The following is a 124,209-nucleotide window of genomic DNA, read 5'->3' on the forward strand; positions in this document are numbered from 1 at the left end:
ACCCCATGTGATATGCCCTTCCAGCTTGACTGTGAATCACTGATAACTACTCTGGGAACAATTTTCCAACCAGTTATGCACCCACCTTATAGTAGCTCCATCTAGGTTGTATTTCCCTAATTTGTTTACGAAAAGGTCTTGCGAGACAGTATCAAAAGCCTTACTGAAGTCAAGATATACCACATCTACTGCTTCCCCCACATCCGCAAGGCTTGTTACCCTGTCAAAAAAAGATATTAGGTTGGTTTGACATTTGTTCTTCACACATCCATGCTGAGTTACTTATCACCTTATTATCTTCTAGATGTTTGCAAATTGATTGCTTAATTATTTGCACCATTATCTTTTCAGGTACTGAAGTTAAGCTGACTGGTCTGTAAGGCCCCAGGTTGGCCTTATTCCCCTTTTTATATATTGGCATTATATTTGCCTTTTTCCAGTCCTCCGGCATCTCTTCCATCATCCATGACTTTTCGAAGATAATTGCTAATGGCTCAGATATCTCCTCAGTCAGCTGCTTGAGTATTCTAGGATGTATTTCATCAGGCCTTGGTGCCTTGAAGTCAGCTAACTTGCTAAGTAATTTTTAACTTAGCCCTATTTGGTCTTGGTGTGCTGGTTGGCTCCATTTCTTAACCCAAACCTAGGCCCAGGGTCAAGAGCAATAGGACTCAAGGATGTGTTATATAAGACAAATGGGGCATGCTGTCTGGCACACACTGAAGGCATCCCTTTGCAAGGAAATAGACCCCACTCTGCCCCCCAAAATTTCATGTGACCACACAGACACATGCTGATGCTCCTAGCCCACCATGATGCTTAATAATTATTGCTTGGTTGGGTGAAGAAGACTGCAGAGAAACGCTTACGCTCCCTGGTAAGAACTTGAGCTTTGGTGGACAGTAAACTTTTTAGGAATTACAGCCCGTTGCTTAAACCAAACAGACCTGGTTTGGGTGTTTTGTTGCTTATTGCACAGCTGAAGCATCCATGGTTAGCTTCAAATATATTGTGTTTAAACAACAGTGTTTTTTTTCCAGCACCTACAAGGAGAGGGAACACTCTTTTTAACAGGAGCCCCTGGAGTCAATGAATACTGGCCTCCTGTGGCCCTGACTCAAGTGACTGGGGCAGGAAATAAAGATTTAGCAACATTCCTGCATGTCACACCTTAATTATACTCCAGCCCTTTCTTGTGCAGAGAGCTCAGGTGACCTGATCCTGCATACTTTTAATGATTAGTCCCACTGACATCAGCAACAGCTCACAGACTAAACATGGCAAAGTGAGTCCCTTCCTTTTTCATCCCCCCTAGAGAAGATCTTCCAGTGCAGAATGAATTATTTCTTTAACAATCTACTGCTGAAAACACCTGTTACTAAACCAGCAGCAAAAGGAAGGAGTGTAGGGAAGGCAAATTCCACTCACAGAGGTGAGAGCTTTAGAGTTTGGATCAGGGAACGATGGAGAGAAATTTGAGAACAGCTTTCACATTCCTCTGAATCCATAAAGCTCCTATCAAAAGAAATAAGCACCTACCGTGTTTAAGCAATTTTTATTTAAGTATTTAGAGGGAAACTTCCATATCATAAGTAAAAATACTAGAGTCGAACCTTGTGTACAAAAAAAAGTCACGGCAATGGGCTTTCTGCTGGACCACAGTAGTTTCTCGTGGAAAGGGGAAGTGAGGGTATTTCCAATACACTCTCTTCCAAATTAAAAAAATAAATGCTAATTAACTGCAGTACATTTCATCATTTTTATACAGTCAAGAGAATGAAAACAAAAAGCGATCTAAAAGAATGCAACCTACAAGGGAATAAAGTCATTTGGGCAGTAGAGGCAGAATAAGACTGTTTTTACGAAAGTTACAAAGAAACATGATACAACAACAAAAAAGGGAGTGGGGGAATTTCTCACTAAGATTAAAAACAAAATATATTCACTTGAACACCCTATTACTCAAACACAGAGAAAGTTTCAACCTTCTTGCTTTTTTTCTTATTTACGGGAAACACGTTAAAGTGCTTCTTCAAGAGTCAGAAGGCACCAATGACAGTTGCCTGATACCTTGAATGCACACTGAAGAGTGAGGAAATTGTCTGGCATGATGCAAACAGTAATTGTTTACGTATCTTTATACAACTTCTCTTTAAAAAAAAAGCAGCGACAAGTCATTACTTCAGTGCCATAATTTACTTCTGTTTGGTTGATTCATTCATCAAGATGAATTTCTCCCTTAGACCTCTGTGTGGCTTTTTATACACTGTACAAAGTGGGGCAATTCTGCAGTACAGCATTTTAGATTAGATTGGTAATCAGACTGTTTTCTAAGTTTTGAGCAGCCAATCCTGTTAAATACTCTTAAACATTAGACAAATGGAATAATTAAATGCACTATCTTGAAGGGAATACTCATCTGTGCGATGTAGAAATGGACTAGATTCCACAGAATTCAATTTGATACATAATGTCTTGTAGCAGATGTTATAACAAAATAACTTGCTTTTTGAACTACCTCACTGAGGCCATTAATGCTGTTCCTATAGTTGATTTTCTGGAGTAGGATGACACTTCATTGCTGTCCAAAGTGAGTTTGAACCTTTAACTCTCCAGAGTTTGTTCACTTCGTTGCTTATATTATTGCACTAGCTACTAAAGTCTTTATAGCTTCCTAAATAAATCTAATTGTTCAGAGTGCAGATTCTATATTTAGATAATGACCTGTATGAAATAAATAAAATAAGGGGATTTTTCTGGTCAGAGTTGCTGATATGTTGAATATCTTAATTATTTCTAATGTAAACTGTTTTGGTACGTATTCTTAAAAACCTAGTCATTCAGCATAAAAGGTTGACTTAAACAAATCCATTCTTAAATGTTTTCTTCTCAAAAATGCATCAGAGAATTGTTTTAAATACAGAATCTGTGAGGCTTCCAACAAATTCATGTAAATTGTAGTACAAACATAGTTTGTAATTCCGATAATGTAGACAGTTTTCTAGTGTCCATTGAAGTAAGGTCCTCAAAATGTAGTCTGTTTTGTTTCTGAATGGGAAAAAAGGCAAAACATTAAGCTGTTCCACTGGCTGAATAGGAGAACTGAGGAAAATGAGGTCTTCTCTCATTATCTACACAATCCATACTGTCATCTGCAAAGAGAAAAATAAATTTTACCCACATTGAATAATGCCGCGTATATTTTGATTTTAAACAGAGCGGAGGTTAATGATTTTCATGTCTTGGAACAAATGCATTGTAACTTCCCCCCTAGACCCCAAACTAAAAATATAGCTAAAGATAGTAACAGAAAGGCATCAAACTTAAGACCTGCCTTGACTCTCTATTTAATGTAAGTCACAGAAGAAGTTAATTTTCAGCACAGAGATGTAGCTGTGTTGGTGTCCATTTAACATTGCTGGAAGTTGTATGGCTGAATACATACTCACTGTACTGAATTTTCACCCCTCCGTGTCTAGTAGTACAAAGTGAATGCTAAGTTACCATGGAAATAGAGTATACTTAAATTAAAAAAGCACATTAGCCATTATGCAACAAGTGTTTGTTAATATACACCATGTGTATGTGTATGCATTTCTAAGCTTCTGAATATTGGTGGTTGGAAATTTTCCAACGGAATGTTTTTCCGTTGGAAAATGCCAATTCATTGAAAATGAAATGTTTTGAGGAAACTTGTTAATTTGAACATTATTTCATTTGGAAAAGAGCCAGTGCAAAGTGTTCTGACATTTTCAGAATGAAGCATTTTGATTTATTATTTTGAAACAACTTATTAACATTTTTATATCAATTTTTGTAAAATGTCAAAATTAGAATGAAACTTTCTGATCTTGCAAAATTAAACATTTCAACTGACCTGAAATTATTCTTTCTCAGAACTTCATTTTCTAAGATATTTCATATATTTTGTTTTAGTTCCATTTCAGAACAGAAACCAAATTTTGAACTCTCAGAACTCCCCACAACAAAAAATCCAGTTTCTACTCAGTTCTCTTTATGATGTTCTATGCCTGTGAAAGGCACCAGACTGGAAGTCTCTATTTAGCTGTGGAGTGGGTACAGTCATTTACACTTCCCCAAAACACTAGACTGGAGAGACCACCAGTAGGGGCTGAGAGGGCAATTCAGTTTCTATGCCCAGTCAATAGTTTGCTTCTCTGCTGAGGCTACTAATAATGGGGTCGGTTATAGTATTGGTTTTCGAGGTATTTATGAGGATAGGGACTCAGACCGCCAGATCAAATCACATAGCTCACTGAGCAGCCACTAGATAACAACTTTCTGGTACTATCAATTAGAGATGGGCTCAGGGTGCAAAATTCAGTTTCAGATTTCTAAACATCCCAAAGCTGGAGCTGGAAGTTTGGTATGGACCCATCTTTGCCGCCATCCCAGATCTGAATAGGCAAACTAACAGTGAAAAGCTCCATATCAGTTTACTAACACCATGATCAAGTATAATCATACAGTTTAATTACTGTATATGAAGAAACCCAGATGAATCTGAACGGACATTTCTCTGATATTTTCTATAAGGCCAGATAACACTACTGAATATTATCTTGGGGTGGGCCTAAAAAGAAAGAGAAATATTTAGGAAACTTTACCTTGGTCAGGTGGAGTGATTGTAATCATCTGTGCTGTAAATTCTTCGTCAAAATACCTTGTGTCTGTTTCAGATGTAACTTGTGGTTTAAATGGAGGTATAAGCTGAAAGACACAAAAATACTGCAAGCTTATAGTTTATTGAAATACATTCTTTATAGGTTGGCTTTGAATTTCAGCTATAAACCACAGTGACTTTTCCTATACTGCTAATAAAATCATGGCTCGTAGGAAAGAAACGTATACAATACAAAGTATTTAAATGTGCATTTGCTGTTTATAGGATGTGAACGGCTTTGTTTCTAAATCGTGTTTGCAGTAGAAAGAGTTGTGAGCTCTTGATGCTACTTCAAGCAATAAATAAATAGCTGATATTTACAGTTAAGAAATTAATAGTCTGTTTTTTAAAAATAGTATACATACTATAGGCCTTATCACCTCTGCTTTAGGCAGGGGAGAGGGGCAAAAGGAGCAGAAAGCCTGCCTAATTACCCAAAATTGTTCAGAGGCAGAGGAGCTGTACTTCAGTGGCTTTACAGCTCCCTCCTATCCCATGGAAACAACTGGATATAAACTCTGCACTTCTGGAGCTCTGAAGGTTTAAGGGAAACTGGCATGGTCAGTGGAGAGCTTCTTACATTGCATCCTTCTCTGGCTAAACCATGAGTAGCACTAATAAGACCCTACGCTGTGCTGTTAAACTCTCTTGGGTGTGAGGGGTAGAAGTAAGCCCCGTGTAAGCAGGGAGTCCGGCAGCAGGACTGTAGGTAAACAGAGCTGTTTGAATGGGGTGAGGGAGGAGGGAGCGTGGGAAGTAGCACGCCCACCATGCTGGTCTTATGCAGATGCAGCGTTCCAAAGGATTTTGTAATGTGCAGTTCTGGAAGGCAGCATATCTGGTAGACAAACCTTGTTCTGTTTCCCACTACATGATACAGCAGAAACTTGAGTGTGAAGTCACAGTCTGTAGCCCTTCCACAGAGGACATGATGCTGGGCATCAGTTCACCCACCACTGGGGATAAATCTGGCAGTCGTAATAGCAACTACACTACACTAGGCAACACAACAATTGGGGAATGGGATCATGGAAGCATACCGTATCCCACTGAAACTGCAGGGACTACGTTAGCTAAGCAGAACATTAAATCACTCAGGCCTGGTCTACAATTAAAAGACAGATCTACGTAGCTATGGTGCTCAGAGGCATGAAAAATCCACACTGTGAGTGCTGTAGCTATGCTGACCTAGTCCCTGGTGTAGGCACAACAAGGTCAAATAACTTAAGGATGGCCACACTGGATCAGACCAATGGTTCATCTAGCCCAGTATCCTGTCTTCCAACAGTGGCCAATGCCAGGTGCTTCAAAGGGAATGAACAGAACAGGCAATCATCAAATGGTCCATCTTCTGTCGTCCAGTCCCAGCATCTAGCAATCAGAGGCTTAGGACACCCAGAGCATGGGGTTGTATCCCTGACCATCTTGGCTAATAGCCATTGATGGACTTATCCTCCATGAACTTGTCTAATTCTTTTTTGAACCCAGTTATAGTTATGGCCTTCACAACATCCCCTAGCAATGAGTTCCACAGGTTGACTCTGTTATGTGAAGTACTACTTCCTTTTGTTTGTTTTAAACCTGCTGCCTATTAACCTGACCCTAGTTCCTGTGTTACGCAAAAGGGGAAATAACACTTCCTTAGTTGCTACTGCAATACATACAATAAATAATACCATTAGGCCCCTTTAATTTTATTTCAGATTAGATTTAAAATTAAAGACAAAAATATGATCCACAGACACAGAATCTGGTGATACTTCAAAGAAAAATCCTGTGAGGTTTAGAACTAACAATTCAACATTATGGGAAGTGAGAATACAACTGTTTTAAAAATGGCCCTTATTATAAATACCTAATACAGTTACAATATGCAAACAATATACATATTTTAAACCTAAATTTTCAAAACTAACTAATCACTTTGGGTGTCCAATGATACCTTGAAGGAGTCTGAGGATTGGATAAGTGCTCAGCACTTTCAGAAATTCAGGCCCCTTTAAGAGGTCTCAATCATAGAACTGGAAGGGACCTTGAGAGGTCATCTAGTCCAGTCCCCTGCACTCATGACAGGACTAAGTATTATCTAGACCATCCCTGACAGGTGTTTGTCTAACCTGCTCTTCAAAATCTCCAATGATGGAGATTCCACAACCTCCCTAGGCAATTTATTCCAGTGCTTAACCACCCTGACAGGAAGTTTTTCCTAATGTCCAACCTAATGTCCTTTGCTGCAATTTAAGGCCATTGCTTCTTGTCCTATCCTCAGAGGTTAAGAACAACAATTTTTCTCCCTCCTCCTTGTAACAACCTTTTATGTACTTGAAAACTGTTATTAAGTCCCCTCTCAGTCTTCTCTTTTCCAGACTAAACAAACCCAATTTTTTTTTCAATGTTCCCTCATAGGTCATGTTTTCTAGACCTTTAATCATTTTTGTTGCTCTTCTCTGGACTTTCTCCGATTTGTCCACATCCTTCCTGAAATGTGATGCCCAGAACTGAACACAATACTCCAGCTTTTAATAGATCGGCACTATATTTGCCCTTTTCCAGTCATCTGGAATCTCTACCATCTTCCATGACTTTTCAAAGATAATCACTAATGGTTCAGATATCAATGTTAAGTACCCCAAATTATTGGACCCTATTAAAAATGAAGGCTTTGTAGTCTATATGTTATTAGAGGTACATTAGAAGGGAGCTCCATTTCATAAGATAACAATCCTATTTGCAAGTGAGTCCGACCAATCTATTTTTTTGTGAGGATAAACATCCTTTCTCCCTGATACTGAACCCTCAATATTCTGATCATCCATAAGGCAGTTTCTCCATCTAAGCAATAGCTTGGCCCTTTTTGCGTGTTTGTTCTATCCATAACCCATTTAGCTAATGGTGATTTTGGCACATGTGCTGCTCCCCGTCACTCTCTAAATTGTCTGCAGTGCTGAGTCTCAGAATGCGTGAGTGATTAAGGACTCGGGCTCTGCAGCAGAAACCTAAACTCTATGCTAGAGAATGACTGGGAACCACAGAAGGAAACAGAAAACAAGTATAAGATGTGTTTTAGATTATTTTTTACAAAATATTTGTAAAATACAATCTAAGACAGGGTGAGCTGCACCTACAAAACGAGGGAAATATTTTTGCATATGGTCAGATTTGGATTATTGAACTACGAGGGGAAGTGGGAGAATGTAGCAAGGAGTGGTGAGGTTTGTTTTATTAAGTGGATTTATTAAGTGGATTGCAGCCCTCACTGCAATAGCTCAGCAGACTATGGTTGAGAGGTGCCACTTATAGTGTAATGTTGCTGCATGCCAGCATAAGATACGTGGACTTAAGTTGCTTACCTAGCCAAGAGAAACTGGTGAGAAGATGCAATTAAAATATCAATATTTACATGGAGTTTGTGGAAGGATGAAGTACTGCACAGTTAAAATGCAGCCTTCTCCAAGGACAAATGGCAAAGATTTTCAGCAGGGATCTTCTGATAAAGATTTTAAATTTCTGTGACTAGACAAACTCAGCCAAACTCCCTGTTGTTCAAAGCAAGGTCTTGTCTCCCAGAAAATGTCCTTGTTCATACAAAATCTCAATTATGTAAACATATTCAACATTTCCTGATGACACTGGGGAACCATGTCTGTTCCAGAGATTCATGTAGCATATTTCACTCACTATGGGGTGATATTCTATCACTTTCAGAAGCTCCTCCAGGCCACTTAAACCTGTCTCTTTGGCTTTCACAGAGTGGGTATTTCTACAGTAGATAATGTCTTAGATCCAATTTCTGATTTGCCTACTTGCTAGAAATGGGCCAAAGAGGCTGGGTTTTGGTTTTGCAAAGACAATGTCAGAGGTAGTCTTGATCCAGGCACTCTTTTCCCCAAGGCAGCAAAGGTCTGGAGGGACTGGAAAAAAAGACTGAAGTTTTTGGCCCGTCACCACGCACTATAAGCTTCATGAAGATCATATTAAAAACAATATTTTTTACCCTGAACTGTGTAAACTCTGCAGTCAGAATGCTGGCACGCAGAAGTCCAAGACCTGATAAATTCACTGCAGACATTCTGCATGTGGCAGTCTCCTTTGATATCTGGTCTTAAAAGGGATATTGTCAAGGCTAGTAGACCCAAAATCAGACCTTCCAGACAGCTCTTTGTTTCCTGGCAGATGCACAAAAGGCAAATAAATGACTTGCTATCCCTCCAATTTGTTTGGCTGCCTTAGTCTGGGGAGCAGACAGAGTATGGAATATACACAACTCCTATTCTCTCAAGAATTGAGATCCTTGTAAATTTCAGAACTCTGCTTTCTGACAAGAATAGAGCAGGCAGAATGAGAGGCGCCCAGTAAAACATGCATGTGTGATCATGAATTAACATAGTTCTAGGGTTTGTTTTCCACTTGCCCAGCAGAAGAGTTGGAGTTCTGTCGGTTACAACCTTTTCTTTTAGAGGAAATGACAGATTTTCCAGAAGCAGAAGGGCAGAGTTATATTGTAAATATTAAAATGTGTATATAATACAACAGGTTAAAATTTTAGTCTGGCAACCTGGACAGCATCCTTTAAAAGGATCAATATATGCTGAATGATGCATAGGCATTCAAGTGTGAAACATGCAATGCTGAAATATTTCATCAGGATTCAGATGCATCTCTCTCCCTTCTGTGAAATGATATAAAGGGGCAACCATCTTTTCTAATACAAGAGTCTTCTAGTATTAGGAACGTGCATGTCATATTACATTTTGTTTGCTGTATCTTTTGCGTTCTCCAGGGGACTATTCAAAATCTTCATAACTTTATCAGGAATACAAAGAGGGACACATTTCTGCAAGGAGAGAGGGAAGTTTTGGAAGGAGAAGATAGGGTACCCTTTGTACTCCCAATACAATAGGAAAGCCCACAATGTTAATCTCTACTGGTATGATATGGAAACTGCTAACATATTATTACATTAGTTATACCAAAAGCTAAAACCCTGAGCAGATCATACATTTCTATTCATTAATAAGAGACTTTTAGGTTAAAAATAAATTATTATTGATGCCTACTGAGGCCCAAAGGTGGCTTTAGCACTTTCCAAAACCAAGGGAAGATATGACTCTTGCCTCCTAATTAAATTAGCTCTGATATGATGCGGGGAAAACAAGACAGTACGGAGGGCAAAGTGGGATAACATGAATAAAATCACACCGTTACTCAACAATGGCTAGTGCATGGCATGATGAAGTAGTTTCTCTTTTTATCACTAAGTAGATGTCTGAGTTCCATGTGGGTGTCATGACAAAAGTGTGTGTGAGGAGGGACTTGAATGAGTGGAGGGAAACTCTCGGAAGAGGTAATGAGGGCAACGTGGAAGATGGCACTAAGATAATGAAGGAGGAAGTGACTGAGGCCGACATCACTGACAGAATAGTGGTTATGCCAGTCACATGGCAGCTGGTCAGTCTTTCTGACTCTAGGGGCTCTTGTTAGAGAACATGGGGGCAGGGCTTCAGAAAAGAAGGTGACAAACCATGAATTCAGATACTTAAAATTGTCCTTCCCTTCTTTGTCACAAACCCCTTACTAGAACTGGACTAACTTTAAAAAATCCAAGTTTTACTTTGCTGTGTTTATGCTATTTGTCTGATCTAGTCTATTTGCATTATTCAAACAGAGAGAAATGCGAAAAAGCAAAAAACAGTTTCGCTATTATTTCTGATTAGTTTCATGTTCAGAGTCTCAGGCACTGGTTCAATGAGCCAGTTTCTGGGCTTCAAGCATCTTAGGGGTATCACTTGTTAAAGAGAAAACTGTTTCAACTAGAATTAAAACAGAATTCATGGAAACCAGTTTTGTAAAAGCTTGTGTTTACAAAAAACTAATATTTTGAGCCATTTTTGACCTAACAGATTCTCTTTTACTCCTATTATTGATTTAGATATGTTTTCTTTAGCAGGAATTTTTTAGTTAGAAATAAAGAACTATATTGGTGTAAGAACTATGTAACAATTCTGGCTTAGAAAAGCTGACTCAGAAACATAGCAAACCTTTTTTATGAAGTAATCTTCAATAACCAATATAGGGGACCACCTCAAACGTATTCAGTTTCTCCACAAACCCACTTTACATCAGAGGAATTATTATAAGTACCTTTTTCTCATATACGTCTTGCCAAACAATGCCAGAAAAAAATTTGTGTTGCATAATCTCCTTTGCATCATCAGAGCCACCACCTAACCTGTTTTGGGGCAAAAAAAAAAAAAAAAAAAGAACACTTGAGCATATGTAGTTTTCAAATAAGATTATTACTGAGAAGTGAGGAAGTCATGGGTTATATGGTTAAGTAACCAACAGTTTATCAGTTTCGGGTCTGAGAACAAGCCTTTACCTTGATGCATTTGTTTCGTGTACTAAGACTCATGAATACTGTTTGATTGTCCATTTCAGACTTCAACATGCTTTCAAAACCTCTAGTGGAACTATTTTAAAGAGACAAATTATTGATACAGAAAAAGATGCATCTAAAATTTGTGCTTCAAACTATCTGACCTCAAAATGAAGTTCTATTATGTGACTTTAAAAGGGGGCTTCTCTTACTCAACATCTCTGCTCTAATTCATATTTGTTTTAGTGGCAAAAGTAAGTTATTACTTTTAGCATGCAGAGCTTGTGCATCCCTATGGGAGAGTGAGCTGGATTCTAGTCCTTCTTGTGCATTAAGTTTTACTGTGTTCCAATTAGAGGTCCAATCAGTTACACCTGGCAACTAGGAAAAGGGAATGAGGTTTGCTCATGTGTAAATTAAAGCTAAAATCTGAAGATAATGGGAGTTATACCATAGAAATGAAGAAAGGCAGAATTTGACCTGTAGAACACTAATCATTTGTTGGAAGCATAACTTACAGGCCATCAAAAAACTCTCTTTGTGGAAATATTTGATATGATTCATAGATTCCAAGGCCAGAAGGGACCACTATGATCATCTAATTTGACCTCCTATATAATACAGGTCATAGAACTTCCCCAAAATAACTCCTAGATCAGATCTTTTCAAAAAACATCCAATCTTGATTTAAAAATTTCCAGTAATGGGGAATCCACCACGACCCTTGGTAAATTGTTCTCACTGTTAAGAAGCTGTTATGGAAGATAATGAAACACAAACACAGAACCCCATGTTGCCATTTTAGTCAACTTTCAGAGAAGAGCTGAAGCTTAAAAATACATTTTGTAACAAGAGTTGAGTGAGCCCTGACTGAGCTAGCCAGACTTCCTTCTAACTCTGTTACAAGGAGTAGTCACTTCTCAGTGGGCTGGGATATTTTCTTGGAAGCCAAAATGATCTTAACGACCAACAGTGAAAGACACAAGGCTTTAAAAAGAAATGAATTATGCAACCTGATGTAAATGTAAATTATAAGAAGACACTTGGTGCTATAATAACACAAATAATATTATCAAATTGTACACAAACAGTACCCTCCTTCCTGGATTCAGGGAAACACAATGGGTTTTCTATTGATTTAAATTATATCGAGATAGGGCACTTTTATTACGACAGAGTCTTCACACAGACATGACCCAACATAATTACAGGTATAAATTAAAACAATTTAGTTATTTTTGTTCCAGTTAACGTGTAGAGAAGCCCTGAGTCAACAGGAGTTTTAACTTTATTATATGGGTGAAATGCTTTCTCTCAAAGACTGAACCACATTATCCAAACAATACAAAAAGCATGTTCTTCTGGAACAAAACACACACAGAGATCAACAGGCTTCTAGTTCACCTATCACCTTCAGACAGATGAAATTCACAGATATGAAGGCTGGAAGGTACCATTACAACCATTATGATAATCTAGTCTGACATCCTGCATAAGGTGCCCATCACCATAATTTCTGAGCACCTCATGAACTTTAATGTATTTATCCTCCCAAACACCCCTGTGTGGTAGGGAACTATTACCATCCCCATTTTACAGGTGAGAAGCTGAGCCACAGAGTGGCTAAGTGACTTGCCCAATCACACAGGAAATAGGGTAGAGCTGGGAACTGAACTCACGACTCCAAGTCCCCGGCTAGCACCTTACCACTGGGCCACACTTCCTCTTATAACACAAGCCACAACACAATTTCACTCTGCAATTCTTGCAATCCTAACTGGATATAAATAACACTATAAAAGCAATACACCATTAAAAGTTTACAGTGAAATATTACAAAGATTAAATGAGAACCGAGACCTAGAAACTACAGAAAAAACTATAGTCTAAATCAGGGTGGATAAAAATCAATGATTTAAAAAAAAATAAATAAAAAAAATCAGATTTTTTTAATTTAAATTGGATTTTTTTTTATAAAATGCTTTTTGAGGAAAAAACCTATCTAAAGATAGTTTTAATTAAGATACATTATAGCTCAAAGATATCTCATAATGGAATAGGGATTATAAAGTCTAATTCTATAGTATGAGACAATATATTCATGTACTGTTTAAGAAAAGTTTTGTAAATGAGTTCCAATAGTTCATGGATTAGGGACGCAATCTTATGGGGTTCCAGGGGCTTCTGTATAGATTATTTCGGTTAGTCTTTCTATCTACCCAGTGGGACTCAGTGCTCAGTCTAGAAGATACCATCAGAGAGGCTTAGTTTTGCAGTTCTCAAACTGTGGATTTGTGTCTCCAGAGCTAACATGCTTGTTAACAGCAAAAATGTTTTTAAATCAATCAATCAATAAATAATATACAGAGGTGAGAAATAACAGACCTCAACCCTACTGTCCCTCTGCAAATTTGTGTACACAGAGTCAATCACTTACCTCTCTCTAAAAGTGAAAAGTTTCAAAAAGTTCAATGAATAGAAGATTGTTGGGAGCGGAATAGATCTGGACAAGGAGAAGAAGTCTGGAGATAAATGTGAGAAGGGAGGGACAGGCAGTAGAAACAAAAGTGAAACCATTTGAGCAGCATATTCCAGGAGTCTTGAGGTCTTTCTGAGTGTAGCCTTCATTGATCTACTATACCATTCTCTCACTAGAAGGGAAAACCTATAGTGGCAGCAGACCGTAAAAGAGACCCAGTTTGGGAATATTTTAATGAAGCTCCTCTACCTGTGGGTAAGACAGGATGCGTGCAAAATGCAAACAGTGCAACAAAGAAATGCAAGGCCTGGTTGCCCGAATGAAACAACATCATGAGAAGTGTTGCTTCTCAGGAGGAAGCTGCATTGAAGATGATGAAAGGAACATGTCCTAACATGCAGGATCTCCTGGTTGGTAAACTTTTTTATTTCATACTTCTTTCTTAAGGACTGCCTGTCTTCCTTCTGGACTAGTCTTGAATTCTCATGTTTGAGCAAAAAATATAGTTGTTACTCTATTGTACTATCATTTTAGATGCAGTGGTGATAAAAAATAAATGGCTGAAATAGGCTGATCTTCCTTTTACAATAATCATCTCTTGTGGTTCAAAAGAGAAAAATCATCATTAGGAAGGTGCTTAGAAAAAAACCATGAAACATGTGCATTCTCTGAACTTATAAAACTGCATGCAGCCTGGAAGTTATTTTAATGATCTGACTGCAAACATCTGTGCTCCAGAAGTGAAAGACAGCCAGCTATCATTCTGAAGAGAAACCAAGTGCAAATACAGTAATCATTCTGCATACCTAAATCACTGACAGGATTACAATTAGGGCCCTATCAATTTCATGGCTGCGAAAAAAGTGTCATGGACCATGCAACAAGCCCTTCCTCGTGAAATCTGATCTCCGTCTTGCTGCTGGGAGTGCCCCAATCAGGGGGCTCCTAGCTTCGAGTCCCTGCTGGGCTGGGGAAGGACAGGACTTGTCCTTCCCTTGCATGGCAACTCAGTGTGGGGAAAGGGAAGATCAGATCGACTTCCAGGTACCTTTTGGGTTGGGACCCCCAAGGTTACAATACCATAAAATTTCAGATGTAAACATCTGAAAACATGAAACTCCAATTCCTATGTAGTCCCAAATCAGCACTAACTTAAGCCACTTTTCATTACTAGGTCTTAAAGTGTGATCCTTCTGACTTTATGATAAAGACTACATACTCAATACACCTAAGTTTACAGAATCTGCTTCCTTCCGTTCAAATTTCTACCATTCCAACCCTGAAAAGCACTCTACGTATACTGGTTAAACAAATGCATTAAACACACTGAAGTTTAATTTTCACAGACAAGGTGGGTGAGGTAATAATATCTTTTATTGGACCAACTTCTGTTGGTGAGAGGGACAAGTTTTTGAGTTATACAGAGATCTATTTCAGGTCTGGGAAAGATACTGAGAGCATCACAACCAAATACAAGATCAAACAGATAATTAAGCATAAGTAGTTAGAATATGTGAAGGTGAAGTGGTCCATTAATATCCCTATAGTCATAGGACAAAAAGGGGGGTTAATGGGTTACGGATTGTTGTAATAAGCCATAAATTCAGTGTCTTTGTTAAGACCATGATTTTTAGTGTCTAGTAAAATTATGAATTTAAGCTCCCAGGCTCATCTTTTGAAAGTGTTGTGCAGGTTTCCTTTGAGGAAGAGTTAGATACAGAGCGATCGCTTTGTCAAAAATGTTCACTCACAGGTGATATGGTGTTTTTGTCCTTTATCATTTTCCTCTGAGAATTCATTTGCGACTATAGTGATTGTCTAGTTTCACTCACATAGTTGTTATTGGGGCATTTAGTGCACTGGATGAGGTACACCACGTTTTGTAGGATCCATGGATCTTGAAAGATGTGTGTGTGTGTGGGGGGGTGTTGATCATTGTAGCAGTAGAGATAAGTCTCAAGTTTTGCATCTGTTGTTCTATTAGGGTCCAGTGCATCCTGATCTGTGGGGAGCTTCCTGCTGCTGATGAGCTTGGATAGGATGGGGAGTTGTGTGAAGGCCGGAAGAGGGGATTCAGGAAAGATATCTTTCAGAATAGGGTCCACACCAAGTATGGGTTGTAGTTGTTTCATGATACCCCATATTGATTCCAGTGTGGGGTGATAGGTGACAATCAGGAGTGTGCAGTCAGAGGGTTTTTTTTTCTGTATTGAAGCAGGTTCTCTTGGGGTATTTGGGTAGCCCGTGCCATGATGTGATCTACTTCTCTCGTTGAATGTCCTTGTTTGGTGAAGGTAGTTTTAAGTGTGTTAAGGTGTATATCCCTAACTTTCTCCTCAGGGCATATTCTGTGGTATTTGAGTGCCTGGCTGTAGGTAACAGATATCTTGGTGTGTTTGAGGTGGTTACTGTATCTATGAATGTAGGTGTGGTGATCCGTGGGTTTCTTGTACATAGTTGTCTGAAGGGTTCCATTATTGAAGTTGATTGTGGTGTCCAGAAAGTTGATGTTAGTGTGGGAGTGTTCCAGAGACAGTTTAATGGACAGGTGATGGTGGTTGAAGTTGTGGTAGAAATCTATGAGGGAATTGAAGTCATCTGTCCAGAAAATAAAAACATCACCGGTGGTATCTCAAGAATATAATTGGTTTTGGGGTGCATTTGTCTAGAAATTCTTCTTCAAGATGGCCCATGAAGAGGCTGGAATATTGGGGAGCCATCCCAGTACTCAGGGCTGTTCCCATGGTTTGGACAAATTGTTTGTCGTCGAATGTAAAATTGTTATGGGTGAGGATGAAATGGATGAGTTTGGTGATGTGTTTTGGGGGGAAATCTGAGAGTTGACCATTGTCTTGTCGATATTTGAGGCAGGCAGTGATGCAATTATTGTGAGGGATGCTGGTTGATAGGGAAGTGACATCCATGGTGGTAAGGAAGGTGTTCAGAGGGAGGTTGTTAATGTTGCAGAGTTTCTGGAGGAAGTCAGTTGTGTCCTGAAGGAAGCTGTCCCTTGTGTCCTGAGTGGTTAGGATGGTTTCTGAGTTCTAATATTCCTTCAGTAAGAATGCTGTGGCTAGATGATGGGTCTACTGGGGTTCCCTTGTTTGTGTATCTTGGGAAGAATAGAGAAGCTCCATGGAGTGGTGTCACAGGGAGGATTCCTGTGAGTCTCTCCCACCTTAGATACAGACCACACTCACTCCAGGTCACCTTCACCACCACCATGCTTTATGATAGTGTTCATTCAGGATGCTGACTGTCATACTATTTACATATATACAAGTCCCAGTCACTTCCCTTCTTACTTCTGGGGTAAAAGGGAATGGTACTAGCAGCAACCAGATCTTCTTTCTTTGAGGCTGTGTCAGCCCCCTTCCCCTTTCCAGGGCTTCCTTCCTCTCTATTTATATGCTCCCAGCTGCTGGGGTTGCTTCTCCTAAATAGCCATTCAGCTGTGGCCCTACTTGTTATCTGGTCTTCCACTTAGATTCCAGTTAAATTTGTGGGGATTTGAGTGACAGGTTACTGAGTCAACTCCTGACTCAGAACCCCTGTCACAGGTGGGCTCATGGGGGATGAGTTTGTAGAGTTTTTCTTACCATTGTTTGAGGAAGGATTTGAGGATATCCTTATGTTCCTGGGTAAATTGTGGTATGGGGTCTTCTTCGAGTTCTTTATAGTAGGTGGTGTCAGAGAGTTGTTGGTTGACCTCATTCATGTAGTCATCACGGCTGAGGACTACGATGGCACCTCCTTTGCTGGTCTGATCACTATCTAGTGGTTAGATTTCAGGGAGTGCATAGCTGTCTTCTTGGCAGTGGAGATTGTGTTGGATGTGTTCTTTGTTAAGGATTTCACAGTTAATTTTCATGTGAAACAATGTAATGATCAAGGGTGTGGGTTAGTCTGCTCTGTGCTGGTCAGATTATTCTTTTTTCTTATGGTGGTCAGATTATTCTTTTTCTTATCACTGTGGACATGGGGTGATTGTTGGTAGGGACGTGATAACTGTGAGTGGTTTCGGAATTGTTGAAAGAATTCTTTGAGGCAGAGTCAGCAAAAGAATTCTTCTAGTCCTCCGCATGTTAGTATGGTATCAGGTTCTGTGGTAGTTTAACCACTTGGTTTTGTCTTCAGTTCTGACAATTATGGTCTGGTCAGAACTAAGCCTATATAAACATTCAGTGAGAGACCATCACCATTCCAAATTGGCTTCTCCCCCATTTGCAGAGCTCTGTGAACATGCAGCATTTTGTGTGAAATTTTTACAATGGTAAAGTTTCCATCAAAACTAGAAATGACTTTTTAAAAAAAAAAAAAAAATTGTGTTTTTGAAAGTTTTAAAACGAACGTTTCATGGTGCATTTCAGATTTCCAGCTGGGATTGGTTATATGGGCACCAGGAACTGTTTATTGCATGGTTCCACAATTGGCTCAGCATGGTCCAAGGGCTCAGGAGGATCAGCTCAGCAGTGGGAGTGGCTGCAGGTTGCCAGAGGGAAAAATTACTTCTTTGAATAAGGACCTGAGCCTGGAGACTTCTCTCTAGCAGCCATGCACAAGGACTTAGGGTTTGCATCTACCTTGTCTCCCCATGAGCAGTATTAGCCACAAGAACAGACTCTGTGCTGTTCCCTTCTGTATGGCAGAGCCACTTATTAAATATTATTTTGAGTTGGAAGGGCAATGATCTATTGCACATGCATCTATGAGGGTGAAAATACAACTTGTCATCTACGTTCAGATATCTAAGATGTACTGACAATATAACATGATTCCAAGTTTTTGCTTTCAACATTAGCTTCTCTTCCCAGCTTCTTTGTAAGATAAGTAGGTTGGATGCAGAAGCAGTGGATTGTGGGAAATTTCAAAAGGCCACCCAAGCATTGTAGACCAGTAGCAGGACGACTATTTAACTAATTCATCTTGTCCATGCTCATGCTGGTGCTAAACTGGTTCAGACTGAAATGGTTTAGACTAAACCAGTTCATACACCTGCTTACAGCCTCTACTCTGTCTAGATCTGCTGAAGCACTGTGTGCAGATGGGAAGTGCTTTACAAGCAGTATGCAGGGCTTAAAGGAGTTCTTAGGTCACATTTCTCTAGGTGAAGACAAAGCTTTAGTAGTTGTGACATGCATGTAATGAAACAAAATGATAAAATTCACCATCTGTCTTGCGTGTTTGTGATACTCTAATGTAGAGAGGAGGAAATGGCAGACTGCCTCTCTTGGGGCTTTAACTGTGGATTTTCACACTTTCAAAGGTTTGGTTTCAGAGTAACAGCCGTGTTAGTCTGTATTCACAAAAAGAAAAGGAGTGAAGTGAGCTGTAGCTCACGAAAGCTCATGCTCAAATAAATTGGTTAGTCTCTAAGGTGCCACAAGTACTCCTTTTCTTTTTTCAAAGGTTTGGATTTCTTGTAAGGTCAGGTTCAAGCACTCAAACCACTGGCATGTGCCTGCAGCCTTAACAACATACTTTGCAAGGGAGTAACAGTACTAGAAACAATGAGATGCAGGAGCACTTTGTGTTGCTAAAAGGAGTAATTTTTGGTTTTAGATTAATAGATTCATAGATATTAAAGGTCAGAAGGGACCATTATGATCGTCTAGTCTGACCTCCTGCACAACACAGGCCACAGAATCTCACCCACCCACTCCTATGAAAAACCTCTCACCTATGTCTGAGCTATTGAAGTCCTCAAATTGCGTTTAAAGACTTCAAAGAGCAGAGAATCCTCCAGCAAGTGACCCGTGCCCCATGCTACAGAGGAAGGTGAAAAACCTCCAGGGCCTCTTCCAATCTGCCCTGGAGGAAAATTCCTTCCCAACCCCAAATGTGGCGATCAGCTAAACCCTGAGCATATGGACAAGCTTCACCAGCCAGATACCCAGGAAAGAATTCTCTGTAGTAACTCAGATCCCACCCCATCTAACATCCCATCGGGCCTATTTACTATGAATATTTAAAGATCAATTAATTACCAAAATCATGTTATCCCATCATACCATCTCCTCCATAAACTTATCGAGTTTAATCTTAAAGCCAGATAGGTCATTTGCCCCCACTGCTTCCCTTGGAAGGCTATTCCAAAAGTTCACTCCTCTGACGGTTAGAAACCTTCGTCTAATTTCAAGTCTAAACTTCCCAATGACCAGTTTATATCCATTTGTTCTTGTGTCCACATTGGTACTGAGCTTAAATAATTCTTCTCCCTCTGTGGTATTTATCCCTCGGTTATATTTATAGATAGCAATCATATCTCCCCTCAACCTTCTTTTGGTTAGGCTAAACAAGCCAAGCTCCTTGAGTCTCCTTTCATAAGACAAGTTTTCCATTCCTCGGATCATCCTAGTAGCCCTTCGCTATACCTGTTCCAGTTTGAATTCATCCTTCTTAAACATGGGAGACCAGAACTGCACACAGTATTCCAGATGAGGTCTCACCAGTGCCTTGTATAACGGTACTAAAACCTCCTTATCTCTACTGGAAATACCTCGCCTGATGCATCCCAAGACCGCATTAGCTTTTTTCACGGCCATATCACATTGGCGGCTCATAGTCATCCCGTGGTCAACCAATACTCCAGGTCGTTCTCCTCCTCCGTTACTTCTAATTGATGCATCCCCATCTTATAACAGAAATTCTTGTTATTAATCCCTAAATGCATAACCTTACACTTCTCACTATTAAATTTCATCCTATTACTATTACTCCAGTTTACAAGGTCATCCAAATCTTCCTGTAAGATATCCCGGTCTCTCTCTAAATTGGCAATACCTCCCAGCTTCGTATCATCTGCAAACTTTATTAGCACACTCCCACTTTTTGTGCCGAGGTCAGTAATAAAAAGATTAAATAAGACTGGTCTCAAAACTGATCCCTGAGGAACTCCACTGTTAACCTCCCTCCAGCCTGACAGTTTACCTTTCAGTAGGACCCGCTGTAGTCTCCCTGTTAACCAATTCCTTATCCACCTTTCAATTTTCATATTGATCCCCATCTTTTCCAATTTAACTAATAATTCCCCATGTGGCACAGTATCAAACGCCTTACTGAAATCTAGGTAAATTAGATCCACTGCGTTTCCTTTGTCTAAAAAATCTGTTACTTTTTCAAAGAAGGAGATCAGGTTGGTTTGGCACGATCTACCTTTTGTAAAACCATGTTGTATTTTGTCCCATTTACCATTGACCTCAATGTCCTTAACTACTTTCTCCTTCAAAATTTTTTCCAAGACCTTGCATACTACAGATGTCAAACTAACAGGCCTGTAGTTACCCGGATCACTTTTTTTCCTCAAAAATATGAACTATGTTAGCAATTCTCCGATCATACGGTACAACCCCTGAAATTGCTGGATTCCAAAACTGACAGAGGTTTATGATGCTCTGCTGAGAGGCTTAGTGGCTCACTTTCTATCTTTTAGTGGTGGACCTAATTCTGTTTCTCATTCCTCCCTAATGACAAGGGCAAAAAGTGCCATTAAGGCAAGAGAGGAAGGAAAGAAAACTTGGGGTGATGACTTTTTCAGAGCTTGGAATGTGAGAGAGAATACAAACATTTGAGACCATCTTTATCTGGTGGGCTGGAAGTGCTGGGACACGGAATTACCATGAGAAGGGTCAAAATCCAGGCATAAAATCTGCAGGTGCTGAGACTCCTCCAAGTTCAGCAAGGCTGAGACTCATTAGAGGGTTTATTGGGTACTTGCTGCTGATTGTGCATGCGCACACACACACACAAACGATACACAAAGCCATCCAGTTTAGGAGGAGCACGTTGTCCCATTCAAGCTTTACTGGTCTCTGATCTTTGAAAAAGAATAATAAAGTTCTTTGGAAGCTTTGCAATTTCAAATGCAACAACGCACTAGAATTTTTGCCTGCTTCAGTCTAAGATCCATCACAAGGCAGCAGAGGAAAACTTCAGATCATATTAAAAGGAAATGTTTATAGAAGCGCTTTGCTCTTTCTACAAAAACTGAGGTTCACATTCCAAGATGAGTAAGCTTATATGCTTCCCAAAAGAAACCTCAAAATTCCTTTACTCTTAAAAAAGAGGGGTACAAGATTGATTCTGGGAAAGAACAGTGACTAAAAGGCTGAGTATAATTATCTTTCCTCATATGCTCATGACTTTGAAGTTGGATCAGTTTTACTGAAAACACATGTTGCCGAATGCTAAAACATCTCACACAGGGGTGGCCAACCTGTGGCTTCGGAGTGGCACGTGGCTCTTCAGAGGTTAATATGCGGCTCCTTGCCTAGGCACTGACTCTGAGGCTGGAGCTGCAGATGCTAACTTTCCAATGTGCTGTGGGCTGCTCACTGCTCAACCCCCTGCTCTGCCCAAGGTCCCGCCACCACTCCACTCCCTCCCCCAAGGCCCCTGTCCCTTCCCCCTGCCTGCCATGCCCTCGCTCCTCACCAGAGCCTCCTGCGCACTGTGAAACAGCTGACTGCAGCGGGCAGGAGGCATGGGGAGATGCTGATTGGCAGGGCTGCCGGTGGGTGGGAGGTGCTGGGAGCGGCTGCTGATATATTACTGTTGCTCTTTGGCAATGTTCATTGGTAAATTCTGGCTCCTTCTCAGGCTCAGGTTGGCCACCCCTGCTCTCACACATTACCAGCTGAGATAGGACAGGTAATTCGTAATCTTAAAATTCCCTGATACCAGGCCAGGATTCATTAGTTACTGGCTATTTAGCTGAAATTTCCCAAGCACAGTACTTCACTATATCATCATCTGAAAAGAGATTTTATTGTGGGGGATCACATGGTTCAATTTCCCTTATAACTGGGGCTCTCTCCTCCCTCTCTACCACTTACCAGTATCAATTCAGTGTTGCTGATTTTCGGGATGGGCGACTCCTGCTGCTGGCAGTCTCAAGATGACACAAAGTTCTAGCAATCATGTGACTTGAGGGGGGCGGGGGAGGAGAAGGCTTCTAAACAGTTTTCTGTAGCCTAGTGGAAGAGGCACAAAACTGCAAGCCCAGAGACCATGAGTTCTAATCCTGGCTCTTTCACTGACCGCTGTTAGTATTTTGGTGCCCATACAAAACCTCATTATTAAACAAGGTTTTAGCCTATTAGACAGGAAGACCCAGAGACTTATAGACCAATCAGCCTAACTTTGATATCTGGAAAGATCCTGAAACAAATTATTAAATAATCTGTTTGTAAGCAGCTAGAGATAATAGGGCGATAAGCAATAGCCAACATTGATTTGTCAAGGACAAATCACGCCAAACCAACCTAATTTCCTTCTTTGACAGAGTTATTGGCTTAGTGGATATAGGGGAAAAACAGTAGACATGATACAGCTTGATTTTATTTAGGCTTTTGGACACAGTCCCACATGACATTCTCATAAACAAAGTAGGGAAATGTAGTCTAGATGAAATTACTATAAGATGTGTGCACAACTGTTTGGAAAAAAACAACAACACAACCATACTCAATGAGTGGTTATCAAAGGTTCACTGTCAAACTAGGAGGGCATATCTAGTGGGATCCTGGAGAAGTCAGTCCTGGGTCAGGTACTATTCAATATTTTCATTACTGACTTGGATAACGGAATGGAGAGTATGCTTATAAAATTTCCAGACGACACCGAGTTAGGAGGGGTTGCCAGCACTTTGGAATACAGGATTAGAATTCAGAACGACCATAACAAATTGGAGAATTGGTCTGAAATCAACAAGATGAAATTCAATAAAGACAGGTGCAAATTCCTACACTTAGGAAGGAAGAAAAATCAAATGCACAAATACAAAATGGGGAATAACTAGCTAGGTGGCAGTACTGCAGAAAACGATCCAGGGGTTATAATGGATCACAAATTGAATATGCAACTGTGATGCAGCTGCAAAAAAGGCGAATAGTCTGGGGAGTATTAACAGAAGTGTCATGCCGAAGACACAGGAGGTAATTGTTCTGCTCTACTTGGTGGGGCCTCAGCTGGAGCAGTGTGTCCAGTTCTAGGCACCACACTTTAGAAAAGATGTTGACAAACTGGAGACAGTCCAGAGGAGAGCAACACAAATGAGAAAAGGTTTAAAAACCTGGGAATGTTAAGTCCTGAAAAAAGAAGGCTGAGGGAGGAACCTGATCGCAGTCTTCAAAAATGCTGAAGGGCTATTCGAAAGAGGACTGTGACCAACTGCGCAGGTGGTCCCCCAGGAACTGGTTCTTGGCCCTATGCTATTTAACATTTTCATCAGTGACCTGGAATAAACATAAAATCATCACTGATAAAGTTTGTAGATGACACAAAAATTGGGAGAGTGGTAAATAATGAAGAGGACAGGTCACTGATATAGAGCAATCTGGATCACTTGGTAAACTGGGCACAAGCAAACAATGTGTGTCTTTAATCCGCTAAATGTAAATGTATACACCGAGAAACAAAGACTGTAGGCCATACTTACAGGATGGGGGGCTCTATACTGGGAAGCAGTGACTCTGAAAAAGATTTGGGGGTCATGATGGATAATCAGCTGAACATGAGCTCCCAATGCAATTATGTGGCCAACAAAAGCTAACGCAATCCTTGAATGCTGTAACGGGACTGGCCACCACCCGATCTCCCCGTTATCGCCAGAGGTTGCCCTCCAGCTCCCTGCATCTGTTGTCCCCCTCTTTAGGGCTCCTTAACCAAACTCAAGATAGTCCAAAGGAAATTAAAACATTCCCCACCTGGGGTCCACTTTATTCAGTTCTCAGGTATACACTGGTCCTCCAAGCCCCAGCACCAGTTCAGTGTCTCTCCTCCTAGCTGCAGGGTTCCCAGCCCTTTTCCCCAGAGCTGGGCATAGTTCAGTCTCTGCAAGCGCAAATCGTGTTCCCTGCAGCTGTTGTTTCCTCAAGCCAGCTACAGCTTCTCAGGCTTCTGCTTCCTGAGCATCTCCCATCTTACTGCAGCCAGCTGCTGCTCTCACACAGGTGTACCTCCTTTAGTAATCAGGGTTGGCTAGCCCCAGGCCCTCCAGGCATTAAGGGGTGAGCCACTTTGTTACAGATACATAAAAAAAGAATCTTGAGTGGGAGTAAAGAGGAACTGGTGTGACTGCTGCTGGAATATTGTGTCCAGTTCTGGTGTCCACAATTCGAGAAGGATATTGATAAATTGGAGAGGGTTTGGAGAAGAGCCATGATTAATGGATTAGAAACTAATTAATGGATTAGAAAACATGCCTTATAGTGAAAGACTCAAGGTACTCAGTCTATTTAGCTTAACAAAGAGAAGGTTAATGGGTGACTTGATTACAGTCTAAGTCAGAGCCTCATAAACAAACTAAGCAATTGCTTAGGGCCGCCAGCAGCTCAAGGGGGTCACTTATTCAGTTTTTATTATAAGAATTTGCTCATTTTAGAATGGGGGAGACAAAAATATTCCTGCTTAGGGCCCCCAATGGGCTAGCACTGCCAAAAAGTACCCACAAGGGGAACAAATATTTACTAATGAGCTAGTCAGTCTAAGAGAGAAAAATAAACAACATGATCCAATGGCTCAAAATTGAAGCTAGACAAATTCAGACTGGAAATATGGCATAATTTGTTTAATGTTGAGAGTAATTAACCATTGGAACAAAGGTCATGGTGGATTCTCCATCACTGGACATTTTTTCAAGATTGGATTTTTTCTAAAAGATCTGCTCTGGGAATTATTTTGGAGAAGTTCTATGGCCTGTGTTATGCAGGAGATCAGAGTAGACCATCCCTTCTGGTCTTTGAATCTATGAAAAAAACAAGTATTTACTTGTATTGTTACTGTTGTTCTTAGAGAGGAGGTGCAGACATGCATACATAGGTGTACACCCACCCAGGCTAGACTCTCCCCTGGTTATATAAGGGTAGCATCAACCAGACCCCCTCAGATGTCAAGAGTATAAAGTCTGATGTAGAGGCGACAGAGAGTGGTTGTGGAATACACACCTGCAACTCATCTCAAAGAACAGTTACAATGTAGGAAAAAGAAAAGGAGTACTTGTGGCACCTCAGAGACTAACCAATTTATTTGAGCATAAGCTTTCGTGAGCCATGCATCCGATGAAGTGAGCTGTAACTCACGAAAGCTTATGCTCAAATAAATTGGTTAGTCTCTGAGGTGCCACAAGTACTCCTTTTCTTTTTGCAAATACAGACTAACACGGTTGTTACTCTGAAACCTGTCATAATGTAGGAAAGGAACCATTTTTCTTCTTTGAGGAGACGCAGCTATGTTCCCTGTAGGCAGATCACAAGAAGTACCCTTGAATGACTTTACAGATGGAGCACTGTTCCTTAATGTACCGAGACACAAGCACCTTGGGTAGGGGACACTATTAGGGATGGAGGGTTCAGCACTCGTCCTGGGGTCTCGTTTAGGGCAGCTAGGCCGTGGGGTCCCACTTCTAAAAAAGGATACTTGACAGAGTCTGGGACCAGCAAGCATTCCAGAGGCCAGAGCCAGACATAATGTCTGAAGCCTACCGTGACTCAAGGAAGCTTGAAAGTACAAAGGCCCAATGTGTGAGTCCAAACACAGCAGCCTGGTGAGTGTTCAGAAAAGGGCTGCTTGACCAGGACTGTGACACCAGGTCTCAGAGGCCCAAATCTCAGCCACTTTTCCACACAAGTCTTTCAGTAGGAACACGGCAAATACATGCTTCTGTAACCCACACCAATATAGCATGATCCTGTGTCACCCTCTAGGAGCTGGACCACATATAGGAATGTACGACAGGATACTGCTTTGATACTAAGAGACATGGCTCCTTTGCTCAAGTAATATAGGGCCATACTTCATCCACAGGCCCCAGGTTCAGTTCCCTGCAGATGACCCGAACAGAGTCATTGTTACATCTGCCTATTCTGTCTGTAACCATTAGGCCACAGTCTGATCCTAGAGCTGGGCAGAGAAACTAAGATTTCTGGTGGTCATTGTTCCACAGCTGTCTCTCAAATATTTATGTTATGTATACTTGTGTAAAGTAACTAGCAGTGTGCATGTCATGCCTCCTGGTACAGGCTAGTCCACAGAGAATAACAGCATACTTTCTGCCTCCCTGCTTATACCTATAGCGGACACTGAAGATATCTATGTTCTATGGCAGAGGTTCTCAAACTGTGGTCCGCAGACCATAGCTCCTTTTAAGGCACACCTGGGCAGCAGCACACAGAGAATGAAGGGCCACCCACCTAATCAGTGGAGCCATGCAAGTGTGACTCCACTTATTAGGTGCCTGGAACCTGGAGAAGACACACATGTAAGGTGAGGTGGTGGCCTTGGGTGGAATGGGGGTAAGTGGGGTGAGAAGAGGGGGTGGGGAAAATGTGGGGCGTGCAGGGCTCAACTGCCATAGAAAGAGGCTACTTTCCCCAGCTCCAGGGCTGTGGCTGCTGTGGCCGGGGAGAAACCGCCCCACCTTCCCAGCCCCAGCTCAGGGGCTGCTGCAGCAGGGGAGAGAGGGCACATCCATCGCATTAGAACGTAAGATTACTGATATTAAAATAAGAGTTGTGTGCTTTTATATGTAGAGCAAAAAAAGTTAAATATTATTAAGGTTTTTTTATATAGCGCTTTTATCCAAAGCTCTTTGCAATAGTTAGCTAATGGTGCAAATAACATTTGGAAAGTTCATTAAGTGGTCCGCCGAGATCCTCAGCAATTTTAAAGTGGTACACCTCTACCCCGATATAACGCGGCCTTCGGGAACCAAAAAATCTTACCGTCTTATAGGTGAGACCGCATTATATCAGGGTAGGGAGAGGAACTGCTCCCCGGCCCAGCTCACCTCCACTCTGCCTCCACCTCCTCCCCTGAGCGCACCGCTGCCGCTCTGCTTCTCCTCCCCTCCCTCCCTGCCAGGCTTGCTGCTCCAATCAACTGTTTGGCGCGGGAAGCCTGGAAGTGGGGGTGGGAGGGGGGGAAGAAGTGGAGCGGCGTGCTCAGGGGAGGAGGCAGAGTGGAGGTGAGCTGAGGTGGGGGGCTGCAGCAAGTGGCCGGGGGGGGGGGGGCAGAGGAACCGCTTGCGGTAACACAAATTCGGATATAACGAGGTAAAGCAGCCCTGCTCCCCGGAGCACTGCTTTACTGCATTATATCCGAATTCACATTGTATCAGACTGCATTATATTGGGGTAGAGGTATATGCAAAAAAAAAAAAAGTTTGAGAATCACTATTCTATAGATCAGAAGGTTGTACATTCAAACCCTGCTGAGGATGATTCGTGTGGAAGTGAAAACATATACAACGGCAAAGTTAGCATAAGAACCTTGGAGTAATAGTTGGAACTATTTCATATTGCAAAACATTGCATCTAGAAGTGAATTCGAATGCTGTGTTAATATTTATTTTATTGTTTGTATTTTGGTTAATAGGAGCTGCTCTGTTAAGGGGGTATGGCAGACTGAGAGAAGCTTGAAGGAGATTTTGCCTGTGTTTCCAGAGATTGGAAGAGGCTGTTTGCATAAGCTACAGAAAGGTGATAACTTGATCTAAGATGCATACTTTTCTGGAAAGCAGCCTCATTCTCACAGTGCAATGTTAATACTTAATAGCGATTGGATTCCTCAGAGTATTCCTAATAAACTATAGAACCTCTTCATTTGTAGGTTACCGGTTTGGATCCTAGCCAGCTCAGAAAGGATTAAAAATTGTTCCCATCTGATGGATGTTTGGTAGCCCCTATATGAGTATGGCAAGTCCCAGTTCCAGTTCCTAATATTGCCATTAAGCTTTGAACTAGATTGATCCCTTGTGGGCAGGGCCTGGTTCTTACTAAGTGTTTGTACCTACCACTATGGGGCCCCAACCTAAGTGGGGTCCTCCAGCTAAAACTCCTGCAGTGGGGGCCAGTCATCTTGCTATACATTTGTAAGAGTTGGGAAGACTAATGTCACATGCACACAGGAGTCTGGGCATGGGAAGTTCAAAAAAAAAAAAAAAAAAAAAAAAAATCAAAGGACAGACCAAAAAACCAGGCCTTACATTTTTTTAAAAGTCTCAATTTCAGGGTCAATCTCAGTTTTTTGGGGACAGACATGTTATTTTTGTATGTGTGGGGTTGGCAGTGGTGCAAATGGTTGTAAGCAGTGCCAGGTCACTGTGGGAAGGTCAAATGTCCTTTGTAATCCTGTGATACTGTACTGGTTGTTGTGTATGAAGTCTTTCACTTATGGTTATCAATAAAAAAACAACAAGAAGGGAGCAGAGAAAGAGGGCTAACTTCACGGCACAGATAACACCATCTACCCACTAAGTTGCGGAGCAGCACTGCTAACAGCCCACTGATTCAACATGGAACTAAGAAACAGAAAACAGAATTGTAGATGTGAAAGCAGTCACTGCAGAGCATGCAAAAGTCATGTTCACTGTGATCTAGAATGGGTTATGTGGTTTGTTTGGGTTATAGCCTTCTGTACAATACAATGGCAGCCAGGGTATTTTGCAGTTCTGCCTCTCTATTACTGCATTTGCTTCCTGTTGCCATCTGGAGTATCCAGTCTGTACCAACATTTAAAACAAGAAAGAAGACACCGGTTTGTTGGATCTTCCAACTACCCTTAGTTCCTGATAAATCTGCAATATTTAAAGGGATGTTGTCATCAAAAAAGAAAAAAAAAATCATCACACTTATCTGAAACCCTGAAAGAAATTAGAGGGGAAAAACCCCTTTTCCCTTTTCGTGTGTTTACTTAGGGTTTGTCTACACTGGCACTTTACAGCGCTGCAACTTTCTCGCTCAGGGGTGTGAAAATACACCCCCCCCCCCCGAGTGCAGCAAGTTTCAGCGCTGTAAAGCACCAGTGTACACAGTGCCCCAACGCTGGGAGCTACGCCCCTCGTGGAGGTGGGTTTTTTATGGTGCTAGGAGAGCTCTCTCCCAGTGCTGCCGCGGCACTGCTTTAACGTTGCCAGTGTAGACTAGCCCTTAGTGAAAGTGACCATTTACAAAGTGTGGTTGAACGCACAATTTGCTCTGATTGTGTGGGTTTTTCCAACAGCAACATTGGTGAGAAACTATTTTTAACTCATTTTCTGAAATCCACTGGACAGGCATATGTGTTCTTTTTCATTTAGTACCTCAGCTGATTGTGCCCCTGTGTTTGTTTTGATGTGGTGGATCCAAACAAGAAATGCGACCATAGCTATCATTCAGAAAACCGAAGAAATTAAAATGTTTGATTTTTAAAAAACGGTCTCACCTTTGCTTAGGATCCTTCTTCAGCAAACCTGACAGAAGAGATTTTGCTTCAGGTGACAAAGTGCGTGGAAACCTAATCTCCTCCATGAGGATAAGTTCAAAGAGCTTCTCATGGTCCTGATTGTAGAAAGGGAGCCGGCCACACATCATTTCATACATTACGACTCCTAAGCCCCACCAGTCTACTGCACGACCATAGTCATTATCTTCCAGCACCTGCAGAAACACAAGAGAACAGCTTTAGTAGGTATTCCTGTGCTGTGACTATGCAAGGAATTCAAGTGACAGGGACTTATACTATTATATTCGTTTTCATGCATTTCACAACTCTGCAGGCACAGCATACTTGCTGCAGCTGAGAGAGCAGATCCCGTTGCACACAACTGACACTAATGCACACCAATGATTTATCCACAGGGAACGCTCTAGGCAAGCAAGAGGGAAAAAAGGCTAGAGAGAGATGGCTCTACCCCCCTTCCCCCCCCACATTACTTCCATGATATGCATAACCTAATGCCTAGAGGCTGAGAACCCAAGTCTGTTCTCAGATTACACAGCCAGCTGTTAAATCCTAACTTATTCATTAGAAACCATTCCAAATGGGGCCTCATTTTAAAAACAGGATGCCATTTGGGGGGCAAGAGAGGATTGATTAACCTATTGCTTCAAAGCTACAATCATATCTATATCTGTTCCCTTTCCATGTCAACTTGTACGTTTTCTTTATCCTCACCAGAAAAGCTATGCAGCAACCCAGGAAAGACAGCTTGCAAGTTTTAGAAGAATTGCTGAGCTGAATTAAACTGTAAGGGCCCAAGGTTCAAAATAGCTCAGTTCTCTTTTGCACTTCTGGCCTTTATGTTGCCCTAAATGGGAGCCAAGTGCTTTTGAAAATCTGGCCCTAAATCTTTTCAATTTGCAATCTCCTTATTATACACACAGATGTTCAGAAAAAAAAATTGTTTCTCTCTCACAGTGGAGAAAATCTACTATTACAATTTTCTCTTACTTAATTGTATCCTCAGGTTTAGGTTGGGTTACATGATATTTGATAGCTTTACTCTCCTTACAGTTCTGCACTTTACTGCTTCTCACTGGTACGAGGTAAAAGCACTGTTTGTTCATTCTTTAGTGCCTTGCAGTGTCAGTGCCTACCCAATTTACAGAACTGCACTTCAGAACCATTTATGCTCAGAAATAAGTCTTCAGTAGGACTCAGGACCAAAGAGCCAACTGAAGCCAGAAGTAGTTTTGCCGCTAACTTCCATGGGAGCAGAATCTGGCACTTTATGAATTAATTATTAAGATCCTGTGGATAAAGAGAAAGATCAAGATTTTCTTTGTAAAAAATTGTTTGTGTTCTCTCTATATATTCACTAATTATTTAGTACTCTGCCTTAAAAATGATCTGAATCAGAAAAAAAGTCCTGCAGTAAAAATCCAAAGGCTGTCAGGTATTAGATTACCCCGCACAGGTCTATTTACAGCATCTCTTGCTGTATGATTCACACCAAACGACAGCTGGTTCTACAGCTGCCCCATATATGTATAAGACCAACACAGCTGCTTGTCTGCCAGGATTCCAGGAGCCAGCCTCATCCTTTATGAGGAATCACAGTTTCTAACTTTATAGGAGATAGTGTGTGATAATGCAGTTAGCCATATTTCTGAGCCACACCCTTTCACGAAGCACTTCCTGTTCATTCTAAACCACTTAGGTTACTTAAAATAAAGTAGACACATTGCTGCTAGATACACAATAGGAATATTTTTTTTTTTTAAAAGCCAAGATCGAGTCCTACAAAATCAGGCCTTCTAAAACTCAACAATGATAATTTGGCCAAGATACTAAAAGAACACTAGTTATAATTCAGATTACTAACTAGAACCCTGAATTTCTTACCTCCATACAGCACAAAACAAGTACCAATCCTTATTTTTCAAAGTAAAAAATACTTCTCACAAACCCCACAGTGCTTATATTAATGTTTATACAAAACAGGACAATGATTTAGTCTTACTTTAAGTATGTTCACAACTGAGAAGAGAAAAAATAATATAGAAGTAGCATGAAAGGTACTTATATACCCATGATTTATTGCAATGTGCATGGTAACTGAGAAGCAATAGGTAACAAGGTCATTTAACTTAAATTAAGCGGATGGTCAGTTCACCACAGTTCTTGGCAGCTGTGTGATGGAATTTACAAGAGAAGACACAACAGCTGTAAACAGGACAGTCATCAATATATCTGACACATCAAAGCGGACGCAGTTCAGTCCCTGCCATCCATGCACAAGATTCCAATACGAACCTAAAAACAACTATGCAACAACTGTATAAACATGCTCTTATGCTGGATTCAAGTTACAAATAGAGAGGAAAAGAAAGAGACCCCTACTTTTAAGGATACATGACCTTAAACATACAGAATACTCATTCATGCACAATTTCCAGATTTTTTGCATGCTATCAGCCAGATGACAAAAGCCTTCAGAATTTAACACTCTAACCAATAGCTGGGATTTGCAATGAAGAGCGTGAGCTAGGTTAGTCAAAAGGATTTGTCCTTCTGTGTTATGCTTAAGCCAGATCATTATAAATATTAAAGGAAAATATTACAGGTAAAATGATTGAGGGGTAATTCATATAGAAACATTCCGTGGCTGCTTCAGACACATTCCGCGTCAGGAAAAAATTCAAAAGTAAAATAATCTCCAATGAGATTTGCCCAGTCTTTCACTGGCCCACAAAATCCACAGTTATAATCAGAGACTAAAGTTTAACACTGCTTTTAAAAGGGATAATGGCAGATTTAAAGCCATATTTGTAAACAACAAACTGCCTTAGCTGTTTTACTGATAACTCTTTGTGTCAGTGGTTCTCAACCTATGGACTGCTGATGATTCACAAGGAGCTTCTGGTTGTCCATGAGAGCTGGCAGACATCATGGAGCTGGCTCGATCTCCTTGCTTCAAGCTACTTTGACAGGTGCCCAGGTTCTTCATTTCAATGAAGCGGCTGGATGGCTGTACAAAGAGCTGGAAAAAATGAACACAGCTGCCTCCCCGCCACTGCTGTGTAGGAGGAGAGTATAAACAGAAGCCTCCAGAAAGGACAAGAGCCATCAGTGGAACAAAACAAAAACAAAAGCAATGTTTCCCAAAGGTAACTTTTCCATGTAACCAATTCCTGTACTTGTGCCTTACGCTGCTATAACTGAAAGCATGTTTACTCGTGGCTCCATTTCACCCAACTTGGACAAAGAGCGAAATGGAGCCACGGTTTCATTTTCATGCTGTTGTGCACTGGCACAGTGCTCCACTGTCCGGACTGCAAACAGTTCAGGGGAAAGGTTTAAAAACTTTTAAAGAGGGAAGTCATGAAAACATTTCTGCTAATTAAGTTCTGCAAAATGTCTTTAGTACAAAGAAATGTAAAATTCTGAACACAGATTACCTGTCCGTATTGTTCCTTCCAGAAAAGTATGGTACACTATTCACTTTGGGGAATATCTATCTATCTATAATGGTATATGCTAGCTGCACCTTTGTCCCCTACCTAGTCTCTCTGAGTGTACCTCCTCAGGTGTCAAACCTTGTGCCTTTACCTATCCCAGGCCTGAATTCCACTTTTCTACCTCTAATTAGACTGGGCCCTAGACCATCAACCCTGTGTATCAATCATGCTTACCCAGCAAGTCTGAGTGAGCTCTGACAACCTGTAGTTCTTCCCTTTGGGAGTCTCTGACCAGTGTTGTACAGTGACAAAACAGCTTTCCTAAAGGATGGTTTATTTTGCAGAAGGAATAAAGCATTTAGAGAAAAAAAGAGGGTCACTCACCTTGTGCAGTAACTGAGGTTCTTCAAGATGTATCCCCCTGTGGGTGCTCCACTTCAGGTGATTGGGCGCCCCATGCCTCTAGTCAGAGAGCTTTGACAGCAGTACCCGGTTGGGCTGCACATGCACTCTCCCTGTCTCACACCTGTAGCAGTGGTTAACAAGCGCTGTGTGGCCAGCCCCCATCTCAGTTCTTTCTCAACTGCAGAGGACCTTGCAAAAACTCCAAAGCAGAGGGGAGGAAGGTGGGTAGTGGAGCACTCACAGGGACATACATCTCGAAGAACCTCAGTTACTACACCTTCTCTTCTGCTTCGAGTGATGTCCTTGAGGGTGCTGCACTTCAGGTGACTGTAGAGCAGTGCCCCTCAGCGGAAAGGAGGGGCTTCAGAGTTGGATCTGTGACAGATGATAGGACCGTGAGTCCTAATAAAAAGTGTCAGATGTCAAATCTTGCTTGATTGCGTAGTGCTGAATGAATGTGTGGGCCGAGGACCAAGTGGCTGCTTTACATGTCTAATAGTCACAGCATTAAGGAAGGCTACCAACCGGAAGAGCGACCTGGTAGAATGCGTTCTAACCCCCCAGTGGGGGTTCAAGTTTGTCTTGGCGTTAGCAGAGATGAATGCACTCTGAAATCCATTTGGAGAGTCTCTGCTTATATATAGCTTCTCCTTTGGATCTCTCCGTAGTTGAGAGAAACAGTTTTGGTGCCTTCCTGAATAGTTTAGTCCATTTGAGATAAAAGGCTAGTGCCCTTCTGACACCTAGAGGATGAAGTGCTGCTTTTTGCCTGTTGTTATGAAGTTTAGGGAAGAATGCAGGAAGATTAATAGGTTGGTTGAGGTGGAACGAAGAGGGTACATTAGGTAGAAATTTAGGATGCACTCAGAGTGACCTTGTTCTTGAAAAAGATCGTGTATGGGGGTATGCCAGGAGGGCCCCATATTCTCGTACACATCTTATGGATGTGATGGCGACAAGGAAGGCTATTTTCATTGAAAGGCGTAATAGTGAACGGCAGCCAAGGGCTCAAACGGAGGTCTGGAAAGTGAATGAAGTACTAAATTAAGATGCTATGGAGGCATTGGGACTCAGAGTTCAGGACAGAGGTTCCAGAAACCTTGTAGGAATTGTTTTGTAGTTGGATGGGCAAAGACTGAAAAAACCTCATCCACTTTAGAGTGGAACATTGTGACAGGTGTGAGGTAAACTCTGAATGAGCTCAGTGAAAGACCCAGGTTTTTTTTATTGAAGTATATAGTCCAGGATTAGTGGTAGAGCAGAGGTGGTAGCTCTGATTTGTTTGTTCTGGCACCTGTGTGGAATCTCTTCCATTTGTGGAGATAGGCTGAGTATGTAATCAACCATCTCTGCTGCCTAGCAAGGTATCCTTCACCCTTTCTGAGCAGGTCATCTCCTTGCTTTGAAACCATGGAGGAGCCATGCTCTCAGGTGGAGTATCTCCAGGTTCGGGTACAAGATCTGACCTGCATCTTGTGACAGGAGATGTGGAAGAAGTGGGAGAACTCGCAGTGAACATGCAGACATCTGCTGCAAGTATGGAAATCAAATTTGTCTGGGCCATGTGACAGCTATCAAGATGACCCTGGATAGGTCAGTCTTGATCTTTTATCTGACCCTAGACAACTACGGGGTAAGAGAGAAAGCATAAAAGCGAGGTGCAGCCCATCTGAGGAGGAAGGCATTGTCTATGGATCCTGGCCCCAACCCCACTTTGGAGCAAAATGATGGGCATGTGCTGTTCTGACTCATGGCAAGTAGATCTCTGGGGGGAGAAACCCCATTGCTGGAATACATGCTGTATCACCGAGGTATTTATTTCCCACTCATGATTGTAGGAGAACTTTCTGCTTAACATGTCTGCTGTGGTGTTGTGACGTCCCAGAAGATAGGAGGCTGACATGGTGATGTTATGATAGATGCACCAGTTCCACAGTCTTAAAGCCTTGGCGCAGAGGGAGCGTGACCTTGCTCCTCCATGTTTGTTTATATAGAACATGCAAGCAACGTTGTCCATCGGGATCTGTATGGTTTTGTTTTTGATCATAGGCAGAAAGTGGGTTCATGGGTTGCGAACTGCTTGCAGTTCCAGAACATTTATGTGCAGTGCTGATTCCGAAGAAGACCACCTGTGCTGTACTGTCAGGTTGTTTAGATGGACCTCCCAGCCCACTAGGGAGACATCCATTGTGATTATCATTGTGGGGGAATCTGTAGAAAGGGGACCCCTGCACACACCTTGTGTGAATGGGACCACCACTCTAGCGAGTTCATGACCTTCTGTGGTATGTTGAGAGGCTTGCTCGGACTGTGTTTGTGGGGGATATACACTGTCCTGTGCCACCCTTGTAGGTAGCCCATGTGTAATCTGGTATGTTTTACGATGGAGGTGGTTGCCACCATGTGGCCTAGTAGTTTGAGGCAAGTCCTGGAAGATGTTTGTGGACTGTTCACTGTAGTGTTGATCAGATTCACTAATGTGACAAATCTGTGCCGCGGTAGTGAAGCTTTCGCCTCCAACGAGTTTAGGTGAGCCCCAGTGAATTCTAGTTCTTGTACTGGTGTCACTGTTGGCTTTTGAATGTTTATTTGGAGACTGAGTTTTGTAAAAACTGATGTTGTCTTTTGTGTGGCTTTGATGGCTTCTTCCCAAGTGGGGGCTTTGAGTAGACTGTTGTCTAAACATGGGTACATCATGACCCTTTGCTTGCATAGATGGGCCGCTACCACTGCTAGAACTTTGGAAAAAACTTGAGGGGCCATGGAGAGGCCAAAGAGCAGTATCTTGTACTGATAGTGATCTTGTCCCAAAACAAATTGGAGGAACCGCCTGTGTGATGGATGTCTGGCGACATGAAAGTATGAGTCTTGCAGGTCAAGGGCCGAAAACCAGTCCTCTCATGGGATTACTGTTGCTAAAGTAACCATCCTGACAAAAGTGTTTTGACAAATTTGTTTAGGTTTCTCAGACCAAAAATGGGCCTCCAAACCCTGGATCAAGAAATATGGGAATAAAAGCCCTTCCCTCTGTGTTGTACCGATACTGGTTCTACTGCACCCAAGTGCAGGAGATGGTCTACTTCTTGTCTCAGAAGGTGTTCGTGAGGGTAGGTGGGGGGAATAGAGGTGAACTGGATGGACAAACTGGTGGTGATAATTTCCAGCACCCATTTGTCTGAAGTAATAATTTGCCATGTTGGTAGAAAGAGGTTTCAGCAACTGGAAGGATGGAGTGGAGGTCAAGGATAATCTAGGCATGGCCCAATATCTAAACAAATACTTTGCCTCAGTCTTTAATAAGACTAAAGAGGATCTTAGGGATAATGGTAGCATGATAAATGGGAATGAGGATATGGAGGTAGACATCACCATATCTGAGGTAGAAGCAAAACTCAAACAGCTTAATGGGGCTAAATCGGGGGGCCCAGATAATCTTCATCCAAGAATATTAAAAGAATTGGCACAAGAAATTGCAAGCCCATTAGCAAGAATTTTTAATGAATCTGTAAATTCAGGGGTTGTACCATATGATTGGAGAATTGCTAACATAGTTCCTATTTTTAAGAAAGGGAAAAAAAGTGATCCAAGTAATTATAGGCCTGTTAGTTTGACATCTGTAGTATGCAAGGTCTTGGAAAAAATTTTGAAGGAGAAGGTAGTTAAGGACATTGAAGTCAATGGTAAATGGGACAAAATACAACATGGTTTTACAAAAGGTAGATCGTGCCAAACCAACCTGATTTCCTTCTTTGAGAGAGTAACAGATTTTTTAGATAAAGGAAATGCAGTGGATCTAATTTATTTAGATTTTAGTAAGGCGTTTGATACTGTGCCACATGGGGAATTATTAGTTAAATTGGATAAGATGGGCATCAATAGGAAAATTGAAAGGTGGATAGGGAATTGGTTAAAGGGGAGACTACAACGGGTCCTACTGAAAGGTGAACTGTCAAGTTGGAGGGAGGTTACCAGTGGAGTTCCTCAAGGATCAGTTTTGGGACCAATCTTATTTAATCTTTTTATTACTGACCTGGGCACAAAAAGTGGGAGTGTGCTAATAAAGTTTGCAGATGATACAAAGCTGGGAGGTATTGCTAATTTAGAGAAGGACAGGGATACCCTACAGGAGGATCTGGATGACCTTGTAAACTGGAGTAATAGGAATAGGATGAAATTTAATAGTGAGAAGTGTAAGGTCATGCATTTAGGGATTAATAACAAGAATTTTAGTTATAAGCTAGGGACGCATCAACTAGAAGTAACGGAGGAGGAAAAGGACCTTGGAGTATTGGTTGATCATAGGTTGACTATGAGCTGCCAATGTGATATGGCTGTGAAAAAAGCTAATGTCGTCTTGGGATGCATCAGGAGAGGTATTTCCAGTAGGGATAAGGAGGTTTTAGTACCGTTATATAAGGCACTGGTGAGACCTCACCTGGAATACTGTGTGCAGTTCTGGTCTCCCATGTTTAAGAAGGATGAATTCAAACTGGAACAGGTACAGAGAAGGGCTACTAGGATGATCCGAGGAATGGAAAACTTGTCTTATGAAAGGAGACTCAAGGAGCTTGGCTTGTTTAGCCTAACTAAAAGAAGGTTGAGGGGAGATATGATTGCTCTCTATAAATATATCAGAGGGATAAATACCAGAGAGGGAGAGGAATTATTTAAACTCAATACCAATGTGGACACAAGAACAAATGGATATAAACTGGCCACTAGGAAATTTAGATTAGAAATTAGACGAAGGTTTCTAACCATCAGAGGAGTGAAGTTTTGGAATAGCCTTCCGAGGGAAGTAGTGGAGGCAAAAGATCTATCTTGCTTTAAGATTAAACTCGATAAGTTTATGGAGGAGATGGTATGATGGGATAACATGTTTTTGGTAATTAAATATTCATGGTAAATAGGCCCAATGGCCTGTGATGGGTTTTTAGATGGGGTAAGATCCAAGTTACCCGGGAAAGAATTTTCTGTAGTATCTGGCTGATGAATCTTGCCCATATGCTCAGGGTTTAGCTGATCGCCATATTTGGGGTCGGGAAGGAATTTTCCTCCAGGGCAGATTGGAAGGCCCTGGAGGTTTTTCGCCTTCCTCTGTAGCATGGGGCACGGGTCACTTGCTGGAGGATTCTCTGCTCCTTGAGGTCTTCAAACTACAATTTGAGGACTTCAATAGCACAGATATAGGTGTGAGGTCTTTTTTAGGAGTGGTGGGTGAAATTCTGTGGCCTGCATTGTGCAGGAGGTCAGACTAGATGATCATAATGGTCCCTTCTGACCTAAATATCTATGAATCTATGAATCTATGAATTGGGAGAGGTCTCTCGGACCCTCAACCAAACCATCAAATTTGATATTTCAGTCCAGGTTGTTATGATGTAGGAGATTGAGATGGGAGTGGCCTACGTCTTGTGGGTCTTTGTCTCTACCTCTGGGCGTCATATTACGTCTGCGGTTGTGTGTAAGGCACTGGTCTGGAGTGTTCTGATGGGTAATATATGACCTGTTTTAGTTTTTGTGCAGGTGTGTAGATGCCTAAAGACCAAAGAGTCGCTTTAGAGTCTTTCAATGCATGGAGGGACTCATCAGTCTTACCTGCAAATAATTTTGACCTTCAAAGGGAAGATCCTCTCTGGTGGATTGCAGCTCCTTTGGGAATCCAGACAGGTGGAGCCAAGAGGCACATTGCATTACTATGGCAGTTGCAATGGATCTTGCCACTGTGTTTGCGGAGTCTAAGGATGCCTGAAGATCTGTTCTTGCCAGGAGATGGCCTTCAGAAATGACTGACCTAAATTGCTCCTTTTTGTCTTCAGGGATAATGTCAATAAATTCAAACAGTTTTGAGTAATTTGTGTGATTGTATTTCGCCATCATGGCTTCATAGCTGGCTATTCTGAACTATAATGTTGCTGATGAATAGGTCTTGTGATCAAAAAGATCCCATCTTTTCCACTCTATCATATGGGGTGGTCCTTGAATGGTGTTGCCTGCCCTGCTCGTTGACAGCTTCTATGAGTTTGGCTGGGGGTGTGAAAATAGAAACTCTAGGTCCTTCAATGGGACATAACACTTCTTATCCACCCTCTTACAAGTAGTGGGGGGGATTGCTGTGGGTGTCTGCCAGATAGTCTTGGCAGGATGCATGAGTGCCTCATTATAGGAAGGGCTATTTTACAGGAGGCTGATGTGTGTAATATGTCCACCAACTTGTGTTGGGAATCAACAACCTCTTCCAGGGGGATTTGGAGCGTGTCTGCAATTCTTTTAAACAGCTCCTGAACTTGCTTAAAATTGTCTCCTACTGTAGGTGGTAGAAGCATGATGGTTTCATCTGGAGAGGAGGAGGAGGAGGTGTTAGCTGCAGAAGTGGCCTCCTGATCTAGAGCCTCCTGTTTCATCAAGAGTCTCCTCAGGGAGCTCACAGAGCCCCTCCTCTGATGCTGATGGGGAGCATCTCTGTCTTTCCCTGGAGTTACTGGGAAGCTTGGAATAATGTTCCCTACGGGTCCCAGTATGGCAGGAATGACACTCGTGGTGGCATCCATGAATGTCCATACCACCCCTGGGTGCCAACTCTGGAGCGGTGTCCTGGCTGTTCCTATAGATCTGGTCTGTTGATTCTCTGGATGGGTGAAGAGTGGTGTGAGGAACAAACCACTCCTCATCATCGGCCTCCTCGCTGGAAAAAGGAGAGGCAGATCTGTTTGTCTGTCTGTATAATGGTGCCGAATGTACCGATGCTGTATCAGTACTGATAGGAGGTGATTCTGGTGCCGCAGCAACTAAGTCCTAAGTACTAAGTCCTTATGTCAGAAAAATTGGTGCATTCCAAGAGATCTCAGTACCAAAGACGGAATCTGTAATTGTTGCAGTACTGGGAATTGTTGTGGTACCAGGAGGTATTGCGGCACCAGGAGAATCGGTGCTGATTATGTCCGTACCGAAGGGGGTAAAGTAGACTTTGGTACCGCTGTCTCTACACTATGCGCCAGAGGGCCAGGAGATGGCGCCATAAGCTGAAGCACTGCAGAGGTGCTCAATACAGAGTGTTTAATTGCTGCAGTCGGTGTCATGGTAGAAGGGGTGGTCTTGTCTCTGCAGTCCTTCTGAGAGCCTGCCCACTTAGGGTCTTTGGCCTTAGTGGTACTAGTAGGTACTTAGCCGTGGCGTGGTTTGTACTGATGATAGGGAGAGTTGGTGAACGCTTCTTTTTCAAGACTCCTTTCATAGGAGAAGTGGTAGCTCTCTTCTTCGTCTTTTTTTCTGAGAGACAGGCCCTTCCTGTGCAGAATCAGTGAGGGAAGTCTGTCAAAGCCGAGGTATGCAACCGGTGATCGGGAGGAGTTTGTGATCCCAGGTCAGAGGCTGGGCAGAGAGATTTCTCCATGAAGATGAGTTTAAGCTCCTTGCTTTGGCAACGAAAGCACTTCTGAGGTACATGCGTTTCCCCCAAGCAGCAGACACGCTAGGAATGTCCATCTGAGACTGGAATTGCCTCTCGGCAGGAGAGGCAACGTTGAAAGCCCAGAGACCCAGGCATTCACAGATAAAATTATCCCAGAGAGGAGTGAATGAAAACAAAGAAAAAAAAATATTTTTTTTAAAATGGGGAGAAAAAAAGAAAAAGAAAAGGGATAGGAAACAAATTTTACGTAACTACTCAATCTACTACACTACACAGCTAATCCTAAATTTAAAGGTAAGTCGTACAGAGGCACTGCCGAAGCTCTGACTTGGATCAAGGGTGATTGAGAAGGAACTGACAGAGGGTTGGCAGCTAGTTAACTGCCTCTACAAGCACAATACAAAGAGAGCACATGTGCAGCCCTACTGGGTACTGCTGTAAAAGTTCTCCGACGAGAGGCACAGGGGCGTACAATCACCTGAAGTGGAGCACCCACAGGGACATCACTTGAAGAACAGATTTTAGAACATCAGTCTATCTTACCTAAAGCCTTACCATCCTCTGATGATAACCTAAGAGGGTAACTTCTTCAGATACCCCCTTTAGATGCCTATCCCTCAATCTGGTTCCCCTGGACCAACTTCCTCCTAACCACCACTCCGCGCATTCCTCAAGTCTTCCTTTTCAATCCTGCCACAGTTCTTTTGATCTTCTGCTTCCCAAGACCATTCCTGTCCTGGCTTTGTCTCTAAATGTCTCTCAAAGGTTTGCTGAGAAGTGGCTTGTCTTGAGCCATGCTATTCCCCAGCCTGCTTGTTCTTTCTTACAGACCCCTATTAAACTAGACCAATAGATTCATACAGGGAGCATCCCAGTAATCAGATCAACATACAGCATTCATAAATTATTATATGGAGCAGTTCCACATCCATCACAAAAGTTACTCATTTAATTTTTAAAAGGATTTGAAATATATTCAAAATATTTTCTATAGCTATTTAATTTTAAAAATTTAATATAAAATATATCCTGCTATATAATTATAACTTTTTATATACTCCCTGAAGTGAACTGTACTTTTCTCTTCTTAAAGACGCACAGACAGAAGAAAATAACCTATGTGAAAACATTTAACATTTCTCTATACTAATGAAATTTTGCAGAACAATGAATAAAAAGGTTTTTATCTATATCATAAAATAAAATATACACATTTTTACAAACAAACAGTGCAGTTAGTACAGGAAATATTTAAATAACAATTCTGCTATCTCAAGAATGGCATTTATTTAAGAATACAGTTAGGTACAATAGCTGTAATAAAAGGTACCTCTGGTGCAAGATATTCTGGAGTGCCACAGAAAGTCTTCATTGTTGCTCCATCCTTGATACCTTCTTTGCATAGCCCAAAGTCTGTTATTTTTATGTGTCCATCTTTATCCAGCATAAGATTTTCCAACTTAGATAAAAATCCAAATTAAAATGGTCATTAGATACACAATCCATAGACTTGAGTGAGTTTGTAAAATACTTGGATTTCTGCAGGTTATTCTTTTCAGCCCTGTTCACCCTGGGATAAGAATTATACTAGCTACCAAAGTACATATAATGTAAATATACATTTACATCATTTCCCTTAGGGATAACTTCAGAAAAGTAACTTGAGATCATTGGGCAGTTGACATACATATAGTGAGAATACAGAAAACAGTCATACTACATCTAAGCTCCTTAAATGTTACAGTCAGCAAAAGCACAAATTTAAAAACAAAGAAACTCCTTTGCCCCTGCTTTTACTTAGAGCATCTTTCATAGGCCATTTCAATACTGACAGAGGCTTGCAGCAGTGACAAAAACAATGAATCAATTTAAAGCTAAGGGATCAATTTACAATAGCACACTGTACATGGTAAATATGCTGTAAATTTACTCAGAATTTGATAATTATATAAAAACTGAGAGAATGCTGGCACTATCCATTTCTGATGGCACTACCCATAGCTCATGAAAATAAAGCTCTATATGCTGACGGTACTTATGCTATAGGGTGGGGTTTTCAAAGGAGCCTCAGAGAGAGAGGCGCTTAACTCCTACTGAATTTCACAACAGCTTGAATATTCATAGATTCCAAGGCCAAAAGGGACCATTGTGATCATCTAGTCTGACTACCTATATAACACAGGACAGAGAACTTCCCCAAAATAATGTGTAGACCAGATCTTTTAGAAAAAAACATCCAATCTTGATTTAAAAATTGTCAGTGATGGAGAATCCATCATGACCCTTGGTGAGTTTCTCCAATGGTTAATAACGCTCACTGTTAAAAATTTACATCTTATTTCCACACTGAATTTGTTTAGCTTCAATTTACAGCCACTGGATTTTGTTATATCTTTCTCTGCTAGACTGAAGAGCCCATTATTAAATATTTGTTCACTGTGTAGACACTTACAGACTGTAATCAAGTCACACCTTAATCTTCTCTTTGGTAAATTAACTAGATTGAGCTCCCTGAGTCTTTCGCTATATGGCACGTTTTCTAAACCTTGAATTATTCTTGTGGCTCTTTTCTGAACTCTCTCCAGTTTATCCACATCCCTATATACACAGCGCCTTTCATCTAGATGGCTCCTAAAATGAACTGTGGACTGAAAGAATAGTAATAGCACTTCTCATACACTTCTGGTGAGGGAATGCAGCCATCATTCTTAATCAGAAAGAACACAAAAGTTTGTATGATTCATTTTTCCCCCTCAAATAGAAAAGCCAAGGAAAACGTAGTCAGTTTTAACTGCAAGTGAAAAATAGAACAAGGGAGCAGAATGTTCACACAGTCTGAATTTGTACATAGAGTGTACATTGACCAAGACACCACAAATACCCTCCATCGCTTAGAAGAACCAGGGTCTTTTTCATAATAAAGTGGTCAATTCTTTAATTTCATATCCATGTGAAGATGCATCCCCAATAACAGAGTGCCCCTTCGTATTCTACCAAGGCACTGGTTCCATACACTTGGGGAGAATCAATCCCAAAAATTCGCTTTCTGCAGCAGTAGAGTATTCAAGTGCTTAGTTTGAGATCTTATAACAATCATGGCCAAAAATAATATAGCTGTAATATTTCTGTTATAACAAAGTTTGGTGGATAGATTTATTGTATTTAAGTGTAATCAGCTTCTGTGACTTTAAGAACTGTAACAGTCCAAACCCATTTTTAATAGCCTATGAAATGAACAGTCTTCTAAGTACCTTTAAATCTCTATAAACCACATTCTTCTCTGAATGCAGGTAATCCAGTGCTGATACAATCTCAGCTCCATAAAACCGAGCCCGGTCTTCAGAAAAGACACGCTCTCTTGACAAATGGAAAAACAACTACAACAGCAAGAATTTATTACATTTAGAATGCACATACTTCATATACGTTATAGACAATCCTGCCTGGAATCAGATATTTACCCAGAAAGGAACCTTTTTCCCCCCGGACACAGCTGTGCTCCGAAACATTCTAAAAGCTGCACCATAAATTAAATGATTAAACGTAAGTGTAATAATATATTTCAAATTCATAGCTGCTCTATTTGACAATTTGATGTACTATTAATTTTTATCAGTATATATAAACAACTAAAACAAATCAAATTATTTTCTTAGCTCGTTACTTATTAAACCAGATTTTTATTGCATTACTTTAAAAGCAGGAGATTCCTTATTTGACATAAATTGGATTTCTCTTCTTCTGAAATGTCTAACAGTATGTGTTTTCATTTACAGCTCTGTCCTCAAAGTACCGTGTGCTTTGAAATTATAATACAAAAAGCTTCAATGGTGTAGAGAAAGCAGCAACAAGATGTATAAACCTCCTGCACCAATAAAGACAGACTTTAAGATACTAGTATAATTTTTGTTAACTAGGGGCTCACCCCTGAATATCCTTACTCATGTATGTAGTCCTAACTCATGTGAACAGCCCCACTGATGTAGGACTACTCATGTAAGTTAGGGCTATATATATGAGTAAGTTAATGAGGGCTCAAAGACAGCAAATCCTAACATGAAACTGAATACAAAAAAATATAGGAAAATCCCAAAGTCTTTTAACATGGTTTCCTTACCTCTCCTCCATTAGCATACTCCATAACAAAACACAAACGATCATGTGTCTGAAAGGAATACTTTAAAGCCTGAAACAAATTTAAACAAAGACTTAGCAGAGATCCCATATCAAGATTTACAAAAGCGCTTTCAGTGAAGTTTTAGAAACGGGGACAGAGAGAAAATACATTATATTGTAATATTTTATAGAAACTTCTCTCTGATACGTTCTTCAGCAGCATTTCTTCATCACTGATCCCATGGTGGTTTTACTAAAACAACATATAGGTCAGATATGGGAGTTTAACTAAAGTAGGGATCAATTCTGGAAAAACACACATGGATTAAAAAAAAATTGTCAAAGGGTTATATTACTATTGGACAGTTATATCTCTGTCCCTTCTGCTTTCTCTACTGCTGCTGCTCCAGGCTGACAGCCAGCCAGGGGATTGAGAAATTCTGTCAATATGCATTTACCATCAATTCACAAAAAACAGAACAGGCACGGAGAGTGATGAAATGTCATGAAGTGCCTTCATCCAGTTGTGTCATGTGCATTCCTGCATCACAAGTCCCACCATCTTGTTTGCCACACCCTTGGATTTATTTTGTTTGGGTCATAACCCAGGCTTACAGCTAGGTTTTCAAGCCAGGCAGTTGCAGCCCTTTGCTTTGAAGATATATTTTGATTTATGCAAGCATACTTTTATATACAAACAATTATGTCAATCTGGTGGCACATTTGAATCAATAACATCTTGTGCAGGAAGCGAGCATCAGATTTTGGGGTTTGTCAACTCTGACAGTATTCTGTAATAAAAAGTAAACAAACATATGCCATACAGTATATTTTCAAAAGTGACCAATGATTCTGGGGGCCCAAACTGAGACACCATAAAGCATCTCTGATTTTCAGGAAGTGCTGAGCATCTACCCTCTGAAAATCAGGATCTTTGAAAGCGTCGCAAGTTGTCCACCCCAAAAATAAAGGTACCCCAAAACACTACTTACTGTTAAAAACCCAGACCTGTGAGACTTGTTTTATAATCATGATGATAAGGAGGAAAGCCGTAGCTGTCACAATGCTCAATTTGCTTACCAGATGTACTAAAAAAGGAGGAACACTTACTGTCAAGAATGGGTGCCTCGAATTCTGTAAAACCCGGTTTTCTGTCAGCGTGTGAGCTACTTCATCCTGCAATGCCACCCAGAGAAAGTCATCAATGCAATCACTAAAGAACAAGAGTTCGATTAACAACAACAAATACATGGTCACATACACAGTGTAAATTGCAACCCTGAGGTCACTCTTTAGAAGCTAGAGGGTTACACCAGGGGTGAACTGGGCCCAGAATGTTCTAATTTACTCACCTTTGCAACAATAACTTCCTTCTTCAGGATTTTCATAGCATAATATCGTCCAGTTGCTTTTTCTTTGACTAGAATGACCTTGCCAAAAGTGCCTTTTCCCAGTAGTTTAAGGTATTCAAACTCATTCATGGTCTGTTAAAGATATGTAAGTTAAATATAGGTCATGATCAACTTCATAATACATGTAAATACTGTCTAAAGTAGATGAATTTACTGTTTTGGTCAGTTAAAATGATGTATATACCGTTTATGATTTGCTTCTAGAGAGTTAAAATAAAAAACTAGTTCTTCAAAAAGAATAGGATTGTTACACTTCCAAGGATATGACACTTCAAACGCATAGAATTGCTTAATAAAGAAAAAACTCTCCTCCATGTAACTGAGAATTTCTTCACATGAAATAGGTAAGAGCCAAAATAGGTGTTTTATTCACGCAGCCTGTGTCAGTGCGCAAGCTTGGGAAGGCCATCCACATCTCATTCTAAAGATCTGTCAGTCTGATTCCCACTCTGAGGTTCTGATATGAAAATAAGTCTCCCCATATTTATGGAGGATCAGCTTTGCTGTGACCCACAGAACAGTGCCAGAAAATGTGCAGAAACCACACTGCACATAGACTATCTTTCTCTTTCTTGTTTGTTTTTCTATTAAAAAAGGTGGAGGGAAAATAGGAAAGGGTTTGTCTCTTAGATCCTATTCCAGCATCTTCAACGGACAGTGCCAAAGGGGTGACAGAAGATCTGTGTATCCAGGGGCTCACAAGTTCCTTGCTAGAAAGGATTATAAGATGCTCCTGATAACAGCTTTCTTGCTCCCTGAAAGCATGATGAACTTTACTCCCACACTGTATGCTCTGCAAGGACTGTTTTAGTTCACTTTGAAATGCATTAACAAAAGCAAGACTGCACTTTTGGTTGTGTGGGACAATTGGTTTCAGGATTTAAACCAGGGGTACTCAATTTTCTTTGTCAAGGTCCACATTTCTTGGTCAAAACATAGTCAAGGTCCAGACTACAGAGAAAATAATTCAAAAACAACAATGATAATAAGAAGTAAATAAAAAGATGTCAGGGTCCGTTCAAATGCGTCTGGCAATCTGGATTTGGCCCATGAACCACCTATTGACTATTCCTGATCTGAACAGTCATTCAGACCGATCCTTGCTCAGAATGAATCAGCTCACTAGAGCTGAGAAACTTTCCACCACCTCCATGACACACTAGCCAAGCTAGTGAGGTCCAGTCCTTTTAAAATTCACCTGCAGCATCCTACTGGAACCCTCCGAAAAGATTCTAAGGGCCCAATTAGTAGGGGTCATATTAAACTGATGGCAGCCGTGGTTCAGAGTGGCATATGGGTAGTTGCCCAGGTTGGTATAAATTTAATTTTGTAGCATAACCAAGCGTCAAAGCATACGGTGCATGTTCATTAATGATGCAATTTGACAGGCATGATCCTTTTGCTGTTCATTGTTTTGGTTCATTTTCCCAAAACACAGGCACAACTCTGGGAACAAATGGAAGTGAGAGGGGCAAGGGCACAGAAGAAAGCCTTACTATAATTTACAGAGTAGGATCTTCTCACAAATAAATATATTGCTATGGGGGGAGGGGTGTCTTAATGGCTGCCTCTCGCTTGGATTCAGTATACCTAATAGTGCTCCTCCTCTTATAATTATTCAGGATCTAAAGGATTACTAGCTGACACTGGACTCAAAGCTTGGAGCTGTGGCATTAGCTAGGTGTGCACATGTAACAAGGTTCCCTTTAAAAACACTGATCCTGCTATACTAACTTACCACTTTATGTTTTGGTTTTGTCATAGAAACTTCCATTTCTTCAGCACCTGAATTATCACTAGGGGAACCAGATCTAAAATCCATCATTTCCTCCTCCTGTTTCTTAAGGCTGTCTGCTACTGTTTGGATGGCTTTTGTCCATTCTTCCCTGAGAAAATGTAAGCAATGACATTTGTTATTCATGACCTCAGATTACCATCTGCCTCAGCAAGAGTCAGAAAAACATAAAGCGTGATTATCTGATAATGTCAAACCAGTTCAATGAATGGTGAAAAATCCCATGTGTTTTTAGATGTAAAAGTTGGTGTTCAAAAAAACGCTTTTAATGTATATATCCATTATTACAGCTATTAATTGTTTTACAAACAGGAGATGACTCAAGTCCCTGCAATATGAATACAATAACTAGGACCTTCAATATATAGCAAAATTTCTAAAATGCACATTCAATCTTTAGGGCAACACATTGTCTAAGGATACACACATTACATCTCAACATTAGGCCTGCCAAAGCCAAAAAGCTACAAGGCACCTCCACAGCACAGAGCTATTTAACACACCCTCACTTTTTCACAGTACATTGTAACAAAAACATGCAAGAGTTCGACACATAGTGACAACTCATGACACACTTATGCCATTTTTTAAATGAATATACGTTTTCCAGTACCAGATAACACTGCCCAGGGTTCTTGGGCTATCAGAGAGGACACTAAATGTGTTGCAATGCTTGTATACAATATACAGCGTTTAACAAAATATCTCTGCTTTTGTCAGTTGTTCTCGCCTGCTTTGAGATTCCTCCTCTCCCCCCCCCCCCCCCCCACGCCCCCAAAAATAGTATTTTTGATCTGAGATGCGGGTACTAGGTTACAGGAACTAGGTTACAGGAACGTGTCCACCATTGTTTCAGCAATGGATGCTCTAGTATCGCGCCCCTATTCCTTTGGAGACACTCCAATTGCAGTGAAAGTGTCCTGTGGGGAATTTTACACTGTAGGAAGCTACTGGAGTGAATGTTCTTGCCATTCTGGTTCATTTCAATGCAAGTCTACCAAAACAACAATTCGCATACAAACAATCGCTTATTTAAGTTTGTAACTGTAACCATGTCAGGTATTTTCCCTCATCCCTACCCCCAACTTGCTAGAGAGGCCAAAACAAAAAATAAAGTGGATTAAGTTTGGGTATCGGTAGATTGACAAAAGTGGTAATTAACAGCGAAGGAAAAAGTGCTGGGTTTTTTTGGTGAATCTTATGAGGTTTCTACTGAGCACTTACTTACATTAGAAAAATGGGTCGAGATTCAGTTGGTGTATTAATTTACATCAATCTAGCCACAACTTTTTTCCTACCCTGGACAAACTGCAGTGCCTTCTACTTCAAATAAGCAGGTGAAGGTGTACTCAGATAAAAAAACCTAGCCGACATCTTGACCTGCTCTGTCAAGTTAAAAGGTGTTGCAATATATACACACACTAGGAAAAAGATCATGGTTAGGAGAGGTTAATTAACACACCCGGGCCTGCAGACAAGCCCTTAGGAGATGAGCTCGCTATGTCCCTAATACACCCAAACTCTTGGTACCAATGGACAAGAGCCAAAAAATGGAAGTTTGATATTCTAAATGGCTGCGAAAAGCCCTGGAAACCTATTGGACTGGCCCACTTCTTTGTCCTTAAAATAAAATTTGCACTTGGTAAGCAGTATTCACCGACTGAAGCCAAAATAGAGCTGAAAACAGGAACATGCTTCCTTTTAAACTGTTTCCATAGACTTCATTTTCTAGATTTATTTACAGCACAATTCCTGACAAAGAACAGAATGAAGCCAAAGGAAACACCACTGAGAAGCTGATGAATTTCAGAAATCTTTGCTGAATGACACTGCTCTGCCAATTAACATCAACACCCACATTTTAGCAACCTATTTATTCAATATTGAAACAGCTACATGTGAAATGTCCTGCGATTAACAACAACATAAATACTGCACAGGACTATCCAACTTACAAAAGATTTTCAGAAGTGTTTGGCATTGGCCTAACCCTTCTCCCACTAAGTCACAGGTGGTAAACTCCCAGTAACTACAATTGGAGCAGAGATAGACCAGTGCTGAATACTTCGGAAAATCCCCCCCTACAGCTAGACAGGGAAAAGTAATTAAGAGCATTTAATTCTAAAATTCTGGATAGAGTGACTCTGCAGCACAGGCTCCCATGATTATATCCAAAAGATCTGCCTAATAAGAAGAAAGTGTTAAAAATGTTTAAGATGCAGATACTGCTGTGTCCACTTCATCATAACATACAAATTTTTCAAATACGCCTCCACAACTGCACCTCCAAATATGCAATGGAGTGAACACACTAGAGTAAGTAGTTTGCAGGCAGCTACACAGAATTTGGGGAGATATGTTTCCCAGGTGCATTTTGAGGGGCCATTGAAAAAAATTAGCTTTAGAAAGTACATCATTCAAAACAGCTGAACTTCAGTTTGAAAAATAAAATAGGAAAAAACAAATACAAGGTCCAGGCAAGAGAGAGTATCTGGCATATAATTCTAGTTAAAAACATAGCAGCTGTACCGGCATTTCCTTGTAAACCCCGCACTCTCGCCTTGCAGTACCTTGAATTTTTCACTGTCTGAATAATACACTTGTCCTATCTAGTTTCTTTAGGCAAATTATGTTCAATTTAGTATTCTCTGTCTGAAGAATATCTGCCTATCCTCAAAGAGGGGATGTGGAGTGAAGATAGCAAAACCTGTGGATTTTGTCCAGGCAACCTTAACTTGCATGATCAACCCTTGTTCAGAAGATCCTCAGCCACTGGAGTCTTGAGGTGAGGCCCTTGAGATGCCAAGTGGTCACATCTGCACACGGAATAATAGTTTCTGAACAAAGGCACAGATTTTTCTTCAACATTAGGAATGCCTGTCTTTATGCCCCACCTCTAAACATTAAAAATAACCATTACAAAGAAAACATCCTTCCTCCATTTGTGTTCACATTTCTCCATTTCCCTCTTAAAAGCAGCTTTTGGGTTTAAAGGATAAAAGGACATTCAAGCTACTTCTACTTTTAAGTCTATTTTTAGATCTCTTTTACTGATTTTGGGTGAAATGCCACTGACTTCACTGGGGCCAGGATTTCACCCTTAGATCCTGTCTACACTGGTGGAGGCATGTAGGCTACGTGTAGCTAGAAGCCACAGTGAAAGGCAGTCTGTGTCCACACTCAGTGCAGTGTATAGCTACACAAGGCAGCGAAAGGTTCTGGGAGTGGGGAGGCAGTGGGGAAAGGTTACTGCAGATCCCTGCTGACGGAGCCTTTCCCCAGGCAATGCAGCAGGAAAAGGATCCAACAGCAGGATGCTACACTGCTAAAAATGGCAGTGTTGATGTGGAAAGCGCTGCATGGGCATCCAGAGCACCACATACAGTATATACCTTGGGGTTCAGGTGTGTAGGGCACTCTACTCGACTCACCTAAGCAGTCTACACTGCTATTTATACCCATGCTAGCTGGGCGTGCAGTGTGTGTATTCTACATGCCACCGCATGATGATACACCACTGATGTACCTTCAGACTATCTTCCAAATGTATGTTGCAGAAATGACTAGTATTAGCATTCCAGGCTGTGATGCAGGCAGGGTGGATTTGATTTAACCATAGTTTTACATAAAAGTGCATTCTTGTTGGTTGTTATAAACTTAATACATATTCTTCACAACTCAGAGATAGATGTAGGTTTCATTTTTAGAAGGTACACACTATTCATTTTTAAACAGTGACTTATTTTGAAAACTTTTCTGATTAGTTTTACAGCTATATTAGAAAATGAATGAATGATTAGTTGGTTATTTCATTTACCAAAGGTAACTGAAGCAGATATTTATGAAGTCATTGGGAGGTGAACTATCATTAATATTTGGAGGATTTTCTTGCCATGCTGTATGAGGAGGAGAACATCACTAGACAGACATTTAAACTGTTCTATTTAACTAAAACGATGTTAAGTATTGTGGATTTTTTTTTCAACAGCAAAGATATAATATTTTAACAAAAAAGCATATGTCCCTCACTTCTCACATTTATCTCCAGACTTCTTCTCCTTGTCCAGATCTATTCTGCCCCCAACAATCTTCTATTCATTCAACTTTTTGAAACTTTGCACTTTTAGAGAGAGGTAAGGGATTGACTCTGTGTACACAAATTTGCAGAGAGTCAATAGAATTGAGGTCTTTTATTTTTCACCTCTATATGTTATTTATTTATTTTAAAACATTTTTGCTGTTAACAAGCATGTTACCTCTGGAGATATAAATCCATAATTTGAGAACTGAAAAACTAAGCATCTCTGACGGTATCTTCTAGACTGAGCACTCAGTCCCATTGGGTAGATAGAAAGATTAACCTAAATAATCTATACAGAAGCTTGGGGAACCCCATACAATTGGGTCCCTAATCCACGAACTATTGGAACTCAGTTACAAAACTTTTCTTAAACATTACATGAATATATTGTCTCATACTCATATAGAATTAGAATGTATAATCCCTATTCCATGGTGAGATATCTCTGAGCTATAATGTATCTTAATTAAAGCTATCTTTAGATAGGCTTTTTCCTCAAAAAGCATTTTATAAAAAAAATCTGATTTTTCGGATTTTTTTTTTTAATCATTGATTTTTATCCACCCTGGATGCAGCCTTTCTAATTGGTTGGGAGGGACGAAAGGAAGACTGAAATGCAATCTCCCTGAAATGGACGGTGTCTCATTCATTTTTGGGGCCATCTGCTACAAAGTGATAAAAGAAAACACGTAATTTACTTTTCTTTGCTTTAGTTTGTTTTCATCCTCCCCATGTCCTCATAACAGAATCATAAGCCATTAATATGACACCAACTGGAATCAATGAATGAAAGACTAAGTAGAAAATAAGCTAAGAAAATCAGGTAAAAATATGTGGAGGTTAAAGACAAATATTGTGCCTGTCATACATAAGGGGGGGCTGGGATTTTAAATACCCCACAATGATACCGGGGAACAATCTAAATTCAACAGCTGAACAGCAATTTAAATATTTAAACAGCCAGTAGTTGTAAACAGCTACGCTGGGATTCTGTTCTCTCAGCAGGTAAGAGATCAATTCTCCACTAGTCAGAGTACAGGATACATTCTTTTAGCTCTGTTTCCTTCAACAGCTGAAATACAAGTCTCAGGCAGCAGCATATTACTTCTTTGTCATCACTTTTATCATCTTATTTACATAACCCATTAGCAGGTGGTAGCAATACAACTAATTTGTTCCTTAAAAAGGTGTCCTCAGAAAGGGTCAGTAGGCGGAGACAGCTCAACTCTGCTGGGATTTTTGTTTTGCTTTGTGCTGACCTCTCCCTGTAATCTCAAGGTGGGAGAACCTTTATTTCTTACGCAACGAGAGCCCTGAAATCAACAACTCGCGTGGGGCTGAGCACCCATCCTCTGAAAAATCAAGCCCCTTTATAAAGGTCTCTCAGGTTGGACCACCCCAAAATTGTGATATCCATGATCATTTGTACTTTTGAAAACGTAAACCTATTAGATTCTAAACCTATGTCACCTGAGAAATCAGAGCTTTCGCAAGGACTGCACTAATAGCGCTGAACATTCACATCTGCTTTTGCAAGTAGTTTATGTATTAAATATGAATGAAACATACCGCTCCTCTAGAGTCTCCACATGAAATGTTCTTTCAATTACTGTGGTCCACTGGAGGCATCTAATGATGAATGTGTTTGGTTTAGGTCGTTCTGTCTTCATCAGCTGGCATTCTACCACAATCAAGGAAGAAAAAGTCATGGTACATAAGCAGGTTTAAATAATCATTTGTCTTTATTCTTATCTAGCAAACTGTTGCAATTAATCAGCCACAGAAATCTCTAAGTACTTCTTTAGGAGACATAAGACAGTTTGCTATGCTGATGAAACCAATAAATAGCTCAGTAGATAGTCATTTAAGCTTTGCTTGAACCAAGTTCTATTTACAAAAAGAAAAGGAGTACTTGTGGCACCTTAGAGACTAGAAAGCCTTCAGAGCTGACCAGCCATACAGGGTAATGCCACTAAAGAGATCCAAACTCAGGTCCCACATTCCCCTGACCGTGTGGAGCAGAGCACATGACAGGGGCAGTTCACAGTGGGTCTGATTACTGCATCCACTGAGGTTAATGGCAAAGCCCTCATCAATTTCAGTCACACAGGCTCAGGCCCATAGCTTTGAAGAAGTTAGCAGAGAGTTTCAGAGTAGCAGCCGTGTTAGTCTGTATCTGCAAAAAGAACAGGAGTACTTGTGGCACCTTAGAGACTAACAAATTTATTTGAGCATAAGCTTTTGTGAGCTGCATCGGATGAAGTGAGCTATAGCTCACGAAAGCTTATGCGCAAATAAATTTGTTAGTCTCTAAGGTGCCACAAGTCCTCTTTTTCTTTTAGCAGAGAGTGTGTTTGCAGTCCTTGTTCTACAAAGACCCCTGTGGCTAACAGAAAGATCAACAAAACAGTCTCTGGAGGAAAGAACCTCCAGTCCTCATTACCTTATCATTATAAGGGGCAGATCACAAAGGGGCATTCTGAAAAGCACCTTCTTAGCATAAAAAACACCCAGAGAATGGATGTGCAGACACCCATGTTAAACTCTGGTGACAGCTTTCACCCCTGCAGATACCACAACACAATCTAAACTAACAATTCCACAGAAGTAAGGATCATTTCATAACATCCATAAAGTGGACTCCTTATACCGTCATTCACACAGCACTTTCTTCAGAAAATTATTTCTGCATCTCTTAGGAATAAAGTGGCCCTTTTTTTCTTTCTTTCAAAGCCACATTTGGTATTTTATGGCCATTCCTCATGAGACAGACAGCTTAAGATCCTTCAAATTTGGGGCCGACACTGATCCTCATTAATAGCAGAATGGCTGCTGTAAGCTGAACAAACTCAAATAAGTTCAGCTAAGTAGCAATCTTCAGGCTATTTTAAGACATTTTTTGTACCTAGTTTTCTGAATTGCATTCAGCAGAGCTCTAATAATAATAGAGTTCCTCCTTCTAATGGAAACCTCAACCAATTGTCCAAATAAAAACAAAAAGGACCAAAAAAAAAAAAAAGGGGGAAGAGTTGTTGAATGTAGCTGTTCTTGTTCCAGTATCAAGTCTCTTGCTCTGCACTTTCTGAAAGCACTGCCTCATTATTATTTGGTCCAAAAGTTCTAAATTAACTTCACAGTAAACAAAAGGCCCTATAAAAAGTCAAGAAGACATCTCTACTTACTACTAAAGCTTCTAACAGGTTCCACCTTCAGTAAGATACAATTTAATAATGTGTACTGTCACTCTGGATCCATTCTTTTCTTAAGAGTATACACTCTAGCATTGTGAGGCAAATTTTATTATTGTGAAAACTTAGAGCGTCCCATTTTAAATTCAAGCCTTTAATTAGCACATTGTCTGTAAGATAAAATATTTACTGCCAGGGTATTTGGGTTCTGTATTTTTGGCAATATATTTCATGCCTCATTTGCTGCTGAAATTATAAGCTTTTCAACAAATCTGCATTTTTTAATCACAAGAAAATCTAATTTTTCTTTAATAGCATGCTGACGTTATACTGTGTCCTACTAAAGAACTGCAATAAGAAAAGAGAAAGTTTATTAATGAGTCATGGAAAGGTTTTAGTGTGATAAACAGCACTTCCTCATTCCCTAGAAAAATGAACATTAAAGAACCACCACAAACAGATGCAGTTATGCTTTTATTATGCTGCACCCACCTCTACTGCATGTGCTCCTGTGGCTGCCACCATCTTTTAGGAACTATAGTTTACACTGTATATTATGATAAGAGTTAGCATGGTCCAGTGGATAGGACTCTGGAATGAGTTCTACCTTTGGCTCTGCAACTGACCTGCAGCGTGACCTTGGGCAAGTCACTTTACCTCTCTTTGCCTGTTTCCCCTCCTATTTTTAGTCTGTTTTGTCTAGTTAGACTGTATTCTCTTTGAGCAAGGACTATGCGTTTGAACAAATGGAGCACTGATCTTTGCTGAGGCCTCTAAATACTACTGTATAATACAAACAAATAATAATACTGGCTATAGCTAATGAGATTAAAAAATTGTGAGTTGTCTGCTATGTTTACCCTGCAGCTCAATATTATTTTTAAGAGACTATTAATAAAATTTTTTTACATGTATTTAGTCAATGTCCTTGTCATGGACCCGCTTGCTACACTACTTGATATCTATGAATAGATAATTTCAGCTAGTAAGTATTTCTGTAAGTCACCATAAAAACAAAAATTAACTATTTAACTTCAGCATAACAAACTATGCTAGGCTTTTCAATACAGAGAACTGGACCAATTAAATATCAACACATTTCGTCTAAATCAGCACTGTCCATTGATATTTGTTAAGCTTGCTGATCCAGCAATCTTTAACGCATGCAGCAAGATGAATAATAGAGATTTGTCAGTTAATAACCACTATAATTCAAATATGTCACACAGAAGTGTTTTGTTTGGTAAACAATATGCTGTCTAATTACTCTGCTCAATCATAACAGAACGTATCACAAAATGCAGTAATCTTTATTTTTAACTTGCATTACACTAAAGTACTGTACCACACAGATTTTTTAAAAATTAATCAAGTTACTACCCAATTTCCTCCAGACATAGCTGAGTCTCCTGGACTTTATTTTATCAATGAACCCAGGAAATACCTCTTTTAAAATAAATAAATAAATAAAAAAATCTTTAAATCTGACCGTGCTCTTTGTGGTACTTTACAAACTACTCAGGACAGGTTACCATTTTTATATGTCAGTACAGCATCATGCACACCTATAGCACTCCATAAATAAAAAGTTATTACTGGCCCTATGATACTATGGATGACTGATATCACATTTTTATGTTCTGATATGAAAACAACCTCATGCCTCCAATATCAGCTGAAGATCACCTGCACACTTAGAAAAAACAATCAGTCCTGTCAAATGAACCCATACCACTATTCCCCATTTGCAACGAAGTCTGTACTATAAACTGCAGCCTGTTTAAAAAAAATGATGTAAACTATTCTCAAGAACCTCTTAATTCTTTCTTGGCATTTGGTCTTAAAATAAGTAGGACAGAGAAATTGTTTAACAGGAACAGACACGAAGGCATTCAAATGCAAATGATCATTTTGTATTTGAAAGACACTTAGTATTATCCTAGTGACTTTCTAAAATGTCACAATATTTGCTTCCCTAGCACTTAAGCAAAAGCCAGATTATTTGTGATGAAGGTGTCAAACTCTGCTCCCTATTTAATGACATCACGTTTTAAACCAATAATGTCAAGGAAGACACCTTCGCTCCCCACTTTTTTTTTTTAATAAAGAAAAATTAAAAGGACAGACAGTAAGAAGAGCAGTCTGGTGAAGAAGAGATGGTTTGAAAAGGCAAATAAGGAATGTTATGTCTCATAGCAAGCCTTCTCTCTGTGCTACTGGATAGACCTAATCATACAATACCAAGGTGCAAGTGAGAACAGAGTTCTGAATGCCACCTTATGCCCAGAGTCAGCAAGGTATGTAAATTCATTGGACCCTGGAGATCGCTGATAAAATCAAGTTATCTACTGGAATCTGATCACCTTGTGCAAAACCAGAACACTGATAATTCTTGGCCACAGATGCACAGTCCTGCCCATAAAACTACTAATAGTTTAGTTGGGCGTCTGCAGTTGTCATATACCAAATGCAACAAAACCTCTTATATTGAACATAGTCCACTCAAATTTTGATGACAGGAAAATAATCTGTTCCTTGTAGCAGGCTCTTCTCTATTTCCATGTTAATTTTTTCTATAAATTACCTCTTTCAGATGCATAACATTTAAAGGAGGGTTTATAATCTAATATGGAGATGTGCGTGACACCCAGAGATTACCATCACTATGAGTTCCACTAACCTAAGCTGTTCATAGCAATAGAATCTATTTGTTATTTGCCTGCATGATCTCTGGGGTGTTTCACATTATTTCAGAAAAGATCCACATGAACACTGATTTGCTAGAAGGTCTCTTACCTAATCTCTCTTGGTAGTGCAGGAAAAACAAAATAAATTACCAATAAGAGCAGAGATTCAACCCTGCAAATCTGTTGGAGCTGCACACTCAGATGGATTAGGCATTAGTTTTGATGGAATAAATTGAAATCACCAACAAGTATTTTATGGGAGGAAATTTCCAAATTGTATCCTTGAACTACACAAACAGGTGAACGGAGATTTCAAAATGTACAGTAGGCAAAAGAGAAGCAGGCTTTTTCTTTTTTTCCTTTTTTAAATAAAGATAAGACTGATTTTACAGAGGCGGCTTTTCAGACAAGCTTTCACAGACAGTGATGGGATCAAAGCCCATTCCATCTGAAGCATGAGAGTCTAGCCTGATCCTAGAGTAGTGAGGGACTTGCAGATTGCAAAACTGTAGATGCAACTTATATTTCTGCATCTACTGTGCAGAAATGTGGTTAGCATTGGACCCACCGTCTTATTTATTCTTCCTTGGGGGGGGGGGGGGAATCAAACTCTTCTCTAATACCATCTACCCCCTTCCTTCAGTGTGTTATTCTCACATGTGTAGCAGGAGGTGCAAATTATTCACAACAAAACTGGAATACTCAATATTTGAGTTTTTGCATTTCATTACAAATATGAAAATGGCCCTATTTTCATTTAAAACCTTTTCTTCTGGAAGATTAGACCACTGAGTGAAAACTGAGCTGTTTTCTAGTGAAAAACATGAAGATTTCAGGCAGCAACAGAGTAATTTTTGAGCAAAAGTAGTTTTGCCATGAAAAATCTGCAATTTCACAAGTTTTTGACAGAGAAAGAGCCACTTAGTTGAATTTCACTAAATAGCAAATATTTGGAGTTGTGAAATTACTGAAAACAAATTGAAAAGTTTTTATGTAACACTCTGGGGCAAGCCTGTCCCCAGTTTTGCTAGTATCAACCTTCCCTGAGCCACTGCTAGCTATGTGTATCCCACTGGCAGAGTGAAAACAGTATTTTGGGCTGTGTTCTTCATCTGATACTTGTAAAGGAAACCCGAGTTAACTTTATACATTTTGGACGGCCCTTTACCCAACTACAAGCATGCTTCACAGACTAAGACTCCAATCCAAGACAAATGAAAGCGATCAGATTTGGGTACCCCTTATGGTGGACCTGTGTCTGTCTGTAAGATACTCTGATACCATGACAATTAGCTTGTTATACATGCCTAGACCAACAGGCTTGATCTGCCAAAAATTCTCAGAACCCTCAACTAAGGAATAAGTTAACCCCTTCTGAATGAGTTATGGAAGAAAAGCAGAAGAAAGGAGGTAATGCTCACCATTTTCAGACCTTAGCATTGACCTTTCCTCTGTAATTACCATAAAAATATAGTTAGCATCAACTTAATGAAGGTGTTAAAATCTTCAGGGTACATATCAAGTGCTTGAAAAGACAGTCTAGGACTTTGTCTACACTACGCACCTTTTAGCGACACGGCTTTGCTGCTACAGCCGTGCCACTAAAAGACACTCAGTTTAGCCACTGTTTGTCATCAAGAGAGAGCTCTCCCACCCACAAAAAACTTCCATCCCCAACAAGCAGTGGTAGCTTTGTCAGCAAGAGAGCGCTCCTGCTGACAAAGCGCAGTTTACACCGGTGCTTTTCATTGGCAAAACTTTTGTCTTTCGGGGGTGTGTGTTTTTTTTTAACACCTCTGAACAACAAAAGTTCAGTTACCAGTGTAGACAAAGCCTAGGATTTAATGGCTTTCTGCTGCTTTCTTTACTTTTCTGACCTGTAAGGAGAAATCAGCATAAAGAGGGAAGCATAATAGGCTCTATCATTGCTGAGGTGAAAATACTAATCAAATCTCTCTTGGGATTGGCTTGGCAAGACAAAAGCCCCAAACACACTCTCTTGTCATTCTGGACTGATGCAACTTGTGATAACATGCTTGGTTTTTATTCCCAACCTCATCTCACCCTAAAATAAGTGACTACACACCTATTGGGCACATGGGTACCAGGTCTGTCATGCGAATGGCTGGCACAGAGCAATAATTCCCAAGAACCTTTTTGCGTTTTAAGAGGCCTCAGGATGCCCTAGAGGAAATCTGATTGGAGATTCATTTTTGTACCTAATCTTTAAAAGGCATCTATCTCCTTCCAGATGTGCAAGCTCCCCCCTCAATGTATGGAGTGCCCACTGCTGCTCCTCAGGCAGAGCTTCACTACCCAGCCTACCAGGCAGGGACGCTCAATGGAGCACTCTTTATAACAAATGCGGCATGATTCCATTTGTAAAGCTGTGGGAAGTGAGGTGAAATGAAGGGCGGACTGCATATCAGCATGAGGAAGATAGACGTTGAGAAAGAATTGCGGACAATAAGATGCAACGGAAGCCAAAATAGGGGACGAACAGGTTAAAGAATATTTAAATAAGTTAGATGTATTCAAGTCAGCAGGGCCTGATGAAATTCAACATAGGGTACTTAAGGAACTAGCTGAAGCAATCTCAAAACCATTAGCTATTATCTTTGAGAATTCCTGGAGGACAGGTGAGTGGAGAAGGGCAAACACAGTACCTATATTTAAAAAGGGGAACAAAAAGGACTCAGGGAATTATAGACCAGTCAATCTAACTTGGATACCAGGGAAGATACTTGAACAAATTATTAAACAACCAATTGGTAAGCACCTGGAGGATAACAGGATTATAAGGAATAGCCAGCATGGATTTGTCAAGAATAAATCCTGCCAAACCAACCTTATTTCCTTCTTTGACAGGGAAAGTAGGGAAATGTGGTCTAGATGAAATTATTATAAGATGGGTGCACACCTAGTTGAAAAACTGTCCTCAGAGAGTAGTTACCAATGGTTCACTGTCAAACTGGGAGAATGACTCTAGTAGGGTTCCACAGGGGTCAATCGTGGGTCCAGTACTATTCGACATTTTCATTAATGACTTGGACAATAGAGTTGAGAGTATGCTTATAAAGTTTGCAGATGACACCTTGCTGGGAAGGGTTGCAAGCACTTTGGAGGGCAGGATTAGAATTCAAAACAACCTTGATAAACTGAAGAACTGGTCTGAATTCAACATGATGACACTCAATAAAGACAAGTTGCAACTGGCAACTCAATTAGGAAGGAAAAATCAAATGCACAACTACAAACTGGGGAATACCAGGATAGATGGCAGTACTGAGGAAACACATCTGGGGATTATGGTGCATCACTAACTGAAAGAGAGACACCAATGTGAAGCAGCTGTGAAAAAAGGCCAGAATTCTGGGGTGTATTAACAGGAGTATTTCATATAAGACCCAGGAGGTAATCGTCCTGCTCTACTTGGCATTAGTGAGGCCACACTTGGAGTGCTGTATCCAATTCTGGGGGGGCCACACCTTAGGAAAGATGTGGACAAATTGGACAGAGTTTAGAAGAAAGCAACAAAAATGATAAAAAGGTTTAGCAAACCTACCCAAGCAAAGGTTAAAAAATCCTGGGTGTTTAGTTTTCAGAAAAGAAGACTGGGGGGGTCAGGGGACCTAATAACAGTCTTCAGATATGTTAAGGGCTTTTATAATGAAGATGGTGATCAATTGTTCTCCATGTCCACTGAAGATGTACAAGAGATAATGGGCTTAATCTTCAGTAAGGGAGATTTAGGCTAGATATTAGGAAAAACTTTCTAACTACAATGGTAGTTAAACTCTGGAAAATCCTTCTAAGGGAGGTTGTGGAATCCCCATCATAGGAGATTTTTTAAGAACAGGTTGGATAAACACCTGTCAGAGACGGTCTAGGTTTATTTGATCCTGCCACAGCGCAGGGGGCTGGACTTGGTGACTTCTCATGGTGCCTTCCAGCCCTACATTTCTACGAACATGGTAAAGAATGCCAGGAGAAGGGAAGTAGGAAGAGGACCAATTTCTATTATCCCCTGAGCCCAAAAATTCTCTTGTTGCCTCTGACACACAATTTTGATTTTAAAATAAATAAAAAAATTGAACACATTCCATCAATTTCAGGGCCTGATCTCATGCCCATTGAAGTAAATGGAAAGACTCCCATTGATTTCAACACACTTAGAACCATATCCAAACAGCAAACATGTAGTTTAGGGTTGAAAGCCCTGATTCTGCAATGTTCTTAACCTTATACTACTGAATGGGATTAGCCATGTATAAGTACTTTGCTGAATCAGGGCTTAAAGTTAGCTATTTTTCCTAACGTACAATGTATAAGAAGAGTAAAGGTAAAATAGTAAAAGAGTATTTTGTATTGTAACTATAAACAACGATTAGTAATTTCAACTAGAAAAGACTGAAAAATAACAGTGTATTACATAAAGTAAATGTAATCACACCTTTGCATTAATCATTTGTACTTCAAAGCTACAAATCAGATTAACACTGCAAAATCTAATATTACATAAAATGAAAACTTTTTATGTTTTCATAGAACATTTGTCTTGAGCTGATTTTGATTTAACATGAAAGATATTGAGTATAAGGGCTATGCTTACAATAATTCTGTAAAACCCATACAGCAAGAATGAGAGTGCCTGTGAAAATGCTTACGAGCTACGGAGAAATTATTTAAAGGGGATTCCCGTTGGTCAACATCCTGCGGCCGCTCTTTGTAGCCAATGAACGTGCCATCGTTCTTCAACAGAAAATACCTTGGCCTCCATGTCTTTATGTATTCTCCTGGAAAAAACAGAGCAGAAAAGACAGTAAAATATTCCATATATTCCATCCTAATTCCTCATGTTCCAGAATTCCAATGAGAACCTCTTTAAAATATTAATACTGTACATCCTCTTAATACGGAAGGCATTTTAATTCATTGTTTGTTCTGCTGAAAACAATGGAAAAATATAGGCATCAGTTCAGATATTGACAGCAGATTTAACCATAAAATGGGACTTCATAAAAAGTAAATAGCTATATTTCCCCCATCTATGCCTATTTCATTCAAATTCTGCAACATCTGCTTAAATGCAATTTAAAATTTAAAAATCAGAGCAGATGTCCTATGTATTATTTTTGCCATTGTCATTTTTCATACTGACACGTGGAGACATTTTTTTCATTTACATTTTGCAGCGCAAGTATTTTAAACAACGGTGGGTAATTTAGTAATTAGTCAACTGCTTTATCAAACCCACAATAATTTTTAGAGCATAAAGAGGCAATTCTCCACTTAAGTTACATAACATCACTCACTTCTCTAAAAGAATGAAGCACAAGAGAGATTGCAATGTGAAGGGTAAAAACCTAACTTTTAATACGCAAAAGTTCTAAAGGTCCTTCAAAGTGCTTGTTCTCTCTTTTCTGAGGAAAGCATCCCTAAAGCATATCATGCCACTGGTCGTACGAATATTTTGCAGAGATAGCGTATTGTTACACACAAACAATACAGCCACACATAAACTCCTGGCAACAGAAGTAACAGTGATTACAAAGATCAAATCTCTATTTACTAGGGAAGCAGAGTGGTCTACTTGACAGGGCATTGGACTGGGATACAGAAAACATGGGTTCTATTCCCAGATCTACTGACTTGTTGTGTAACCTTGGGGCTCCAGCCCCACCTATTCCCCCCCTTCCGCTGAGGCCCCGCCCCCATCCACTCTTCCTCACTCGCCGCTTTTCCCCTCCCACCTTCTCCTGATCCAGGTCAGGAGGGACTTGCCTGGAGAGTCAGGGTTGGGAGCTGCAGCCGCCCGATGAAGGTAGAAGGCAGCCCCAGCTCAGCAGGGGCTGGAGCGGGGGGTGATGACTGGCGCCTCCTTGCCTACCCTGCTCACAGTAACCAGACTTTAGGTGTCTGGTCAGTAGATCTGCCAGGTCCCCTTTTCAATCTGACCTTCCGGTTGAAAACCAGGCTCCTGGCCACCCTAGGCATATCACCTCCCCTCACACTGCCTCTGTCTCCCTTCTCACTCTTTGCCTTTATCTGTTTAGACTGTCACTCACCACAATTCTGCAGCACCTAGCACAGTGGTATCCAATCTCAGCAGGGCCTCTAGGCACCATAAGTAATTTCTGAAGAATTATTTCTATTGCATTGTGCCTAGAGGTCCTCAATCCTGGTGTTAACAAATCCAGGGACTCTGCTCCAAGCTTTCTTCATCACTTGCAATTTGCTAATTTCATTCAGTTTCATTATAAAAAGCATGCAGGTGCACATACATACAGGAGAGTTCACCGTAGCAAGATATAGTGATCCTGGCTGGTTGTTTGAAGGGTTTGCTCCCAAATTAAATAATAGACAAAAATTACAAAAAAAAAAAAAAAGGCACAACAGGTTATTGACCAAATCTCCTTTATTCAGCTCTCTTCCCATCCCCCATCCCCACCCCACCTCTCCTGCTGTTCTGCTTTCCACCCCAGGTGATTTCTTTCATGATGATGTGTACTCTGCCCCAGGAACTCCCCTACAGCTGCCTTGCCTCTTTCCCTCTCCCACCTCTCCTTCTGTGGTGCAGCCTCCTCCTGCTTCTCCTACCTTCTCTCCCCTTTCTCAGGGGCACGCACACAGCTGGCTGTCGCTTGTTGCCACAATGGCTTTTGTCACCTTTTATTCTAAAGCAAAAAAAAAAAAAAAAAAACTCATAGTAAGTGGAGGAGAGGATCTGCCCAAGACTTAAGGGGTGATCTCCTCTGGGTATTGGGACTGTCTGAGAACATCTATTAGCACTGATACAAGTGTTATTGCAGACAGAAAAAAACAAAGACCCTGCATACAATCTAGTATGTTTGCCCCAGTTGAAACAGGTTTAGAAATAGTCAGAGGTACCTTAGGAATTTCAGAGGAACTCATCCACAGGTGTTGTGATTTAACATTTACATTCAAAATGTTAAATATACTTTTTTTTTTAAATCTGAACTTTAACGTAACACTGGCAACTCTTGGGAATCAGTAATAGGCTACGGAGCCTTTCACTTCTAAACCATCAGTTCAAATCCAGCCCAGGTCAGCAGTGTCCAAGAGTCATTACCATCAGGCTGATTATGTACCTACTCTGAGTAGAATGAGCTCGTGGTGTCAGCTGAGATCTTGTAGACAAGAGTCTCAAATGAGAAGAGCCACCATCATGACTGGACAGGGCAGACTGGGGGCAGCTTGCCCACCTGCTGTCTGGACTGCCACTGTTTTGTGACTTGTTCTCTAGGGCTGTCAGGCTGGCACCATCTCCAGCAGTGAAAACGTTCTTCACTTACTAAAGCAAACGCAGCTACAGACAATGAGCATCAAAATAACCAATATCCACTTACAGAGGGTAAATGCTTCAGCTTACCCTACAAAATAACCCTCAACCCCTCCCAACAATACATGGTATATTTAAAATAAAAACAGACAAGGAAATAAGTTTCAAATGTGGAGGACTAAGCCCCTAACAATTTTAAGGTAGGTCAGTTTTCAGGCTTAGAAATCTTGATGATATCCCTTTAATGATGAACTAGAGCAGTGGTTCTCAAACTTTTGTAGTGGTAACCCCTTTCACACAGCAAGCCTCTGAATGCAATCCCCCCCCCTTATAAATTAAAAACACTTTTTTTTATGACAGGTTTCAGACTATTATAAATGCTGGAGGTGAAGCGGGGATTGGGGTGGAGGCTGACAGCTCGCGATCCCCTGAGGGGTCTCTACCCCCAGTTTCAGAGCCCCTGAAATAGAGAAAGGGTCTAGTTCATCATTAAAGGGATTTAATTTAACCTGGCACCTTACAGTGTCTTGCTGAGTTCCCTCAACTCCCACCGACTTCAGTGTCTTCAGCACCTGCAAAATCTGATCCTCACTTAAAGCCAAAATTATAATTAATAGTTTTACCCTGCAAATTCACTAAGAGTAAGAGTGTGACGTTACAATCTGCCCTTTGTGAGGAGTGGCATGTAGCTATGTCCCACAAGCGGACCAGAGAATGAATTCTGTCAGTGTTCCTCCCCTGTGTTCCCCCATTGCTCTGGGGAGGAAGTTATTTCACTTGTTTCATGGAGCAGCTCACTCCCAGCTATGCACCTATCCAGTAACTCTAGCCAGTCCCCTCCCACTTGCACAGGAAGGGACTGGAGTGGAAGGGTCAGGCAAGAAGTAGCTGCTACTTGTACTTCCCACCACAGCCTGAGTCACAATCTGAGCAGGGTTCAGCAAGGGATTTTTACTCTTCCTTTCTCTTTTCTACAAATGAGTGACAATCTGCCATAAACTCTTTCTCCTCATTAAAGTTTTCAGAGGAAAGGTTTAATTTTAGAGACTTTTTTTTTTTTTTAAGTGAAATATGAGCAGGATTTCACACAAAACTGCACTGAGTTGTTGCAACAAACATTTTACCTCCTCTTTCCCATTTTACATTTTATAATTTTATTTCATGTTTAAATTTAATCACTCCAGTATTTTTGCCCTACAGCTTTATTCCACCAATAAGTTCCAGGTAGAAACCCTTGAGGAATTAGGATTTTTGTTACCGTCTTCTATACGCTTCTTTAGAATGGGACCTTCACTTATTCATCACTGTAGGTGGTTCTCTTTCCTGATTCACATTGCTAATTTGCAGACTAGTAGTAAATTTCTAAATTTTCTTAAATTTTATGCTTGGTCTATGTCTGGAGCTTAATAAATTGTTGAGTCTTTTGGTTTTTGTTTGTTTGTTTGTTTATTTTTATTACCAGTATCAAGGATTACAACCAATCAGTAAATAATAATAAGTACAAAAACAAGATGTCTTGATGACCTGCAGCATTATGAAGCACATTGCAGTAACTATAGCATATGTGCCATTACATAACATGCTCTGAAGTGACAGGATAAACCAGAAATGTAACGAATGAGCATGAAATTGACTTATCCGTGGTTACAGGTGAAAATGATTAGAGAAGCTTGAATATACACTTAATCTATAGATTAATAAAACCGTAGGAAGTCTGATGATCCATCTACGGAAGCGCTGGAACACAAATTTGTCGATAAAAATCATGAATACATTTATGAAATTTCTGTTCTTGATAAACAAGTTTAAATTTCTATGATCGGCAATTGTAACTGCTAAAAAATATAAACCTACTTTACCTGTGACAGCTGTCATATTTTATCCCCCTTTAGAAACCATTCTTAAGTATAGAACAGTATGTAAAGGATATATGTAAAGGAGTTGGAACTTTAAAAATAATCACTCAGTAAAGCAATAGAAATGTATGAAATGAGGTGAAGTTTTGCTTTTTTTAAAACTGTGTGTGTAATTTTGCCTGTTTATTAGAATACAAACTAATTACAATAGGATATTTGAATATCTAAAGACAGAACTCTACGATTTTTGTTAAAACAGACAAGATACAGCAATGTCAAAATGCCCGGACAAAGCTGATTTAAAAAACAAACCAACAGCCTTTCCTTCCACTCGTGTTTGGAGTGTTGGACATTGGCATATTTGAAGGGTGAGTTAAAACATCGTTTTTAAAAAAGGTTTTATGTTCTGATTTTATTTCTTTAAGACAATTGTAAGTAAAAAGATATCTGAAGTGGCTTATATTAGTCATGTTGCTGCACATCCAACAGTTTCAATACATAAAAAATTCAAAGTGCAAGAGATGCAGGATAATGCAAAAGTGTGTGTGAATAAGAAAAGTAAAACTGCAGCTTTATTAGGTAACAGTAAAAAATAGCAATGAAGCACCATAGAAAACTGAACAATTTACAAAGCAAAACATTTTTTCCTCTGTGATTCATTGCTTGTGTAATGCCTTGGCAGTCATCTTTGTTTTCAGTAACAGAATGCTAACAGTGCAAAGAGAGAAAAGCAAAAGTATATTTTATAAATCCTACATATAAAATCTGGATTTGAATAAACTCATCTACAACTTGCTAGCTTAAAAAAAATATGTAAAATCTTTATACACCATTCTATTTACCCAAAGCAATTTTTGAACTGCAAAAATTCCAAAACTATACATTTCTGTAAATATACACAAAGATTGTTAGACCGGTTTCATTTTGTTGCCTTGTCTCTGCCCCCCGCACACATAGCACATTAAAATCCTTAATATACACTTTGGTAAACCTGTCTCATGCCAAAACCACTTTTCATTACAAGACGTACTGCAAAACATACTTGCACTTTAATATTTCAAAAGTTAAACATGAAACTCTTTTGGTTCATGAAAAGTTAATTCTACAGAGAATTTACAATAATGCAGGGTTATTTTTTTTCCTCTCCTCCCCACAACAGTGTCTTACTGAATCTGGAGCTGTCTACCACTGATAAACTGTCTAACATCAGAAACAGCTGCCACTCCCTGGGAAGCTTACAGGGTAAGTGGAGAATAATGAGCAGCAAGCACCAGCAGAACAAAAGAAAATCCATCTTTATTTACCAACTGCTGCATGCTTGTTGCTGCATCAAACTCATTCAAAGCCAACACCACACCCTCTAATTCATAACAGACTGTATTTAAGCAGTCTTTGCTTAAAATATTTTATCTAAACTCATGCATACACAGAGGATTTTTTAAAAAAGAATTTGATTAATAAAGCAAGAATCGAACAAGTTTACAAAAAGTACAGGTTTGACCGTTAACTTTTTAATGCCCCAAGCTAACTAGAACCTGCTTAGAAGCTTTGGGGGAAAAACAAGCCCACAATTATATTAAATGTACTAGAGTGACTATCAGGAAACTATGGACAAATAATGTATTATTTATTCTGCTCTGAGCATCAAAAAGCACCTTTATTAATGGACAAAACGAACACACTAAATATTACATACAGAGAAAATTATAATGCACTCCTTGATTGCACACATTACTATCTGAGTGCAACATGAATGTTATGCCAAATGCAGTACTAATGTTTCGCCAGTCAAAGAAACAGAATGACTCATTTATAAAACTTCAGTGGAAGCAAAGAGTGGTCTGCATCCTGTCTGCCCAATAAGGCTTCAGCAAAACAGATGCCAGCTTCCTTAAAGATGTGAAGTTTTTAAAACATGCCATCTCATGTGCACTGGTGTGACTGAAAAACGGGATGTGAATTCACAACTAGTGTCTGCTGTTCAAGCAAATTATGTCCATTCACTTTAAAATCAACTTTATTAAAACCAAGACAGATTCTTTTGTTGGAAAGGGTTTGACAACCCTCCTTGTGGTGGTGGGTTTTTTTGTTTTTTTGTTTTTTTTAAATAGAAGCAAGCAGTTTTCAGACAGGGAATTAGTTTCACATCACATGTACATTTGATGCTTATAAATTAGAGAAGTCAGTTATGCCAAACAAAATATGTGTTGTAACTTTTTTGATTTCTAATTTGTTTCCCTCAGTTGATATGCCTCCTTTTTCTCCCCCTGAACTAACTGTCAAAACAGTATTTGGGTTTAGGGAGCTTGGGAAAAAAATAAAATGTATGCTAATGTCTTTCCCAATATGCTCACTAAGAGGCGAGGACCTCTGGTTTGTCTGCCTATTCACAGGAGTACAGAAGGGGGCCAGTGCTTTGATTATTTTTGGGTCACACTCTGGATGTGTTCTCAGCCTTTGCCTCCAGCATACAGCTGCGGACACTTTGGCTGTGCCCTGAATCTCAATGAGCCAGCTCAGACTGCAGTCAAGGGTGCTCCCCAATAGGGAGGTCAAGCCTGAGTCAGCAGACTGTCTGCACCAGACTGGCGCTCCACAGCTTATCCCAGCTCTTTTTCCTTTCACTGACCATATATGGCAGTCCACTGTCACAACAAGCTAATTCAGTGCAAGGCAAATCTGCTCACTGCTTTATTCTTACTCATTTTCCGTGCAGCTGGATAGTAGTACATTACATTTAAGGCCCTACAGCAGCCTGCATGACAATGATTGACATTATTGCCAACAGGTTAAGAAGAAATGCCTCTGCCTCTAGTGTGGCTCTGATTATCCTAAAACTACTACTGTTTCTCACGGTCACACAAAGCTACAATATATGGCACCTGCTTAATTATCATATCTTCAGGGAATTTGAAGAGGGGGGAGGGAAGCTGGAGGAGGGGCAAAGGGGACTGATTAAATGGTCTCATGTTCAGAGCAGCACTTAAAAAAATCTTCACACTGTACTCAAGTAGAAGCCCATTAAAAACAACCAAACAGCAACTTATGTTCATCTGGTTTCACACATCTGTAGATTATTTTTTAAAAAAAACCAACACCACATCTCTCACATAGGGCCACAGCTACAAAACAATACGACAAATTATTTGGAGGAACTAGCAAAACAAAGACACCGAGATTGCTTTAGAAGCTATGTTGGTCTTTAAATATATGGACAGTGTAAATACAAACATTAATTAGGGGACCAAAAGATGCTCTAAATCATAAAGCTAACTTGTGTGCACACTGGACACCTATGAGACATCAAAATAAAGAACATGGGGAAACAGACATTGATGATGACTTATTCAGGCACCATTTTCACATAAAAGGTGGACGGTGACTGATTTACATTTTATATATACTTAAAGTTTTAAGAACACCCAAGTTCAAAACTAGGCATCATCCAACAAGCAACACCCTGATCTGTATCAGAATATCTATATTCTATACCACAGCATTTCAGTTTTACTTCATAGTATATTTGAAACACAGGGTTGGGTTTTTTTGGTTTGTTTTTTTGTGGGGTTTTTTTGCAGCGTTTTGTTTAGAAGGTCAAAAATGTTGCCATCTTGCTTACAGTAATCAATTTAAGCAGTGCCAGATATTCCCAAAGGAGTCCAAGAGAATTAATCAGCATACAAAACTCCTTACTCCTACCTTTGGCACAGCTTACTCAGGCTAGTCCTAACCTACAGCTGTCTCTAGTGAGAAAAGATGCAAATGAGGTTTCATTAAACACTGCAATTTTAAGGATAGCTACATAAATTATAAGGAAGGATACACTGAGCTCTTAAAGTATGGTAAAAACAATCAGAGTGAACTTTGTCTCCATTACGCCATGGTGGAAGTAAAAGGGCTAAAAAGAAAAGCTATTAGAAGCCATGCAATGTAATTTTAAAACTTTTCCATAACACAATATGATCAGCAATTACAGCATTTTAAAAATGAAAACATGCAAGTAAGACGTGCCATAGTGTATTACTTTGTTTTTGACAAGTGCCTTTATGTATTTTAACAACAGAACAAAGGCCAGAGGCATCAAACTGAATTAAATGTATTTTGAACCGTTTTTTCCCAGTGTTTTAGTTAGACTTTAAGGGGGACATGTCCAAAAGCACTTAAGCAAACAAGCCCCACTGACATTTGAAAAGCCTCTTGATTTTTCAGAAGAGTTGCGCACCTACAACTTCACCATGACTTCAGCTGGATTTGTGGGTGATCAGCACTTCTCTAAATCAGGCCCCAAATACATATAAACATAACCAATTGTTTGTGACGGGTGTGACATAATCCCCAAACAGCATAATGAGCACTAGTAAAATAAATAAACTTTGCTGACATTTTTGGACACCCATGGACTTGTCTAAACAAAGTCTAAAGGCCTTGGGTAGCCATGAAGATGGACACACACCATGCCTACACTGCAAACTTTTGCTGCCACAAGTTACCTCGACATAAAGCTGCCGCAGTTAGTATATGGCTTGTACATGTGCATACTTGGTTCCTTGAGTCTATGCTGCATGTACTCACCAGGAGCGCTTGTGTCAACTCACAGGGTGTGGTGCAGCATGAGTAGGTAACCCAGTGTGCATCTCACTACCATACAGCACACACTCGTTTGAGAAGTTTTAGCAATGCATGATGGGGCAGAGACAAGTCACACAGGGGTGACTGGGAGCAATGGATCAACTTCCCAGCACCCAACTGGCTCCGTCTCATAATGTCAGTTATATCCCATAATTTTCATGATTTTTTTAAAAAAATCCCATGAACTTGCATGGCCCTCCTCACTGTCCACCATCTCGGACAGAAGCACTGAGCCTGCAGAGCGCTACACTACTGCAATAAGTATAGCAAACACAGGACACACAATCCTCCAGTATTTTCAGAGCTGCAATGACAAACGAATCAACAGAGAACATAAGGATTTCTTGGAGGACAGATGGCTGTGAGACATAGTGAGAACCAATTCAAGACTGCTAGTGGCATTCACGGAGCAGCTGCAGACAGTGGTGCTTCTGGGCCCGAGAAACAAGCACTGACTGGTGGGTTCACATCATAATGCAGGCCTGGGACGATGAGCAGTGGCTGCAGAACTTTCAAGGCCACATTCCCGGATGTGTGTGCTGAGCTTGCCCCAGCCCTCCAGCACAGGGACACCAAAATGAGAGCTGCACTTACAGTGGAGAAGCAAGTTGCAATGACACTGTGGAAACTTGCAATGCTGGATTGCTACTGGTCAGCGGGAAATCATTTTGGAGTTGGAAAATCCACTGTGGGGCCCGTTGTCATGCAAGTGTGCAGGACCATTAATCACCTCCTGCTATGCAGGATTGTGACTCTCAGCAATGTGCAGACATAGTGGATGGATTTGAAGCAATGGGGTTCCTGAATTGAGGTGGAGCAACGGATCGCACACACATCCCTATTTTGGCACCAGACCACCTTGCCACAGAGTACAGCAACAGAAAGGGCTACTTTTTTGTCGTTACGCAAGCATTCAAGGATCACTGGGGACGCTTCACTGACATTAGTGTTAGCTGGTCAGGGAAGGTGAGTAACACTACCATCTTTAAGAACACATGACTGTTCAAAAAGTTGCAAGCAGGGACTTTCTTTCCTGAATAATGGAAATGCTGAAATGCCAACAGTGATCCTCAGGCACTGAGCATACTCTTTGCTCCCCTGATTCATGAACTGTACACTTGCCACCTCGACAGCACCAAAGAAAGATTCAACTACCAGCTCAGAAGATGCAGAATAACAGCTGAATGTGCTTTTGGTTGACTGAGGGGACGCTGGTGTTGTTCACTCACGTGACTGGATCTCAGTGAAGAAAACATTCCAGTGGTTATAGCTGCTTGCTGCTTCCTGCATAATAGCTGTAAAGCAAAGCGGGGGAAGTTGCCACTGGAGTGGAGGTGAAGCGGTGTCTGCTGTGTTTGAACAGCCAGACACAAGGGCTATTAGAAGAGCTCACTGTGGAGCTATATGGTTCAGTGAGGCTTTTAAATACCACTTACAGCGAGCCACAGTAATACCTCCTGGTGTAATGTGCTCTACCTGGCCCTGCTGTTTTGGGGCCTCTTGGGAATTCTACATCTAAGAATATAACACTGCAAATGCACCTGTTGATTCTGTGGTGCATACTGTACATTTTTTATTATTATACTGTGTTTGTCACTGATCCTATGAGTTGTGTCATACAGCACAACAGCAAGTATGTGGGTGCTTTCTGATCTGCTCGGCACTCTGCAACATATGTTGTGAACTAATGAAGATGAATTATTTTCCAAATAGAATTTTATTCAATAACAAAATTAGTGCAAAGAAAAATCTGTAAAATTTAAAAAGCAAATACATTAAAAACTTAATAAATTAATGGAACTGAACTTAACAAGGGGAGAGACTATTCATGCCCATTTTAGCTACACATACAGCAACCGTGGCTTTCACAGGTCAGTGTATGTAAAGCTGTGGTTGTCCTTACTGTCTCCCAGGAGGGATCCGACCCTGGGGGAGGGATCCGACCCTGATGTCATGTGCAATGCTGAGGGGCGGTGTAGGGAGGTGCTGCAGTGGAGATCTCCATGGACTGCAAAGGCAGGCAAGTCTGGACTTGTTGAACCTGTAGGTCCACAAAAGTCTACAGCATCTGTGTTTGCTGCCAGAGAAGCCTCATTGTTTCCCGACACACATCCCTCTCCTTTTCCTGTTGGGACTCCCAGGCCTTTTTCTCCTGCCTGCTCTTTCCTTCTCCAGGCTGTCTGCAATATTCACCCTCCAGGCCCTTTGCACACGGTCTGATGCAGCACTGGCTTGCAGGATCTCATTGAACACGTCATCCTCCTCTTTCTTCTCCTTATCTTGCTCACATATTCCGTGGATGTGGAGGGGAAACCCTTCAAGGCCACAACAACAGCAGCTACAGATAACACACACAATGTCAGTACAGTCACAACAGAAAGTGAAAGTTAAGATTCAGAACTCCCTTTCCTTGCTCCCCTGAAGTGTTAAACAAGACATGCTTATTGACAGTTGGTCTTCGGATTGCTTGTGCATGGCACCACTCACAGCACAAGCAATGGTGAGTACGGCCCACCGGGGTGAGGGGAATGGAGAGGAAATTGCTCAGGTGCATGAAACCATGAGTGCAGGGCAATGGCACTGACTACTGGCACCATTTTCCACACACAGTGGTGATTTTAGCAGATATCTCACTTCTGAGGGTAACAGAGGCAGAGAGACCACAGCTGCAACTGGCCTCCCAAAGCTGCCCAGGCCCGTATGCTGCTAGCCTGTTTACTGTGACGGAGCCTGCTGAAGTTATCGCCAACTGGCGTAGGAAAGTGTCCTACTGCAGAAGAAGAAATAAAGGCTGCCATCCTTAGAAACCTCTGGGAGAGGACTTCAGAGCACGTCCATGCAAATCTCTCAGGAAGATTCAAGGAACATGTACATAAACAAACTGTGCTGCATGGCCCCGACTGCCAAACTCTGTAGGGGAATGACAAACAGGTAACGTTACCTCTCATTGTTGCACCGCTACCTCTTCTAGTACAAGTAAATAAATTAAAAGTCGATTGTTGTGTCCTGCTAAGTTGGGGGTACCACCAGCACATCATTGTAATGGGAAAAGCAATTACACACATACCCAAGGTTCCTTCTCCTGTACCAGGCTTGCCTATGCTTAACTGGCACGACCGACTGAACTGTGGTGGAGTCTCACACAGGTCCCAGCTTGCAACACAGCTGGATCCTCTGGTTACGTATCCCTCATCCTGCTCTTCTTCCTTCTCCATCTCCGCCTTGCTGTTCATGCCAAGGGCTTGTGACTCGGGATCCTCGGAGGTATTGATGTTGGCCTGCGGGATGGTGGTTGGGCCTCCGCTAAGTATGGCATGCAGCTCCTTGTAAAAGTGGCATGTCTGCAACTTGGCACCAGATTGACTGTTGGCCTCCCTGGCCTTCTGATATGTCTGACACAGTTCCTACACTTTCATGCAACACTGCTTCTGGTCCATCATACTCTTCTCCTGCATCCCCTGTGCAATATGCTCGTACGTGTCAATGTTTCTACATCTGGTCCATAGCTGTACCTGTAACACCTCCTCTCCCCACAGGCCCAGGAGATCCAATATCATCTGTTTACTCCAGGCAGGAGAGAATGTCTGGAGCGTGTAGCTGGCCTGGTCACTGAGCAGTTGCACACAATGGAGAGCTGCTAGGTGTGCTTGCCAAGCTGGACAATCAGGAAAAGGCATTTCAAAAATTTGTGGGGCTTGAAAGGTGGGGCAAAGGGACCTTCCACTCTGCGTGACCCCTGGTCAGTGGCGTTCACAACTGTGACCAGAGTGGTCAGTGTCAGGCATTGTGGGACAGCTGCTAGCAGACTGTTAGGGTCGACACAAGTAACACAGTGTTTACACTTGCATTGTATTGGCCTCAGTACATTGACCACGGCTCAGTGCTGCTTGGGAAGAAGGTGTTACTGTGTCAATGGAAAAGGGTGCTTACAATCGGACGGGAGACAAATTTAAGTGTAGACACATGCGCAACTAGGTCAACACAGGTCAGCTTACATGGACCTAACTTTGTAGTTTAGACCAGGCATAAGTTTCTATAATTCCTGGAATAAATTGCAAGCAGCATTATTCTTAACATGAGTGTTGCACTTATTTGAACTTTGAGTTTATTTAAATAATATACCATATCTAGTATTGTTCTTCAGTGAAATTCTGTTGAAAGATTCAGAGATCTGGGAGTGGGGACAGGTAGAATGCAAAAAGAAAAGCAAATACAAACCAAAGAAGCATCCCTCGCAATGTATGAAAAACAAAAAGTGAATCAAAAGGCATAATGCAAGTTTTAATTCCACACACAGTTTATATATACTGTGCGTTGAAGACATTTAGGACAAGCTCTATTAAATGAAATAAAAATTGATTCCTCTTTTCATATAAAAGTTAGTAGAATCCAATATATACAAATTAGACTTTTATGGTGCATTTAAACTCTTATGCACTTTGCAAACATTAATCCTCAAAACCACTGTGAGGAAAATTAAATATTAGCATCCCAAAATTACAGGTGGGGAAAAGAGACAGAGAGGTGAAGTAATTAAATTAAGGCCAGAAAGAGAAAGACTGAGAGTGTGTCACAGGTAGAATGAGGGCTCATGATTTCTTGGCTCACACCACTACATCCTGGCTTCACTAAAACTCAACAGAGACTTTGGAGAAAGTGAAAAGAAACAGGAAAAAAAAAGAAAGGACTTCAGAAGAACAAAAGGGGTTACCAATACCTTTAGGGAACAATAGTTTCACTGAAGCATGCATATGAATAAATTTTAGAAACCTGCCATTTTGGAATAGAATGAAATGGTTGCATTCAGCACACCTGCCCAATAATCCACTTGATAATGAAGATAAATGGGTTTATTCCACTCAGTAAATTAGAGGGAGTTGAGAATAAAGACTCAATCCTGCTATCCTTTGGGTTCTGGGTTCTAATCCTGGTTCTGCCACTGATTCACTGTGTCATTCAATTACTGGAGTTTTGCATGAGAATGGAAATATTCACCATGAGAATGGAAAGATCGAACCCTAGCTCCAAGTTGTCTTGAACAATACAGATGTACCTCAGAAAGTTACTTTTTGTTTTGTTTTTCAAAGTCAATGAAAAAGTTCTAACTAATTTACAAGCAACAGAATGGACACATTCAAGATAGACTCCGGAAGTCCTGGGTGTATTCCAAACACTCTACACATACATGCAAAAAAACCAAGTTACAAAAACAGGTCAGTGCTATACAGATGCAATACCTAGTCTGTAAGAAGTCACATGAGAAAAAGGATGGCCTTTTCCATAGACAAGGCCAACTCTGTTCTCCCCTCCCCAATCCAACACACTCACTTGTAAGTTTATAAAACCTCTGGAAGTGGATGGTGAGACCAAGATAGTCCTGACTGTCTCATTAACTTGACTATTTAAATGGCTGCCAAGGGAAAATTTCAAGCAATTGTCAGCAAAAAAAATTTTAATGCCTGTTATTATCAGGGCATCCCTCCCCGCTTTCAGATTTGGTATTGTACAGATAAGAACAATAGCTCTCTTTCTAACTTAGATTGAGTCACTGCCCTGATGCTCAGTGAGGAAAGCCCCATGTAAGATAAATAGTAGGAATGCCCTGTTTGTTTCAGAGGAGTTATGAGAAGTAAAAATACACACCAGTTGGTTAATGCATTATCAGTGCAAACTGATATGCCATCCGAGCCCTGGCCCCAGGCGTATCAGTGCAAAGTGGCCCTAAATGGGGAGCTGAGGATTCCTCCTATGGAGGATTTGGAGTCGGCCTGCCCAGGATCAGGGAAGCAGAAAAGGTGACTTACAGCCATCCCCAATCTTACTCTCCTCAGTCGTGCCAAGTGTAAACTCAGTGCAGCTGAGCATATGTGCCAGAAACCAGATTATCTACACTAATGTGATGGAACATATCATAGCTGCCTACAGACAGTTTCACTGGAATTCATTCTTTTTTTTTTCTTTTTTTTAAATCACCACCACCACAACCACCAGCAATCAGTGTCCTTTTGTCAGTTTCAGCACAGAAACTACTGACTGAATGGATGTGGAGAAACCTCTGGGGTGGCTTCTCTGGGCTCGGATGAGGCATGTTATCAGGGTAGCATAGGGCAGCTATGTACCACTACAGCCCCAGGATTCTACCACAAAGCAGAGATCTTCCATCAGCCACTCTTCATAATCCTGGCTCCACTGAAGTCAACAGCAAAACTCTGATTGACTTCAGAGGGGCCAGGATTTAACTCAGTCTTGGGGGAAAAAAATCTCTAATACTCAATAGGAAACATTACTGCATTTTTAGCACACCTAATCTCCATTCTAATGGAGCATCAGCTTCATCCCTAACTGCTCAAAGTCCCAGCTGAGCAAACAACCCGTTCACTCCCATGCAAATATACTGCTTACTAAAACAACAGGATGTGAAATATAACTAATTCAGTGGATTGAACAACTGACTCTACACCAATACAGTATTTATTAATGTTCATATTGCACTAACAGCTTAGAATGTTAAAGATACTTTTGGTTAAATAAAGCAACCAGCTAAGGTGCCTATCCAATTCCAGGGACAGTCAGGATTTTCAGCTGAAGATGCAAAAGCAAAAACTCAAGGGTGAAGGCAGAGGAGAGACAGGACATTTCTTATTTAAAATAAGATCACAGGCTTTGCAATTAGAGCAATCCTACAGTAATGAGGATAGGCAGGGGGAGGAGAGAAATTCAGTGGTTCCACCCTCTAAAATTCCCCCCATTCCCAGGGGACACAAACAAACAAAGGACAAGCTCCCTCACTCTCCACACACACAGCCCACCCCCCAAAATCTAGTAGGGCGTCCAAAATAGCACTTCCTCCACCATAAGGATGTACAGAGGTCGGGGTCAGCTGCATAAGCGCCACCTTCCAGAGCACCTGATATCTCAAGTGCAATGTGGCACATGCACGTGATTCTCCTCCCCATCACACACGCACGTCTTCTACCCCCAGCATGTATCCAGGGAGCCCCCAGGGCAGACCAGCGTTGGTTTTTCCCCCCAACATTTAACATGACAAAAATCACTTGCCTAGTCAGGATATATTTACCCTAATAACTGCACATTCTGCTATGAACATGAAAATGGCTCTCTAGCTAAGTCAGATACCTGTGCTTTAAACATGAGAGAACCAGGAAGCCGTAAATAAAGCTTATGTGAACCTTTCCTGCTGAAGGTCATCTGGGGTAACGCTCCTGCAGAAGGGCATCTGGGAAGGCAGTCCTGCCTCAGGGAGTTTTTGCACAAGAAGGTGCACAAAAAAACCCCACGAATCCTGCTTTGCTTAGTGTACGTTTTGGACACATGGCAAATTTCCCCCTCCTCCTCCCAGCACTCCCTGAGCTGATACTGTCATCTCACTGCAGCTGCTATAGGGGGTTTGCTGCTGCCACAGGGGTCAAACCAAGAGAGGCCACCCTGACGATCCTGCTTCTGCCAGCAAGTTAGGTGGGGGAGGGGAGAAGCAAGGTCTGGCAGAGATCAGCCAAGATGTTCCGGCTACTGTGACTCCGACTGGAATCAGCTGCCCCAGAGAGGATGCTGCTGATAAAATGACAGGATAGGGGTGGGGTAGATGGCCATGCTATTAGACCGGTGGGGTCTCTGCCAGTCTAGGATGCTGACTCTTCTGCAGTATACCCTAAGTCTCAAAATCCCACACTCAGGACCACCATGGGTCACCAGAGCACACAGTGGGGTCGGGGCGACGGATTGGCTGGAAGGCTTTGTTTTGTTTTTAAAAGTGGGCTTAGCACTGCTCCACATCCAGGGTTTCTTTCCTATCTCTGAAAGCTGCCAGTTTGGATTGAGGCAATTTAAATAGCCTGACTATGTCTATGAAAAAACAAATGTCAACTGGGTTCCAATGCAAAGACTATGGATGGAGTCTGAGAGCTACTCACTTCTGTTCTCACCTACGACTTTGTAGCCCAGCAGAAGGGCTGCCAGTTTCTGTAGTGGAAACTCACAAAAGATCAGCTCTGCTATGGAAGCCTCGGCCTGTCCTTTTGTTTAGTGACATTATAAATCTGGATTATTCCTATAATTAAACTAAGATTTTAGTCCCTCCGCAAAAGTAAATATTGTACAAGCCAAGTTTTAATTTGCATGGTCACTATCAAACCTAAGGACAAGTGAATATATGTTCAACAGCAAATCTCCACTGTTCATTTCATCCTAAGGATAGTAAGAAGGATTGTTTTGATGGGGGGGGAGTATTTGTTTGTGGTTTTTTAAAGGGCTACCTTCTTGCAAAACTGTATTTTTCAAAATTAAGACATAATTGGCACAGAAGAAGGCAGAGAAAAAAAACCTTTTCAGTCTCTCCTTTAAAAAACAAAAATTAAACCACTGAAATAATTTTTGGCAACAAAATGATATTTCAGTGAAACACTTTACTAAGTACCTAGCACACTTTATGAGTGCTCTGTAAACAACAACAACATCCGAGAAACTCCGCAGTCTCACACTTTTCATCCTCCACCCCTTACTTTAGTACGTGAGCATCCGAGTTTAGCCACCTTTCCCTTTCTATGAAGAAATGGATGTCCTCCCCCAAAAGAATGACAGGCATTGAATCCTCTAACTACAGTAGCACTAATGGCTGGAACTATTATGAATCCAAAATAAATGTCTCCAATATTATAAGCAAGTTTCCCACTAACTTCAGATCAAGGGTTTTAAAACTCTCAGGTTAAGGTGTAAAATTTGATTAAAGTAGCATATCTTATAAATTCACCTCCCTTTCTTTTCCTTATTAAAATTACTCCCCAGAATGTGATTTCCATGAAGAAGTGAATCTAATATTGACAAGAGTCGTATGAAAAGGGAATTTTTGAAAGCCTGCACGGGACTCTTGCAGAAAGCCTAAAAAGGTAAAATCTATAGTAGTTTATCACACAAAATCAGCTGCTCTGCAGATCAAGGCTCAAATTCCATACTTCAGCTGGAATTCCTACGAAGAGGATGGGTAAACAAATTCCTGCATTTTTAATTCTTCGCACTTATTTTTAACAAGAAACAGACTAACTAGAAAGAGAGTTACTATTTTACAGTTTGCACTTAGTTCCTTGATGGGCATGCTTACTCTTGAAGGTAAAATTGGGAAATTATAACAAGCATTTGATAAAAAGGTTGGTTACAAAACAGCTGCCCCCCCCAAAAAATCTTCGCAGTACTGCAATTGTATGATTGTTTTAAAAGAACAGAGCCAGTATAATTCCCTTTTCCTCTTTACTGAAGTTTAATAAACATTTTTTCTGAGTTACCAATTTTAGGAAAATTGCTGGATAAACACTTGCGTTAACCCAGCAGAATGGCTCAGTGCCAAATGTAATGCCAAACTTCCCAGTTGCAAAATGAGCTGTTTTTACACACCAAAGTAACCACACAGCAGGCCTGTGGAGTCTGAAGACAGCTGACAGAGATGACTGTTGCTGTCCCCCCATTGCACCGACATCCATCCAAATACCAACATCTGCTGTGCTACAATTTACTTTTTACACAACATTTAGCAAAACAGTGCCTCTGACTGCAACATCATTAAGGAAGTAACAACAAATAAATCGCGAAGTCCCATCAGACAATTGTAAAATTAAAGCGTAGTTTGTCTTGCATACGCTGAGCTTTAGTTCAGATCTATTTGGACTTCAGAAATAAGCACTGGAATCTGTTTCCTTTTATTAAACACCCAAGCCAAAATTCCATAAACGGTGACAAGTGTAATCCATCATTACAGTGAAAATTACAGTTTTGAGGATATTGACTTGACTCAATAGACCAAAAAGCAGATGTCTGAGAGGCATCCTGGCCTGCCCAGTACAATCTCTGCAATCCAAACTGCTGAAAGGATTACGTTATGCCTTGAAGCAAGAGAAGTGTGCTTTCGTTTCAGGGCCCACTCCTTTTTAGGTGACCTGAGTGCATATTTGGGTTTGTGAAGCAAGGAATTAGCATTCCTAAAAACTGAAGTAGTCCTTGGTGTAAATGCAGCATAAAGTGCAGGGCAAACGCAATCCAATCTGATCACACAAGACCAAGGTGGTATGGTGGGTTGATACACCAATCCTTTTAATTTTGTAGACCTGGGTTCAAATCTGGATTTAAGTTTCTAAGGCCATGTCTATACGAACAGCACTGCAGTGTACCGGCTGCACCGCTGCAGAGTGTCCGATGAAGATGCTCTATGCTGACGGCAAAGAGTTCTCCCATCAGCATACAAAACCAGCCTCCATGAGCAGCATAAGCTATGTCGGTGGGAGAAGCTCTCCAGCCGACACAACACTGTACACACAATTGCTTATGTCGGTGTAACTTATGTTACTCAGGGGAGTGGAACATTCCCACCCCTGCGTGACATAAGTTTTACAGACTTAGGCTATGTCTACACTATAGCCTAAGTGAAAGCAAGGTTTGGGGGTTTCAGTTTATTTCCCACAGACATCTGTTCACAACACAGAACACAATCTGACAACGGGCAGTCGCTGGTTAGCTGTCTTTCAGGATTGTGCTGCTGCAAGTCAGATTGGTAGAGCACTAAAAGCCACAGCAGGGTGGGGAGCTTAGAATGTCTGCCCTTTGCTTGGCTATTGCTGATAGTGTTTGTCCCTCCTTTTCATAAGCACAAAAAAAAAAGGGGGGGAAGGCAACAAGTTCTGTCAGTGAAATCCTCATTAGCATAAATTGTGACTTTTTAAACATAAAAAAAGGCACCCAATTGCTTTCCAAAGAAGTGTTTGAAATTTTTCATTCAAAACGTTTTTTCAATGAAATATTTTAATGAAAAATGGAAATTTTCACAGGAAACTCACTTTTGATTTCTTTTGGGTTTTATAAAAAAAAATTACATTGAATGTGTTTGTTTTCAGCAGCAACAATATCTGGGTTTTTTCAGTTTTTGATAAAATCCTTAAAGCTTTTAAAGAAAAGTTGTTTTTCCATCAAAACATTTTCTCAGGAAGAAAAAACATTTCCCTACCCAGCTCTAGGCAAAGTGTATTTGCCCACTTCACTAATCGGCTATACCAAACACTCAGCTGACGAGTGCAGCAAACTTGACAAAAAGAACCAAGTCTCCATCACAAAGCACCCTATGTCATCCTATAGAAGCCATACAGCTCTCTCACTGAATCATGTGGTTAGAACAGACCACAAGAGTCATCTAGTCTAACCCCCTGCCAAGATGCACGGTTTATGTCATGTCTAAACCAGTGGTCCCCAAACTGTGGGGCACACCCAGAGGAACATTTAGGGAGGCACAGTGCGGGGCTCAGGCCAGCCCCCACGGGGAGGGAGTGCCATCCAGCCTCACTTCCACTCCATCCCCTGCCCAGTTCTGCCCTTATTCCCTCTCTGCCCCCAACCCAGCTCCAGCTCCAGCCCCAGCCCCAGCCCCGCTCCGACCCCTGCTCCGCCCCCAGACCACTTCTGCCCTTATTCCCTCTCCACCCCAGCCCAGCTCCAGCCCCACTCCGCCTCCTGCTCCGCCCCCAGACCACTTATCATAGAATCATAGAATATCGGGGTTGGAAGGGACCTCAGGAGGTCATCTAGTCCAATCCCCTGCTCAAAGCAGGACCCATCCCCAATTAAATCATCCCAGCCAGGGCTTTGTCAAGCCTGACCTTAAAAACTTCTAAGGAAGGAGATTCCACCACCTCCCTAGGCAATGCATTCCAGTGTTTCACCACTCTCCTAGTGAAAAAGTTTTTCCTAATATCCAACCTAAACCTCCCCCACTGCAACTTGAGACCATTACTCCTTGTCCTGTCCTCTTCTACCACTGAGAATAGTCTAGAACCATCCTCTTTGGAACCACCTCTCAGGTAGTTGAAAGCAACTATCAAATCCCCCCTCATTCTTCTCTTCTGCAGACTAAACAATCCCAGTTCCCTCAGCCTCTCCTCATAAGTCATGTGTTCCAGACCCCTAATCATTTTTGTTGCCCTTCACTGGACTCTCTCCAATTTATCCACATCCTTCTTGTAGTGTGGGGCCCAAAACTGGACACAGTACTCCAGATGAGGCCTCACCAATGTCGAATAGAGGGGGATGATCACGTCCCTCGATCTGCTCGCTATGCCCTTACTTATACATCCCAAAATGCCATTGGCCTTCTTGGCAACAAGGGCACACTGCTGACTCATATCCAGCTTCTCGTCCACTGTCACCCGTAGGTCCTTTTCCGCAGAACTGCTGCCTAGCCATTCGGTCCCTAGTCTGTTGCTGTGCATTGGGTTCTTCCGTCCTAAGTGCAGGACCCTGCACTTATCCTTATTGAACCTCATCAGATTTCTTTTGGCCCAATCCTCCAATTTGTCTAGGTCCCTCTGTATCCTATCCCTGCCCTCCAATGTATCTACCACTCCTCCCAGTTTAGTATCATCTGCAAATTTGCTGAGAGTGCAATCCACACCATCCTCCAGATCATTTATGAAGATATTGAACAAAACCGGACCCAGGACCGACCCCTGGGGCACTCCACTTGACACTGGCTACCAACTAGACATGGAGCCATTGATCACTACCCGTTGAGCCCGACAATCTAGCCAACTTTCTACCCACCTTATAGTGCCTTCATCCAGCCCATACTTCTTTAACTTGCTGACAAGAATACTATGGGAGACCGTGTCAAAAGCTTTGCTAAAGTCAAGAAACAATACATCCACTGCTTTCCCTTCATCCACAGAACCAGTAATCTCATCATAGAAGGCGATTAGATTAGTCAGGCATGACCTTCCCTTGATGAATCCATGCTGACTGTTCCTGATCACTTTCCTCTCCTCTAAGTGCTTCAGGATTGATTCTTTGAGGACCTGCTCCATGATTTTTCCGGGAACTGAGGTGAGGCTGACTGGCCTGTAGTTCCCAGGATCCTCCTTCTTCCCTTTTTTAAAGATTGGCACTACATTAGCCTTTTTCCAGTCATCCGGGACTTTCCCCGTTCTCCACGAGTTTTCAAAGATAATGGCCAATGGCTCTTCAATCACAGCCGCCAATTCCTTTAGCACTCTCGGATGCAACTCGTCCGGCCCCATGGACTTGTGCACGTCCAGCTTTTCTAAATAGTCCCTAACCACCTCTTTCTCCACAGAGGGCTGGCCATCTATTCCCCATGTTGTGATGCCCAGCGCAGCAGTCTGGGAGCTGACCTTCTTAGTGAAGACAGAGGCAAAAAAAGCATTGAGTACATTAGCTTTTTCCACATCCTCTGTCACTAGGTTGCCTCCCTCATTCATTAAGGGGCCCACACTTTCCTTGGCTTTCTTCTTGTTGCTAACATACCTGAAGAAACCCTTCTTGTTACTCTTGACATCTCTCGCTAGCTGCAGCTCCAGGTGTGATTTGGCCTTCCTGATTTCATTCCTACATGCCCAAGCAATATTTTTATACTCTTCCCTGGTCATATGTCCAACCTTCCACTTCTTGTAAGCTTCTTTCTTATGTTTAAGATCCGCTAGGATTTCACCGTTAAGCCAAGCTGGTCGCCTGCCATATTTACTATTCTTTCGACACATCGGGATGGTTTGTCCCTGTAACCTCAACAGGGATTCCTTGAAATACAGCCAGCTCTCCTGGACTCTTTTCCCCTTCATGTTAGTCCCCCAGGGGATCCTACCCATCCGTTCCCTGAGGGAGTCAAAGTCTGCTTTCCTGAAGTCCTGAAGTCCAGGGTCCGTATCCTGCTGCTTACCTTTCTTCCCTGTGTCAGGATCCTGAACTCAACCAACTCAACCAATTCTGGTCACTGCCTCCCAGAATCCCATCCACTTTTGCTTCCCCTACTAATTCTTCCCGGTTTGTGAGCAGCAGGTCAAGAAAAGCTCCCTCCCTAGTTGGCTCCTCTAGCACTTGCACCAGGAAATTGTCCCCTACGCTTTCCAAAAACTTCCTGGATTGTCTATGCACCGCTGTATTGCTCTCCCAGCAGATATCAGGAAAATTAAAGTCACGCATGAGAACCAGGGCGTGCGATCTAGTAGCTTCCGCGAGCTGCCGGAAGAAAGCCTCATCCACCTCATCCCCCTGGTCCGGTGGTCTATAGCAGACTCCCACCACTACATCACTCTTGTTGCTCACACTTCTAAACTTAATCCAGAGACACTCAGGTTTTTCTGCAGTTTCGTACCGGAGCTCTGAGCAGTCATACTGCTCCCTTACATACAGTGCTACTCCCCCACCTTTTCTGCCCTGCCTGTCCTTCCTGAACAGTTTATAACCATCCATGACAGTACTCCAGTCATGTGAGTTATCCCACCAAGTCTCTGTTATTCCAATCACGTCATAATTCCTTGACATCACCAGGACCTCCAGTTCTCCCTGCTTGTTTCCAAGGCTTTATGCATTCGTATATAAGCACTTGAGATAACCTGCTGATCACCCCTCATTCTCAGTATGAGGCAGGAGCCCTCCCCTCACAGACATTCCTGCCTGTGCTTCCTCCCGGTATCCCGCTTTCCCACTTACCTCAGGGCTTTGGTCTCCTTCCCCCGGTGAACCTAGTTTAAAGCCTTCCTCAATAGGTTAGCCAGCCTGCTCGCAAAGATGCTCTTCCCTCTCTTCGTAAGGTGGAGCCCGTCTCTGCCTAGCACTCCTCCTTCATGGAAGACCATCCCATGGTCAAAGAATCCAAAGCCTTCTCTCCGACACCACCTGCGTAGCCATTCGTTGACTTCCACAATTCGACGGTCCCTACCCAGGCCTTTTCCTTCCACGGGGAGGATGGACGAGAACACCACTTGCGCCTCAAACTCCTTTATCCTTCTTCCCAGAGCCACATAGTCCGCAGTGATCCGCTCAAGGTCATTCTTGGCAGTATCATTGGTGCCCACGTGGAGAAGCAGGAAGGGGTAGCGATCCGAGGGCTTGATGAGTCTCGGCAGTCTCTTCGTCACATCGCGAATCTTAGCCCCCGGCAAGCAGCAGACTTCTCGGTTTTCCCGGTCAGGGCGGCAGATAGATGCCCTTATTACCTCTCCACCTCACCCCACCCCAGCCCAGCTCCAGCCCCACTCCGACCCCTGCTCCGCCCCCAGACCACTTCTGCCCTTATTACCTCTCCACCCCAGCCCAGCTCCAGCCCCAGCCCCACTCCGACCCCTGCTCCGCCCCCAACTCAGTTCTGCCCTCATTCCCTCTCCACCTCAGCCCAGCTCTGGCCTCAGCCACAGCTTCTCTCTGCCCCCTGCGCTACCCCAGCCCAGCCCGAGACTCAGCCCTAACTCTACTCTGCCCGCAGCCCAACTCTGCCTTCATTCCTTCTCTGTCCCCAGCCTCACTCCGACCCCTGCTCTGCCCCCAGCCCAGTTCTGCCCTTATTCCCTCTCTGCCCCCAGCCCAGCTCCAGCCCCAACTCCACTCCAACCCCAGCCCCCCCAGCCCAGCTCCATTCCATTCCCTGCTCTGCCCCCAGCCCAGTTCTGCCCTTATTTCCTCTCTGCCCCCAGGCCAGCTCCGCCTCTAGCCTCAGCTACTCCGACATCCCCACTTCAGCCCTAGCTCCTCCTTCAGCCCAAGCTCCTCTGCTGAGCCAACCGAGCTGTAATGGAGGAGGAGCGCAGACAGATTCCATTACTGGGGGCGAGAGGGACGTGACAGGGAAAGTTTGGGCCCCACTGGTCTAAACCATCCAAGACAGACTCAAAACCCTATTAACTGCATTGTGAAGAGAAAACATCTTTTAGTAGATACCACTAAAACTTCAAACTTTTCACTAAGGCTTTATCAACACTGGCAACTGAATGACAAAACCTTTGTCTTTCAGAGGTGTTAACCCCCCCCCCCCCCCCGAAAGACAAAAGTTTCGTCGACAAAAAGTGCTGGTGTGAACAGTGTTTTGTTAGCAGGAGCGCTCTCCTGCCAATAAAGTTAACACCTCTCGTTGAGAGTCGTGTCACTAAAAGCTGCGTAGTGTAGACATAGCCTAAGTAAGGGTATGTCTATACAGCTGACATTAAATCACTGCCACGGCAGCGCTTCAACGTGGCTGTGTAGTCGCAGCTCCAGTGCTGGGAGAAAACCACCTCTGCAAGGGGAATAGCTACCAGTGCTGTCTACAATGCCACTTTACAGCGCTGAAACTTGCATCACTCAGAGGGGTGTTTTTTCACACCCCTGAGCAAAGAAAGTTTCAGCGCTGTAAGTGGCAGCATAGACAAGGCCTTACTGTGGCTACTAATAACCTCTTCACCCACAAACCAGATACAACAGTTGGAATCCAGTGTTTGTTACTGACATTAGTACAAAGTGTGCCAGTCCTGAGGATACAAGAAATTCAGTCTAAGCACAAATCTTGCCCAGAATTTCTTCAGGGAAGAGATTTAAAAAATTTTAAATATTAAATACAGAATTTCACAACAGGAGTTAAAGTCCATAGGAGACTTATCTGAAGATTCGTTCTCTTGAGAATTTTAGGCTGAATCCCAGAGCTCAGAACTGAAACCCCGTATGTGTCCATTGATCCCCTGTTCCTGTTAGCTTTTGTCAAACAGATGCATGCCTCGTGCATATGCAAGTCATTTTATTTCCCAATCATTCGGCCACTTCAAGTGTTTTGACCATATTCTGACCCGTCAACAAGTATTCTAATTGAGGAAGAAGGGTTTCTTCACAGCAATTTTATTACAGGGTATAAATGTTTTCTACCACCACCACTCACTTCTGAAAACAAACGAATACCTTAAACCCAGCAGCAACAGAAGAGAGGATGAAAGGAGAGAGAAAGGCTAGATTACACAGAAGTTATTTTTGTCTACTTGAAGTGATGGGCACAGACAACTAAATATAGGATTTCCCAAAGCAGGTGAAAAAGGAAGATGACATGAGCCACATGTTTAAAGGATTCAGAGTAACAGCCGGGTTAGTCTGTATTCGCAAAAAGAAAAGGAGTACTTGTGGCACCTTAGAGACTAACCAATTTATTTGAGCATAAGCTTTTGTGAGCTACAGCTCACTTCATCACATCACTACATCACTGCATCCGATGAAGTGAGCTGTAGCTCACAAAAGCTTATGCTCAAATAAATGTGTTAATCTCTAAGGTGCCACAAGTCCTCCTTTTCCTTTTATGTTTAAAGGAGATGCCAATACATGAGCTGCTCCACACTCCAAAAAAGCCACACCCCTCAATTTGCACATGCAAGATGCAATTTTACTCTCCATTTCTTTATAACCTCCTTTGGATAAATGGCAATAGAAGCCTTAGGCAGATAGATTTCCTGTCTCTTACCTGTATGTGTATAAGTACATACATATACACACCCAAACACAGAGTCACTGTAAAGGATCCGTGTTAAGCTCAGCAGAGTGTGAACCTTTTCCAGTGGCATTAGATAGAAATTCCTTAGAAAAATATGTTTGCACACACATTTGGGTATAAGCTACTACCTGAATTCAAACATTAGGGAATGTTGCTGTCGTCGTCACTGGTAACAACAAGGATGTCGTTTTTATATAAATCTGACTACTTATACCAAAGACAATTTCTGTTTTATAGTTTGCTCAGATTACAGTCTATGCCACTTGAAAAGCTTGTGCGTATAACAACTGAATTATTCTGAACTCCACGTTTGGAGATATAACACTAGAGTTTGTAACTTTTTCTTTAAATCTACTTTTAGTGTTTAAATTAGTTTTTGAAACATGCTGCATTGATAGTACCAGAGTCTGAAGCCTTCTATTTAATCACTGTGACTATGCCTGCAGGGCAAACATGAAAGCTAGCTCATGTACAGATACTTGGGTTCCCAGACTTTGTAGTCAGTGGTCCAAACATCATTTAATAAGGAAGTTAATTGCAAGGTTTTATTTGCAATACATTCAGACAGTGAGAGACAGAAAGACATACAGGGGAATACATACTGCAGTGATCAGCTCTGGGCTTACGCAGGTGCCCCATTCACATCAGCATTCTAACCTACTACTAGCTTGAGAAGCAAAAGAACGGTCAGGAGGATGCTACATAGAAACATTCTATCCATCTAGCCTGGGTGCTTATATGGCCCCTATTACCATAATATCCAAGTGCCTCACAATCTCTAAGGTATTTATCCTCACAACCCTCCTGGGCAGCAAAGCAGTATTATTCTCCCCATTTTGCAGACAGAGAACTGAGGCACACAAAGACAAGGTAACACAGGAGGAAGTCTGTGGCAGAGCAGGGAATTGAACTTAGGTCTCCCAAGTCCCAGGATAGTGCCCTAATCATGAGACCATCCGTTCACCACTTTGTTTCACTCTCTTCTCCTATCAACCAACTAATGGAGACTACCTATTCCCTTTCGGCAATAGGAGTTGGGGAACGTCTGCACACTTCGTGGGTCCCTTTCCTACTCCAGGCAAGTTGAAAGGGGTGCAGCACACGTGCCACCTGCACTGTAGACGTGCGCACCCGTCTTTCATGGAACGGCTACCGCCACTTTAATGTGGGAGGAGCTTCTCTTATAGTCAAGGTTCTGCCCGCTTTCAGGAAGTCTGTCTCTCCCAACTAGGTAAAGAAACTGGTGTCCCTGATCTTCAGCATTAGCCTGCCTCTGGGTGAGGGGAATCACACACGAAGCATCTGAAATAAAGGAAATTCCACAGGAGGCAGGAAATTCCACGTTTTTAAAAACGATCAGTGAAACACATTACAGAGGCAGGCACATGAAGCATGCATCCTCCAACCACCTTACCTCTCTTTTCCAGGTATTTTGTTTTAAAAATAAATAAATAAATAAATAAATAAATATAGAAACGCCACACCAATCCAGCTTACATACTGATGAAGCTCCATACACAGATCCTGGCTTCAGATTTCAGGGTAGTGATGAAAGTCTCAGACCCAACACCAGGTTTCTCCATAAGCAGTGGACAGCACAAGATAGCCCCTCTCCCTCACCACGTCTCAACCCCGTCCTTGTGTGGTCACCTTTCAGAAAAAGAGCATGGATCAACCTCTAATGTCCATCCTGTCCTCAGCTATTTCACTGAGAGCCACCAAGAGCACAAGGTGTGATAGGGAGAGCTACAGCAGCTGGTAACATTACAGTGAAGCTTCAGAACTGCCATCCAATGGCAGCAACTTTTAGTCACTATTATCCTGGAACAGTTTCAAAATTAGCGACCTAGACATAACAAGGGTCCATTATCCTGTTACTAACTACCTAAGCTAGCCTGTCTCCCCACTGGAGGTGGGTCCTCTACAATCACCACCGTCAGGGAAAGGGAGAGGTGTCTGTCATTCCAATACCACTGGGTCTTGTTGACAAGTGTTAGCACTTTCCACTCTGCCCAAGCACTGGGAAGGACAGAAATGCTTGGATCAGTTCTGTCTCAGGCACAGGGCATGACATGTCAACCAGTGAGCCAAGCACAGCAGCAGATCAAGTGAGCTGTAGCTCACGAAAGCTCATGCTCAAATAAATTGGTTAGTCTCTAAGGTGCCACAAGTACTCCTTTTCTTTTTGCGAATACAGACTAACACGGCTGTTACTCTGAAACCTGCCTCTACTTTGTCATTTTGGCCTCCAGTTTATCCACAGAGACTGGAGGGACAGGTTCACTGACCAAAGGCCAACTCTTCTGCACTAGAACAGGTAATCTAGTGACCCTAACCTTTAAACCTCACTGATACAGCATGAATTGAGACCATGTCTTGGATACAGCATTGATGCAGTGGACAGCAGCAGCCACAGGCAAGCTGTTGTGGCTCCTTGATCTTCAGCCACCCAGTTATGATGGATGTTAGAGTAGGCCCCCTGCTGCCGTAACTCAGCCGCTGGCACAAGGTAGCAGACTGCGTACATGCAGATCACGCAGAGTAAAGCTCAGTCCACCACACTGCCTCCCGACCACACCTCACCCCTGCAACTCCCTCTCCCTCCCCTTATGCCAAGAGATCACGAAAGCAGCTGGCATCAGAAACAGCTCTGTTTTCTGACAGCAGATAGCCAGTAGGGAATTTCTGTGTAGGGGAACTATCTCTGGCCATTTTAAGACCACTTTTCATCCTTACTGGACTAGAGAATTGGCCCCACGTATTTAAAAGCAGGAGGAAACTGTCTGTCCCAGTGACTGGACCGTTACACTAAATCAAAAAGAGTAATAATGTCTCTATACTTGGTTACCCCCTGAACTACTTCTCTTAAACAGCCTTATTTTCAATTTATCTGAACACAACATACAGAATACTAGCAATGGAGAAAACCTGCTGACAACAGGGGGAATGACTTTTTTTTCTCCTTGGATAGGACAGCGATCAGCATGGTTTCCGTCACAATTAATATTGGGCAGGATGAGTGCTCATCCAAATAGCTTTGGTCTGGAAATCAAGCCGCCCTTCTCACACACAGATCAGACTCAGCCCTGCATGAGATTCCAAGCATTGGAGAGACTCCCCAAACACTTTAGCACTTGTACTTCCAGCCACAGCCAAGAAGTCAAGAGAAAATCAAAGGCGGGAGGGGGGGGCGGGGAGAACAACACAATTAACCATACTTTTTCAAACTCTTGGAAAATATTCAGGTCAAATTTAGGGAGACGGGGCTGGTTGGTTTATCGAAGTCTGTTTGGCCACCCTCATTTTATTCCTCTTAGCTCCAGTCTTTGGTTGGAAGGTATAAAAGCCAGCAGAATGATGAACACTCAATAAATATCCTGTATGTATAATGGTTAAACAAGTAGAAATGAAAATTCTGAGTTCTCCCATGCTTTTATTTCACCACATGAATCATAAGAGAAATTGTCCGGCATAGTACATCGTCAGAGATATGTACAGACACTGAAGTGTGAATGTATGTTTACAACCACACATCCTGTTGTGTCATTCCATTTCTAAAATGGTACAGCGAAAGAGAAGTCTCCAGCACCATCTGGTCTTGTCATTATCACACCCAGTCTAGTCAGTCACTAAACAGATCTGTCTGAAACAAAGCTAGACAGTCCAGCTCCAGTCTACTAGCCTTCATCTGCTGACAATGACATAAGCATTACTCCAACTTCAGGCCTGAACATGTTACCCCTAGCACAGGTAGGAGAGGAAGCGTCAAGAACACTGACTGCTGCATGAACTTACCACCAATCAACTAGCCAGCCCAATGACATTATCTAAAAAAAAAAAAAAACAACTATTTAGAAAAGATATAATAAATCTGATTTTTCTATTCTAAATAAAGCCTTCTAGATTCTAATACTTTTGGGGAGAGAGCGGTAATTTTCCCTTTGTATTTTACTCGCTTTTGATTTCCATGAATACCCAAGAGGCTTCAGGACCATGTAGGACACAAAAAAACAGTAGCTTTGGACATATCAGTCTCTTTAGGCCCAGAGGTACTGTTTCAGCTGATAAACTAGTTAAAGTTGCCATATGTTTGAGAGAAGCCACTATTTCAGAGAGAAGGCCTCCTCCTCGACTAAACTGAGTCTCTGACATACACACACACACAATGCTAAACTCTTTTCCAAAATTACAATTGGGATACAAGAGAAAAAAAAAATCAGTAATCTGCAAGATATGCCTAAACTGCAAGAGGTGTTGTTGTAATAATGACTTATACGTGGCTGGCTAATGATTATTACCTACCAGTCACATGGCAAATGTTTCATCTTTGCCCATTTTATAACCAGGATTTTATATTCTCTCTGTTGACCAAACAGCCATGGCCATTTTAGACCTTTTGCTTCTTTTGAAGTTAGGGGTAGTGTGTGTATCGGAGAGGCTGGAATATCTCCAATCGTCAGGAACAAGAAAAGAAAAAAGAAGTGTTAGTAGCAATTGCCAAAGGATGAAAACCAACAATATGACAGGCCCCTAACGCAGCAGAAACAGGATTTTCTAAACTGAAAAAGTACTTAACAGGTCTGCACCAGGAGAATATTCAAAATCAGACCTGCTTGCTCCAATGACAAGAATAAGTTTTTCCTGCTTTCTCTCCTCTAAATGCGCAAAGCCCAGAATGGCTACAGAGAAGACAAGCTGGATCCCATTCCATCCATGCTTCATTGACAGAAATGTTTACTATGGTCCAAATGGAAGGCCAATAATTCTTTTATTAACCCTGCCAGGCTTTCAGAGATCAAACTGAGTTTGCAAGACTGATGGTGAGGCAAAAAGACAACCTCTTTCTACCTGTAAACTGAAAAACGCTGATCTGGAAATGATTGACACAGAAAAGCATGGAACCCACAGAACCTTTTAAAACACACAATCTGGACTGGAACCTTACTTCATGTTGCACAGTCAAAGCTTTGTTTAGGAGACATATTTTCCTGCCTCAAACAATTCTGTCACCAGGACAGTCTAGCTTGGACTCAAATGCTGCTCCCAGTTACTCTGTGAAGCCCAGATGAAATCAGTTGGATTGCACCGGTTGTAACCAAGAGCAAAAGATGGCCCTCCATCCTTCAGGAACGCCCACCACCTCAATATGCATTTACCTGGATCCTTCCAGCCCTGTGACTTCCACAAACAATGCACACTCTTCCTCAGCCTGCTGGAACACGTTATTCTGCCTGTCCTAAATATAAAACTCCCAACAACATGAAGAACAACATGAGGAACCAACATCATAATTAAGAGGAAGATGGTGTCGCTAAGGAATACCAAACATCTCCTCACAACAACTTAGGCTTTACTCAGGAGTTGAACTTCAGGGAAACAAAACAGTTTTTAGGGTCCCAGAAATAAAGCATAAAAAGACAGAAAGAAAGAAAAATATCTTAATTAAAAGCCATTCGTCCAGAGACATTCAACATAGCTGCTCAGATTTAGTTTGCCAACTTAGAGCGTGCCTATACTGCAATAAAAGTCCCCCCTCACAGACGTTGCTGGCCAGGGTCAGCTGACTCAGGCTCACGGGGCTTGGGCGCAGGGCTAAAAACTGCAGTGTAGACATTCAGGCTCGGGCTGGAGCCCGGGCTCTGAGACCCACCCTCCTCCTGGAATTTCAGAGCCCAAATGTCTACACGTCCATTTTCAGCTCTGCAGCTCAAGCCCCATGAGCTTGAGTCACTTGACCTGGGCTCTGACACACAGCAGACCTGAAAACAATGATAGAATTCCGGGGAACAAATCTGCAGGACAAGATCAACGGTGCATTTATATTCAGCCAGCAATATACCGTGAATGGATAGTTTCGTTTTTGAAATGAATGTTTGCATTGTCCTCTAAAAAATGCCACTCTCACCTTATGTTTTTAATATTGGAAATTTATAATTGTGGAAGGAAGTGCTCCAGGAGCCAAAATTTACAAATTCTTACCATAACTTTGGAACGGTAAACTTTTCTAGTGTCACAAAGGCCTAGTCTCCAAGGGCTTTTTTCAGAACACACACACACATTTGGTGTCTATTAGTGTGAAGAATACACATATGAAACGCCAGTGGATGCACAACCATATACCACATACTGCAGATTTCATTTCTTTTATACTTACCTTTGCCTTTTCTTGCTGCAAGGGATATCTAATGACAGTTGGGAGTCGGACCTGTTTTCTGCCTCTCTTTGCTTTTTTTCTCCCCCAAACCCACACTTTAATACACTCTGATTTTAATTACAAATTAAAATAGGTGACAAAACCCCAGTTCTTATGAGCAATGTCTGACAGCATACACGCAGGATTAAAGGATTCTGACAAGGGAATAACGGTCAGTTGCCACCTTTCATGGAATTATTTTAACCAGAGTAGAAATCCTTAACAGTAACCTTTTAATATGTAAAAGGCACCTTCTAACAATCTAAACAAAAGACCCAAAGCCATAAAACTCTCAATGTTGTTGCATTATAAAGACAAATCAAACATTTTGAGAGTCAGCACTTTTTTCTCCCATTATCTTAAGTTATAAAAAAAATCTTCCAACACATATTTCAAAAAGAAAAACAATAGAAAATCTAACTTGATCTAAATGTATATAGTTATCTTTCAGTTTTCACAACCTCTCCTAGCACTTGTGTGTATGGAGTAATATTGATTAGCTAAAACAAAGCCAAATGGTACATTTAAAAAACAAACAAAACAAAAAACTGACTTTGAAATATTGTTATGAGAACAGGGGCAAGCTATGTAAACCCTTCAGTTCTGTGGATTCTTTGTATTCACGATTATTGTCACAAACCGAAAGGCTCATATTCCCTACTAAGCAAACATTTACAATTAAATCCATTCTGCACAACACATTTGCATTTTGAGATAGAATAGTCAGTTGTTCAGCTGCTGTGATTTAGATGGATTGGTTCATTATTGCTGCAGTTCGTTTTCAGCTACACTGTATAACAAAGGGGTGCCAATGTAGTCTGGAATGGCTTTAAACTCTAAGTATTCTTCCGTGATGATGTAATTTAAGTATTTCCCCCCATCTCTCTCTCTCTCTCATTAAAAAAAAAAAAAATATCAAGGTATCAGGACTTCACAGGCTAAACTTCACTGAAAACGATGAAAACAATTGTGCTCAGAAGGGTAGGTTCATGAAAGTCAGTGGGAAGGTTATTACTGGGGAATAACTGACAACTTCCCAAATATGAAAACTGTATTAGTTTCCTACTTCTCACTTGGAGGAAGTTATTAATTATATTATGGGGGGGGGGGGAAATAACACACCCATATCATGCAGGCAATTTAAACTATATCAAGAGAGCACAGAGAACAAGGAAACAACAATTTCTAGTTTAAAAAATTAGAACCACCTCATGGGATAAACCACGAAAATCTCACTGCAAAGAGTTTTTCAGGTTAAGAAACAAACCATTATCCCACTCCCTTAACCCCTGACAGGTGAGGGACAATGCCAACGAACTGAAATAAGTTAGTTCTCCAATTGAGGCCCCCTTTTAAAAAATACAACTTTCTCTAAGGTAGTCCCAATCTCAAATCTAAGCATGTTTCATCAATGACAGTGAAAAGTCATTATGCGGGTGCAGTCCACCAATATAAACATGGTCCTCACCAACATATAATGGCAAAGCACAACAGCAAAACCAAGAAAATGCTATACATCGCTTGCTATTACAACTCACTGAGGGCTTATCTACTTGGGAGCACACAGGAAAATTAATCCAAATTATCTAAAGGTGTGAATTTAAAGTGGATTAGTTAAACTGGATTAAACCTAGGTGGATGTTATTCTTCAAAATTCAAGTGCCCTTAATTCACTTCCGAATTAGGCCTTAATTTGGTTTATCTTAATTCCCTTCCAAATTGAATTGAACTAAACCAAATTAAGGCCACTTTAATTCAGAATAAGTGGGTCCACGGTGAGATTTAACATTGTTTAGTTAATCCACTTTAAAAAATAATTTGGATTAAATTTTCCTGAGTAGACAAGTATAGCATACCCTCTCTCATGTCCAGAAAATAAAACTCTAACTCTAAAATTACTTCCCCTCCCCAGAGCAAGCAACACTGTCACATGCTAATTAGTACCATTAGGCTCAGGCCTTGCGCCCAAAACTTTGAAATTAGGGGCCTAGTCTATGCACCAACCTGCACTGAAATAACAAAAGCTGAAAATGCAAACTGATCTAGTTTCGAGTATTTTGGCACAAGTATTTTTATTCTAAAATAACAGTGTCCACACGTAGACTTGCATGAAAATAACTAACCCAGCTTAGTTAAATCAGAGAAGATTTGAACGTAGATCAGGCCTGGGATTAAGAAGTAAATGTCTTCAGCTGAGGATCACTCACTTTACTTGGTTTCACCAGAATTTAATTTTTACTTAAAGCTGATTTTTTTAAAAATTCTATTGTAACTGTGATCTGGAAAGTAACATTTGAATTTAGATAATTAATACAAATAATTCTATTAGAATAGCGCCTACAGATCTTAACCAAGACCTACATGTATGAACACAGAGAATGAAGCAGTCTCTGCCCTGAAGAACTTACAGTTTAAAACTCAACATACAAAGGAAGAAGCAGTATCCCCATTATAGAGATGGAGAAAACTGCGGCATAGGGAGATTAAGGTCTGACCCACACATAGTGTTTACAGCGATATAAACATTTTGGTTAGGGGTACAATTTTCACCAAAATTGTTATAGAACAGCTCCTAGTGTGAACATTTATACTGGTATAAAAATGCTTTAAACCAACATAGCTTATTCTCCTAAATTTCGGGGAATCAACTACACCAAAATAAGCACCTTTATACTGTTATAATTGCGCTCATATGACCGGAGTGGTACCATTTTAACTGGTGTAACCTGTGTTTAGACAAGGCCTAAATGGCTTGACCATGGTCACACAGGAAGTCTGTGGCAGAACCAGGAATTGGCCTCAGATATCCTGAGTCCCAATCCAGTGCTTTAACCACAACATGATCCACTACATATGATTAAATAATAAGCAGGGCCTAATTTTGTAGGCATTCTTGTTAAGTTATCTGGTCAGTTTTAGTTTGAAGCTTACAGTAATGAACAGTGTAAACTCAGTTTGCAAATGATTTGTTTGTGTTAAAAATTGTTATATGCAAAGCAATACCATTTACTCATATCAATGGGGCCCTGATTTTCATTTTGTTGGCTGTTTTACTGGATAATCTGAGGAAGATAAAAATCAGTTCTGACAGAGTTCCTTATTGATTCTGTGTGTACTAGAACTATTATTTGAAAATAGTAATACACTAATTTATTAAAGGAGGTTGAACCTTAGGTTTTTTTAGGCATTTTTGAATTAAATATCTAGATGTAATTTATCAGATAAAAAGGCAGTTTGGACATAATCCCAAAATAGAAAACTATATAGCCCTGTTAAATTTCTTACAGTATATGCTGAAGTTATTCTTTTACACTGCTAGCTTTTTAGAAATGTATCATGTTTGCCTCAAGACCCCTTCATGGGAATGATCTCAGTTAATGGAGAGACCAACAATATTGCTAAACCTAAGCATTAAAAAATTATGAATCATTCTCCCGAAACCATGAGACTTAAAAACTAATACAATTTCAGTTCTTTTTTCTTTGCCTTTTGGTTTTCAAGCCTTTGCAGTACACTTAAGTCATGTTTTCAAGCTTTCATTTACAACCATGAGCGTTACAAACTTTCACTTAAAAAAAAAAAAAAGCAAGCTGAGATTCTCATGTAATCACTTGACAATTCCTAGAGCTGGGACTTAAAAATACCAAATATCACAAGACTTGTGATGAAATCATGGAAGTTGGCAACGACACTGTAAGCAGCCATGACTCCCATAACACCTACATTCTGCTGGAACAATGGTACCATACACCTCAAGAGGAAGAGTCTTTTTGTACTTATGAGCTACTGCTTTTCCAGCAACTGTGGAACTCACTCCCAAGACAGATCATATTGCCCACCAAACTCAGGACCATCAGAAGAAAGGCAAAACCCACTTCCCTGGCTTGTGTGTCCCTCTATGATCCCCACCAAAATCACATATTAAAAAAAAACAAACAGCATCCTACACAATGAAAAGGAAGAGAGATCCCCTTGTGTTCACTTTATTAAACTTTCAAGCCACTCAGACACTGCACACTTATGCTCTTGGTAAAAGAACTTAGATCCTGGACCTACAATGCACTCCCTCCACCCCTCCTGAGCCCTATTGATTTCCCAGATTCTGCCCACACGCAGACCACTGCATGATCAGGGCCTTAGATGGGTACTTCAAAATACTCCCTCCAAACTCACTCAAAAATTAAAAAGTGGACAATTTTAGCCTCCTCCCCACAACCCTCAATTTATAACTTCTGTGTACCTCTCCTATAATCAGAGATGATCAAGTCTTTGTTGAATAAACTGATGATTCTAACAATTCTTTTTGGACCAACTGTCTTTTTTCATTATTGGCTCAGTTTAGTGGTGGGAGCATAATCCATGAATTCTATAACTTTTTCCAACTAAAAACATTCTAAAAATAAGCTCTTGTTATTCCACCCCCACCCCCACCCCATTTAGTTGCAAAGTATAATTCCCACAAATACGAACTATATCACACCTAATATGGTGCTATTGTTTCTCCATTCTTTTTCTTCCTCTTTCCTTGTATGGTTTCCTGGTTTTTGTTCCTTTTTTAAGACACACATTGCACCTGTAGTGTGATACATGCAATACCACTGGGGTGAGGGGAAGGGGAATCTATTTTTAAATATATTTTTAAAATTAATTAAATCTTATAAAAAATCTCTTAATAAATATTTCCAATATGTTTAGCCTGCATCACAAAAGAAAAACATGGCTTAGAGATATATTTCCCAACAGGCCACGGAGTTATTACTGGAAGATGATTCAAAAAAATGTCCATCTGAATGAAAGGTTAGCATATTAAGTAGTAAAGTCTGTTTCTTGAATGAAGCTATGTCCATCAACTGTCCTAGTCATCTTTAAAGAGTTTTCCTTTAAGAGTACTTTGCAGATTAAACAAATAATGTCGCATGGCAGCTACATTCTGCCACAGATGTATGGTTCTTTTCTCTACATTCTCTTTATCCTGCTTTCAGACTACCCCCACTCAGTACTCTATTTCTTGCTAAGCCCAGACTTGATGATCTTACATTACAGATAAGTGGGAAAACACATAAGCCATTTATTTACTCATTCTCCCAATTTATTTTTTTTTTCAAATATGTGTATGTACCAAGGACTCATGAAAACGAAAAAAATAAATGATACAAGTTAGAACTAGAAATATTGTAGGCAGGGACTGTGCAACCTGCCCTACAAAGCATTACCAGCTCACATTAAGCTGGGCTTGAAAGACTCCAATCCCTCATTGCTGAAACACAAGCAAGGTGGTCTTTTAGTGACATGATCTGATACTTATTAAGGATAAGGCTGAAACTTAATTCATTTAGTTTCTGACAGACAGTAAGCAAAATGTGAAACTACGTTTCCAGAGGTGTAGTGACAGGGCATTAATCTAATGAACTGCATAGTAACATAAGATATCAAATGTGCCAGCATCTGATCTCTTCTTTGTATCATTTGATCGGAAAGTCTATATAGTATCATGCTTACACAGGGGTTCCACGGCAAGTCATTTATAAACATAGTGAAAAGTATCTGGCCCAGTGTAATTCTTGAATATGGGGGGGGAGGTGGCAATTTCATTTCTTCAAAATTCAAAGCAGAAGCAGTCATTTATTTTTAATTAAAAATTTATTCCCAAGAAACTAAAAGTTTTGACCAAAATAAAAACTTTTCATAACAAAATCTGTTTTGCTCAGAAAGATATTTGCCATTGGAAAAAAGTTTCAGTGGAACACTTTTGACTCTACTCCCGTGGTAGCCTGTTCATGCCCTTCCTTCCTCCAAGCAATCTTTAATCTCCCTTCAGTCAGCCTTTTTGACTGTTCAGTGCTGATGCCACCTATGTTATACTGGCTAACCCTGTCCATTTGTGTCCTTTGCCATCCAGAACAGACCATCTCCAGTGCTTTGCACTCATTCCTGCTTCTTACAATCTCTCCACAAATAATTCCATCAGTTGAGATTTTCTTTTTAAAATAGTCTAGTGACTAGCCATTATCACCTCATATTTCTCCAGATGTTTTGTGATCTCATCCTTTCTTAATGTCTCTAGCATCTTGCCTACCACCAACGTCCGATTTATTGGTCTATAATTTCCTGGTTCCTCCCAGCTCCCAGAGCAGGACAAGAAAGAGACAGAAACTGAGAGCTAGAGCACACAACTATTGCACCTTGTGTTGAAAAAGTGACCAAAGCGCAAAGCCAAAGACTAACATTGTTTATCAAAGGTTCTTTTTAACCCTAAACCTCAGTAGCAACAGATTTCCCTATAAGATACAAACCTTCAGCTATATACTTTGTTATTCTCTTTAAAACAAAGGAAACAGCAACTCCTTTCCCTTCATTATGAATCCCTCCCTTCCCGCCCCCCCGCCCCACTTCGTTTCTTGTTCAAACCCTAGCTTACTCCTTTTCTTTCCTCATCACCCTGCTTTCTCCTCTGAAGTATCTTTATACTTTGCAGCTGGCATCTCCTGATGTGTTTTAAGATACTCTGTATCAGGTGCCACAGCCACTCCTTTGAAATACCATGAAAGTCCGCAGATCCTTAAGCTAATCTGAACCTTGAAGGTTCTGGTTGCACGTGTCAGTGGGAAAAGCCCAAAATTACATTGCAGGAAGAGACGAAAACTCCCCAAAAATTGAAGAGCCAAGTAGGGGGCAAGATGATAACAGAAGAGAAAAGCAGTAAGAGTTGAAGGGGAGCAGTAACACTGTGTCCCAGGGATTGCCAAACAAGCCAATCGGTGGAAACATGATCATGTGACCCTGGTTCAATCGATACTAATAGATGAACAGTTAAAAATATTGACTGGCTCTCAGGGTAACAATGTTAAAATATTTTAGGCTATGTTACACTCCCTCAGCAGAATGGAGTGTGCATCAACCCAATGGTTTAATTATGCATATCCTGCAGTCATCTTATGCTGTGATTACAACAGACCTCACAAGATAATCAAGTTGGCAACAGGTCAACGCCTGGCTTGGAGATCTCTGAAGAACACCAGCTATTCAACAGGGGGTAATGGTCCCTCCATGTCGGAGCAGAATCAAGTCTCCAGTGTGTCAGTGGAAGGCATCCTGCCACTGGAAGCACTATCTTACAAATGAGACAAGGAGCCATTTGTCATTAAAAATCTGGTAATATCTGCCTGTTGGTCAGCCAGATACACAATTGGGTAATTACAGTCTACATGCCTAAAATCCTTCTGCCGTTTCTGCTGGACAAGGTATTCTACGCTTGTTGGCTTTACTGCTGTGTGGTGCTTGTGTTCACTGTTTAAAAATACCACCACCACATTTGGTACCTACCGGTGGACAAAATCCCTGTGTAAATTTGTAACTGCTTTGGGATTCCCATGAGGATTCTTATCTCCTTATTTAGCCCTGACAAAATTCTCATCTGTATACACTATATACAAAAGAGAAAATCCCTTCCCCAAAGAGTTTACAACCTAAATAAGAGAGACAGAGGATAGGACACACTGGAAAAGGCAGATTTAGGGATGGAGAGTTGATATTGGGAGGACCCACTAGTGTGAACAGATGAATGAAAATGGGAAAAGGAAATCATTAGGACCTTGAGACTGGTATTTACTTCAGTCTAGAAGAAATTCCACATAAAAGGGCACCCATCCAAATCTCTGGGTGCCACGGACATACATTTAGAAACACAGTTACATGGAGTTTCAACATCTAAAACCATTCAGAGCAGATGATTTTCTCCTCCCTCCCGCATATCATTTAATCATCAGTCACGGGACTTATACCGCTTAACTGACCCGTTATGCCTTCCCACAAGACAAAATCCTAGCCTCCAATGTCTCGTCCCTCTACCAATGTAACACCGGGTACTGTATGTGCATGCACATATACACCCCTAAACATGACAAAGTCTAAGTTACTCCACTCCAGGTTTTCCACATGTGCATAAAGAAATACTGCAAAGAGAGGTCAGGGTTTCTAACTATTGTTTTCATATGTATAGCTGATGAGCAAGCACTTGTTCCATCCTGATTAGGGTTACAGAGCTATGTGCTGCCAACTGAAAAAATAAAATGAGTTCATTCATGAATTCTTATACATCTGATTGGCTGAGGCTAGAAGTGTCATGGAGATAGATGCCCCGGCCCCTCCACAAATAAATATCTGAACTACTGGAAGTGGCATTTCCCAGCAGTCCCATGAGTCAGTCACTTAAAGGAACTATCAGACATGCACAGAAAAAGATGTTGAATTTCATTTCTCCATTTATATTTTTCACTTTGAAACAAAAAAAAAAAGACAAGAAAGCTACCCAAGAAAGTCATGCTACTTCTATTTCTACCAGGTCAAAAACACCTGCTCTAGACATTAATGGCATATAGAGCACCTGCCGTCCAGAAGGGCTCCAAAGCCCTTTGCAAGCTGATTTACACATACACAAATCACTGCAACCACTGGAACGCAGCCACCGCTGGGGTGAAATGTAGCAACTGTTTAACTGCACACAGCCATGCTGTTCTACTGTTCAGGACAGGAACTAAAAGATACCTTATCCAACTGAAACTGAGGAGGGAATATAAGGTAGGCAGAACATAATTACCCAAACTGGCATTTGGCCAGTTGGGGTTAACACTGATTACACTTGTGAAAAGAACCATGGGATCTTTAAAGACTGCAAGCAGTCAGGATCTCGGTTTTACTTGTTACCCAAAAGACAAACTGTATATGTTTACTATATCTGTAATCCTCCCTTTGTAGTCCTTCCCTACAGTAATTACTTTTTATGTCTTCTTTCACAAGCTCACAGTACCAGGCATCAGTTTTGGAAACTTCCTCTGGCTGGAGCATTTAGCCTTGCAGAACTAGCAAATTAATCTGGTCTTTTTCAAGTGCAGATCTATAACAAGCATTGTAGCTGTGAAGTCACTTAAAAAACAAACACACTCATGGACCAGCCTCTCTCCCTCCATGCAAGTGAATCAATTTTCAAGACCAATCTCATCATTGCTGCCAATGAAACTCAGAATATAGTAAAAAGAACAGGAGTGCTTGTGGCACCTTAGAGACTAACAAATTTATTTGTGCATAAGCTTTCGTGAGCTACAGCAACCAGTCAGAATATAGTGGAGCTTAGCACATGTGGTATCCTGGCAAGCAAAGAAGGGGATACTGCATCGCTTTCTGAAATCTCCCATCAGCAGGTTAGTGAAGTAACATTACCAGTTGTGTTTCGCTACTGAAGTGGAAAGAAATACGTGCCAGAGTATTCATCAGGAAGGGGACAGGAAGAGGGGAAAAGCTGTGCAGCAACCACGATAAATAAATGGGGTTTACTTAGATGCAAAACATCAAGATGAATATGCAAACTCCGAGCACAAAATTAGAATCTCAGATACACAGCATGCACTACTATTTACCACACCAAAAAGAAAAAAAAAAGTTACAACACACATGGTCAGCAGGCGGTCTTGTCACATTAAATTACAGATTATAATCTCTGATGCCTGGAGGGCAATAAAGTGTCTCTAAAGGCATTTAGAAATCAATTCAAGAATCTAGAACCAAAATGTCCCCCCAGCTATATTGCAAAGTAAGAAAAAACAGTACGTGTGTTCAGCTCATCTTTTTATCGTAGGAAGCATAGAAATTTCAATTTTCAATATGAGGGTCACTGTCATCTTGAAATCTAGTCAGACTGTTAAAAAAAAAAAAAAAAGAGAAAAATAAATAGTTTTGGATACTACATCTGCCCTTGAATTCCCCTTGAACAATGTCTGTGGATTTACAACAATGCTTTCTTATTTAAAAAAATGTTTCTCTCTCTCTCACCGTTCTTGTGAGAAAAAAAACCACCTAAACAGAGGAAGACTGACTACAATAAAACTGCATAGACGAAGTGCTGCCAACGTGTGCGCACACACAAAATACACATTTCCCTCCAACCTCTTTCAGTTATAGTCATGTTAGCTGTTACTAGGTAAAACAAAATATTCAGGCAGAAATGTGATTTAAGTCCACAGTGTCCCTTTAACTGAAAGAGTTTCTAGGATCCTAAAATGGAAAATAAAATGTAAGCAATTCTTTTCCTTGGCTTGTTTTACCCAGTCAAAATGTCTCTCTCAAACATATTTATTGCAAAAGATAGTTTAGATTCTTCAGAACTATCCAGTGACATGAATTAAGATGTTATACATTTCTCTAAGCTCTAGAGAGGGGACATTTACGTGCATAAATGCTGTTTGAAACAAAACTGAATAAAAAATTATAGTGCTTTCATATGGCCATGTCAAAGTCTCCTGACCAATCATCAGACGAGAATGGAAAACTAAAGGCTATAACAGATTTTAGAAAAAATAATTGCCCTTTTATTTTAACAACATGGATTTTATCAATTTTATTCTTGCAGAAGAATCTTTAACCTTTATCAAGGTTATGATAAGGAATGCCATCTTCTTCCCCCAAAAATTATTCTGTACCTTTGCACCTTCAGGTTATATTACTTTGCTGTTGCAAACTTTCCAGAAAAATCCTGAGTCTGCAGAAGCAGCAAGCTGGAGGATACAAAATCTGGAAGATACAAAATCTGTTGTTGTCTACAACAAATGATGAGATTATGAAAAGCACCTAATGATGTTCTCTCCTTTCCAGGAAGCAATAGTACAGTACAAAGAAACAGGTAAGCCAAATACCTGATAGCATAACAACACTGTTCCTAAGGAAAAAAAATCATACAATAAAATTTCACTTACTCTTAGCAAGACCTTGAGGGAGTGGGGGAATGTCTCGTAATGCAACAGGATAGAGGGACATGCAATTACTGTGTCAGTTATATTTCAGCTTTCTCTGCCCCACCTCTCATACAGAAGGACTTTATTAAAGTTTTATTTTACCAGTGTTAAAACAGATGTACATGGAGTGTGCAAAATTAATGCTACTGCTCATGTCTTGGGTACAAAGAGTGAAAGGGTTTTTTAAAAAAAACAAATCAACCAAACAGTGCATTCACTAGCAAATCTACATGGGATCACAGTGGGATCACAGCATAGCTAATAATCATTGTATCCCTTGCTGTCCACGTGAAGATTCATCTTGAGAATTATATTTTCTGGTGATACATGCTCACAGATAGAACAGCTACAGATATGTTATCCCCATTTAAAATGATACCATAGAGACAAAATAAATTGTCCCACCATTGCAATAGTCCAACTTTCAAGTCTCTATTTTAAGGAGCCTCTTTTTTTCTATTAGCGTAATTTTCAAACCAAACAGTGAAGACACTGAGTTTTCTGAGAAAAACATAATACACACATTTCACAGAGTCTTGCATGCCTCATGGAAAGTCATACACCTTTCCTATGTATATTTAGTATTAGGAAGGGTCAGATTTTAAGAGAGAAAAATAAGGAAGAGCTATTTAAAGGTATGTTGTTAAAGGTGAGACCAAGCCAATTTGTTGGTTGACCCAAACGGACAGTGTTCCTTTAAATGGGAAGGAAAAGACACTTACCTCGCTTGTGAAGCCATCCTTCCTTCACTATTGCTACTTCATTCATAATGGCAGGAATGTCTCTTGAAAAAACAGTTTATGCCAAAAGATCACCCCACTGTTATTTCTGGATTCCAGCAGAAGGGGCCACGGAAAGGGCTTCTTTCCTCTCTCTTTCAGCTATTTCTAGAAATTAAAAAAAACAAACAATGTTTTGCAGCATTTCACATATGTGCAGTAAGGAACACAACAGAAGGTAGCTTATATATTGCTGTTTTGATTACAAAGTCCAAATGAGGGATTTGTTCTTCAGAAGTATTTTTATTTGGGGGAAGAATGGGGATGCCAAAGTGAATGTCTGAGGAAGTTCTACCTAGTCACTCAACAGATAGAACAGCAATGTCAGTACAAAACCCTACATTAGACACGGACTGCAAGTCTTAATCCAGGTCTCTTCCGTCTCCCCACCAATAAAAAGTACTCCCCAACAGTAATTTTATCCAGTCTAGTTTTTATATCCCTCAGTGTGGAAGCTTCCCGCACTTCCTTTGGGAAACTTCTACAACCTAATGCATCTCAACGTCAGGAAGATTTTCCTAATATTCCACTTCAGTTTTACCTGTTAAACTCATCCCATTACTCTCACTGACCTCTCTAAGCAATTCAACTCCCTCTTAAATGAGCATATGGTATCTTGGGTAAAATCATTTAATTTTCTCTTGTCATAAATCAGCCCCTACATCCCCTTGCTCTTGTTGCTTGAGGCCTCTGCTTATGCAGCCCCAAACTGTGTTCCTTGGTCTTCCTGGCTATTATAGTTCTCTGTTTGCTCTCCACTATCACCAGGAGGTCTGTTTTCCAAGTTTCGCTCCCTCACTGAAAATCCTTCTTTCCAGAACTATAACCTTGTATTATCTTCCAAACTGAATCTGATTTTGTTCCTTATTTTCTGCCCACACTGCCAATTTCTTCAGGTTTCTTTTTATAAGTCCTCAGAGGTATCTGCAACTTTACCTAGTTCAGTATAACAGGGGAGTATCATTAAAATGTAATTTATGCCAAATTCCAGATAATGGTGAAGATATTAAAATAACACCCCCTCACACCCCATCCCCAGCAACTAGACACACATCCTTCTGCTACTGAACTCAGTGCACTGGCTAAGATAAGACTGGACAAACAATAAGGGCTGTTATTCACTCCTCTTCTGAAGGGATCACATCTTTATGCCTATTCAGTCCATGACATCTCTACTTGGATTGGCAACAAACATAGCAGTCATGATGGGGATAGCAGTCCATTAGGAACTGGACTAAGGTCAACTAATTTCATGTTATCCACTGATGCGATCACTGATTGTAACAACCTCTTGCCATTATGAACCTGGACTACGACTGAACATCTGATAGAGATGGGAGGTTCCATATTTCATTGCCAGTACTCTGAGCCAGCCAGAGCTTCTGTCTAATGAAGTTAAAACTGACTTATATCAATCACTGTAAATATAAACTGTGCAACTTTGAGTGGGATGAGTTGTGAGAGAAAGGAGGTCAGGTCCCTGTTTGTATTTCTGTGAACTTTCACCAGTTATCAGAGTTCTATATCTTTAGAAGTTACACCCTGTATTTTTCAAATAAATAAATAAATTCACTGTTTTTCCAAGTTAGTAATCTGCCATTTCTCACTTCTTATAATTATCAGCTCTAAGAAACGAGCCTGAGATTTGCCTGCCGGGGGAGAGGGGGGAATACAAAAATCTGATCCTGGAACAGACATGTAGGAATTTCTTGACATCACAGACAAGTACAGAAGAATTATATGTCACAAAATGGAGATGAGTTTCACCAAGAAGGTATCTTAGGACAAGCACCTTTTGACATGCAGCTAAGATAAGACTGGACAAACAATAAGGGCTGTTATTCCCACACACCTACTGACAGTTACACCAAGGCATCAATGGGAGAACAGACCTCATTTAAAGCCTTCTCTCAAATACGGAGTTATCTGCAAAGTGTTGAATAAAATCCCTATGATTATCACAGCTACAGTCTGAAAATGGAATTGCTGTGTGAAAGTTAACACACATTACTTATTGGTATAACACTATGCCACAACAGGTTAGGGTACTGTACATCATACCCACGCACTGAATTTAAAACAATGGAAATAAGCAGCCAACCCCTTTTCCACAGTCACTTGGTGAAAGAGAAAGTTAAAAGCAAAATAACTAATTAGTAGGAAGGCTAATCCCCCGATTAGAAGAAATAAAAAACAATGACAAAAAGGTTTCTGGAATTTCAGGCTGGGTGATGCCATATCCATCTGGAATCACAAACCTATATATTTGCATAGCACCACCTTATTTATTATGGGCTTGATTGTCAATTTGCGCAGGGTTAGTAGCAGCATCTTATTCCGCTACCCCTGAAATAGCCCTAGGTGGACTCCTCCTGAAGGTCGAAACAGCAGACTGGACTTCTACATAGAGTGCTTCCGCCGACGTGCACGGGCTGAAATTGTGGAAAAGCAGCATCACTTGCCCCATAACCTCAGCCATGCGGAACGCAATGCCATCCACAGCCTCAGAAACAACTCTGACATCATAATCAAAAAGGCTGACAAAGGAGGTGCTGTTGTCGTCATGAATAGGTCGGAATATGAACAAGAGGCTGCTCGGCAGCTCTCCAACACGAGTTTCTACAAGCCATTACCCTCTGATCCCACTGAGAGTTACCAAAAGCAACTACAGCATTTGCTCAAGAAACTTCCTGAAAAAGCACAAGATCAAATCCGCACAGACACACCCCTGGAACCCCGACCTGGGATATTCTATCTACTACCCAAGATCCATAAACCTGGAAATCCTGGGCGCCCCATCATCTCAGGCATTGGCACCCTGACAGCAGGATTGTCTGGCTATGTAGACTCCCTCCTCAGGCCCTACGCTACCAGCACTCCCAGCTACCTTCGAGACACCACTGACTTCCTGAGGAAACTACAATCCATCGGTGATCTTCCTGATAACACCATCCTGGCCACTATGGATGTAGAAGCCCTCTACACCAACATTCCACACAAAGATGGACTACAAGCCGTCAAGAACACTATCCCCGATAATGTCACGGCTAACCTGGTGGCTGAACTTTGTGACTTTGTCCTTACCCATAACTACTTCACATTTGGGGACAATGTATACCTTCAGATCAGCGGCACTGCTATGGGTACCCGCATGGCCCCACAGTATGCCAACATTTTTATGGCTGATTTAGAACAACGCTTCCTCAGCTCTCGTCCCCTAAAGCCCCTACTCTACTTGCGCTATATTGATGACATCTTCATCATCTGGACCCATGGAAAAGAAGCCCTTGAGGAATTCCACCATGATTTCAACAATTTCCATCCCACCACCAACCTCAGCCTGGTCCAGTCCACACAAGAGATCCACTTCCTGGACACTACAGTGCTAATAAACAATGGTCACATAAACACCACCCTATACCGGAAACCTACTGACCGCTATTCCTACCTGCATGCCTCCAGCTTTCACCCTGACCACACCACACGATCCATCGTCTACAGCCAAGCTCTGCGATACAACTGCATTTGCTCCAACCCCTCAGACAGAGACAAACACCTACAAGATCTCTGTCAAGCTTTCTTACAACTACAATACCCACCTGCAGAAGTAAAGAAACAGATTGATAGAGCCAGAAGAGTTCCCAGAAGTTACCTACTACAGGACAGGCCTAACAAAGAAAATAACAGAACGCCACTAGCCGTCACCTTCAGCCCCCAACTAAAACCCCTCCAACGCATTATTAAGGATCTACAACCTATCCTAAAGGATGACCCAACACTCTCACAAATCTTGGGAGACAGGCCAGTCCTTGCCTACAGACAGCCCCGCAACCTGAAGCAAATACTCACCAACAACCACATACCACACAACAGAACCACTAACCCAGGAACTTATCCTTGCAACAAAGCCCGTTGCCAACTGTGCCCACATATCTATTCAGGGGACACCATCACAGGGCCTAATAACATCAGCCACACTATCAGAGGCTCGTTCACCTGCACATCCACCAATGTGATATATGCCATCATGTGCCAGCAATGCCCCTCTGCCATGTACATTGGTCAAACTGGACAGTCTCTACGTAAAAGAATAAATGGACACAAATCAGATGTCAAGAATTATAACATTCATAAACCAGTCGGAGAACACTTCAATCTCTCTGGTCACGCGATCACAGACATGAAGGTCGCTATCTTAAAACAAAAAAACTTCAAATCCAGACTCCAGCGAGAAACTGCTGAATTGGAATTCATTTGCAAATTGGATACTATTAATTTAGGCTTAAATAGAGACTTGGAGTGGCTAAGTCATTATGCAAGGTAGCCTGTTTCCTCTTGTTTTTTCCTCCCCCTCCCCCCCCCAGATGTTCTGGTTTAACTTGGATTTTAACTTGAAGAGTGGTCAGTTTGGATGAGCTATTACCAGCAGGAGAGTGAGTTTGTGTGTGTATGGGGGTGGGGGGGGATGTGAGAACCTGGATTTATGCAGGAAATAGCCCAGCTTGATTGTCATGCACATTGTGTAAAGAGTTGTCACTTTGGATGGGCTATCACCAGCAGGAGAGTGAATTTGTGTGGGGGGGTGGAGGGTGAGAAAACCTGGATTTGTGCTGGAAATCACTTTAGATAAGCTATTACCAGCAGGACAGTGGGGTGGGAATAGGTATTGTTTCATATTCTCTGTGTATATATAAAGCCTGCTGCAGTTTCCACGATATGCATCTGAGGAAGTGAGCTGTAGCTCACGAAAGCTTATGCTCTAATAAATTGGTTAGTCTCTAAGGTGCCACAAGTCCTCCTTTTCTTTTTGCGAATACAGACTAACACGGCTGTTACTCTGAAACCTGTCATGATTTGGGAGTCATTCTGCCTCCTGTTCCAGGGAGGGAGTGGCAGCATGAAGTACAACATAGACCAGCATGTTGGAGAGGGTAATTACACACTGCCAGGCACACCCTTGCTCCCTCTCAGCCTCTTTGGGGAGAGGGAGAAATAACATAGTGGCTCTGTGCACTGAAGTGGCAGTATGGCACAAAGAATTAAGAGGCCCATAATACCCTTCATGCCAGCATGCAGAAGAGGCCAGAGTCGGGCCTTATATTCTTTATTCAGCTATGCTGGTGTGTGTGTTAGTGAGAGCAAACTCATTTAAAATATCTTCAATTCATAACACGGGAAGGTGGGATGTCTTAGTGCAGTTGGACATAAAGCTGTATCTAGCATAACCTCACTATACCTGGTGCAATTTTAATTGCACATCCAAATTATATCTAATGCAATTCAACAGAGAGAGAGAGAGAGGAGGGTGTTTATTTTTAAAGACACAATGGTAGCACAAAGATCTCACATAGGAAGAGGCAGTCAGCTCTCCTGGGGGGGATCTATGCATTAGTGAATATGGACAAATGAAAGGTATGCCTTTTGCACACGCTGAAAAAATGGATGATCATAAGGCTCATTAAGTAACTTTAGGAATGGTTCCCAGTGAATAGATGTCATTTGAGGTGACTATGGGCTGCTTTTAGAGCCTGTATCTGCATGTGACTGAGTGACAGCAGGAGCTGCAGATGAACAATTCTTCCTTTCTCTCTCTTTTTTTAAAAAAAGATTTGTTTCTATGACACCTTATTCAGTATCAAAAGACCACCTGTACTCATCATTCAGACAGATTAAAATAAATAATTATTTATATAAATAATACCTTGTGTCTCACTGCTGACTATTCTGCCAATATAGGGAACAGTTGATAAGTACGTGCATAAAATTAAGTTGTGAAAATTCAGTACGCTATTAATTTTAGAAAGATACATCATCTCCTTATGTACTAGCATAATGAAAGCTGTCTTAAGGGACCACCCAAACTAATCTTCCAATAGAAGGTAGAGCAGAACTATACTCAATATATTTGGGGCAGCCTCTTAAGACAGGAAAAAAGAAAAGGAGTACTTGTGGCACCTTAGAGACTAACTAATTTATTTGAGCATAAGCTTTCGTGAGCTACAGCTCACTTCATCGGATGCATCCGATGAAGTGAGCTGTAGCTCACGAAAGCTTATGCTCAAATAAATTAGTTAGTCTCTAAGGTGCCACAAGTACTCCTTTTCTTTTTGCGAATACAGACTAACACGGCTGTTACTCTGAAACCTGTTAAGACAGGAAGTTGCCTAATCAGGGTGCTCTCTTTTACTGTCTTTCAAATGTGCCCCTTTCCTGTTGTAGGAGCCCCATACAAAATTAAGAGATGTACCTGTTCTCCTCTTACAGAGAGCGCTCTCCTGCTCAGGAAGAGATTTTATTTTGTCTTCATTTCCTGCACAATCTGTGGAGCCAGGCCATGCTCAGGGGGAACATGCTGGGATCTTGGTAACAGAGTTGAGGGAAATACCAGCACTCTGCAGTAACAACTGCAGAAGCAGCAGACTCTGTAGGCAGTGCCCTATCCTCAGTGAAAGGATTTGAAAGGTAAAGTATCAGGCTTTCATTTTAACAATATCCCGTGTTCCCTTTAGCTGGAGAAAGTTTTAGAAAGAAAAAACCCACCCCTTGTTTGGCAGTCTCTTGGGTGGTCTCAAAGATTGTAGTAACTGTCCTTTTGGGTAAAAGAGAAGAAATTTGTCCAGATGAGCTGGAGCTGTTGTTGCTGGTGCTGCTGTTACAGTCTGAAACTGTTTTTCGTTCTTTTATTCATCTTAATTAAAAGGTTAAAAGGATTTTTAATGGTGTGTTTGCCATGGTGCTAAGCAGGCTGAGGTCTCTGTATATCAAACCCTGGACCTCGCTTAATACTGTTTAATGTTGGACACTGACTAGGTTGTGTTAACACCTTTGCCCCATTTATTCCATCTAAATTCATACAACAGGTCAACCCAAGCAGTAACAGATCCTCCAGCCTCACCCTTTTATCTCTATCTTGACTTGTATGTTAGAGCCCCACAAATTCCACCATCATTTCAACGAGAAGAACCATTAATTCCACTGTGTTCACAGGCTCGATACCAACTGCAGGTGTGGGGAGGTAGAAGCCGACCCACAGCCATCAAATCCTAATGACTAATTTTCAAGAAAGCAGAAAATGAACAACCACCTTTATATCTCAGCTTAATTTTGAAAATCCTGTTGTGGGCCACCAATTATGTGTGATTACTGATGTTCTCCATTAGTCTAGAAGGTTTCAGAGTAACAGCCGTGTTAGTCTGTATTCGCAAAAAGAAAAGGAGTACTTGTGGCACCTTAGAGACTAACCAATTTATTTGAGCATGAGCTTTCGTGAGCTACAGCTCACTTCATCGGATGCATACCGTGGAAACTGCAGCAGACTTTATATACACACAGAGAATATGAAACAATACCTCCTCCCACCCCACTGTCCTGCTGGTAATAGCTTATCTAAAGTGATCATCAGGTGGGCCATTTCCAGCACAAATCCAGGTTTTCTCGCCCTCCACCCCCCCACACACAAATTCACTCTCCTGCTGGTGATAGCCCATCCAAAGTGACAACTCTCCACACAATGTGCATGACAATCAAGTTGGGCCATTTCCAGCACAAATCCAGGTTCTCTCACCCCCCCACCCCCCTCCCAAAAACCACACACACAAACTCACTATCCCGCTGGCAATAGCTCCAGCGGGATAGTGAGTTTGTGTGTGTGGTTTTTGGGAGGGGGGTGGGGGGGGTGAGAGAACCTGGATTTGTGCTGGAAATGGCCCAACTTGATGATCACTTTAGATAAGCTATTACCAGCAGGACAGTGGGGTGGGAGGAGGTATTGTTTCATATTCTCTGTGTGTATATAAAGTCTGCTGCAGTTTCCACGGTATACATCCGATGAAGTGAGCTACAGCTCACGAAAGCTCATGCTCAAATAAATTGGTTAGTCTCTAAGGTGCCACAAGTACTCCTTTTCTTATTAGTCTAGAAGATGTTCCACTTAAGACACCACCATGTCAAAACAGATTTCAGAGTAACAGCCGTGTTAGTCTGTATTTGCAAAAAGAAAAGGAGTACTTGTGGCACCTTAGAGACTAACCAATTTATTTGAGCATAAGCTTTGAAGTGAGCTGTAGCTCACTTCATCGGATGCATATAGCTCAAGAAAGCTTATGCTCAAATAAATTGGTTAGTCTCTAAGGTGCCACAAGTACTCCTTTTCTTCATGTCAAAACAGGTATTTTGTCATAATTATACATGGAGCTTATGATAAGGCTTAGAAAAGCTTTTCCAGATATTGCAAGCTACAGTAGAAGCACAAGCTGAGAGCAAAAGAAAACTGTACCACACGTCCCATTTTCTGTGACTCCATAAACTTAATCTAGACTTCCAAACTGCAATTTGCAATGCTTACATTTCTCATGTCTTTAATGGTCTAAGAACCAACAGATACATCTGTTCAAGATGGGGGGGGGGGAGGAGAGGGCTACCCAAGTTTAGCTCTCCTATCTCTGGTTCTGGTTGTAGTGTGGACAAACTCTAAGCAGGGTAAAACTGAGTGTGGCTGCAGAAAGGGGACAGCTTCTCCTGAACCCTACATTTTTATATGCCCTTCAAGTGAGAAACAAGCCAGTTTATAAAATTCTTGTACAAGTTTTAAATTATATGAGCATATAGAGTCAGGAGACTGTACAATGGAATCAGAGGGAACACATTTGTAAACAAATGGTTTGCCCCAACCTTTGTAAAGATAAAACAAGTCATAGGTCCATTTAATTCTCAACTAAATTACTTCTATCAAATATTATTAACAACTGAATGCTAGAGTTCTTGGTACCACATAATAAATTGGGACACTTCTTTTAATTAGTGACTGCATACTTTCAAGAATTTGTGTACAATATTTGCAAAACAACAAAAGCCCACATATTCAAAAAGTAAAAGGTAGTGGCAAAGTCTTTACATCCACAAATACTACTGTCATGGTAAATATCCTGGCTGTCACTATGAAATTAATAACTACATAAAATCTAGTAGCCACACAACACATATTTTTCACTTGTAAAAAAATATTATAGTATACTTAATCCAGCAACTCCCCTTAAAAACTGCATTTTAAAACGTATGTTCATGTCATGATGTAAAGACAAACAAATCAATTCACGTATTTGCTTCTTGTATATTGGAAAAGGGAAATAAATACAGTTAACACTTCACCTAAGCAAAACATGTAAAAAGGCTGTAACCACATGAGTACCAATGGCACCAAATCAAAACTTCTAATGCATCTTCACATTGGTTATGATAAACAAATCCAAAATACACCGGTCACGTTAAGGAAACACCCACATACACACGGAGTGTTTTTCAATGAAGCTGAAGTGAAGTGAAGGTGCTAGAAGTCTCCAAGGAACAATTTAGTCATTACAGAAGTTGGAAGGGGGCGGGGGGGGGGGGGGGAAACCACCTCGATTATATTGATTACAGTTCTACCCTACATTGAGTCATAACTTTTGGGGAGACTTAGAAACCTAGTATGAGCCGTCAACAGCCTTCAAAGCATGGCAATATCCGCCGGCGCACACAGAGAGGCTTGTGAAAACCGAAGGGCTCCAACGAGCAAGGCTCGAAGAAAGATCCAACCTCGCTCCTACCCAGGCACTGGAGGATGGGGGAGGCTCGAGGAAGGAGATCCCAGGCTGGATCCACCCCAGAGCTGGCTCCGCCGGTGAGAGACCCCGGACGCTTCACTCACCGACACTCGCACGTACTGATTCCCGGCCCGCCGGCGGGCCGGCCCCTTCCTCTTAGCGACGCCCAGACCCCCGGCAGAGCGAAGAAAGGGAGTAAGTCAGAGAGGGGCCAGCCCCCAGCCGCTTCTCCTCCCTGCAGGCTAACCCCGGCCGGGGGGGCGCCGCCGCCGCCGCACGCTGCAGCGCGCCACCCCCCGCCCCGCCGAGGCCCAGGCGGGTCGCTAGGCGGGTCGCTGGGCGCGCCGGGGGGGGGGGCGGCGGCTGGGCGCGCCGGGGGGGGGGGCGGCGGCGGGACGCGCCCCCCAGCCCCCGGCGCGATGCGCCCCCCAGCCCCGGCGGAGCAGGCCCCGGCGCTTCCTCCCGCCGCCCCGCGCGCCCGGGGAGCGGGGCACTTACACGCCTGCGGCGGGGAGCAGCCCCCGCAGAGAGGCGGCGACGGGGGGCTTGGCCGCGGGCGGGTTCTCCTCCGGCGCTAGGGCCTAACCGGGCTAGCGCAGCCTCCCGCTCGCCGTGCCCGGCCGCTCCTCCGCCCCCTCTCGCGGGGAGTCAGCCCATGGAGCGCGCCGGCCGGCCGGACCCCGGCCTGCGCTGCCCGCCCGGCGCGGGGCTGGCCTGGCTGTGGCCGCTCCGGGAGCAGAAGCGGGCGGCCGGGCCCCGAGCCGCCTGCCGCTGCCCCAGCCAGCCCGCTTCAGGCTGGCCCTGCTGCAGCCGCCGCTCCCGGCTCCGCCAGCCTGCGCTCGCCTCCTCTCCGCCTCTCGCTCGCTCGCTCACACCCACAGGCTGGGGGAGCCGCTGCCTGGCCTCGGCGATGCCTGCGGGGTCCTACCGCCCGCGCAATCAGCTCGTCCCCTCTGCAGAACCCGCCCAGCCCGCCTGGGCGAAGGGGGAAAAGGTTCTGCAGCTCCAGAAGCGCTTGTCCCGGCCACCCCCCACACACACTTACACACACGCTCTCACACTCTGCGGGTCGACAAGAAAAGGTGTGTGTCCTGCATGCTGCAGGAGGAATGGGGAACTCTGCTGGCTTCCTGCCCGCAGATTTCCTTGCCGTGGTAACTAGGGCTGCTTTCCACTCACCCGGGTGTTTACTAAAAAGAGAGCTCAGCTCACACACGCACATGGATGGGACCAGAGTCCAGCCTTATTAGCTCGAGTCACAGCTCAACCCCCCCGCCCCCGGCAGACTGCAAGACAAACACACAGTGACAGAAGAGGGGAAACTGGCCAGACTTAGATCGGGAGCTTTGGGGGATTTTGTTGTTGTCGTCTTTGTACAGTGCCTAGCACAGTCGGGCCCTATGCAGTTAATGCCTTACCACAATACAAATAGCAATAAAAGCTATGTGGCCAGCTCTCCCAGTCTTTGGTGTGTTGAGTAAAGCTCCAGCTCTTGGATGCATTTGGTAATGTGAGAATCTCAGTTTTCGTTTTTAAAAAGTAAGGGGTTTTTTAGGCCTCATGATTCTGCAGATAGGCCTAAAAATGTGATTCAAGAGATTTCTAATAGCTCAAAATGCAGAAGTCACCTAAAAAAAAATTCTGTTCAGAATTTTTTTAAAATTGGATGAATTTTAAACCAATCTCATGATTTTGGAGGGGGCATGACTCATGATTTTTTATGTTTGGGATTGGCAACACAATTTTAAAAAGAGTGAAGACAACCTCCACCCACGTATAGACAGACAACAACCAGAGGTATGGGCAATTGAGTTACAGATCGGGGCGAGAGACAAATATATGAGACACAGAAGTCTCATGACTAGGGAAAGTAATAAATACATATATCCTAAGTGAAACAGAGTAGCAGCAGTAATCCCCAAATGGTGTAGGGAGGATTTTGATAGCCTCATTCTCCTCCTGCCTACACTTCACCAAAGAGAAGTTATTCATTAAGGTGATTGCTTGTTTCACCTTACAGACTTGAATTTTTCATATTTAGGCTTCAGGCATGCAAATATACACATATGAGGAATCCATTGAAATCAAGGGGGCTCCATGCATGTACAGTGGTGGTCAAATTGCAGATCTGGAGCCTCAGCTATACTTGCAAGAATTATTTACTCCACTGAAATGTGTCTCGGAAAGAGCTTTTCCCATTCCATTAGAATTAATCTTTTAGTTGTAAGAGCACATTACAGTACTGAGTAGATAGAATGGAATGAGTCAGGATCTATTGCTGATTCAAATTCTCCCTTAATTCATGGTGAAATTTGTGCTTTGCATTTCTCTGAGGACCTCAAAGCACTTTACAGAAGTGAGTAGTATGGTATGGCTCAAAGTAGAGGCACAGGTGTAGATTAAGGCAGCGGTACAGAGGCCAACAAACAGAGCTGTAAACAGGGGAAGGAGTACTAGTAGGACCTTAGAGACTAACCGATTTATTTGAGCATAAGCTTTCGTGAGCTACAGCTCACTTCATCCGATGAATTGGTTAGTCTCTAAGGTGCCACTAGTACTCCTTTTCTTTTTGCGAATACAGACTAACAGGGCTGCTACTCTGAAACCTGTAAACAGGGGAGTTTGGGGGGAAGACACAATAAGAGCCAGGCAAAGGAACAGACAAGCTAGTGAAGGGAGTGTGTGGTGTTCTGGCAGTGTTTTGGTGCTCATTGGGGGTTTGTGTTGCTGTGGGTGGTAGTGTTTTGGTTTGTTTTGTTTCCCCCAGACGAACAGGACTTAGGTGAGAAGGCTACAACAGACACAGAGGCAGCAGCGGTAGTGACCCAAGCAGTGGAAGACACAATGAAGATGACTGGATGTGGAAGCTGTGGCAGGTACATGATCCTGGAGGGGGTACCTGAAAATAATTTCATCTGCATGAAGTGCTGCCTGATAGAGCTGATGGAAGAGAAGATCTGAGGATTGGAGATGCAGGTGGAGACTCTGGTTGAGTTTAGAAGGGGATTCAAGCGGATGATGGAGCAAAGACATGAGGATGCTGAAGGGAAAAGCTCAGACTTGCAGATGGAAGCAGGACCAAAGAACTCTGAGGGGATACTGCTGGGTAAGGAAAGTGGATAGTGGAAGCATGTGACTAAGAGAATCAGGCAGAGGAAAAGACGGGCCAGTGAAGGAGAAATAGAGCTCAGGAACAGGTTTGTGGAGTTGGAAAATGAAGAAGGGGCACAGCAGGTGGTCACTGAAGGTGAGAGGGCAAGGAAGAAGAGAAGAGCAGATAGTCCTATAGGAAGAGGGCAAGAGTCAATGGAGATAACACCAAATATGAGCCCCAGGAGGATACGGGATGGGTTGCAGAGGATTGCAATGGACAACAGGAATTGAGCCAGATGGAACAGGGGATAGACTGGAGAATCGCACCATAGCCAGGAAAAGGCAGGTCTACGTGATTGGGGACTCATTACTGAGAAGAATAGACAGGCCTGTAACAAGAGCTGATCCAGAGAACAGAAGGGTGTGCTGTCTGCCTGGGGCTAAGATACAGGATGTGGACCTGAAGCTGAAGAGGATCCTAACGGGAGCAAGAAAGAATCCATTGATTATTCTTCATGTGGGAACATGTGATTCGGCTAGATTCTCACTAGAACGTATCAAGGGAGACTATGCCAGGCTGGGGAAGACGCTTAAGGAAATTGAGGCTCAGGTGATCTTCAGTGGGATTCTGCCTATTCCTAGAGAAGGGCAACAAAGGTGTGACAAGATTGATGCTCAACAGATGGCTCAGGCAGTGGTGCTATAAGGCGGGCTTTGGGATATGTGGCCACTGGGAGGCATTCATGGACAGAGGACTGTTCTCTCGGGATGGACTTCACCTGAGTAAGGAGGGAAATAGACTTCTAGGATGGAGGATGGCACAACTGATTAAGAGAGCTTTAAACTAGGAATTCAGGGGAGATGGTTGGGAGATGTCCAGGTAATCTCCATGCCGGATTTTCTCTTTGAGAGGGAAGAAAAGTAAGAAAGGGTACAGCCATGGGTAGGAGAATGAACATAAGGCAGAAGGGCAGTGTACATACCAATCTAACAGGTAATATTGGCGGTAGAATGTCTGTGCCCAATCGGGTACAGAATGTGAGCGAAGACAAACAGCAAAAATGAAGATGTTTGTACACCAATGCGAGGAGCCTGGGTAACAAAATGGAGGCACTAGAGCTACTGGTGCAGGAAGTGAAACCAGATATTATAGGGTTAACGGAAACAGGGTGGAACAGTCGTCATGACTGGGCTACAGGTATTGAAGGGTCTGTGCTGTTTAGGAAAGACCGAAATAAAGGTAAAGGTGGTGGAGTAGCGTTGTATATGAATGATGAGGTAGACTGTAAAGAAATAAGAAGCGATGGAATGGATAAGACAGAGTCTATCTGGGCAAAAATCACATTGGGGAAGAAAGCTACTAGAGCCTCCCCTGGGATAGTGCTTGGGGTGTGCTAAAGACCACCGGGATCTAATTTGGATATGGATAGAGCCCTCTTTGATGTTTTTAATGAGTAAGTACTAACGGAAACTGCGTGATCATGGGAGACTTTATCTTCCCAGATATAGACTGGAGGACAAGTGCTAGTAATAATACTAGGGCTCAGATTTTCCTAGATGCGATAGCTGATGGATTCCCTTCATCAAGTATTTGTTGAACCAACAAGAGGGGATGCCATTTTAGATTTGGTTTTGGTGAGCAGTGAGGACCTCATAGAAGAAATGGTTATAGGGGGCAACCTTGGTTCAAGCGATCATGAGCTAATTCAGTTCAAACTAAATGGAAGGATAAACAAAAATAGATCTGTGACTAGGGTTTTTGATTTCAAAAAGGCTAAATTTAAAAATTAAGGAAATTAGTTAGGGAAGTGGATTGGACTGAAAAACTTGTGGATCTAAAGGCCTGGAATTACTTCAAGTCAAAGTTGCAGAAACTATCAAAAGCCTGCATCCCAAGAAAGGGGAAAAAATTCATAGGGAGGAGTTGTAGACCAAACTGGATTAGCAAGTATCTCAGAGAGGTGATTAAGAAAAAGGAGAAAGCCTACAAGAAGTGGAAGATGGGAGGGATTAGCAAGGAAAGCTACCTTACTGAGGTCAGAACATGGAGAGATAAAGTGAGAAAGGCCAAAAGCCATGTAGAGTTGGACCTTGCAAAGGGAATTAAAAGCAATAGTAAAAGGTTCTATAGCCATATGAATAAGAAGAAAACAAAGAAAGAAGAAGTGGGACTGCTTAACACTGAGGATGGAGTGGAGGTTAAGGATAATCTAGGCATGGCCCAATATCTAAACAAATACTTTGCCTCAGTCTTTAATGAGGCTAATGAGGAGCTTAGGGATAATGGTAGGACGACAAACGGGAATGAGGATATGGAGGGTAGATATTACCACATCCGAGGTAGAAGCCAAACTCAAACAGCTTAATGGGACTAAATCAGGGAGCCCGGATAATCTTCATCCAGGAATATTAAAGGAACTGGCACATGAAATTGCAAGTCCATTAGCAAGAATTTTTAATCAATCTGTAAACTCCGGGATTGTACCATATGACTGGAAAATTGCTAACATAGTTCTTATTTTTAAGAAAGGTAAAAAAAGTGATCCGGGTAACTACAGGCCTGTTAGTTTGACATCTGTAGTATACAAGGTCTTGGAAAAAATTTTGAAGGAGAAAGTAGTTAAGGACGTTAAAGTCAATGGTAAATGGGACAAAATACAACATGGCTTTACAAAAGGTAGATTGTGTCAAACCAACCTGATCTCCTTTCTTTGAGAAGGTAACAGATTTTTTAGACAAAGGGAACGCAGTGGATCTAATTTACCTTGATTTCAGTAAGGTGTTTGATACGGTTCCACATGGAGAATTATGAGCTAAATTGGAAAAGATGAGGATCAATATGAAAATTGAAAGGTGGATAAGGAACTGATTTAAGGAGAGACTACAGCGGGTCACACTGAAAGGTTAACTGTCAGGCTGGAAGGAGGTTACTAGTGGAGTTCCTCAAGGATTGGTTTTGGGACCAATCTTATTTAATCTTTTTATTACTGACCTTGGCACAAAAAGCGGGAATGTGCTAATAAAGTTTGTGGATGACACAAAGCTGGGAGGTATTGACAATACGGAGAAGGACCGGGATATCATACAGGAAGATCTGGATGACCTTGTAAACTGGAGTAATAGTAATAGGATGAAATTTTATAGGGAGAAGTGCAAGGTCATGCACTTAGGGATTAAAAACAAGAATTTCTCCTATAAGCTGGGGACACATCACATGGAAGTAACAGAGGAGGAGAAGGACCTTGGAGTATTGGTTGATTACAGGATGACTATGAGCCACCAATGTGATATGGCCGTGAAAAAAGCTAATGCGGTCTTGGGATGCATCAGGCGAGGTATTTCCAGTAGAGATAAGGAGGTTTTAGTACCGTTGTACAAAGCACTGGTGAGACCTCATCTGGAATATTGTGTGCAGTTCTGGTCTCCCATGTTTAAGAATGATGAATTCAAACTGGAACAGGTACAGAGAACGGCTACTAGGATGATCCGAGGAATGGAAAACCTGTCTTATGAAAGGAGACTCAAAGAGCTTGGCTTGTTTAGCCTAACCAAAAGAAGGTTGAGAGGAGATATGATTGCTATCTATAAATATATCCGAGGGATAAATACCATGGAGGGAGAAGAATTATTTAAGCTCAGTACCAATGTGACACAAGAACAAATGGATATAAACTGGCCATCAGAAAGTTTAGACTTGAAATTAGACGAAGGTTTCTAACCATCAGAGGAGTGAAGTTCTGGAACAGCCTTCCAAGGGAAGCAGTGGGGGCAGAAGACATATCTGGCTTCAAGACTAAGCTTGATAAATGTATGGAGGAGATGATATGATGGGACAGCCTAATTTTGGCAATTAATTGATCTTCAACTATTAGCAGTAGATATGCCCAATGGCCTGTAATGGGATGTTAGATGGGGTGGGATCTGAGTTACTACAGAGAATTCTTTCCTGGGTGTCTGGCTGGTGAGTCTTGCTCACATGCTCAGGGTTTAGCTGATCAGCATGTTTGGGGTTGGGAAGGAATTTTCCTCCAGGGCAGATTGGCAGAGGCCATGGGGGTTTTTTGCCTTCCATTGCAGTGTGGGGCACGTGTCACTTTCTGGAGGATTCTCTGTACCTTGAAGTCTTTAAACCACGATTTGAGGACTTCAATAGCTCAGACATAAGTTAGGGGTTTGTTACAGGAGTTGGTGCGTGAGATTCTGTGGCCTGTGTTGTGCAGGAGATCAGACTAGATGATCATAGTGGTCCCTTCTGACCTTAAAATCTATGATTCTGTGATTCTATGAAGACTCTGTTCCTACAAATACAAACAACTGCCATGCTGGCTCAGACCAACTGTCCATCTAGCCCAGTATCTTGTCTCCAACAGTGGCCGGTACCAGAGCTTTAGGAAGAATGCAGAGAACAGAGCAGT

At 41.6% G+C, this 124,209-nt stretch overlaps 1 protein-coding gene and 2 long non-coding RNA genes across 8 annotated transcripts; 2 read left to right on the top strand and 1 right to left on the bottom strand.

The window, feature by feature from the left end:
* Positions 1 to 2,181: 2,181 nt before the first annotated feature.
* AKT1 (AKT serine/threonine kinase 1) lies at positions 2,182 to 117,587 on the bottom strand. Of its 6 annotated transcripts, none has more exons than XM_073349807.1 (14): positions 117,200 to 117,585; positions 107,064 to 107,228; positions 62,960 to 63,088; positions 53,987 to 54,098; positions 48,280 to 48,427; positions 46,482 to 46,613; positions 46,240 to 46,305; positions 45,131 to 45,199; positions 44,265 to 44,390; positions 42,344 to 42,472; positions 29,740 to 29,954; positions 10,826 to 10,913; positions 4,629 to 4,731; positions 2,182 to 3,048 (listed from the first exon to the last, which is right to left on the bottom strand). In XM_073349807.1, exons 2-14 carry the CDS (start codon positions 107,107 to 107,109, stop codon positions 3,026 to 3,028), a joined length of 1,386 nt encoding a protein of 461 aa, XP_073205908.1. In that variant the 5' UTR covers positions 107,110 to 107,228; positions 117,200 to 117,585; the 3' UTR covers positions 2,182 to 3,025. The 6 variants fall into 6 exon arrangements, with proteins under 6 accessions (XP_073205908.1, XP_073205906.1, XP_073205907.1 ...); XM_073349805.1 differs by having other exon boundaries at positions 2,182 to 3,152; XM_073349806.2 differs by lacking the exon at positions 117,200 to 117,585 and adding an exon at positions 116,806 to 116,824 and having other exon boundaries at positions 2,182 to 3,152.
* LOC140913430 (uncharacterized) lies at positions 67,714 to 106,324 on the top strand. Its single transcript, XR_012159585.2, has 4 exons — positions 67,714 to 67,819; positions 68,611 to 68,693; positions 80,883 to 80,983; positions 106,044 to 106,324. It is a non-coding gene; the product is annotated as an uncharacterized LOC140913430 (long non-coding RNA).
* LOC140913431 (uncharacterized) lies at positions 116,635 to 119,902 on the top strand. The gene is made up of 2 exons (XR_012159586.2): positions 116,635 to 116,896; positions 119,469 to 119,902. It is a non-coding gene; the product is annotated as an uncharacterized LOC140913431 (long non-coding RNA).
* The last annotated feature ends 4,307 nt before the right edge of the window (positions 119,903 to 124,209 follow it).

The sequence above is a fragment of the Lepidochelys kempii genome, chromosome 6 (assembly GCF_965140285.1).
Source record: "Lepidochelys kempii isolate rLepKem1 chromosome 6, rLepKem1.hap1, whole genome shotgun sequence".
Taxonomy (NCBI): domain Eukaryota; kingdom Metazoa; phylum Chordata; order Testudines; family Cheloniidae; genus Lepidochelys; species Lepidochelys kempii.

What these genes read in the sequence shown, in the direction of transcription:
- AKT1 (XM_073349805.1), bottom strand. Translation starts at nt 107,109, where the DNA reads ATGAATGAAGTAGCAATAGTGAAGGAAGGATGGCTTCACAAGCGAG. An exon ending in AGGATGGCTTCACAAGCGAG is followed by an intron (nt 63,089 to 107,063) that starts GTAAGTGTCTTT and finishes TGTTTTTTCCAG; the next exon opens with GAGAATACATAAAGACATGG. An exon ending in AATCACTCCACCTGACCAAG is followed by an intron (nt 3,153 to 4,628) that starts GTAAAGTTTCCT and finishes TTCTCTTTGCAG; the next exon opens with ATGACAGTATGGATTGTGTA.